This window comes from Pseudorca crassidens, chromosome Y, assembly GCF_039906515.1.
Source record: "Pseudorca crassidens isolate mPseCra1 chromosome Y, mPseCra1.hap1, whole genome shotgun sequence".
NCBI lineage: Eukaryota > Metazoa > Chordata > Mammalia > Artiodactyla > Delphinidae > Pseudorca > Pseudorca crassidens.
In genome coordinates this window covers 7,051,209-7,192,500 of record NC_090318.1, presented here as the reverse complement: position 1 = coordinate 7,192,500, position 141,292 = coordinate 7,051,209, and the positions used below count along the sequence as shown (strand labels likewise).

At 49.4% G+C, this 141,292-nt stretch overlaps 1 protein-coding gene, 1 long non-coding RNA gene and 1 other non-coding gene across 12 annotated transcripts in view; 1 reads left to right on the top strand and 2 right to left on the bottom strand.

Annotated features, from left to right (window-relative positions):
• Positions 1-54,277, bottom strand: part of LOC137217792 (F-box-like/WD repeat-containing protein TBL1X) — a 230,092-nt gene extending 175,815 nt beyond the window's left edge. For 2 of the 8 annotated variants that reach the window (XM_067724732.1, XM_067724739.1), the window contains exon 1: positions 52,396-52,547. The gene's annotated coding sequence lies outside the window, so the exon portion shown is untranslated. Of the gene's footprint in view, positions 1-17,738; positions 17,814-31,505; positions 31,580-52,395; positions 52,549-53,133; positions 53,157-53,514; positions 53,638-54,141 lie in introns of those variants that run through there. The other 6 variants (XM_067724735.1, XM_067724736.1, XM_067724733.1 and 3 more) reach the window with 6 other exon arrangements.
• LOC137217921 (U6 spliceosomal RNA) lies at positions 32,771-32,872 on the top strand. The gene has a single exon (XR_010940313.1). It is a non-coding gene; the product is annotated as a U6 spliceosomal RNA (small nuclear RNA).
• Positions 54,278-73,972: 19,695 nt separating the features above from the next.
• Positions 73,973-140,082, bottom strand: LOC137217808 (uncharacterized). Of its 3 annotated transcripts, none has more exons than XR_010940263.1 (5): positions 139,795-140,082; positions 122,578-122,955; positions 94,583-94,782; positions 91,363-91,569; positions 73,973-74,064 (listed from the first exon to the last, which is right to left on the bottom strand). It is a non-coding gene; the product is annotated as an uncharacterized lncRNA (long non-coding RNA). The 3 variants fall into 3 exon arrangements; XR_010940261.1 differs by lacking the exon at positions 73,973-74,064 and adding an exon at positions 85,826-87,070; XR_010940262.1 differs by lacking the exon at positions 73,973-74,064 and adding an exon at positions 85,826-87,070 and having other exon boundaries at positions 94,588-94,782.
• Positions 140,083-141,292: the final 1,210 nt, after the last annotated feature.

Sequence of the window (141,292 nt, the reverse complement as noted above, 5' to 3'; positions counted from 1 at the left end):
GGGGCATCAGAAGCAGAATTTGAGTCGTTCTCACCTTGATCACCACTAGGCACCACCACAGCAGGGCTGCGCGATTTCTTGCCTGACCTGTGAATCAGAGGACCGGTTCCGTTCCTCCATCTACTGGGAGTTCCTCTAAGGAGAGGGCACACCTGATAGGCCATCGCCAAAGTCATCTCTTTTTATACGATCATTGCTATGGACTGAACGTTTGTGTCCCCCCAAAATTCAGACATGGACGCCTACTCCCCAGTGTGACAGTATTTGGAGGTGGGGCCTTTGGGAGGTGATTGGGTCGTGAGAACGGAGTCCTCAAGAACAGCGGCAGTGCCCTTATACGTGAGACCCCAGAGAGCTCCCTCAGCCCTTCCACCGGTGGGGACACAGCGAGGAGATGACCATCTACGTAGGAACCAGGAAGCAGGTTCTCACCAGCCAACAGATTTGCCTGCACCGTGACGCTGGACTTCCAGCCTCCAGAACGGTGAGAAATAAATGTCTGCGGTTTACAAGCCAGCCAGCTTACGGTACTTTGTTACAGCAGCACGAAGGGACGAAGACAAATCACCCCTGGGCAGATTCAAAGCTCTCAGGTGTCTGGGTAGTCATCAATGTGAAGAGCAGCATCAATGAACGAGGATCAGGGGTCAATGGTCCTCAGCACAGCCGAAGCCTTTCACGACACAGGGCAGACTGCAGGCAGGTCAAGGTCATTCTTCCACTCACTCCATAGGTACTTACTAAGCACCTACTATATGCCAACACAGTGCTGGAGAGTGAGGTAGCTACAATAGGAAGCAAAACTACCTCTAACAGCAAACTCTTCAACACAGCCAAACAAGAATGCGGGGACATTTCTGTCACCAACGTACACAGATCACGCAAGACAGGACACGTCTCGACGGTAAGGACCAAGATCCCTGAGACGCCCCACCTGGCCGCCACGCTGTGCCTCGCTCAAGCGAGCGCTCAAGAAATACCGGCCACACAGAACCGCGCTCCAAACGATTACCTCAAAAGCCTTTGGTAACTCTGGAAGGAATGAGGACTGACCTTTGAGTAATTACTTCAAGACTGAAACACAAACAGCAGCAACGCAGAGCCTCGAAACCACTCCGGGAATAATCAAAATCGGAAAAAGACGTCTGTGAACAGATTCTGCACTTCAGCTTCTGGTGCAGAAAGATGGCTCGCATCCTTCAAGCAGAAGAGAAATTCAAGTCGTTGCCTCAATCCAGTAGCTGGCAAGTGTCTTTGTCGTGAAAATTCAATTAGCAGTCTGTGACCTTCACGCCGTTTCTCGGTCTGCAGCTGCACTCCCCTCCCGCTGAGGTTAAACGCACCACAGTGGTCGGGAAGCGCCCCAGTTAGAAGACGCGCCCTCGCCTTCTTAGAGTGAGCTGTGCTTTGATTCTACAGCTGCGCTAAAGAGGGCTGCTGGGTCAACGTTTATAGGCGGGTTCCACGGAAATTATCTCGCAATTACTACCTGTGTGTACCAGACGGAACTTATTTAAGTTGCCAGGGTAGTGGCAGTACGACACCACCACATGACAAAAGCGCTCAATTCCAAAGCTTGGCCAAACAAGAACTGTCCAATACACTTAAAATCTGATAGCTCTGATGTAACAGCCACTTAATAGCTATCATAATACCTGCTTGTGAGGTACTTTAAAACATAGAGGGCATGGACTGACCTCATCACGGGATAATGCCTGTTACTGTGCACTTCAAGCTGTCGGAGTTCATTAAAAATCATGGCACCACTGGGTATCTGACTGGTACAACATGGGTGCCAAGGCGCTCGCTGGCTAACTCAGGTTGATCAATGTCAAGCCATTCTAGCGTAAAGAGTGAATTATTCACACACGTTTAGGGAATAAATCGTATGACCGTAAACATGCATGCCCCCCACCTCAATTTCACCAATCTTTGTCACCGATACTCTACTGCTGGTCTGTTAAATGTACCTCACTGTACTCCTCCCACGCCCATAATTCCATTAAAATAGCTTGCTCTAAACAGGCTTTTCACAGTAGGAATGTACAGAGGTACGCCTGGATACAGAACTTTATAGACAGACTAGTCTATCCACTTATACCCAAACAAAGAGAATATGAAGCACGCTGTCCATTAGTACTAAGCGTTCAGTATTAACGATACCCCTTAACGATGGGTCTACTGACTTCTAAAGCAGTAACACACAAAGCGCGGATCCGGGCTGAGCTCAGCCACGGCCAGAGGACGTCTGCTGGATGTTCCCAGCCGCTCCCAGGAGCATCGAGTACGACACCCAGAAGCACAGCCAGTGACCAGGTCGGAATCTCCGGCAACCTGACCCTTCTGGCCTGGTAATTTAGCATCCCTGACTCTCACGTTTTCAAGGTACCACAAAGCATCACTCTGTCCTTCCTTTGGGTCCACCGTGTTCGAGGCAGTCCCTTTTTGCCTTGGAAACTGCACTGGCCTTACTGCCACCAACCACGCGTCAGGAATGTCCACAGAGGAGTGCAGAGCAATCTGACGATTTTCCTTGTGCTTAGAACTTGAAAACTGCGTCTTCTCAACACCGGGAAAAAGGGAAGTATGTCTTTTCATTGAAGATTTTCACTGAGAAGGAAACCGAAGCTTGGCAAAAACTGTCTTCCCAGTGTATCTCCCTAACATCAGAACATTTCTCTCAAGTGTAGCACTGACATTTACAAAATGTCGTTTAGACACCGTTGAGGACCATAAGGTTTTTCTGAAAAACCAGAGGGGAGGGGGAAGGGAATGCACGGTTACGAAATAAGAAGGTAGAGAAAGCCATCCCGAAGGACGCAGAAAGGAAACACGCTCTCCCATATCCGACACACCTGTGTCAAGTGTTCACGCTGTTACAGCTGAACTGTGTCTCCCCAAAGCTCAGATGCTGAAGCCCCAACCTCCCAGGACCTCAGAATCTGGCTGTATTTGAAGACAGGTCTTTAAAGGGATGATTAAGTTAAATGAGGTTACTAGGGTGGGTCCTACTCCAACAGGACTGGTGTCCTTATAAGAGGAGATGAGGACACAGACACACACAGAGGGACGACCACATGAGGACACAGGGAGGAGACGGCCGTCTACACGCCCAGGAGAGAGGCCTCAGGAGGAACCAGCCCTGCCCACGCCTGGATCTCACATTGCAGCCTCCAGGACGGCGGGTCTTGAAGCCTGCCCCACCCCGTCTGCGACACTTCATTATGGCAGCCCTCAGAGACTAATTAATACATGCTACGCCATGCTCTGTGCCAGGCCCAGCTCTCGGTCCGAGGTACGGACAGAAAAAGCAGAAGAGAAGAGGTTTCACGATTTGTCTTGCCCCGGGCCCTCATGTGTTTGGGTGGAATTCCTCTTTTTTCTCTACGCCTCTCTTTTCTCACCTGTATAATGGGATAATACGACATGAAGGCCATTAGTAGGGTTTCCTGAGAGATTGAATACAAAGTACCCAACAGAACTCCTCGTACATCCCAAGCACACAACACACACTATCATTTTTAAAACGGGGCCGCACCCAGGCCAATTCAACCTGTCTCTGTGAGGTAGGAATTGGGCACCAGAAAAACCTGGAAAGCTCCCAGGAGATTCCAACGGCAGCCCAGTTAAGCGGTGCAGCTGACGTAGAAGCAGCGTCCTCTGCCGTGGGGAAGGGGAGATGCTCAGCGGCCAGGACCCCTGGGGGCTGGGGGCAGAGCTGGGCACACAGGTGGAGCAGAAAGATGAAAATCAGGAAGCCCGCCGGGCCCAAAGGCTTTTACCTTGAATCTCACGATGCCCTTGTTAAGTCCACACTATTATTATTCCCAAGTTAAGAACAGTGGCCAGAGCTGGGGCAGTTCGGGCAGGGGGTGGGAGAGGAGGAAACAGAGGTAAATAATCTTTTAGGTGCACGTATGCTACGGGACAGCCCAGGGGAGATGTCTAGGGACAGCAGGTGACACTGCTCTGAGCCCAGCAGAGCCAGGGCGGGGAGGAGGGCAGCAGATCAGTGAGGCCCCACCCCTCAGGGGATCTGGAGCCCCTGGGCCTCTCCTGCTCTTCATCCAGTTTACCAGCCCGGCCGGCACAGTTCCCACATCAACACACCCGTCCCTGCTCCAGGGTGACCTGCTGGCTGCCTATGGGATCGCTTTACAAACAGCCCAGAGAAAATGCTCTTACAGTGACTGTGTTTAACCTTTAATGTGAAACATTCCATTGTTTGAGAAGGGGAGCTGTTTCTAATTGAATACATCTAAAAATATGATGTGAAGGTATGAATTAAGGTGAAAGGGTAAAACGTGCCATTGAAAAAAACAGATGTATTCTGGATCGAATCCAGAACTGTCTTCCTCCTGCTACATGTTAACATTTCATGGGTTGAAGTCAAGCCAGAAAACACGCATATTTGTGATGGAAAGACAAGTACTAGTCCTTAAAACTGAGAGGCCGGCAGGATTTTCTCACGTTGCTCTGAAAGAAAAATGTAAATACTTTTGAAGGGGTAGCGGGGGGAAAAAAGGAAACATGCAGTACTTTAAAAAAAAAAAAAAAAGAGAGAGCACTGATTTACCACTTTAAAGCCATGGATAATTTAAGAACAAAAAAATATGTGATGTGTGGGGCTTCCCTGGTGGCGCAGTGGTTGAGAGTCCGCCTGCTGATGCAGGGAACACAGGTTCGTGCCCCGGTCCGGGAGGATCCCACATGCCGCGGGGCAGCTGGGCCCGTGAGCCATGGCCACTGAGCCTGCGCGTCCGGAGCCTGTGCTCCGCAACGGGAGAGGCCACAACAGTGAGAGGCCCGTGTACCGCAAAAAAGAAAAAAAAAAAAAAGAATTCCCATTTCATCTTCAATAAAATGGGGGAAAAAAACACTTTATGTTCGAAGAAAAACGCTGTAGAAAAGTCATTACTTTTTAAAAAACAAGATATATTGGGCTTCCCTGGTGGCGCAGTGGTTGAGAGTCCGCCTGCCGATGCAGGGGACACGGGTTCGTGCCCCGGTCCGGGAAGATCCCACATGCCGCGGAGCGGCTGGGCCCGTGAGCCATGGCCGCTGAGCCTACGCATCCGGAGCCTGTGCTCCACAATGGGAGAGGCAAGAACAGTGAGAGGCCCGTGTACTGGGAAACAAAATATATATATATATATATATATATATATATATATATATACACACACACACACACACACACACATATATATATATGTATGTGATGTGTGGTCTGTTCATTGAAGTGTAAGATTTAGTATAAATTGAATTTTAAACTATAATTTACCCAGACAACAATTTCAAATGTAATGACCGAATATGCTTTCACTGCTTCTAAATCCTGCTGGCAAAATTTAAGGAAACTCTTAAGTTCTGCCAATTTATTAAGAAGCAGGCAAACTTGAAGAGAGAAAAAAATCATTAATAAAAAAGTTTTCTGGACCTGGTGACCCCACAAGGTCAAGCAGACCCAGAAGCTACTTGTTTAACAAAAGAGCAGCCAGATGAGAGAAAAGACCACCTCGTTCCATTAAAATAACACCTGGCTTCTTATCAACATATGTTCATTTGAAAGCCAAGGATAAACAGGATCCTTCTCGTGCTCCTTCTTCAAAATCACCCTTTTAAGTCGAGGATTCATAAATGCTTTCCCTCACATTTACGAGGTCTTCTATTGTGTCCCGGGTTGTGTTCACACCTCCGTATGGTGTGTTTCTAAGACATTAACCTGCTCGTCCATGTCTGGGAGAGGAAAAGCATCTGCAATGGAGGTTTCCTACCAGTTTTCACCCAGAGCCTCCGAAGCCCTTCCTGAGGAAATGCAGCGCCCACGACCGAGGCTGGCCTGTCTCAGCCCCGGAAACCAGAGAGACTCTGGCTACCTCGTGGGGCAGCCGTGCAGAACCGCAGACTGCACTCCAGCCCCCCCCCCGCACCTACACGGATTCTGAGCTCATCGCACCCCTGGGGGGACCATCCTTCAACCAGCCTGAAATTCTGTATCGCGGGCCAACGCTGAGTGTGCTGTCACCCCTCCCAAGACGTGTGAGGGGTGCGTGAAACAGGAAAGGGAAATGAAGAGGGACAAACTTCCATTACGAAATAAGTGGGTCACGGGGATGGAACGTGCAGCTTGGGGAACACAGTCAATTATAATGTCACGTCTTTGTATGCTGACAGATGGTAGCTAGCCTACCATGCTGATCATTCTGAAATGTACAGACCTAGTGAATCACTGTGCTGTGCACCTGGAAATGACACAGCCCTGTAGGTCAATTAAACTTCAAAAACGATCAAACAGACAATCAGAGTCACAGAAAAAGAGATCAGATCTGTGCTTACCAGAGGAGGGGGAAGTGGACGAAGGCAGTGAGTGGAATGTACATTCATTACATGGAATGGAATGTACAGCATGGCGAATGTAATCAACACTGCTGTATGTTACACATGAATGTTGTCGAGAGAGCAAATCGTAAGAGCTCTCACAAGAAAAAAATATTTTTCCCTTCTTCTTTTATGTTGTATCTATCAGAGATGATGGATGGTCACTAAACTTTGCTCATCATCTCACGTTGCATGTAAGTCACATCACTGTGCTGTACACCTTACACTTACACAGCTCTGTATGTCAATTACATCTCACAAAAACTGGGAGAGAGGGGAAAAAAAAACAAAAACAAGACTGCCTTTGATTTCTGGATCCCAGAAAGCTGTGGCCACTGCACAGAGCAGGGGTGGCAAATGTCTCCTACAAAGGGTCACATAATAAATATTTTCAACTCTGGGATCGGGACAGTATCTGTAGCTACTACCCACTCTGCCCCCAGGGAAGAAAGTCTCGGGGAAAACAATGCGTGTGGCCATGTCCCAATAAAACTCGATTTTCAAAAACGGGCCACGAAGTAAATACTTTCCCCTGACACAGAACCTAATCAAAATCTCACTTCAGGCACTTCCTCTGTGATTAAGTTTTAACAAGTCATACCCTGATTTTTAAACAGCTTTCCAAGAGAAACAAAAAACAAATGAAACAATCAGAGAACTTCCCGCCTCAGTAATTTTTCGATGCCGGTTTCCCGGGAATGGTCAACAACACACTTCATCGGGGCAATGGGAGCTAGACTGTGCCGCTAAGATCCCCCCAAAGGGCAGCAGTGGCCTTCAGCCAAGGTCAGGCCCCAGCAATCGGCCAGTGGGGGCAGTTACAAGGGCATCTAGACTGCAGTGGGGTCACCCGAGGCCCCGTGAGTCCCTCCCACCTGGCTTCCCCTCCCCCGAACCTGGCCTCTCCCTGCCTCTCCCACCCACACGTGCTGGTCCTGGGAGCCCGCGCCGGCAGCCCGAGCTTCCCCACCTCGGAAACCCAACCTGCGCAAGTGGGCTCACCTTCTCAGGGGGCCCCCAACTCCGAGCTAAGCAAATGAAGAAAGCCTGGTGAATTCTGGATAGCATTCTCGGCGTTCCCTCCTAAGCTTCTATTTCACAGGCGTTTTTTCCCTAATTCAAGAGGCCAACACCGTACAATTTGTACTTCACAATCAAGTGAGCTCCAGAGCCTCTCAAGGACTCCTCACTGTTCAAATGGGAAAGTCTGTGTGTTCCTAAGACTTCCTTCCATGAGGACAATGCCTAGGAAACTGTGCCGAGCTAAGGTGGAACTTCCCTGGTGGCGCAGCGGTTAAGAATCTGCCTGCCAATGCAGGGGACATGGGTTCGAGCCCTGGTCCGCAAAGATCCCACATGCCGCGGAGCAACTAAGCCCGCAAGCCACAACTACTGAAGCCTGTGCGCTCTGGAGCCCGCGTGCCGCAACTCCTGAGCCCACCCGCCGCAACTACTGAAGCCTGTGCGCTCTAGGGCCTGTGCTCCGCAACAAGAAAAGCCACCGCCATGAGAAGCCCACGCACCACAACGAAGAGTAGCCCCTGCTCGCCGCAACCAGAGAAAAGCCCGCGCGCAGCAACGAAGACCCAATGCAGCCAAAATAAAATAAGGCAATAAAAATGACTTTAAGTAACCAAAGAAAATCTACTTTCAATAACTTATTTGCTAGTATATAACAACAGTGGAATATTATACAGCCATAAAAAGGAAGGAAATTGTAATACACCCTACAAAATGGATGAACCTTGAGGACAGCACGCTCAGTGGAAAAAAGCCGGTCACAAAAGGACAAACACCACGTGACTCCACTTCTATGAGGTACAGGGGTCATCAAATTCACACATACAGAAAGCAGAACAGTGGTTGCCGGGGGCTGAGGAGGGGCGCAGGCAGCCGTTGCTTAATGGATACAGAGCTCACTTCCACGGCGGGAAAGATGTTCCAGTGACTGGATGCGCAACAGTGGAAATGTCTGTCCATATAACCAACGGCCACTTTTTGCCACATGGTGTCCAGATACCATATGGTCCGAAAAACCCAAACTTCTGACCATCTGGCGTTTTACACAAAAGTTTGCTGACCCCTGAAAAAAATGAACCAAAATATCCAAAAAAAACATTTTTAATGCACATGTAGGGTCAGTGACTAAATCCAGGCTAAAGGGATTATGGTAAACCTTTTCATTTTTGAAGTCACACTACAATTAATAAAGCAGTGATGAGATCTGAATTGTCCTTTTCCTCAAAGGGCCCCGTACAACTAATGTGTCTCTGGTCCTTTTTCCTCTCTTTCATTAAGAATAAACCACGGCGGCTTCCCTAGTGGCACAGTGGTTGAGAGTCTGCCTGCCGATGCAGGGGACGCGGGGTCGTGCCCCGGTCCGGGAAGATCCCACAGGCCGCGGAGCGGCTGGGCCCGTGAGCCATGGCCGCTTAGCCTGCGCGTCCGGAGCCTGTGCTCCGCAGCGGGAGAGGCCACAGCAGTGTGAGGCCCGCGTACCGCAAAAAAAAAAAAAAAGAAGAAGAAGAAACCACAGTAGGTACCTTCCCTGGTGGTCCAGTGGTTAAGAATCCGCCTTCCAATGCAGGGGACACGGGTTTGAGCCCTGGTCGGGGAACTAAGATCCCACGTGCCGTGGGGCAACAAAGCCCAAGTGCTCTAGAGGCCACGCGCCACAACTAGAGAGCCCACGTGCTGCACCCACGGCCCGACGCAGCCCCGGTATCTGAGGAAGCACGGAGGGCATCTTCAGAGGTGCTGGGTGGTGTGTTTCTCAGCTACAGTCATGCTTCAAAAGCCCAACCTTTAGAAGTCACATATGACCCAGCAGTCCCACTCCTGGTTAGATGCCCAAAAAAACCAAAAACCCTAATTTGAAAAGATACATGCGCCCCAATGTTCACAGCGGCATTATTTACAGTAGCCAAAATATGAAAGCAACCCAAGTGTCATCAACAGATGAATGGAAAAAGATGTGGTATACATACAGTGGAATATTAGCCGTAAAAAGAATGAAATCTTGCCACGTGCAGCCACATGGGTGGACCTGGAAGCTATTATACCAAGCGAAGTAAGTCAGAGAAAGACAAACACTGTACACTATCACTTATATGTGGAATCTAAAAAACCAAATGAATGTATATAACAAAAAAGAAACAGACTCATGGAGAACCAACTCGGGGTTCCCAGTGGCAAGCGGGAAGGGGGGAGGGGCAATGCAGGGGTAGGGGAGACAGGGGAACAAACCACTAGGCATAAAATAAGTAAGCTACAGGGACACTGTCCAACACAGGGGACAGAGCCAATATTTTACAACTATAAGTGGAGGATAACCTTAAAAATTGTGAATCACTGTGTTGTACACCTGAAACTATATTCAACTATACCTCAATTAAAACCAACCAACCAACCAACAATGACCTCTTGCAGACCTCCCACCCAGCTTACCAACAGGGAAAGCCGCAGGGGAGAGGGAAGAGGACCAGTGGGCGAGCGTGCAAGGGTCACTGACAAGCAAGACTTGCCCCCTCCTGGCCCATCTGAACTCCCACCCAACCTCCAGCTCTCAGCTTTCTCCTGGCTCAGCCCAGGGGGAGAGCCCGTCTACACCTCTAGAGCAGGGCAGCTCCAAGATCACCGGGTGCTGCCCTCTGGTGCCCTGGTATGGCCTGTAAGCACTTTTCCCTACCTGTCTCCCCAACCAGCCTGTCGCCTCCAGGAGGGCAAGAACCGACCCCCTCGTCTCCCTTGGCATCACCAACAGCAGGCCCCCGGCCTGCACAGGTTCAGCTACCAAAAGGATTTCCTGAGGAAACTCACCACCTGCCCTATGGATGAAGAGAGCAAACACAGAGTCACGCTGAAAGGAAGCCGCTTCGTCCCAGAACACATGTATGAACAAATCCATCATACGCGGACAAGGACACTTAGTCGAACGCATGTCAAGAAAATGAGAAGGCTTCCCTGGTGGTGCAGTGGTTGAGGGTCCGCCTGCCGATGCAGGGGACACGGGTTCGTGCACCGGTCCGGGAGGATCCCACATGCCGCGGAGCGGCTGGGCCCGTGAGCCATGGCCGCTGAGCCTGCGCGTCCGGAGCCTGTGCTCCGCAACGGGAGAGGCCACAGCAGTGACAGGCCCACGTACCGCAAAAAAAAAAAAAAAAATGAAAATGAGGAGAGACTGCTCTGAGAGAGAAACAGCTCTAAACACGTGCACTGAGACGCACACAGATCTACACAGTCAACGCGTGTGTGGGCCAGAGGACCGCAGGCTATACAGCCCGGGGGCCCGACGCAGCCCACTGCCTGTTTTAGACAGCCCACGAGCTAAGGATAGTTTTTACATTTTTTAAGTGGCTGGTGGGAGGAAAAAAATCAAAAGAGGAATAATCTTTCATGAGACATGAAAACCACATGAGATTCCAATTCCAGTGGCCATGAATGGAATGTGACTGGGGCAAGGCCACGCTCAGTTATCAGATGGGTCAGGGCTGAGGTCCCACTCCAGGCAGCGAGGAACGGAGCTGCCTGAGACGTGCGGACTTCCAAGGCCAAACCAGGTACGACTCGGCCCTACACAGACAAACGTCAACCACCCATGAAGACAGAGATCCCGGGGCCAAGTCCAGGCCCCAGCACTGCCTGTGAGGGAGCCGGGCAGGCCCAGGGGGCAGGCTCTCCCTCCCCAGGCTCCACAGCCTCGCCAAGAAGGGACCAGGCCGGACAGCCGTCCACAGAATGGGGAAAACAGGGGCATCATCTATAAAAGCACATGGTCTCTTCTGCTACTTTTGTGTGCTTAGTTTGAGCTCATCTGCACCTCTCACCCCAAAATGAGCGGGGAGAAGTTCAGTAAAGCTCCCAGAGCCAGACCTCTGGTGAGAGCTGGCTGGACTCTACAAAGAGACTGTGTTCTCTCTCTCTCTCTCTCTCTCTCTCTCTCTCTCTCTCTCTCTCTCTCTGTGTGTGTTCTCTCACTCTCTCTCTCTCTCTCTCTCACACACACACACACACACACACACACACACACACGCCCTTCATTCTGAACCATGTTGCACTCGTTACTCTTATTTCTTCCACAGGAAACAGGACTAGAAGGAAAAACAAGGCAGGAATGTCCCCGCGCGCACTCACATCACTAAAGCCTTCAGCATTCAATCCTCTCAGGCAGAAAGAGGAAAAATAAAGTCAGAACAGCCTGCACTTCAAACAGGATTGGGCCTTGTTTTAACCCAAAATCTCTCTGGGAAAAATTATCTACCCCACGCGAACAAGGAAAAACACAAAGGGCGCGTGCACGCCAAAACATTTGATTTACATAATGACTGTAACTGCAGCCTGGTTGGTATTGTTTTATGGGTCACACACACTTTAAAGACCGATACACGTTTATACTACAGACGAAATGGGTTATTTCCTCCTGCCCATAAGCAGCTCTCAGAACACAACCGAAGGCCAAACAACACTTGGGAGACTATATAGTTTTTCCGCTAAAATCCAGATAATTTCTTTTTGAGAAGCAAAATCTGTAACGTAAATCTCAGTGAAAACTGTCTCCTTATGAAGCAATTATACCCCACTTGGATACTCTCGGGAAGGCCTAGGAACAGGAGCTCAGGCTCACAGCACTCACCACAGCATCTGCTGTTACAAGTTATAGTTATGTTTTCACTTTTCTCACTGGGAAATTTGTCCAAACACCTAGGAATGCAGGCTCCAAAAAAAAAAAAAAACATACATTCAAGTCAATAGTTATGGATAATATCTTAAATACTCAAACCAAGTAAAGCTAAGTCTCTGCCCTCAAGTCTAATAGGAATTTAAAAGGAATACACTTTGGGCTTCCCTGGTGGCGCAGTGGTTGAGAGTCCGCCTGCCGATGCAGGGGACACAGGTTCGTGCCCCGGTCCAGGAAGATCCCACATGCCGCGGAGCAGCTGGGCCCGTGAGCCATGGCCGCTGAGCCTGCGCTCCGCAACGGAAGAGGCCACAACAGTGAGAGGCCCGCATACAGCAAAAAAAAAAAAAGGAATACACTTTAAGACAGGAATATAAGCACATAAGCGGAATCGAGTGTTATGGGTTTCACTGGAAGGGGAGTGAGGGGAGAGGAAAACGGACAGAAATCAAGAAACCTAGTAAATGCCAGGGTCTGGTCTCTAACCGACACCCTCCTCCCCGTGTCCTGGACCACCCGCTGGGCCAAGTAAGCACTCCTCTAGAATATTCTAGTAGACGCCATCGGTCAACCCAGCTCGCTGCTGACTTCCTCCAAATCGTTCTCCACTGAGACGCCAACCTCCCCCCCCCACCCGGCATTCCCCTCCGCCGACGCTGCCCAACACTCCAGGGTGAGAGCTAACTGCCTGACTCAGCTCACAGAGGCACGGCCAAGGGGCCCTGGCCAGGCTCTCTCTCCCTCTGCTCGTCCACTCCTGGCCAACCTCAGGACCTTTGCATAAGCTGTTCCTTGGCCAGGCAACCCTTCCCACTCCACTCATCCCTCAGGTCCCATCTCAAACGCCCCCGCCCCTGTGACTAATGAAGACACAGACTTTCACCACTGCCTGGATTTCCTCGTGATACTCATCACTGCTGAGATCCTGTAATCTCTGTGTGCACATACTGGCTTCTCTTCCCCCTCTCCGGTGGGGCTGTACACACCACGGCAACAAGAACCTCATCTGTTTTCCTCACCACTGTGACCCCGAGTACCTAGGGGAGCACTCGTCACACAGAGCTGACCAAGTACCTGTTGAATGAATGAATAAATGAGTGGGTGAGAGGAAGAAGCCCCAGCTAAGCAAGCATTTTCAGTAGATGGGATATTAGTTGGGGTAACAGAGCAAAGGGGTGCGGTCTCCGCAGCGTCAGAGGTGGAAAGTTTCACGTGGGTTCCGGGAAAGTCGGTCTCCCGACTTGGCTGGAATTTATGTGCAGGCCAAAGTTCAACAGGGTCAGTGAATCTGGATGGGTTCTGTGTGGGGAGGGGAAGCAACAACTTTATTTTCACTAAACTTTCACCTAACTCCATTAGAAACGCAGGCAACAAGCCTTTGTGGAAACAGCAGACCCCCAAGATTCTCACCAATAGGAACTGCAGACATTTTCATAACAGGTTACAGATGCCTCAGACACTTTAAAATACTGCTGACACTCACCACTACTTGGAAATGATGGTAGCGGTTAAAGCCACGGCTAGATAGTGCTATTTAAAACGTTCAAAAAGCACCTATCAAAGAACTGAGGACTTCTCTGGTGACGCAGTGGTTAAGATCTGCCTGGCAATGCAGGGGATCCGGGTTCGAGCCCTGGTCCGGGAAGATCCCACATGCCGCGGAGCAACTAAGCCCGTGTGCCACAACTACTGAGCCTGCGCTCTAGAGCCCGCAAGCCACAACTACCGGGCCCGCGTGCCACAACTACTGAAGCCTGCGTGCCTAGAGCCCGTGCTCCGCAACATGAGAAGCCACCGCAATGAGAAGCCCGCGCACTGAAACAAAGAGTAGCCCCCGCTCGCTGCAACTAGAGGAAGCCCGTGCGCAGCAACAAAGACGCAACGCAGCCAAAAAAAAAAAAAAAAAGAATCGAAAGCAGGTCTCAAAGAGATGTTTGTATGCTCAGATTCATAGCAGCATTATTCCCAATAGCCAAAAGGTATAAGGGACCCAAATGTCCATCAACAGATGACCGGATGAACGAAATGGGGTCTATCCATACAGTGGAATACGATTCAGCCTTAAAAATGAAGGGAATTCTGACACAGGCTACAACAGAGCTGAAACTGGAGAACATCAGGCCAAGTGAAATGAGCAGACCTAAAAGGACAAATGCCGTATGACTCCACTGATGGGCAGCACCTAGAACAGTCACATTCACAGAGACCGAAAGCAGAGTAGCGGGGGCCAGGGGCTGAGGGTGCGGGCACGTGGAGTTAGTCTTGAATGGGGACAGACTTTCAGTCTGAGAAGACGAACAGGTTCCGGAGACGGATGGTGGTGACGGCTGCACAATAATGGGAATGTACTAACGCCACTGAACTGTGCACCAGAAAATGGGTAAGATGACACATTTCACATCAGGTATGTTTCACCACCATAAAGTAAGGAAGACGGCAGGAGGGTAACAGCACACGGGAATTTTGTTTATGCCAGTACTGGTAATTGCTTCCTTCGCTAACCTATCTAGCTTTGAATGCATTTGAAAATCCTACTCCGAGATGCCTCCGAGGCTTCGATGGACAGCTGAAGGGGGTCCATACGCAGAAAAGAAAGTTTAGGATCCTGGTGTCTGAGAAGGGGACAAACAAGGAAGCTGTTCAGAGCCTTGGGCGCAGGAGCGTGAAGTCAGTATCGCCCAGTGGGGACCCACCGCAGTGCCTCCCTGACACTAATGCTTGAACACCGGGGTTCTGGGGAGCCCCTCGGGCAGCTGGGGGACGCAGGGAGGGGGAACAGAGAGGGCAGGATGGGGCCGCGGCCCAGGGCCAGGGGCCCCGGGGACGGCGCTGGCAGAGCCTGGGGGGTGGATGCCAGACTGCACGTGGTCCAGGAGAGTGTGGGCTGAGAGGGGCAAGGCAGGGGAGCGTGGAACTGTGCTCCTACGAAGTGTGATGAGGGAGAGACAGAAATAGAGCGAGAAGCTAGCGGATGAAGCAAAGGGTTTTGCTGCTGTTTCATAACGCTCTGCTTGTGTTTGCAGCGCTAGACTAAAGGCATTAGGGAGTCTGCAGAAGACAGAGGTGCGAGAGGTTTTGTTTCCTTACAAAGCCTACAGTTTTTAACAGATCCCAAACCACATGAATTCTTACTGAGCTCACAAAATTAAGCCCACGTTTTCAACATGTTCAGAACCCCCTGCTCACAGATGGAAACTCTGAGATGGCCTTTTCCTTTCTGAAGGCTAAATGTCAACAGACAGGAGGAGGGCTTGACGAGAGTTGATATTTAAAGATGCGAGGCCAGCAAGTGAGTTAAATGGAGGAGGTGTTTCTGGCGTGGAGAAGTTCTCCTGCCCTCCCTGAACCCAAGGAGGTCAAGCCATCTCCCCAGTGCTTGTCATTAGAGACGGCCTTCAGTGCTCCATTAGCGAAGAATTAGCAAAACGCTGCCGGGGCCGATCACTTTCCCAGGCTCAGCAGAAAAAACGCATAGTCCCAAACTTCCTGTAGTTTACAGCATAATTAATGAGTAAGAAGAAATACCAATAGAAGAAAGTAAAATATAGTTAGCCCAGCTTTGGTTCACGGGGGCCGTGAGTACCTAGACGTTTCCTCCTACGAGTCCTCTGCCCTCACCCTGCCCCGGCCACTTCCCCGCCAGCCACTTCCAGCCTTACCCAAGCCACGGCCCCTGGAGGCTCTGCTGACAGACCATCCCACTCACACATTTACATAAGCCCTCGTGGGCTTCCCTGGTGGCGCAGGGGTTGAGAATCCGCCTGCCACTGCAGGGGACACGGGTTTGAGGCCTGGTCTGGAAAGATCCCACATGCCGTGGAGCAACTAAGCCCATGCGCCACAACTACTGAGCCCGCGTGCCTAGAGCCCGTGCTCCGCAGCAAGAGAAGCCACCGCAGTCAGAAGCCCGTGCGCCGCGATGAAGAGTAGCCCCTGCTCGCCGCAACTAGAGAAAGCCCGCGTGCAGCAACAAAGACCCAACGCAGCCAAAAATAAATAAATAAGATAAATAAATTTATTAAATAAAAAAATAGATAAATAAGCCCTCCTCGTCTTGCCCTCTCATTGGAAGCCCAGACGATCCGAGCCACACACGGCCAGTGGCTCTCACACTGGACCGTGTGGACACTGAACACCTCACCACGGCAGAGGGCCGCAGTGGAGAGTGCTCGGTGAGACCGTCTCCAAGCCATCCTTTGCAGTCTGCCCTGGTTTATGCTTCAACCCATCGATTTTCTTTTTAATTTATTTATTTTTGGCTGCACTGGGTCTTCCCTTAGCTGCTCTGCGGCACGTGGGGTCTTCCGGGACCAGGGCTCAAACCCGTGTCCCCTGCACTGGCGGGCAGTCCCAACCACTGCGCCACCAGGGAAGCCCAATCCATGGCATTTTAGAAACCAAACCAATGAGTTCAAATAGCCTCTTACACAGAAAGCCTTGCTTAGGGTAGACTAAAGAGGGCGCCTACGATTCCAGGTAGGGTTGCTGATAGAGAGGGGGTGAGGCAGGAAGAAGACGCCAAGCTCCCAGCCCAAGCTCACACCCTCTGCACCCAAGGACAGTCTGAACGCCGAATCCGTCTCCTGCGTCAGCTGATCCTACGAGCGCTGGCTGCCCTCGAGTCAGGACCCCCTATTCTCTTAGAAAACCAAGACCTTCGTCTTGGTGAAACTCTTAAGAGGAATCATCTTCCTTTCTAGGCACTTACTACCTTCTCATCTGTCCCGAAAGCCACGTCCCCACTACTCCTCTTCCAAGGCAAAGAACTACAGCCCCCGTCCTTTATCGCACCTCCGGAACCTCTCACTTCCTGTTAGCTTTCAAACACCACATCTTCCCCCACTAAAAACCCCTTCCCCCATACTGGCTTCCTTCCCAAAGGCTCTTCTCCCCTGACCTTTGAGGTTGGACCTCTCCCCCCGAGACATGTGTACCCGCTGCCTCCAGCCTTTCACCCGTCGTCGCACATATGCCGTCTTCAGCTGCAGACTCACTGCTCCTACCCTGAAAACCACACCTGGATTCTCACACGTCACCCCCAGCCTCTGGGCGCCAAATCCCACCTCAGCAGCCCCGACCACCCTGCTTCTCTGCTTCCTCCTCCCACCTCCTCTGAGCGTGTGGGCTCCTACGGACACACGCCTTCACGGCTCTTCTCCACGGAGGGTTCCACCCCATGTCTGCCCCTGGTTCCAGGCCATTTCACCAGTTCTCAGCTGATGCCATCCCAACCTCCACGCTCCAGGGCACTCCCGACACCTCTACTACACGTGAAATCCAGTCCTGCCATTGTGTTCCCCAGCTAAACCACAGGGCCTCTGGCAGTCAAATATTTGTTCTACTTATTCTGGAACAGGAGGCCTTCGATAAAACAGCTAACAAACCCAGTCCAGCCGTTCTCTAGAAAGGTGGGATCTGTCCTGTTCCCGGCTTCCGTACACATATTCCAGCTGGTGGAATGTAAAGGGAAGGTGTGCAGAGAGAATATTTAGAGAAGCAAGAAATGGAAAGCAGGGACAGACCCAGGAAGATTACAGTAACCGGCCCCACCCACCGTCTCCCACACTCGCTGAAGAACACCGAGTCCCGGGAGCCTCTGCTGCTAACCAGAGACATCCCAGGCCAAGGAGATCAAAGGGCCATGTGCCCAGCTCCTCCTTAAGTTATTTTTAGATCTTACCAGAGGAGGACAAGAGAAACCGGAGAATTTCCACTCTACCACTGTTCTGGCAGCTTTCAAAGTAGGTTAACAGGAAAAATGATCTGGGCTGTCACTGCTGCTTTTAAATTCTGGCTAATTTTAACCCTTCTCCCAACCCGCTCTCTCTGCCACTCCCAACCAGAAGACGTAGATGCCTCCACCACACTGTCCTAAGGGTCTGACAAATCGAGAAAGAAAACACAAGAACCGCGAAGGAAAGAAGCCGCCCTGGACACCACCGCTAATAGAACGCTCTGGCTTGCCACCATGCACATCAGAACGAGACAAGTGTCAAGAAGAAATCTTGATAGCAGAGCGGCCTCCAAATTACAGATGGGATACTGTCCAAGGCTTCATGGGTTTCGCACTCAGAAATGTTTTCCTCCTAGAAACAATGCTATAAAACTATGACCAAGCTCCCAGCCAGTCTCGAATGGCCTTGTAAAGCCTGCAAACGTAACTGAAATGTAAACTGGCCACAAAAAACGTCCAAGGAGCACACCATGGCGTGGCGATCGGACGCTTCAATGCCGAGCATCTGAATCACCGGGCTGCTTCTGGGGGAAGTGGGGTTGCCCCCATGTATGGGGTACCAGCTACTACGGGCAAGACGGGAATGAGTGACATTTCATCTTCCCCACGTGTGTTCACCGTTGTCTAGGCTTCAAGAGAAGCAACCATCAAAAACACAGGTGAGGGCTTCCCTGGTGGCGCAGTGGTTGAGGGTCCGCCTGCCGATGCAGGGGACGCGGGTCCGTGCCCCGGTCCGGGAGGATCCCACGTGCCACGGAGCAGCTGGGCCCGTGAGCCATGGCCGCTGAGCCTGCGCGTCCGGAGCCTGTGCTCCGCAATGGGAGAGGCCGCAGCAGTGAGAGGCCCGCGTACCGCAAAAAAGGAAAAAAAAAAAAAAAAACAAGCAGGTAAAAAGGCAAGAAATGAGTCACCCCCCTTAGTATGTTACACCAAGCCTTCCGCAGAAGGCACGAGAACGTAGTTAGCACCAGGGCACAGGAAGAAGACTGTGCGAGCCAAATGCCAGTGGTACCACTTCCCAACTGTGGGCCCTGCCGCGCCGTACAATTCCGCTCTGAGAAGCCAAGGCGTTTGGCTGTCAGCCAGGCCTATGGTGGGCAGGGCATCTTCCTTTGTCCACCAACACCGCCAGCCTCTGGGTGACTGAGGTGGGGAAGCAGAAAAAGCAGGACATGAACACAGGTCTCTTCTGGATGACCCAACTTCCCCTCTTCTCCCACCAAGCACAGGAGCACCCTGTACCCCCCCTTTTATGCTGCAGCCCTGCTCTGCTGGGACAGAGCCAGCACGGATCCCTTCCAATCCTGCGGCAGAAGTGACTGGTAGAGCTTACTGTACTACCTCTCCTGGGACTCCCGGGATTTTAATTGGAACAAAGTTTCATGTCGAACAAATGACTCTCTAATTGTGGAATACCAGGCTCCAGCAAGCAAGGTTAGATGGGAATAGGGTGCAAATGAAGATCAGATCAGGAGAGAGGAGGAAGTGCAGGTCACACCAGGGAGGTGGTATGGGCCTCAGAACAGGCAGGGATCACACGCTGGTTCCGGAAAGGGCCAGAGAGTCAATACTTCAGGCTTCCAGGGGCCAGAGGGTCTCTGCTGCAACAGCCTGTGTAGGGAATAAGCAACCACAGACAGTACCTAAATGAGTGGGTGTGGCTGGGTTCCAAGAAAACTTTGAATTTCATATCATTTTCATGTGTCACAGAACAGTATTCTTTTTTTGGCCGTTTAAAACTACAAACCCATTCTTAGCTCGCAGGCTGTACAAAAACAGGTGGCAGGCCAAGTCTGGCCCCTGCCCTCAAGGAAGCCTATCTCAAGCTTTGCCTCAGAAGATGCTTTTGGAATCGGACACCGTCATTCTTCCAGGGCTCCCACGTACACAACCCTGGCGTCTAGCCACCGGCCCGTACCCCACGACTCCCGAGTGTCCCTGAGGAGTCCTAAGACTGAAGAGTGTAATGCATTCAAGGTAAAAAACCTTCCACTGTTGAGAAGCACGGTGCTGCCCTGGGAGAGAGGGTGGGCTCTGAAGTCCCAGTTCCAAGTGGTAGACCCGGTACGTCACTGCCCTGACCTCAGTTTTCCCACTTGCAAAACAGGAAGAGCCTTTCTGGATTTGGATTTGTTGTGCAGGCTCAAAACCAGCTACAGAAAGTACCCAGGACACTGCCCTGCGGTCAGCGGGCACCCAAAAAGTCACAGGTCCAACACTAACGATTTTTATCCTTATCTCCCGCCCTCTCCCCCACCCCACCCCCGCCTCGAGGCTCAATTACATCCCTATTCAAGCCCCAAAGTTCAGGTTCAGGTGTCAACCTAAGGATGTGACCCTGGCCCTGAGAATGAACCAGGTACACGTGAATGAAGCCACAGTCCAAACAGCAGAGGTCAAAGGCAGGACAGGCCACTCAGGTTTCAACATGCAGGAAGTCACAGAGAAATCCCCTCCCCGCAGATTAAACTCTCAAACACACAAAGGAGCGCTGGTTCCACCAGGGGGGCCCTTCGTCCGGCTCTCCTGGGCCACTTCCTCGTACACGCTCTGCATCCAGGAATCTCAGTCCCTAGCCTCTATCTTCAGCTCTCCCTCACCACTGAATACAGCATGCACAGCTTGCAACAAAGACATGTTACCACGTGCAGCAACAAAATAGCAAAAGATAGCTGTTGAGACAACGTTTCTTTAGGAGACTAAGTGCTCATGGTTTTTTAACCTGACCGGCAATTTCAGTCATTCCGCGACTAGCTTAAGCACCCGGCCAATTCTACAAAGCTCATAGCAAAATCGCTGAGTGTCAGAAAATATTAAATGACCACCTGGATGTGCTTTTTATCGAGCTCTGTTTATGAATGGAGAAATAGTTCACATTACTTAGAGCGATGCGCTTCTCATCATCTCCAAGCAAGATTCCCTGGAGAGCAACACAGAGAGAGGTCATTCATCTGCAGCACCTGCACTGTATACATTTCCCTTGCTCAAGGAAGGAAAACCACCTATGTCAGTTTCAACCAAGGTGAAAAGGGTGATTTGAGATACGACTGTTTTCAAAGTTTTCCTTACCTCTCAATAGTCAGAAGGACGCATTGCAAGTCTGCCCTTTTGCTCTCTCCATTTTTTTCTCTATGTTGGCCCTTGAGAAAGGGTGGGCCGCTGTGCGTTGGCTGTATTTCCCTCCCGTATACATGCATTCTTCTAACAAAACGCGGCCATTCGGCCGCGCCACAACCCCGTCTCACGCTCTCTCTTGGTTGGTTGGTTGGTTGTTGTTTGGGGTAGGGGAAGAGGCTAAGGAGAGTGAGAAAAGGGAAAATATATAACAGAGAGGACAGCGCCCCACTTCCTCTGCTATCAGCCACACTGCCCGCTCACTCGGACGCCTGGTTCTCAGCTCTGCCGGAGCAGAGACAACAGGCAGGGACACGTTTTCCGGAACTGATCACTCTGAAACTGCTCTCCCCGCATGCAGTGACACCATGTCCACGCACGAGGAGCTTCTACCACCACGTGAGACCACGTGACACATTTTCAGAGCAAGCTTCGAGTAAAAAAGCGGATCCGAACCCTTTGTAAAAGAGCTTTATTGAGATACAGATCACATACCACACAATTCACCCATCGGAAGTATACAGTTCAGTTGCTTTCAGTATATTCACAAAGCTGTGTAACCCTGATCAGTACAATCAACCTTGGAACATGTGCATTATATCTCCCCAGAAGCAGCCCTGGACACCCTCCTTCAGCAGTCACTACCCAAAGCCCCGGTCCTAGGCAACCACTCATCTACTTTCTGGCGATGCAAACCCCTTTTTGTTCAGCCCGCAAGCCTCTGCTGTAAGTGTCTGACAGGCTCCCTGGTACCAATGGCCCTCGCAGCTCACTTCCCAGTCTTATCACATCTCAGGGGCGCGAGCCAGTACGGCAGCCTGGCTCCGGTTTCCATAAGCCGCCGCGGCTTCTGCAATTTCATTCCACGCCTCACTCACAGGAGCTTCTCAAGGCCCAGACTGCAAGCTACTGTCCTGAGTTCCCGAGCAGCAGCTCGCGCAGAACCCCCAGGAGGGCAACACCCGTAACGTGGCTCTCGAGATGAAGTGCTGCCACCCCCCCGCCAAGAGAGAGTCACACCACTCTGCGGTGTCTCACGACTACCTTAACCATTTCCAACTCGTCACCTGCACGGCAAGAGAGGTGGGAAAGAAAAACCATTCGGGCTTCCCTGGTGGCGCAGTGGTTAAGAGTCCGCCTGCAGATGCAGGGGACATGGGTTCGTGCTCGGTCCGGGAAGATCCCACATGCTGCGGAGCGGCTGGGCCCGTGAGCCATGGCCGCCGAGCCTGCGCGTCCGGAGCCTGTGTTCCGCAATGGGAGAGGCCACAACAGTGAGAGGCCCGATTACGGCAAAAAAAAAAAAAAAAGAAAAACCATTCGGCCACATTCCATGCAGTGGGAGATTCACGTCCATTATACGCTTAGTTTACGTCTCCACTTTCCTAGCCAGACATGTGGCAAACCATCCAAACGGAAGAGAAGAAAGAAATTCCAAGGTGAGGTCTAAGTGGGGTGGATAACACCAAACACAGTAACTACCGTCACTGAAGGGGAGAAAAGAGGTTGTCCCATCCATCTACAAAACAAGGGGTATGGGAACTGATTAAGTAACTGAATCCGGGGCCGGTGATTTCGGGTTGTGATGGACGAGCTGGGGGGCTTTCCTCCCCGTTATATTCTCCATCAATCTGCCTGGAGCTTGAAGGGGAAATGGTTTCTCTCATCTGAGCACTTGCAAACAAAAGGAGCATGCCCCACATGGGGCTCAGGCACCGCCTGCACCTGGATTTTAACCACCCAAAGCACCCTCTTGCCTTCCGGGGGGGGCTGTTGCCACCTGCCCCGTCCACTTCGGCCGCCAAGAAAGTCAAGGGGATCTTTCACGGGTGCTTGTGTAACAGCCTCAACTCATTCCGTCCCCTTCTGCTCCATTCATGCTCCACTGGAGTTTTGCGAGAGAAGATATTACTCACGCTTAACTTTAAGTCATAAATGAGTACAAGCAGACACTGGTGAACTCCCAGTAATGACTGTGGATGACGTAACCATACTGCGCCGTACTGATGTCCTGCTTTTGCTGCTGCTCTAAGCTTATGTAAGACGTCACCATTGGAGGAACCTGGTTGACAGCACACAGGACCTCTCGGCGCTATCCCTGCAACTTCTTGTGGTCTATAATCAACCAAAATAAATCGTTTTCAATGAAAATTACCTAAATAAATTTTTAAAAAAATCAAACACAGTCTCTGTTACTGGTCCTCTGGAGAACTAAAAAGCGGCAAACCCAAAGGAAGCCAACGAATCCTCAGAAGGTCTTCCTGGTCGTTAAAAACTCAGTGCCACAGACACAGGCAGTGAACCAGGAGAAAAATCTCTTTCTGTAACTAGCAAGAAAAAAGGTCTCCTACTGCCTTAAAATGTAATATCCTGCAAGTACTTGACGTGAACAATCTGAAAATGAAATTAAGAAAATATCATTCACAAAAGCATCGAAAAGAATACACCCGAAACTCTAAAACATAAAGCACGAACCAGTGCCAACATTACAACTCAACCTCCACTAAGCCTGACGTTCCATAATGCTGAGTCATGCTCAGCTCCCTTCCCGGCAAGGCTCTGCAGGAGTTAAGTTGGTCTTCCATCATCATCAAAAGCTAACAGGTGGGCTTCCCTGGTGGCGCAGTGGTTGAGAGTCCGCCTGCCGATGCAGGGGACACGGGTTCGTGCCCCGGTCCGGGAAGATCCCACGTGCCGCGGAGCGGCTGGGCCTGTGAGCCATGGCCACTGAGCCTGCGCGTCCAGAGCCTGTGCTCCGCAACGGGAGAGGCCACAGCGGTGAGAGGCCTGCGTACCGCAGAAAAGAAAAAAAAAAAAAGCTAACAGGTGACACCAGGACCACATCCAGTTGCTACAATGCATGGTATTAAAAATGAGTGATCATTAAGAAGCACACACCCACCCAATCAATCACCCATCTAGTCTCTCAATCATGTATGTATAAGCGACAGGGAAAAGCAGCCACTGGCAGCTGGGAGCCGGCCTGGCACTCACCGCTAGGCTGCCGCCTTCTCCTGCTGGAACAGAAACAATTCAGAGACCACTCATCTCAGACAGGGACACGATTCCATAAACCCTGCCCAACTCTTTTAAGGTCTTCTCAGCACCCTGTGACTGAGATGTCCCACAGTCCCCTCAATGCGATGCAAGGTCAACAAACCCAACCTCATCCAACTACAGCTTTGTGTGTTCCTGGAGACTATTTGGCTGAAGGACATTGTACCTAGGAATGCAGGTGAGGACAAATGCCTTTTAAAGAATGAGTCTCAGCATACAGATGGCCAACAGGCACATGAAAAGATGCTCAACATCACTAATTATCAGGGAAATGCAAATCAAAACTACAGTGAGGTATCACCTCACACCAGTCAGAATGGCCATCATCAAAAAATCTACAAACAATAAATGCTGGAGAGGGTGTGGAGAAAAGGGAACCCTCGTACACTGTTGGCGGGAATGTAAGTTGGTGCAGCCACTACGGAAAAGAGAATGGAGGTTCCTCAAAAGACTAAAAATAGAGTTGCCGTATGACCCTGCAATCCCACTCCTGGGTATATATCTGGAGAAAACTATAATTTGAAAAGATACACGCACCCCAATCCTCACAGCAGCACACTTCACAATAGCCAAGACAGGGAAACAACTGAAATAACCATCAACAGATGAAGGGATAAAGAAAATGTGGTGCATATATATATATATATACATACATACATACATATATATATACATATACACAATGGAATACTACTCAGCCACAAAGAAGAATAAAATAATACCATTTGCAGCAATAGGGATGGACTCAGAGATTTTCAAACAGTTAAGTCAGAAAGTGAAAGACAAATACCATAGGAAGTCTAACATATGACACAAATGAACATATCTACTAAACAGAAACAGACTCATAGGCATAGAGAACAGACTTGTGGTTGCCAAGGGGGGGTGGGGGAGGGATGGGGGGAGGGATGGATTGGGAGTTTGGGATTAGCAGATGCAAACTAGTACATACAGAGAATGGATAAACAAGGTCCTACTGTAGAGCACAGGGAACTCTATTCAATATCCTGTGATAAACCATAATGGAAAAGAAAATGAAAAAGAATATGTGTGTGTGTGTATACATATAAATATATATAAAAAACTGAATCACTTTGCTGTACACCTGAAACTAACACAACATTGTAAATGACCTATACTTCAATTAGAAAGTCTCACACTTTATCTCACCTGAAACAGACAAGATGAAACCGCTTACAGGACTTATCTATATGAATTGCAAATCACAACAAAGCACTTTCCTTTCAATTTTTAAAAACTGACTCTACCACCATTGGAAGCCACCCATCCTTTACCACTTAGGTATTTTTAATGAAACGAACTGCGTGTATTTGGTTTTAAGACCAAGTTGAGAAATTATTAACTTGACACAGTGGTGGTTACATGTTCCACCAAGCGGCACGGAATATTCCCATCACTGCAGAAGCTGTCATTGTAAATCTGCCGTTTGTTCTTAAAACACCTACTCAATGACGGAGCTCCAGCGTCCAGCACCCACAACACCTGAAGGCAAAGGAAGGAGCTGCTCAGAAAAGCTTGTGTTCACAGATTAAAACAACCTGAAACATACACACAAACGCAGCACCTCCTCATACTACCTCGATTCTCTTCCTAGCATCATTTGGGGGAGGGGCTGTCCTGATAAAACCAAGCATCATCCGGGAGTCCGGACACCACGGACAGGCTTCCATGGTGGGTCCAAACATGTTTCGGATGAGGTACAGTGGATTTTTCTCAACAAGCGATTTAAGGCACAGATGTTATCCTCATCTTAAACGATATCATTATACCTTGAAAAGATTCTGTTGGGTTAGACCATTAGACTCTGCCGGTACTTGACAACTTTTGATCTGAAATGGGAATGCCGCTCCTTTCAACCTAATATGGGTGCAAAATAATTCTTTAATATATAAAACCGAAGTCCAAAATTTGGTTTACACCTGTGCCAGCGTGGAGATGCAAAGTTCTTCCTTTCAAGAAAGAAAGAACCTGCCCATCCTCCATGGCTCTGTTCTGAGCAGCCCCACGACTGAACAAGCCCATTTCTCTCTACCCATCAGGCAATCTCCACTCCAGAGCTCACGGTGGGGGGGCGGGGGGGCCTGGCTCAAACTTTATCAGATACGCGTCGAGGTCCTGAGGCTTTCCTTACTCAGTCCCGTCCCCCATTTATCTCTCACAGGTCTTTGTCCCTCATTAAAACACTTGAACCTCTCACTGCATGTCCAGAGGGACCAGAGGACACAACTATCGAGGCTGGCCAAAAGGTTCGTTCGGATTTTTCCGAAACCCGAACTTTGGGGCCAACCCAATGTTACAACGCTGACTGCTTTCAGGCCGTTAAAGTCCCTGAAAATAGACACCTGTGTATGTGTGTGTATCTAATACCCGGGGACACACACTGTGTATACACACAGAGTCAACTTTCATGATTTGAGGATACGGTATTCGTGAATTTGCCTACCTGCTAAATCTATCTGTAGCCCCAGATCCAGACCTGAGGTGGTGTGGTCACTTAAGGACCAAGCACGGGGTGAAAAGGTCGAGCCGCTGGTGCACACGTTCCCAGTTCAGGTGGAATGAGGCCTCGTGCTACCTTCTTGTTTCAGCTCCCAGGCCGTAAGCCAGTGTGCTCTCCGTGGGCTATTTACTGCCACGTGTTTTGCATTTCTGTGCTTTTGTTGGTGACATCTCTGCTTAGAACAGCCCCCAAGCACGGTGCTGCAGCGCTGTCTGGTGTTCCGAAGGGCAAGGCGGCTGTGCTGTGCGGTAGGGAGGGAACACGTGTGTTGGAGAAGCGTGGGTCAGGCATGAGCTACAGGGCTGCTGACGGCGACTTCAACATGGATGAATCAACAGTATACAGTTAATAAGGTGTCTTTAAGCAGAAACACACGTAAAACAAGGTTATGCAGTGATTGGTTGATGAAAATAACGTGGCCAGAGGCCTGCAGGAACCGAACCCTCTGTTTCCCCTAGAAGCAAAGCTTCGATGAGGTCTCAGCAACTGTACACGTTCAACTACCGTGAATAAGGAAAATCGACCATACATGTAAGCCACATAAAGATGTAGCCATCACTAATCTCCACTCGACCTAAAAAAAACCCTAAAACCATTCTTCTGTGTCTTCCTATTGCACAGACATCCCTGTATGGAATGACACGGTGGCCCCTCCCACGCTCAGCTTTTCCCCTGTGCTCATCCCTTTATGATCCCTTCACTACATCAGGGCAAAAGCTAAGCGACTTCACGTGTAGGCCCTCTGCCCACAGCCCTTCTGTACAGGCGAAGTTTGGTTCCAACACACGACAAGGGCAGCTGCGAATGGAAAAAGCCGGAGCCAAAGAGAATGAAATGACAGACGATGGGAAGCGGAGATAAACCCCTGCCCTCTCTCTGGAGCGCATCCGCCCTAGCAGGCATCCCTGCAGCCCCCTTCCATTGGCACGGCTCCACCTTGCTTGGGAGGAGCTCTCAGAGAAGCTCTGGACCCCGTCTGCACTTCTGAAGTGAGAAACGGACGGCAAAGACACAGTACTCAGGGCAAGAAGCCAACGCCGGTTACAAAACACGGTGTGTTAACTCTTTTTTCCTCTTTTATAACTCCCCTAAGAACAGATGTAATAATGTTTCCAAGAAAGCAAACCAGCAGAAAAAGAGGGCTAAAGGTAGAAACTTCTTCCGTAATGTAAGCCATCCTAGCAGTGAACCAGTTTAACATGGCTGCTTTCCTGGAGAATTGTTCTGACCCAAATTCTGAAGGGACCAAACACAGCAACCAGGAAGGGAATCTTCTTAAAAGGCACCAAAGCCTATTTAAACAAATCTGCAAAAGATTACTGATTTTTCAATGAAGATTCTCAAGCTATACATTTTAATATAAAATTAACTACGGCTTTTTTGTTTGTTTGTTTTGCTTTGTTTTTTGTTTGTCTGGTCGGTTTGGGTTTTACACCAAATAGTCTATGACCTGATTACCCAAGGACTTTTCAGAGAAAAAAGCAGAAAAAAAAATCCCTCCATGTGTGATGCTTGTCACATGCGGTACAAGCTTGTATATCCTCCAAAGAAAGCTTCGATAATGAGATAAAGGTAACCGTATTCCTCACTTCTGTTTAGACTAAGTGTCTGAACTTGATTTTCTCCAACAGGGTCCAAACTGGCCTTTAGTTAAGTCACATCCACCTGACTAGATAATCAAGAAATGCTCTCAGACCTCAATTCTAAGACAACCCCACAGAATGGAATCTGCTGGAAGGTGGGCCTTTCCTGACTCCTGTTCAAGGCAGTTTAGTCATTGAAAGTTCCAGGGAACATTATTACAGCGCATTCCCTAACAAGTGACAAGAGAACATTCCAAAGACAGCTTTCTGGCCACCGGGTTTCACCATACACAGTTCTTACCGCTGCAAGTGATAGAGCAACCCCCCATAACACCAGTAACTCAGACTAGGGGCTGAGGACAGTCTTGAAAACGGATCTACCACGTTGTGTGCTGGAACCTTTTGGAGAGCATGTGGCCCAAGTGATCAGCTGACAGAAGAAAAACGATGATTCCTTTATTCTCTTGGGGCCAGTGTCAAGTGGGTGGTTAATGATAGCATTAGGCCTAAAATTCAATCCTTCTGCTCTTATTCAAGCGCTCTTTCCAGGGAAACTTCAGTCTTGGTATCGGACCAAAAAAAAAAAAAAGAATTATAACCTACAGTTATATGGGTCTTCTTTGATTTAATGCAGTTAATCTTGGATAAGGTCAGGAACTGACTTGCGTTGGCTCAAATAACCCCAATTTCCAATCAGGAGGACCCACCTACTTGTAAAAGTCTTCACTCTCCATTATACGTGTTCCACAGGCAGACCGTGAGCGCAGGTACCCTGTGAGAAGTCAGATGCCAGGAAGGTCATGGGCAACTCTCCACTGATAAATTACACAATCATCAAAGGAACGTGGAGACGGCTTGTAACGCCAGTTCCCAGTTCTTTAAACCACAGTGAAGTGAGAGGAGAAATACCATCTCCATCAAGCATAAAAAGTTCCTAGAGAGTGTTCTGGAAAGCTGAATAAGACACTGCCCCGTGGCACCGATAAGAAGAAGGCTGGAAGTAAATGACCACTGGAACCTCCCTCAATCACACTGTCTGAGTCACAGGTCACAAACTCAGCCTATTGCCAAAAGTTTACTGTTTGTCCTCGAAAGCACATCTTCCAACATATTCCCTGCGTTCCCCACGGCTTCATCCGGCCGCTCCTCTCCCCTTCGCGCACGCACACACCCACCCACCCCCAATCTCAACAACACTCTACTCCGTAAGCGACAGTAACATGAATCACGTTCTGCTGTGAGACAAGAATCGGTGCTCAGAACGTCTTGCTACAGGCACGCCCAACAGAAAGGGAAGTTCCATTTCCTCCTCAGTGCCGTTCAGCTCAACTTGTTCGCCATGAGTAACAGTCCAGGTGCCTCTTGAGGGGAGGGGGGTGTCGGGTCTAACAAGGTGAGGGTCCCTTTCCCCAAACCTGACTCCAGTTTCCTAACCACTAAGTTCCAAGGGATGGGCTCATTTTCATGTAAGTTGTATTTTAGACAGAAGGACAGCTGGAAAAATTGCCAAGGTCGGTAGCATAACGTGACACTGCTAGACCTGCATGTGGAAATGCGGCAGCTCAGGGCCTTTCTCATTTTGTAGTTCACATAATTTTCATTTAGTTCACATACTTCTATTTAATCTCCTCCTTTACTCCATGCGACCTCCTAGGTCACCTGCTTTGTCAGACACACCAACTTGGTGCCCTCACAGCCCAGGAGGTGACAGGGCAGCCAACAAGGTGGTAGAGAAGAACTGACACCTCAAAGGCACAGAGGACAGATGGTGGTGGCCAGAGGCGGCGGGAGAGGGGATGTGGGTGAAGAGCATCAAAGGTGCAGACTTCCAGCCGTAAAATACGTTAAGTCCCGGGACCTCCCTGGCGGTCCAGTGGCTAGGACTCCGCGCTCCCAATGCAGGGGGCCCGGGTTCCATCCCTGGTCTGGGAACCAGATCCCACACGCCACATCGGAAGATCCCGCAAGTGCGACTGAGATCCAGCGCAGCCAATAAATACATACATACATACATGCATGCATGCATACATGCATACATACATGCATACATACATACATACATACGTAAGTGAGTAAGTCCGGGGGATTCAACGTAACACATGACTGTAGTTAACAATACTGGAGAGTATATCTGAACGTTGCTAAGAGAATAAATCTTAAAAGTTCTCATCACGGGACTTCCCTGGTGGCGCAGTGGTTAAGAATCCGCCTGCCAATGCAGGGGACACGGGTTTGAGCCCTGGTCCGGGAAGATCCCACATGTATCCCATGGACGGAGCAACTAAGCCCGTATGCCACAACTACTGAGGCCGTGTGCCACAACTACTGAAGCCCACGCACCTAGAGCCCATGCTCCGCAACAAGAGAAGCCACCGCAATGAGAAGCCCACGCACCGCAACAAAGAGTAGCCCCCGCTCGTCGCAACTAGAGAAAGCCCGCGTGCAGCAACGAAGACCCAACGTGGCCAAAAATAAATAAATAAAGATTAAAAAAAAAGTTCTCATCACAAGAAAAAGAAATGAGTAACTATGTGTGATGATGGATGTTAACTAAACCTATTGTGGTGATCACATCACAATGTTTACATATATCAAATAATTATGTTACACACCTTCGGCTAATACGTTATATGTCAATTATATCTCAATTTTTAAAAAATGAAATGAAAATAAAAAAGGACAGTTGAAGGATGGAACTGTCTCTGTGGGTCCTGACCCCCCGCCCCTGCATCCCACAAGCCAGGAGATGTCTTTTCTCAACAGGGAATCAGGAAGAACAAAAGCTTTGCTCTCACAACTACTGTACTAAAGACACAATCAAGGAGAACCATTTCATTTAAACAGCACTCAACCGAGGGGGAAAGGGAGAGAACGAAAGAGAGAAATAGAAAGTTCTGCACAACAGAGTTACTTCCGTAACTTGCTGGTCGCCCCGAGAGGTGATACTTGGCTGATCTGATGACAGCCAATTCTAGGTGACACAGCATCCTCTAGAGCAAGTGCTTCCGCAGCCAGCTTTTTAGCAGAAAATCTCTATCTGCTTGCTGTGCACGACGATGCGGGTGGGAATAGACAGGCTTTCACTCCCTCACTCACAGCACTGTCCTCTGCTTGTCCCGCCAGCAAGTCAGATCCTCTGATTTTTTTTTCATACCCTCAACATTTCAATCACCAAAATAAAACAACACTTGTGTGAGAGGAGGAAGGAGGCTGTCAGCCTCTCAGTGACACGGCTCCCTCCTCTAATGAGGTCAAAACTTTCTTTTGGCCACAAAGCAACCGAGTGTCAACACGCTAAGGCATCAGCCCCCAAAGACTGGAAACAGAATTTACAGCAAGAGACAAAAGGCTGGTGCATGGAAACACGATAAACGACCCTTAGCCATGCAGCACAACGTGCACTGCAAAGGACACCATGAGCAACTGACCCATAATTACCGTGTGCTTGCTACGGTGCAGGGCCGAAAGGAAACCTAAGGCGTGATCTCTGCTGTCAAGTACTTGCAGTCTTGCTGGTGAGGAAAGAGAAAATACATGCGTAAGAGAAACAGTGGGCAAAAGGCCACCTGGAAAAAAAGAGTATTAAGCTCATAATGGAAATCTCCTAATAAAAAACAGATTTTCCAACACCAAATAAATGGTCCATTTATTAGGCTGTGCAAAAAAAAAAATTAATAAAATTTAAAGAATTAATACAGTACCAAGCCGATGAGAATAAGTCACAGAAATCACAGAGACCTAGCCAAGACCCTTGGGCTGTAACCTGCTTCCACACAGCCATCTGGGAGAGATTAAACAACTCCTTTTTCCTCGGGAGGGCTTTATGTCTTTATATGGAAAGGACTGCCAATTGCCCTTCCCAGTGGAGACAGTCCTGCAAGATGTGGTGCTCAAACTTCAAAGTGCACGACAGTCACCTGGAAACTGCATCTGTGCAGGGCTCTTCAGCCTGGGCACATGTGGACCCAGGCCAGGTAATTCCTTGTGGGGGACCGTCCTGTGCACTGTTCCATGCTGAGCAGCGTCCCTGGCCTCTACCCACTAGATGCCAGGTGCACCCTCTCCCCTAGTTACAACAGAATGTCTCCAGATGTTGCCAGATGTCCCTGGGGGGACACGATTGTGCCCCCACCACCTGCCCAGCTGAGAACCCCTGTTCTAAGATGGAACCAAGGAAGCTACCTATTTCACAGGCACCTGCTGCTTCCAACATCCACCTACGGGGCTATTTTCCTGGATATAACTGGGTGCATCAGTCTCGTCCACTGGGGTCATCTTCCTTCCCACACACCAACAGGGCAGAAGGTATCACAATCCTGCTTCTTCCCTCTTGCCTCTTAACACACGTGCCTTTTGCCCCCTTTGCTGTGTGACTCTGCATGACCTCCCGACTGGAACAGCCCTCCCCAGCCCATGGATGTGGGATCTGGCCACGACACTTGCTCCGGTCAACGAGCATTAGTGGGAAGGACAGGCAGAGGTTTTAAACGTGACTGCGTGATGTAGCTTGGCTTCTTCTTATACCAGATAGGAGGGGCAGAAGTACATGCCCCAAGAGGCTACTAGCCTCAGAAGGAGGAGATTAGGAGCTCAGTCCTAAACCCAGCCCAGAGCCTGACCAGGCCTCCCTGATCCCACCCAGCTGAGCCCAGAAGAGCCACACCTCACCACCCACTGACCAGTAAGCAAGAAATAAGTGCTTGGTGCTCTTTTCAGCAGCACATATATTAAAACTGGAAAGATACAGGGATTAACATGGCCCCTGTACAAGGGTAACAAAAATTCATGAAGCATTCCGTATTTTTGATGGAAACTAAACTTTCGGTGGTGAGCACGCTCCAGCATACAGAGATGTCAAAATACGGTACTGTACACAGAAAACTTACATGTTATAAACCGTTACCTCAATTTTAAAAAATTCTGTAAAGAAATAAGTGCTTGTTTCTGTAAGCCTTTGTATGCGGGGGTGCTGTTTGTTACACATCATCAGCAAAGCAGAAAGCTGACTGATACACTCCCCAAATATTTCTGAACCAAAATGCTGATTAACAAGTGGATATTATTATGACTTTTCTGTCCCTACCCCCACCTGTCTTCCTCCACTCTTGTATGGAGCCACAAACCCACCAATTCAGTCCCCATAAAGGCACACATGGTATCTTTGAAGTCCTGGGGGCCAGGTCCCACTCTTCTCACATCGTGGTGGTCTTTCCCACAGCTGACTCAGACTGTGAGACACTAACTCCAGGGAATAGTTCTGTCAGAGTCCCCGAGAGACCCTCAAACTGACAGTGGCAGGGCCACCCACCAACTATGGAGTTCTTGGGAAGGAGAGGCTCTAGACATACAAATGTGTTCGATCAGCACCAAAAATCCCAGGTCCTTCCAAGACAGAAAACAACCGGGTGTGCTCAGAGGTAAATCAAGACTCAGCCAGTGGCTCCATCTCAGTGAAAGGCAGGCACACCGACCAAACAGCTCCACGACTTCTGAATCATTCAAGAGACAAACAGCAAATATTAAATAAATATACAAACCTTGCAGGGCTCAGAGGAACAAATTAAGAGACAGAAACAAAGGAAATAAGTCTCCTTGGAGACTGTCAATGGAGCCAGAGAATAATGGCCCCCAGACAGTCCCATGCCCTAATCCCTGGGCCCTGTGACAGTGTTACCGTGCATGGCCAAAAGGACTCTGCAGATGCGATGAAGTTAAGGATGCTGAGCAGGGGAGATTATCTTGGATGGGGGGGGAGGGCAATGTAATCACGTGAGCCCTAAAAAGTGGGCAATCTCTCCAGGCTGTGGTCAGAGAGACACGTGACCAAAGAGGAATGATCAGAGATGCTGCACTGCTGGGTTTGAAGATGGAAGAAGGGGCCATGAGCCAGGGAATGCAGGCGGCCTCTAGAAGCAGGAAGAGGCAAGGACTGGCTTCTCCCGAAAGCCTCTGGAAAAGAAGGCGGCCCCACTGACACAGGGAGACCCATCTCAGACTTGCAACCTCTGCAACTATAAGATAACAGAGCGGAGTCGTTCAAGGCAGGAAGTTTGGGGTCATCTGTCCCAAGAGTGACAGGAAACTAACACAGTCAATTATAAGATCAACGGAGAAAACACACATGACCTTCAGCCTTACCAATAAGCTCTCTGTTCAAGGCACAGACACCCCAGAAAGTCGTGCCTATGGAGAGCTGGGGAAAAATCAGCCTCCATATTCTCCCACCTGACCCCGGAACGGTAATTTATGGCTCTACAGAGGCAGAAGGCTTATACATTCAGAAAAGTAAACAACTCTACGACTCTGTCTCAGTCTAAGCCGGCGTTGTGGCTTCAGGGAGGCCCCAGAACGCAGCCAAAGTCTAGCTGGTTGGAACCCCGCGACCCCAGAGCAACTTCACACTACCCCCTTGGGGACTACAGGCTTCCTACGTCTCACACCAAGAAAGGACCCTCTAAAATCCCATCCAGGGACTTCTCTGGTGGCTCAGTGGTTAAGAATCCGCCTGCCAATGCAGGTTCGAGCCCCGGCCCGGGAAGATCCCACATGCCGCGGGGCAGCTAAACCTGTGCGCCACAACTACTGAGCCTGCGCTCTAGGGCCCACGAGCCACAACTACTGAGCCCACGCGCCACCACTACTGAAGCCCACATGCCCTGGAGGCCGCGTGCCGCCAACTACTGAGCCTGTGTGCTGCAACTACTGAAGCCCGTGGGCCTAGAGCCCGTGCTCCATAACAAGAGAAGCCACCGCAATGAGAAGCCTGCGCACCCGCAATGAGAAGCCCGCGCACCGCAACGACGAGTAGCCCCCGCTCGCCGCAACTAGAGAAAGCCTGCACACAGCAAAGAAGACCCAGTGCAGCCAAAAATAAATTTAGAAAATAAAATGCCGTCCAAAAGGCAGCACAAAAGAGGGGTCAGCAGACACAGCTTTAACTGACCACAACTGTTTTCTAGGTTGAAATTTAGGGGAAGAGATGGAACTAAAGAGAAGGAGAAGGCAGATACAGTGTACGCCCAATTGGAAGCTGAACTGGAAATGGTCTTATAAAACATGGCTCCTTCTGTGAACCGTTTTCCATTTCAACGTCATCTGAAAGGAGCAGCCCGTGCCCCGGGTTTACCCAGCCCGTAACATTCTTCCACCTGATTCCCCACCCCAGGCCCCAAGCCCTCCTTGATTACCCAGAGATTCCACAAAACGTTCACCAAGAAACTGGAATAACACACACTACAACATGGACACGCCTCAAAGACCTAACGCTAAGGGAAGAAAGCTAGACAGCAAAGGGTACATATTGTGTGATTCCATTTATAGAAGATGTCCGGAATAGGCAAATCCACAGGAACAAAAAGCAGATCATTGGTTGCCAGGGGCTGGGTGGAGAGGGGATTTGGGAAGTGATGGCTTAATGGGTAAGGGGTTTCTTTCAGGGTGATAAAAATGCTACAGAATTAGACAGTGGCGATGACTGCACAACTCTGTAAAAATACCAGGAAAGTACTGAGTTATACACACTTTGAATGAGTGAGTTGCATGGTATGTAAGTTATATCTCAATAAAGCTGTCATATTAAAAAATAGGAGAAGAAGAGAGAGGAAGAGGAAACAACCACTAAGATATCAGCCAATGATTACAAGTCACTGCAAACTTTAAAAAATTTAACCACCCCAAGGAGGTTAGTTTACTTAACAAGCCTGCAATCCTGCGCACCAGCCCACTCCACAGTAAAGATTCTGGAACGCCTGAGCAGAGGTCGGTAGCAAACTGTGACCAGAGGTGGTTTATGGAACGGGCTGAGGAGCAAAGTGGGACGCCTGGGGCTCACGATGAAATGCAGGAAGACGATTCTGCAAAAGTAACCGTTCTCAGTAATTTAAAGCAACCCTCTATAACGAAAGTATTCTCTCTCTCCAAAATAAAAAAACAATGGTAACAAATACACTGGCTACGGCAGCAAACGTCTACTGATAACTTCCGGCTGCTCCAGGTCAGCAGATTCAGATTAGACTCCCGAAAAGCAAACTGAAAGTAAAATACGTTGACTGGCTTGGGCTGGCTGTTTCAGACGGGAGGGGATGGGATGGAGAAAGGATAGGTATTGCTCCCCTGTGAGAGGAAAGGCGGGTGAGCAGCCTTAAGATTGCAGTGGACCCAGCAGCATGGGGAGCCCCTGGCGCAGGGCCTGGGTCCAATCCCGCCCCACCTGGGCCTGGACCATTTCCTCAGAAGGTGACCCCGGCAACCGCAGACAGGGCGCAAGTCAGATCCCACAAGAGTCGGCAGGGTATCACGGCCGGCGTTTGGCGTTCATCAGCACGCCGACCCACGCATCCCGAGTTATTCCTGGTATTAGCCCCTTGACATAATAAGGAAGCCAAGAGGAAAGACGGACACATCCAAGCGTACAGAAATGGGAAGCTTGGTGGTTAAGACCATGAGCAACGTTATAAGGAACAGTCTAGGAGAGAAACTTTTGGAACAACTAACAGTCACAGTCTACAAAGACTTCCTCTAAGGCACGTGTGGGCCTCAGACCAGGAGCATCAGTGTCAGCTGGGAACTTGCTGGAAATGCAGAGTCTCGGGCCCCGCCCAGATTTACTGACTCAGAAATTCTGGGGATGGGGCCTGGCAACCTGTGTTTTCACAAGCCCTCCACAGGGCACTGGTACACAATGAAGTTTGAGAACCAGTGGTAAGGTCACAAAAATATTTACAGCAGCACTATTCATAATAACCCCCAAAATGGAAACAACCCAGGTGTCCAACAACGCGTGAATGGATCCACGGTGGTGCGTCCATACCTGATGGAATCCTACCCAGTCATAAGAGGGGATGAATTAGTGACACAGGCCACAACATGGATAAAGCCGAAAATCACCAGGCCGAGTGAAAGAAGCCAGGCAAAATAATGAGCACACAGTGTGCAATTTCACTGATACAGAATTCTAGGATATGCAAACCAACCCATCTAGTAATAGAAAGCCATCAATTGTTGCCCGGAGGTGGGGGGAAGCAGAGAGAGATTACAGAAAGGCACAGGGAAATGTGGAAGCCACGAAAATACGTGTTATCTTGATATGCACGTGTCCGAGGAGCCAGCACCACACTCAAGACAGCAAACATAGGAGAAAACTGATGACCGTGCACACCTTATATACGCCTGGTTTACTGTACTTTAATTATACCTTAACAAAGGGGTAAAAAAAAGCAAGCAAGCAGATGGTGCAAAACCAGTGTAATATGATCCCATATAGATAAAAACGGAAGACTACACAGTTGTACATGGACAGCTGAACATGCCAGAAACAGAATCTACCACATCACACTGTGGACTGCTAATATCGGTTATTCTGCCGGAGGAGCTGGGAGTTACAACCCCACAGTGCGGGGATTCAGGGAAATCAGCATATTCTTAGGTATCACCTTAGAAACAGGACCCAGCTTAGAACAGGAAAAAGAAACAAAACCCAGAATCTGTTCAGAGGAAAAGCCTTGCATTTTGGAAGCCCCCAAAGCAAGGCCGGCTGCAGGGGTGCAGGCAGGGAGAGGGCCCCCCCCTCGGGTAGCAACAAGTGCCGCAGGGGTGCGGGGCAGCTCCTGCTGGGAGATGCAGGGCAGAGAAGGGGATGCACGCAGGTAAGCGGGCTGGGGCCCAGGCAGAGGGCCCTGAACTTCTCAGGGGGCTCAAAGGTTGACCAGATGAAGAGAACAAGGGGTGGAGGCCTGGCTATTGTGACACCCTGCACACTGCACGCTCCGAACTCCGCACAGCAAATGAAAACCCTATAGAAACCAAAACCCTGGAGGGAGGGCCGTAAGCAGATGCACTGAAAGGCTGGGCTCACGGCAGCCACTCCCTTCCAGCACAGTCATCAACGTGGAGTCTCTTCACTCAGGATCTTCCGCCCTCCTTTCTCAGTTCTTGGGGAAGAGATAAGGATGAAGTGCGATTTCCAGATCAAACCCCAGACGTCTCGCGTAATTTCGCTGTTTATTTGTAAATGAATACTTCTAAAGGAATTTCTTTTCCCTCTGAAGTTAGCTCCCAAAACCTTGCTTGTCCTTTGCTGTAGAAAAAGATCCGTATTTCCCTGGAATGTATGAGGACGGATAGATTTCCCAACTTCTCTAAGTCTGATGCGGGTTTTAGTCCTTCAACTTTACCAAGTCTTCAACCACGAGATTCAAGCTTCTAAGGCGGGATGCTTGACCTCGGCACTAATGACCTCTTGGGTTGAGTAATTCTTTGTGGGCCTTGGGGCCTCATCCCCTGCATTACAGGATGCTGGGCAGCGCCCCTGACCTCTATCCACTAGATGCCACTGACACCCCTTCCCCATTGGTAACAACCAGAAAGGCCCCCAGACATTGTCCAGCGTCCCTTGGGAGCAAAACTGTCCTTGGTGGAGGACCACTGAGCTAAGGTATATCCCGACCAAGACGGAACTTCCGTCAAAGTCAAACATCCAACGCCATGAAAGAAACAGGACGGGATTTCAAGGAGGAGGCAGCAGGGGCATGGAGGGTTGACTGCCCTATGGCTGTGTCCTGGGTTCTCCAGGGACTGAGTCCATCACTGTAAACGCAGTTCCTTGTCCAGACTCCGCACCTGTCCAATGCAGCCCTTTATGCACGATTCTTCACGATTAGTATGACCCTAAATATAAGACGAACTCCTCTAGCTTCAGTTTGCTGACTACAAGTAAACGTTTCTCTCTCTCTTTTTGGGGGGACGTGCCGCAAGGGCATACGGGATCTTAGTTCACCAACCAGGGACCAAACCTGTGCCCCCTGCAATGGAAGCGCAAAGTCTTAACTACTGAACTGCCAGGGAAGTCCCTAAATGTAAAAGTTTTTTTCTTTCTTTTTTTTTAACATCTTTATTGGGGTATAACTGCTTTACAACGGTGTGTTAGTTTCTGCTGTATAACAAAGTGAATCAGTTATACATATATATGTTCCCATATCTCTTCTCCCTTGCGTCTCCCTCCCTCCCACCCTCCCTGTCCCACCCCTCTAGGTGGTCACAAAGCACCGAGCTGATCTCCCTGTGCTATGCGGCTGCTTCCCACTAGCTATCTACCTTACGTTTGGTAGTGTATATATGTCCATGCCTCTCTCTCGCTTTGTCACAGCTCACCCTTCCCCCTCCCCATATCCTCAAGTCCGTTCTCTAGTAGGTCTGTGTCTTTATTCCTGCCATATGACCCAGCAATCCCACTACTGGGCATATACCCTGAGAAAACCATAATTCAAAAAGAGTCATGTACCAAATGTTTATTGCAGCTCTATTTACAATAGCCCGGAGATGGAAACAACCTAAGTGTCCATCAACAGATGAATGGATAAAGAAAATGTGGCACACATATACAATGGAATATTACTCAGCCATAAAAAGAAATGAAATTGAGCTATTTGTAATGAGGTGGATGGATCTAGAGTCTGTCATACAGAGTGAAGTAAGTCAGAAAGAGAAAGACAACTACCGTAGGCTAACACATATATATAGAATTTAAGAAAAAAAAAAGTCACGAAGAAGCCAGGGGTGAGACGGGAATAATGACCTTTTTGTCTTTCCACAGAGCTACTTACTTCCCGCATGGCTCCGCCTTGAGAGCCTGCAACCAACCCATCTCTATCCTGATCTTACAGGGAGGACACCAAGGCTCCCCGTGCGGCCCTGCACTCTCCCTAGGTACCCCTCTTCTGGAGAGGGGGCGGGGAAGGTTCACTAAATCACCTCCCACCATCGGGTTCCGAGCAAAGGGAAATCTACAGAGACAGAAAGGAGATTAGTGGCTGCCTGGGGCTGGCAGGGGGCGCAGGAACGGATGACATGACATTCCTGAAGACGTGAGCGATCTTACTGTGGAATGAAAATGCTTGAAACCTGGATGATGACCGATGGCTGCACCACTCGGTAAAATGACTAAAAATCACTGAAACTGTACACTTGAAGTGGGTGCTTTTTTTTGGTATGTAATTTACACCTCAGTAACAGGGTTCCTGAAAACCAACTAGACCTTAAATGGGATTTGGAGATCTGCGTGAAATTTATCACCACAGGTGGCCATCTACAGCCATCCCAAGGCAAAGCAAACATCTATGGCAAACCCAAATAAAACAAAAGTATCACATAGCTTGCAAAAGGAATGACAGCCAACCTGAATCTACAGTGTGTCCAACTCAACACTAGGAACTACAGAACAGCCAAACTGCCCAATGGCAGCAGTGCGGACACAGAGAAATTCCGCTCTGATGAACATCCGGGCCACCAGAAACCCATACAGAAAAATATATTCCTTGTCCAAAGATAGAACATTCAATGGAAAAGCAAACACAACAGGTAATTCAAGAAGGTTGAACATACTCTTCGATAGCAAACTATGAACCAAACCCAAACTTCCCTTAAAGCAAAAGCCACGCAGAAAAATGGGACCCCAGGGCTTCCCTGGTGGCGCAGCGGTTGAGAATCTGCCTGCCAATGCAGGGGACACGGGTTTGAGCCCTGGTGTGGGAAGATCCCACATGCCGCGGAGCAACTAGGCCCGTGTGCCACAACTACTGAGCCTGTGCGTCTGGAGCTTGTGCTCCGCAACAAGAGGGGTCGGGACAGTGAGAGGCCCGCGCACCGTGATGAAAAGTGGCCCCCGCTCTCCGCAACCAGAGAAAGCCCTCACACGGAAACGCAGACCCAACACAGCCAAAAATAAATATAAATAAATAAAAACTAAAAAAAAAATGGGACCCCAGCTTACCCCTCTATTGTGCCAGGAGCTGAGAAAATTAAAATTCACAAAGGACAGCTTATTCTGTGCACCATTTCATGTTTAAATATGAATTGGGAAATAGTGAAAACATACAGTCTCTAGTTTTATTCAGTTAACTTTTCTGGAAACACAGGATGATCAAAAATTACATAATGGAATTAAAAACTATTAACTATTGGGTGGACAGAAGCTGTACTGACTGAAAGAAAAAGGAAACATTTCCATGAGCTAATCGTATCCTATATTTAGTTTGAGTATACTAATGTAATTAACCAGGGGTGTACAATTCCGCTAACTTCAAATTTCCAGTGGTAAAGCCTCACATACAATTATCTGAACCACAACTGATTTATATTTTTGTGGGAAAATGAAGATAGCTGATTCTAATAACCCGAGCTTCCCAAGAAGAGTAACTGCCTCCCTGACGGAAATGATGTGAGTGGTAATTCACACCACCACAAACTCATCTGTTTTCAGATCTTCCCTCAAAGGTTAGCATACCTGGAGATTTCACGTCCCGTTGACGCAAACACTTGGTGCTACTGTTCCCCTACATTCCTGCTCTGTACACCTGGGCCTCTAACTCCCAGAGGGTATACACAGGTCTCTGCACTTCGTGAGTACCTGAGGTACACATTTAGGAAATAAAATCAAATTTTGTGCCCACTTCTGCGAACAGTCTCAGGATGCGGCTAGTCTCTGATACATCTCTGAATATTATTTAGGGTAATTTGGCTGGCAAATAATCAAATGAATAATTATTAGAAAATTATCAACAACAAAGACAGAAAAAGATTCCTGTCCAGACCTGAAGCGACTGACCAGTGTCTAGCTGACCTGCTGGCAAGAAGTCAGGACATGGACAAGGCTCAAGGAAACCGGCTAAAAGCAAAATACTTAGTGTAATTTCTCCCTCCTCTTAGATGGGCAGGCACGGGGCAGATAAAGGACATTCCCAAAGACTTTCATTAAAACTAAATTTGTTACGGGAGCTTAAATGTCCTGATCTCTGGAGAGCAGAGACAAAGGTGCATAATGTAGATGTCAAAAATTCTACTTCCTGGGAATTCCCTGGCTGTCCAGTGGTTGGAACTCCGTGCGTTCACTGCCGAGGGCCTGGAGGGCCTGGGTTCGATCCCTGGTGGGGGAACTAAGATCCCGCAGGCCACGTGGTGCAGACAAAAAAAAAAAAAAAAAAACTACTTCCTGCTTCTCCTCTCTTCACAGTAGGTGCGTTCTGAATATTACTGTAAAGAGAAGCAATTTTTTTTTTTAAGTAGGAGATAAATATATCCGTTTACCAAAGGACAAATGAATGTCCACGTGGATCCTGCCGACTGTGAAATGGCGTGTGGCCCTGGTGCCCCGACGGTACAGAGAACAAGACCAACGTCAGCTTCCCTTTACATACAGAGCTATGCTGCAAACTCATCATCCACAAAGGGAAAACAGGCACAGACACCGAAAATCCCACACAAAACCGAAGCTAACGCACCAATCATTTCAAATTAAACAAACAAAAAGGCTGGTGCGGAAACCTGGAACTACTTGCGGTCGACACTTGGTGTCATGAAAACCAAAGCTTCAGCCGTTCTCAGCAAACGACCTCAGCCAAAGACCTGCAGTTTGGAGGTGAGTCCTATGTCTCACCTCCACAGGCCACAATGTGGTCCGGGGTGTGAATGTAACTCTTGTATTTATTTACTCTCTGTAACACCAGTAATACAGCATCAACTAAAATGACAGTTTTCTCTTTTAAAAAGCCTCTAATGTGAAATGCAAAAAATAAAAGATTTAATAACCACCACGATGGATGAAATATGTTTCTGGAAGAAAACAACAACAAATAAACAGCCAGACTGAAGGCACTGAGAGACTTTTATCACAACCCAGTTCCAGCGCTATCTCCCATCTTTTAAAGTTTGAATCACCTATTTGACAAAAAGCCTGGTTCCTGGGAGCCCTGAGGGCATCCGTCAATGAAAGCAGCTGATTTATAAACAGAATTAAGTGATTATGAAAACACTGCAGCGTCATGAAATGCTTAAAAAGCACAGCATTGTTCCAAAGTTTCCTCGTGCACCTGCAACTGAGATATTGTCATCTGGTTCTGAAACACAAATATTTTTTCAGCTTTAAAAACACGCACAATCCTGTAGATCCAAAACGTGCACAGTACCCTGTCAGCGTATGTTCTTTCTTCCCCAAGTCACATCATTAACAGCTGTGCCTCTGGAGGTATGTCCAATCTCTAAGCTGTCAGATCTCAGTCACAACACGTGTGTGTGTGTGTGTGTACACACACACACACACACACACACACCGTGGCAGGTGAAGCCAGACGGAAAAAGGGGAACACATCTGTGTCCCACTTTATTCAGGGACTTCAATATCAGCCCCTCTCACCTCTGGGGACCCCATCAGTGATCTCTAGATGCTTTCTCACTGCATATCCCTCTCAGTGAAAACCTTTTAAGCATTAACTCCAACTCACGTAACGTATTAACTAGAGATAACACTCAACGATCATTATATGCATTTCTCATAGACCACAAATAGACACTTTGTAACTATTACATAAAAATAAATAAACAGAGAACTTAAGTTTCTTCCTGCACTCCAGTAAATCTCATTGTCACTGCCAGAGATATGATATCCAGTCCACTTGGGAGCCCACTTTGTGAATTAAAACCTGAGACAAGGCATTTCTGTCACCCTCTGCCCCAACTAAACATGGAGACTACTGGTTTCAAGGAAATGTCCTAGGAGGCCCATGAAATTTACCAGAGTCCCATGAAATCTATCAGGCGAGTCTAATTTCCACAGGCCTCTCCCCTTGTTCTCATCTGGTCTACAACGATTTCTGTGATGCCCTGGACACATGAGATCATTACTTCTTATTTTCATCAACTTCTGAGCTGAGTGCCCCTCCAATGCTGTTTCTCCTGGCAAGGCTTTTTGAAGAATTACGCTACAGATCTCTAGAAATTGTTGAAACTGGCACAGAATCATCGTGCATCTTAGAAATACAAACCTAATGTGGTATTTTTTCATAATCAAATTAGGAGCTAAACCAAAGCGTGTCTCCCAAGACTGACCTGGGACTGTCAGAGACTGGCAACCGTTGTTTTTACATTGATAACTGTGAATACTTGAGTCTTTACCAACACAGAGTTGGCATTCAAGTTTCAAGGGATTAAAATGCCTGATAAGATTCTGCTGTAAAAAGAACCTAAGGCAAGGACCCAAGTTTATTCTGTCTCCTAAATAAATCAAATGGTAGAGACATCAATTCTCTACTCAGTTGCTTTTCTAAATACAACCCAAAACTCGGCAACCACCTGGAACTTTATAGGTGCTGAGAATTATGTTTGCATACCGGTGCTACAGATGTCTGCATCATATGAACGGGGTAACATCCCTCCAGCTCCACTTTCTCATTTCTCATCTTCAAACGGATGTCAAGATAACAAGAGTACCTCGAAGGGTAGAGCTGATCTGGCTAAGGCTAAAAATCACCCCAACGCACTAGAAACAAAAAGCACTGCTCTGTTACACGGAATTTTCTCCAGTTCCCAATCGTGACTTACGTAGTCTTACCATATTAAAGTATCTGTTATTACTGATTTAAGAAATAAAATGGCATCACATACAGTAAGCTTCTTTTGCCCGAATTTCCATCTATCGGAAAGTTTAAACAAGCAGAAGTGTTTGCAAACTGGATACCGGATGTTCACACAGACTCTAAAGCCCAATGACAACCGGCAAGTCTGTAATAGTTATGAGTTAAGCTCTCCAAGAAGCGGACAGTGTCCCTCTAGCCTTGCTTCAACATGGATGAGGTTGGGTGTCCAGGTTGCAGTAGACATGAGGAAAGCCTTCAGTATCTTGGAGAGAGAGAAGGTGATCACGCCGGCGGGGGGGGCGGGGGGGGGCGCCGGGAGAGTGCTCACCTCCTCCTGCCTCTGTATTCTCCCTGGGGGTTGGCGGAAAGTATTCCAGAAAGGAAAGTGCTCAGGGCTGGCTATCTGGGGTCATTTTCTGGGTTCCAGGCTCAAGAGAAGTAAGCAAAGAAAACTCTCATGTTTTCTTTTCAGGATTCCAGCTCCATCCACCACGATAGGAAAAAATGACAGGAATTCAAGGCAGAGACACTCTCTTCTAAACACTATGAATTTTGCCGTGAGCATTGTTTGTGCTTATTTTACGGGGTCTCCTGAGACTGGGAAACTACAACGCTCGTAAGAGTTATTCAGAGGCACCCCACAGCCCAAAGTGTCTTCTGAACCGCTCGGGCTTTTTTTTACAGTAACTTAGCGATGTTAAGCTGAATATTGTTTACTTCAATCATGGGTAAAACGATAGTTAAAGCATGGAACATAGTTTACCCAAACTGCTAGTTAATATAAAACCACCATAATCCTTAACCTACAAAAGTGTTTTAAAAAAAAAAGAGCCCACGCAACATTTAACGTATGCCTTTTCCACATTACAATCCGCACACACGGGGTAGGAGAGGCCTCAAGATCAGCTCATCAAGCCTTTCACTTGCAAGTGAGGACACACACAGGTTCAACAACTTCACACAAGCAGGCGGGCAACCCAAGGCAGGACACAACTGACCCAGACGCCAGGTGAAGGATCCTCTAGAAAACACGATATTCCTTATTCGATCACAAATAGTGAAATTACGACCCAAGGTAAAATTCCGGTTCACCACCACACAGAAACATAGATGTAGGAATTCATTTCTACAACAAACTAATGCAAACACAACTGGATATTTTTAGCGCACTTTACGGTCACGTTATCAACCCACTGGGAAAACCACGCCTCTTAATGTGTGTCCTGTTTTTGAAACTAAAGACATGAGTCTAACCTACTGATACATTTTACATAGTACTGCTCCAAAAAGTCTCTGAAAGTGCATCCAAAAATGTCCCATCTCAACTGATCTGGCAGCAAGGATCAACTGGCGTAGGAAATGCGCAAATCCTACAGGCGGCTCCAACACGACACCTGATACTTTTTCACTATGATTTCTTACAAGTATTAAGAAACTCTAAGTTTTGGCTTTTCCTTGCTTTTGATAAAATCCACAGTGCAAAATCATTCTGAGGAAAACACACGGGCCCAAGTGTGCTACAGTGTAAAGTTCACGAGTCAAGGAAGGCGCCGGAAGAGTGGAGAGATTCACTATTAGGCATTTCATCCTGAGTTAAAATGCGATTACCAAGACCAGGAGAGCGGAGCTGATGGGCAGGCGCCCCAGGTTAGGGGCTGAGGGAGTGGGGAGTGTGGAGGCAAAGCACCGCGGACACCTCTGGGGTAACGGAATTTAGTTGTTTGGTATCCTGATGATGGTGGTGGTTACAGAAATTTAAGCATGCTGAAATTCATAATTTATCATATAGTAAATTTAGGAAATATATAGAGGATATACATGTGTCTGTATATAGCATGTGTGTGTGTTTGTGTGCGTATGCCAGCCCTGAAATTTAACTTAAGGGTGGGGGTGGGGAGGGGAGATAAGAAAAGCAAGCAAGCCATTGATGGAGACCACCGTAACTAAAAAAGATGTATTATTATTTTTGTCATCATTGGATATTTCCACACCAATTCCCAGCTTCAGAGTAGAGGAAAACCTAAGGACACTGAGCTCCAAGCACGATAAGAATCCTCCTTCTGTTAATACAAGCCTGAGAAACAGATTTTATTTTCTTTCTCTCTCAAGAAGAAACCTAAGGCTACAGAAGGTAACGGATGTGCCCAGAGGCAGTGAGTGCATGGTGAACTGGCTGCAAACCAGGTTTCCCTGCGACCACGTCCCCGACCCCATGACCACAGGAGCCCACAGGGCCCCCAACCAGGCTGGGCCTGGCGCTCCTCTGGGGGGGTAACAGGACACGGGGCCACGGGCTGGCTCCGGAGGACCAGACTCCAGGTGCCAGCCGTGCCCAGCCCTGGAAGAGGGCCCCACTGCAGGTCCGCACCCAGCTGTCCCCCCGGCCCTTCCCGAATCAACTATTCACAGGAGAGGACGGGGCCTGAAACAGAAGCCACGGTCCTGCAAGCAGCAAACACCTCCCACCCTGACCTGTCCCCGCCCACCTCCCATCCTGACCTGTCCCCGCCCTCCCAAACGGAGCTTACCCCGAGGCCAGGTTAACCGACATTTCGCTGGGCACAGAGAGGGTCCGAAAACAGGAGCCAGGAACCGGTGCTCCCCTGATAAATACCCAAGTCCCAAGAAGCCGATCAAAAGTGAGACCTGGTCAATCTGCAATGACATCAGCAAAACCAACAGGAAGGCGCCATGCAGGAGCGCTGGCATCGGGGGCTCTAATCCAGTTGAGACAGAGCTCAGGGGACTCGCACCGCCCCCCCCTCCCGTCCCCAACACCTCCTGGCCTTGCGCCGCTCCCGTTTCTTTCTTCTCAAAGGCCATCCGCTTCCCGCCGCCTCCTTTCCCTTCTCATTTACTTCCTAATGTATCCCAAAATGGCCTACGGGAGCCGTGAGAACCACAGCGCCGGATACCTATCTTGACGTCCACCTGCCCGTGGACCTTGCTCGAAACAGGACTGCACAGCTGACAGCACAACTCAGGGCTGGTGTCTCCACCCTAGCATCACGGGCATCCAGCGCCGGGTCGTTCTCTGGGGTGAGTCTGTCCCGTGCCCTGTGGGATGTTACGCAGCATCCACGGACCCCCCGCCCCCCCCCGGGATGCCAGGAACATCACCGTCCCCCTCCCCCAACGTGTAACAACCACACGTCTCCAGACATTGCCAAAAGCTGCTTGACGGTAGGGGACCAAACTGCCCTGAGAACCATGGGCTGACTACAAGCTTCCAGAGTTCAAGGCTGAACAGACGGCCTCCGTGAACAACCATCTCCTCTACCTTCGTCTCTAAGTCACCCTTTCTCGCGAGCCTGCGAGTCGCCCTCCAGCTCGACCTCTTCCCTCCAAGGACCAAGAACAAACCAAAGCCATGGAAACGGAACCCAGCTTCCTCTATCAGAAGAAAATACTCTGTCCTCTGTTTTCAAGTTTAAATTTGCTCCGATTTAACTTTTCAATGGCTTCCAGTTCACATCTGCAATCTTCAATCAGGCAGCGGATTCCCAATAAATATCTGATGCCGGCGATAACTGCACGGGAGGGCTTTGCAGGAGGCGGCCGCCTCCATGGCCAAGTTCCCGGGGAGCACACTCCTTAATGACGGCATTTTCCCCTTGAGGTCTGAAACTCATTTTCTCAGAGCAGGCTCTCTTTTCCGTCTATAAACATGTTGCCCGTCTGTCCCTTCCCACACCCAGCATTCATTTTGGTTGCTGGGCCTCTTTCTGCTAATGTGGCCAGGGCCATCCGGTTGGTCGAGCCCCATGGAAAGGATGGACAGGGCGCAAGGGCCAAGGAGGGCCAGACCCGAGGGAAAAACTCACATCCAGTCTCCACTCAAGAGGCCAGTTACTTCCTTCACGCTAAACCTAGTTATGGAAAAAAAAAAAGTTTATCTTTCCAACTTAAAAAAAAAAATGTTTACAAAATGACTTTAGTCTTGCTTCCCGATTGAAACTATTTTTTGAATGTCTTGGGCGGTGACAGATTAACAACTTACTGGGAGTCACGTACTCTTCTTTTTTACGGGAGAAAAAGGAGGCAAATGCAAGGTATCGGGGACACCACACCTGGGACGGTCTCGCCTCACAGGGCAGAGCGATCGTGCTTGTCCTCGGGCCCGGGTCAGGCCTGGCAATAACCACGTGTGCAGGGCCCAAGACGCAGACACCTGGCGGAAAGCTCAGAGGGGGCAGCCTCAGGGTTGGGGTGTGGGGTCCTCCCTCCCAACAGGTAACTGAGGAAGGGTCTGAACTCCTGACACTCGGGACCTACGTGAGATGGCTCTTGGGGGCCTGGCTTCCCTCTGCAGGAACCCATTGCCCGCCTCTGGAAGAGAATCATGGATATCCCAGGTGTCTCAAAGGCTTGACAGGTCACAGCAGTCCTGAGACAAGGCAAGAGTGAGGACAAATGGCAGAGGGCGATCTGGGAAGTCACCTCTCACAGATGCAAAACTGGGTTTTCCCCCCCAACCACAAATAAAATTTCTAATAGGCTGCTATAAAAAAATACAAAAGACTATGCAAAGAACACACCAGCTAAGTAATAAAAATAACATCCTGACTCAGGGACCCGTCTACAGGAAGCGGCCAGCGCTCAGCCACTTTTTAAAAATACTTTGACTACTGTTAAGCCTCACTTTGTTGGAAGGATTCCTGATCAGCCTTTTAATAACAGAAGATTTTGCCCTCAAGAAATTAAAACTTAAGGCCTAAACTTGGGGGGAGGAGTCGGTAGCCCATGGTGAGCAAGGCTTTAAACGTATCAGGTAAGGCCTCTAATCACCTACGTGGGGCTTCACTGACGGTGACACCTTGGGCTCCCCACCATCCCGAGAGATGTGCGCCGCGACACACACAAAGGCGGGCCACGTGGGGCCTGGCTATGCCATTTTACAGATGGGGAAACTAAGGCAGAGAGCCACTAAATGCCATGTCCAAGGTTAAATACTCAGTGAGAGACTCTAGCTTGGAGTTCTGGTTTTCTAAATCAAAAGTGATCCAAACCACCTCAATCTCAAAAACCACAGCTGTCAAATCTCACTGAAATCACTTTCCTAGGTCACCTGCTAGCTGAAATGCACCTGCCTTTCTTTTTAAAGTCTACCAGTAAATTACTTCAAACTCTTACAGCCTCTCCCCTCCTCCCACAAAAAGTAGACTAACTCTCTCTACTGCCTTCTTTATTAATCCTTACTTGCAGTAACTATAGAGAATCTCCCTCCCATAGAACGTTCTGCAAGTTCTGCGCTGTCCCAATATGGCGGCCACTAGCCACACACATCTATTGAGTATGTGAATTATGGGTAAAGCACTGCAACAACAGAGTTGTTTATTTTAGTAACAACAGAATGGTTACTGAATTTTAGTTAATTTGAATCTAAACATGCACATGTTGGCTAGTGGCTGCCACACTGGATAATTAAGCTATAGACAAAAACAATCTTTCCACTGTGGTGGACATTTCATGATTTCTGTTGAGATTCATCTAGGTGTATAAACAGATTTCAATGTAGGTTCTTCTGTGTGGGGGAGAGAGAGAGGGAGGGAGGGAGGGAGGGAGGGAGAAATTGTGTGTGTGTGTAATTTAATGAGCTTGTCTCCAAGTGGGAAGATTCACACAATGTATACACAGGAAGGCAAGATAACACCAAGCTTAAGAGGTGGGCTTTCGGAATCAAACAATCCTCCCTCCACCACGTATTAGCAAGTCAGTGGACTGTGAAGCAGGAAGGAAATAACTGCTGCACACAGGGTATTAAGTGCGTGTAAAATCCTCACTGCATGGCATTAGAGTAACATTAGGAAAATGATTCCACCTGCACAATACCAACAGCTAAAACTTACAGGCAGCTCTGTAGTTTTCAGAAAACTTACACTTACATTCCCTCTTTCTGTCCTTGCACTACCCAACGAGTACCACGATTTCAGTTCCCGTTTTTATTTTTACACACATAGAAAACGACACTCAGAAAAGTTACAGGACTTGAAGGTCAACGGTAGAGCACAACAACAGGGTGGGCCCTTTCACTAGTTCAGGCCAAACGGGGACAAAGACTGCTTTTCTAGCAAAGCATGGTGTCCTGATGCAGGTGGACTCAGGGGCTCTATTCCCCTTTCTGCTGGCTAGCGCTGAAACCCTCCGAACAGCCCACCCAGGTAGACTCATGACGCCATCACACAGATGAGAAAACTGAGGCTCCCATGGTTGAAGGTGAAGACTCGGGACCAACTAGACGCCACACACTTCATTTAAACACCCAAACCTTCGGGAGGGGTGAGCTTGGGAAGACTTAAGGGTCAAGGTGCGAAATTTAAATGGGGGGTGTTGACAGTTCCTGGAGTGACTTAAGCCCCGGGCAGAAACGCAAGAAGAGCCAGCCTGAGAAGATCCAGTGACACACACCCTGCTGTGCACAACACCAAATCAACACCTGAAGTCTCCATTTTCATCCCACAGGTGTGCGTTCCCTTCAGCTCTGGAATATCCTTAAGGGGCGATCTTCATAAGTGGGTCAAGTGATGCACTTCAACTTTTCATCCCTGGACTCATTATCCAGCTGGGGGGTTTTCCACGAAAATCTGCCGGACGTTTGAGATATTAACATCCCTTAATATAAAAGCGTCATCTTCACGTCTAAACTGTTCCATACTCAACATTCGCCCCCCACCCCCATCGCGTCTTTCCTAGGAATGACTAGTTGTAAACTTTTCATAAAATCGTCCTGGGCCATTTCCTACCCCGAGACCACCGTTCAGGACTGAAGAGGGGCGCTCCCCTCCCCCTCCCAGGCTGGAGTCCCGCCCCTCCCCTTTCAGGTTAACCCAGGGACCCAGGCGGCGCTCCTGGAGAGAAAAACATCCAGCAGTCAGGTCAAACCACATGTGACAAAACAAAGCAGAAACCGTGGCACAAGGGACAGAACCTGGAGCTTGTTTCTTTGGGGGTTCTGCTCTACAACATCAGCGACAGAAAAGAAAAAAAAAACCCACCTCCGACTCTAACTTTGTGGAATTTCCAAAGCGAGGGGCGCGGAAAATGCGAGGCCGTGCTAAGAACGAGCCCTGGCGCGGGCCTCACAGCGCACGGACAGCGCACGTGAAGGGCAGGCCCTAACCCAGCGCCCGCAACTGTCACAGACCCGGCGACCCCCGAAGGCGCGCACCACCCCGTTCCGAAAACCGGCCCCCGTGGGCAAGGTCCCCCTGGTGAGCAGCGCCCGGGACGCGAATCTGGAGGCACCCCTCCCCCAGCCCGGGAGCAACAGGTCTGCAGCCTCCCCAGGCCGCGCTCCGCAGACCTGGCCAGACCAGGGACGCCCCCCGTCCGCCGAAGTCGCCCCCAGCCCGCGCTCCTCGCTCGGGCTGGGGATCTCCCGACTTCGTTGACAGTTTCTGCGCCTCGGAAACTGAGCCGCCCAGGGCCCGCGCCGCCGCGCTTCCAGCCAGCCCGGGACTGGCCGGCCCGCGCCCGGGGATGAATGGGGCTCCCCTCCCCCCACGGGGGATCCCGCGGCGGCGCAGGTCCGTCCAGCCAGCCCCGGGTTGGGCAGACAAAGGGGCACCGGGGGACAAATCGAGCGCTTCCTCAAACTTGCCGGCCGCCTCCCCCTCCCCGAAACAAAGGAGCCCCCCCAGCCTCCGCCCGCCCCCAACGCGCCGGCACTTTGGGGAGCAGCCAAAACGGGGTATTGTGCAGCCTGCAGGGAGCGCGCCGCACCCCAGCCCAAGCCCGGGAGACACTGGGGGACCTGCCCCTCCAGAGCCCCGGAGGCGGGCGGAGCGTGCGGGAGCCCCGGGCCGCCGGTCTGACCCCGGAGGGAGGGAACCGCCGGCCCCCACGCGGGACAAGTTCGCGCCACCCCGCCCCGCCCCACCCCGCGCCCGGCCGGCCACCCGGCCGGCCGAGCCCCGCACACTCACCTCGCCGCGAGCAGCGCAACTTGCGGCGGCGCCGCCGCCCCGAACCTCCCTCCGGCCGGCCGTCTCCGAGCCCGGGCCGTGCCGCGGCCGAGGAGGGCCCGGCGCCCGGAGCAGCCGCGCGCCGCCCCCGGGCCGCCCCCGCCCCGCCGCAGCCGAGTCCCCGAGAGGCGCGGGCGCTGGAAAGTTTCGGATGCCGAATGGCGGCCGAGGGCGCTGCGGCGGCGGCGGCGGCGGCGGCGGCGGCGGCGGCGGCAGCGGCGGGGCGGGGGCGCTGGCGGCACCTCGCTCCCGAGCGCAGAGAGTGCGGGGGGGGGCTGGGGCGGGAGCGGTGGCGGCGGCAGAGGGCGGGACGGCGGGAGGGACCGGCACGGGCAGTGACCTCCGGGGGGAGCGGCCGCCAGCGCGCCGACCCCGGCCGGGAGGACTGCCAGGGAGGCCGCCTCCGCCGCCGGGCCGGCCCCTCCCCCCACGGCCCCCAGCCCGCACCCTCCCCCACCGCCCGGGGACTGGAGCCCGGGTTCCCCTCCCGAGCCCCCCCCACGCCCGGGGGGGAGGGGCGCGTCCCAAGCTGGTCCCTCCCCCACTGAGGGTGAGGACACCAGGCCTGCCCTCCCCCACAGCCACGAGGGGGAGAGTCCGCCCCCAACAGCCCCTCCCCCAGGGCTCCAGGGAAGACTCGCGTCCCGGCCCGCCCCGCCCCCACGGCGGGGTAACCTGCGACCCTCCCCCGTCCCTCACCCCTGACTCTGCTCTCCCCGCCGCGCCCGGAGTGGCTGAAGGGAATCCGGGTCTCCCTAGTGTATCCGAACCCCGTCCCTCCCTCGTGGCCTCCATGCGGGCGGAAGGAGACGCAGGCCTGTGCCCACCCCGTCCCAGGCCCGGACCCAGCCAGCACGGGACAGGAGCCTGGTCACCAGCACCGCGGTTTCCAGGGGAGGGGGGAACCGGACCACCGCTCTGTTACCCTCCCCCACCTCCAAGAAGCAGCCGCCCAGCTGCCCTAGCAGAACCCTTGCAACCTGCCTGAGGACGCCGCTCCCTCAAAATCGGCGGCCGGGAGGGCACCCCAATGGTCTCCTCCCCTCCCCGGAAAAGTGGAGGCCCAGGGGGAGCCTCGACCTTTGCAAAATGCCTCCAGCGAAGAGCCGGCAGTGCGTGGGGAGAAAGAAACTCGGGCCCAACGGGGTGGAGGCTCCCGGCGGGGGCAGGGGGAAGAAGCCGGGCCCTCGGGCCTTCTCACCCCCGCCCCCGCCCGGAGGCGTCGGGCGTCGGGCCCCAGCCAAGTGCTAAGGTTGCCGCAGCTCGCTCGGCCCAGCCCTGGTGAACCCGAGGCCCCAGCGCTCCTGCCTCCCCTGCTGCTTGGTGACAACTGCCCCCCTCTCGAGGCCTGAGTTCACTTAAACAGACATCTGCACCCACCCGCCGGCACCTTGGGTGTCTGCTTTGCCGAACATTTTAGAATAAGTTTGCCCCTCCCTTTGGCGTATAAGGAGCTTCACCCCAAGAGCCCAGTACACACTCAGCGTTTTACACTGGAACCTCACTTGCTCCTTGCTGGGATACGGGGCCATTTGCTGTACTGGTTCTGCGGAGAGGGGGCCCGAGGTGAGTGTTTAAGGGGCTGGTCCTCCATCAAAAAGGCAGACTAAAAATTATGCTGCCAAATATTGCTGTGAAACGTCAGTGATGTAAAACGACGGTTGCTGCACATTATTATTAGAGCACATCAATAAAAGATACACTTACACAGTCTCCATAATTGTGAATCAGCAGAATAGATTTTGCCTTATTTTGTATCAGTTGCCATGCAAGGCCCCCCAAAAGGACGTGGTGGGACCTTCCCTTGAGCCTGCCCGTCGTTGCTCCCGGGCTCCTTGGGCTTGTGAGGACTGACGCTGAGGTATTAACAGGCAATCGAAAAACCAGGGGGGCAACAGAAAACCCGAGCGAGCTCCTGATGCAACCCTGCCCCGGTTACACGTGCTTCCCTTCCCCCAGCGCCTGCTGGTGGGAGCGCTGCGTTTTTTCCGCCTGTAGGGTCACATTGTGGTTGATTGATTCTCCTTTCGCCTTGCTCAGTCATTCAGATTTGGAAAGTAAATAACAAGTTGACATCATTACAGCTCTCGGCTTTACTGGGACACGGCCCCCGGCTACCGCACACTCTCGAGTAGCCGCGCAGCCAAACTGGCCCACTGGCTTGCCAGCCGTGCTTGTCGTTAGCCGCTTGGAAATTGCGAACTGAACACGATGAAAAGGTTCCTTGGTATGTTTTGATTACTTGGCAGACGCCAATCATTTAAAGTATGAGAAAGTGGTGGAAATCCTCGCTTCCAAACTAGGACCCGGCGTGACCACTTTTTTTTTTTACAGCTGGTCTTCCGTAGCTAACAATGCAAGGGAGCTTGGAATCCATCTTGCCTGTTTGATCGTGTCCCAATAATCCCAACGGTCTTCTTGCAAGTATGGAGTCGAGCACTTTTATCACAGACTCCTAGGAGCCCCCAGGGACTCTGTAAGACCTCAGACAGGAAAGGCGACCCCCTACATTTATCCTAATAACACCGAGAAATTCCACCTTCTGAATGCTAGATGGGTGGTAGGAACGTGTTAAATTAGACTATCTTATTTAATATGTTTTGCAGATTTTTCGAATGGTGTAAGAAAAAAGGGGGAAAAGCACATTAAAGTAGAGCAGGAAAGGAGCTAGTGCGTTCTGACAAAAGTATAAAGGTTAATTTGGAGGCCATGAGCAGCAAGGATCTACACAGGTATGCACTGCACAATATCTATATTCCAAACAAGTATTTTTGCTTGCTGATGCAGACAGCTGGAATACAAGAATCCGCTCGCAACAAATGCAATCAGTATTCCCCCTAAACAGTAGCCAAATGTTTAGTAAAAAGGCAGCAGGAACCCACACAAATATAGTCCACTAATTTTTGACAAAACAGCAAAGGTATTTCAATGGAGAAAGAATATCCTTTTTAACAAATGGTGCTGGAACAACAGACATCCATAGACAAAACAAACAAAAAAATTAATCTAGCCCAGACCTCAAGGCTTTTCACAGAAGCCAACTTAAAATTGATCATGGGCCTAAATGTAAAAAGCAAAAACATAAAACTCCTAGAAGATAACGTAAGAGAAAGTCTAGACGACCTTGGTTTTAGCAGTGAGTTTTTAGATACAACACCAAAAACATGATCCATGGAAAAAAAAACTGATGAATTGGACTTATTGAAATTAAAAACTTCTGCTCTGCAAAAGACACTGTTAATGGAAAGACAACCCACAGACTGGGAGGTAATATTTGCAAAATCCATATCTGATAAAGGATTATATCCAAAATATGCAAAGAACGCTCAAAACTCAACAATAAGAAAACAATACAGAATAAAAATGGGCCAAAGATCTGGAAAAAAGAACAACTCACCAAAGAGATATACAGATGGCAAACAAGCCTATGAAAAGATGCAGAATATCACATATCACAATGAAATTGCACATTAAGACAAACTACGGGAAATTCCCTGGCAATTCAGGGGTTAGGACTTGGTGCTTTCATTGCTGGGGCTGTGTTCTGTCCCTGGTCTTGGGAGTAAGATCCCACAAGCCACGCAGCTCGGCAAAAAATCGAACGCCAACCGGATGCCGAGCAACAGGAACTCTTACGCGTTGCTGGTGGGAATGCAAAACGTAAGACCACTTTGGAAGAGTCTGGCAGTCTCTTACAAAGCAAAACATACGACCCAGCGCCCATGCTCCTAGGTATTTACCCAACTAAGTTGAAAACTTATGTCTACACAAAAACCCGCACAGGAATGTTCAGCAGTTTTACTCCCCAAACACTGAAAGCAACCAAGATGGTCCTCAGTAGGTGAATGGATAAACAAACTGTGGCACCTCCATACAATAGAATATCATTCTGCAATAAAAAGAAATGAGCTATCAGGGCATGTAAAGACAAGGAGGAACTTTAAATGCCTATCACCAAGTGAAAGAAGCCAATCTGAAAAGTCTACATACTGTATGAGTCCAACTCTACGACATTCTAGAAAAGGCAAAACTGAGAAGATCAGTGGTTGCCAGGGGTTCTGGGGATGGGAAAGAAGGGACGAATACGGGGAACACAAGGGATTTTCAGGGCAGTCAGTGGATTCTGCATGATACTGTAGTGGCAGATACATGACATTTTGCATTTGTCCAAACAGGTAGACCTGTACAGAACCAGAAGTGAGCTCTAATGTCAGCTGTGGATTTTATCAGTATTGATTCATTCACTGTAACAAAGGTACTACTCTTACACAAAAGGTGTTAACACTGGAAATGGTGTGTGGGAGGAGGAAAATTGGGAACTCTCTGTACTATATGCTAAACCGTTCTGTACATCTAAAACGGCTCTTTAAAAAAAAGTCTATTATTTTTTTTAAATAAAAGACAGTAGGAAGAGGTGTTAAACTTCTCTTGAGAATTACTGCCCAGTTTTCATTGAATCCGATATGTAATTTCATCGAGGCCCATCTGATGTTCTATGGCTCCTAACGCATAGGCTGATATTTGTTTCCATGACTGGCCGATTCACAAAGGCCTGAGAGTCCAGGATTCATTCGTGTGCTCCACGGCACAGTGACCTCTCGGGGATGTTTGCAGAGCATGTCTCAGCTTTGAGGAAGCATCCGCCACAAGCAGAAACGAAGAAGGGGGGTGTGCTCCCCAACTTCACGTACAAACCTCTTGCCGAGGTCTGCTTCGGGGCTTGCTTCTAATTTTCCTCAGGGAGACTGGAACCGAAACTACAAAGGGAGCCGGTTGTACCAGGTGGTAGCACATGGTTAACGTACTTGGAGAAGTAAACAGGAGTGAGGACAGGGCTTTCCATCACCTGCCTTGGATGTGAGATGAGGTGGGTGGTAGCCCCTTCTGCTACCCTTGACCTGGCTAGGCATCCAGTCTTTTTTTCAAGATAGGATGTATCGCGTCTCCCGCCTCAAATTCGTATGTTGAAGTCCTAACCCCCAGCACCTTAGAATGCGACTGTTTCTGAAAAGACAGCCTTTAAAGTAGTAAATAAATCAAATGCAGTCATTAGGGTGATCCTTCCTTATCCAATCTGACTGGTGTCCTTATAAGCACGGGAGACTGGGACACAGACATGCACAGAGGGAAGACTGTGTGAAGACACAGCAAGGAGGGAGGACGCGGGAGAAACCCACCCTGCCGACACCTTGACTTGAACTTGCAGCCACCAAGACTGTGAGAAAATAAATTTCTGTTTGTTTGTTTGTTATTCTTTTGGGCTACGCCGAGTGCAGGATCTTAGCTCCCTGACCAGGGATCGAACCCATGCCACCTGCATTGGGAGTGCAGAGTCTTAACCGCTGGACCGCCAGGGAAGCCCTAATAAATTTCTGTTATTTAAACCACCCAATCTTCGGTGCTTTATTATGGCAGCACGAGCAGACAAATGCATGTGAGTTGTTGCTGTTTTTTTTCTATTTGGAATGTCACATTCAGTTCACATCCTTTGAATACTGAAAACACCTCGCATTGGGCATGGGGGTGTCCGTGCACAGTGTCGAATTTGATCCTCCCTGTAATACTGGAGGGCAGGGATTTTTATCTCCAATGCTCAGAGTAAAAGATTTGGCCCAAGAGGTTAAAGGATTGAGAGGAGGGGGTTTGTAACCACTTCTATGCCCCAGACCTTCTTTGGCAAGTTACTGACTCTATTGATTACCACTGCGTAAATACATAAAATAATATACATAAGATTACAAGGAAACTCGATTCTGTAAAAATATAGTTAAATTAAAAAAAGAAATTCCAATGTCATAATACATGTGCTTCTTTCTCAGTACTTCCAATCATAAGCTCTAGAGGTGGTACTAATAACTTCCGTCATTTCAAAGTAGTGGTGGGTACAAATAAAATCTGCTTCAACTCTAACCTGCTCTGAAAATACATCAGACTTCTATTGGCGACAAACTGGTAACAAATCAAAGATGCAGTTAATGCTACTGTCATCTCCTCTATAGTCATAGTTGTCAGAAATGCTCAGTTTGGGTTAACTGCAGAGGTTTTCCCCATCCAAGTTCATGGACCCCCTGCCATCTCTCCTTGGGACCTACCTGCCAAGGGAGGGAGTGCAAGCTGCATCCCATGATTCTCTATGGCCCTCCTGCCTACCTAGACTCATCCACGCCACCACCATGGACCCCCTCCCATGGCTCATGGGCCAGGACCCTAGAGTGAGGTGACTTTAAGGGGATGCCAAAAACTTACTCATCAAGATAAGTAATATTATAATGCCATATTTTAAAACTCTAAATTAATGCCAAAAAATGCCTCCCTGATGAGCAAAATATCAAAAGGTGTTATAAAGACAGGTTCTGGGAAGGAGTCGTTAACAAGACAGGCAAAATTCCCTGCCCTGATGGAGATTCTGTGCTAGGACAGGAGTTGGCTGAGGACAGCTCTGATACCAGTTTTTGCACAGCCTGCAAGGTAAGGATACGTTTTTTTAAAGACTGGGGAAAAAGATCAAAAGAATAATGATACTTTGTGAGGTGGAAATTATGCAAAATTTGAATTTCCGTGTCCACATAAAGTTTTATTGCAACACAAACATGCCTACTCCTTTCCAGCTTGCAGCGCTGTAATAGCAGAGTCAAGTGGCCCGCGAAGCGGGAATAACGTTGACTATTTGGCCTAGAAACCCTTGTTTCCAGGAGACTGAAGGACTCAAGGTTGCTAACCTCTTCCTAGGAAAATTGTTTTCTTTATTATAGTGTGTTTTCAAAAACTTTTCAGAAAAAGTTAAATTAAGGAACACCCTTTTTTACATATTTAAGAAAAAGGAGGAGGAAAATGATGGTGGAAAAGAAGCAGAGGGTGTTTTTAGGAACAAAGCCCATCCTGTTTGTGGGTGGGGTTGGATCTTAGAAGAGCAGAAATGCCTGGGGCCAGCCACCCACTCAGAGAGGGTAGGGGCCATCCAAAGGACTCAGCAAAATTAAATGTACCTTGATAGGAGCAGATGCCGGTGAGCAAAGGAAGAACCGAGCTGACAGGAGCTATATGTCTTTCCCATGTAACAGTTTTCTTATAGTTTTCTAAACGTTTTCAAAGACAATCTCACCCATTGTCACAGCAACCTATGATGTGACTGGGGAGATACAATGGCCGTCATACTCATTGTACAGGGAAGGCAAGTTGAATCTCACAGAGGTTAGTGGCTGCATCAGTTTCCTCTTGCTGCTGTAACAAATTACCACACACTTAGTGGCTTAACAAAAAGCCACTTATTATCTGACCATTATTATCTGACCGCTTATTATCTGACCATTCTGCAGGCCAGAAGTCCCACATGGGTCTCACTGGGCGAATTAATATTGAGCTGTTGGCAGGACTGATTCTCTCCAGAGGCTCCAGGGGAGAATCTGTTTCCTTGCCTTTCGCAGTGTCTAGAGCCCAAGTTCCTCGGCATGTGACCTCCTTCTGGTCCTGTCCTCACAACACACCATCCCCAGCTGCTCTTCCCCTGCCCCGCCCCCTTCCAATTTCAAAGATCCTGGTGATTAGATTAGGCTGAACTGTCTAATCCAGTGTAAACTCCATTGCAAGATTCTAAATGTAGCCACATCTGCGAAGCCCCTTCTGCCACAGAAGGTGGCATCTTCACAGGTTTCAGGGCATTCAAGTGTAGACATCCTTAGAGGACCATATTCTGCTTGCCAGAGTGGCCCAACTCCTCTGACTCCAAAACCGATGGCCTTCCTAACACAAACCACGTTGCCTCTCGATCCGTGAATAATCTCATAGCCCACCCACCCGGCAACTACCATAACAGCAGCAGAAAAGGCTGCTGCACATGATGGGTTAAGGTTCCGATTCCCCCCAAATAACACGTGGCTATTATCACAGTTACAAAATAGCGGGAGATTATAATTTTCAAAAGGTCGTTCCCCCTCCCTCTCTCTTTTGGTAACCATATTTCACTATAAGACATTATGTGTTTTTTTCCCCTCCCTTTGTTTCCACTTCTGCATTTAGTGTTTAAAACTCGCTGTGGAGAACAAGCCTGGGAGAGAGGATGATTTTATAAATAGTTGCTGCACAAAAATCATCTCCCACGTAGTCAAGCTCAACACCACTTTGACAAAGAAAACCAGCAGGTTCAAGAAACGCACAGGTGAAACTACATGGAGGCGGGACGTCTGCATTTTTCTATCGTGCCTTTGTCAGAAGGCCTTTTTGAGGTTGTTTTTACGAAACGAACAGCCACCCGATAAGATCATACATATATATGTCATGCGCACAGACAACCCAGCCATCACCTCCTACTTAGCCACCTAAGAGAAGTGAGAATGTAGGTTCACACAAAAACCTCTACACGCGTGGGTTGGTTTATAGTTGCCAAATCTGGAAACAACCCAGATGTCCTTCGGCAGGGGAAGGGACAAGCTCACTGCGGTGTATGCCTATGTTGGAGCACTAACGAACCCTAGAAAGGAGCAGCTTTGGCCTGTGCCACAACATGGACGAATCTCAGCTGTAAACTGAGAGGTGAGAGAAGCCACACCCAAAGGGCGACATTCTCTATGATTCCATTTATCCAGTGTTCTGGAAAGTGCAAAACCACGGGGACCAAAAACAGATCATTGGTCACCAGCGTTGGGCACACGCAAGAGGTGGACGACAGAGGCCCATGGGGATGCTTTGCGGGGGGTGACCCAGCGGTTTTGTATCTTGATTTGGGCGCCGTCACATGACTGTAAATGTTGGCCAGAACTCGTAGAACTGTATTCTAAAAGGGTGGACTTTATGTAAATGACACCTCAGTAAACTTGACTTCAAAAAAAAAAAGAAAGAAAAGAAAACCCAGCAGATTCGAGGAATGTACCATAAAACTCAAAGGAAAAAAAAAAAAAAACTCAAAGGAATTTGAACACAGGGCTTTTCTCCAGTACCTGTGTAAGAAACTCTTTTTGTTTGCTGTTATTTTCACTAGATCGAGGACATTTACTAAGATCAGATATATGTCATCTGTGATTCTTAAAATGTCGGTAAGGGAGAGAGGGAGGGCAAGAACATCTTAATATATTTTTGAGATAGTAATGGGAATCGATCACATTTCTAGAAATAACTGTTTTGGATCAAACCCTCCCCAGTCACAGAAGCCGACAGTGGTACACTGCCGTCTAGTCGCTCGGGTGTGGGGCTGACCTGAGCAGTCAGTCCGTTTCCAAGGCACTGTCTGAGCCGCGGCTGAGAGCACAGAAGTGGTCTCCTAGCTTTCCGTGTTTTTATGGAAAGAGGACAAAGACATGATGGCCACTAAATAAATGATTCTAAACGAATGATCACAACTACTAAATACATGATTTCTAGCTTAAATATGATTCTTGTTTTAAGATATATTAATGTCTGTTGAAACATTATAGGCAAAGAAACGTAAATAAAAACTTGAGCGTGTCCAAAACCCCATAAGCCCGGTCTAATCATGAGAAAAACAGGAGACAAACCCAAACTGAAGGACATTCTATAAGATACGTGACCAGCATTCCTCAAAACTGTCAAGGTCGTCAAAAACAAGGAAGGATGGAGACCCTGTCACATCCCAGAGGCACCTAAGGAGACAACTAAACTCTGTCCTGGGACAGAAAAGAACGTTAGTGGAAAGATTGAGGAAAATCCAAATATAGTCTGGACTCTAGTTCATAGTATTGGACCAAGGTTGACTTGTTAGTTGTGAAAAAAGCCTGACTATGGGGAACCTGGGTGAGCGGGTAGACGGAGCTCTCAGCCTTAACTCTGTGTCACTCTACAACTACTCTAAAATTGTTAAAGTTTGCTTCAACAAATCAGAATGCTCTATTTCAGTTGACTTGACAGATGGCTATTTTTAAATATAAAACACTTCTGGGCTTCCCTGGTGGCGCAGTGGTTGAGAGTCCGCCGCCTGCCGATGCAGGGAACGCGGGTTCGTGCCCCGGTCCGGGAAGATCCCACATGCCGCGGAGCGGCTGGGCCCGTGAGCCATGGCCGCTGAGCCTGCGCGTCCGGAGCCTGTGCTCCGCAACGGGAGAGGCCACAACAGTGAGAGGCCCGTGTACCACACACACACACACACACACAAAATATATATATATAAAAAAAACACTTCTAATTGCACACACAGACACAATCCCATTTTGCAGAAACGGAAAATGAAAGGACTTGAGGATAGTACTGGCCTCTGGGGAAGAGACAAGAAAAATATTTTATATAAAAATTTCAAGCCACGCAGACAGAGCATATATACATGCGTGTACTTCATGTATGTTTAAAGACAAGTGAAAATTAATACGAGGCAGGAGACTCTACTTCTCCCACTTTCCCTGCACCTACTTGGTTCCTGCCCTGCCTCCACCCCAGCCTGTGCTGTTCCCTAAATTTTCCCAGCTTGCTTCTGCCCCTGTACCCACTGTTTCTTTGGCCAACCGTTCCTCTTCCCACTACCCCAGGCCCCCTCAGTGCACTAAGGGCTCTGTCAGGATGTGGGACCCCCGCCCCCAATCAATCTGTCTTTCATGAGCCAACATGTTGACGTTTATTTGTTTTCGTTGGCTTTTCTAGCAACTAGGATAAGAGCTCCATGGAGGAGCGGAAGGTTAGGACAGAGGGATGAGAAGGGAAGGCAGGTGTCATGGTCTCTTGTTGTCTCGACTTCACACATCACACTGTTGGCAGTTATTCAGACACTGTGTCTATTTCCTAGGGCTGCTGTGACAAAGTACCATATACTGGGTGGCTTCAAACGATACAAATTTACTTTTTCAGAGTCCTGGAGGCCAGAAGTCCAAAATCAAGGTATTGCGAGGAACATGTTCCCGTGGAAGGCTCTAGGGGAGAACGCTTCCTCGTCTGTTCCGGTTATTGGTGGAATCTGACAATCCTTAGTGTTCGTTAGCTTGGAGCTGCGTCATTCCAGTCTCTGCCTCCCATCTTCACATGGCTGCGTGTGTGTGTGCGTGCGTGTGTGTGCGTGTGTGTTGTGTGTGCGTGTGTGTGTGCGCGTGTGTGTGTGCGTGTGCGTGTGTGCGTGCGTGTGTGTGCGTGTGCGTGTGCGTGCGTGTGTGCGTGTGTGTGTGCGTGCGTGTGCGTGTGTGTGCGTGCGTGTGTGCGTGTGTGTGCGTGCGTGTGTGCGTGTGTGTGTGTGCGTGTGCGTGTGTGCGTGTGTGCGTGTGTGTGTGTGTGTGCGTGTGTCTAAACTCCCCTGGATTTAGGACCTACCCCAAGAACCTGTATTTAGGACCTACCTTAATCCATCATGACCTCATCTTAACTTGATTCTCACTGCAAAGACCCTATGTCCAGAGAAGATCACTTTCACAGGTACCAGGGGTTGGGATTTCAACATAATCTTTTTTGGATGGGACACAATTTAACCCACTGCTAACACTATCCTAGGTATTGCCGTGGAGGTATTTTGTAAATGGGATTCAGGCCCACCCTCAGTTGACTCTGAACGGGGGAGATTACGCCGGATCATCTGGGTGGGTCTCTCGCGGTCAGGTAAAAGGCCAGCTGCGCTGGGCTGAGGTTTCTATGAAAAAGAAGAAGTTTCTTTTGGGGACGGCAGTTTCCGTCAGTTCCCAAAAAACATTCCAGCCCGCCCTTCCTAACTGCAGTCCCTACAGATGTCAGCCCTGCCTACCCCTCCCACACAATGGCTTAGCCAATCTTGGCAGCAAATCTCCTAGCATGTGTCTTCTACCGGTTCTGTTTCTCTGGCTGAACCGCAACTGCTACATCCAGATTGAAGAACTGCGTTGAATTTATCAGACATATACACATAGAATCACAAAGCAGAATATCTTTTTTATTTGCTACAGTAAATTGCATGAAAATGTTTACGCTATGCCTTGAAAATAATCCAAAATATTGTGGATGAAAACACTAAGTCATTTATAAAGAGAACTAGAAATAATCCTCAAAGCTGAAAAGCGGAAGCGCTGGGGAAATGACTTTTCAAATGCTGTAACGTATTTCTGAGCCACTAGGTTCAGATCTCATACAACCTTACATCTTAAAAGATCAAATTATCATCTTGGTTCTGCCTCAGCAATATTTCAGGGTTTTCCTGCAGCCGCCCCAGGATATGAATGATCACTGGGCCTAGTTGGCAACAGTGGCCGGGAACTAGAGGTTTTCCAAAGAAGAAAGTTGATGAGACCCCGAGGGAGGGGCAAACAGGAGGAGGGTGAGTTAGGGGTTTCAACCAGTGTGAAATCAAGGGAAGGCCAGACCAGGAAATCCCACGCTGTGTGATTCCATTTATATGGTGTATCAATCTGCGGGGGCTGCCATAATACAGCACCACAGACCGGGCTCCTCCAACTGCAGACATCTACTGTCCCCCGGTCCTGGAGGCTGCAGTCTGAGATCCAGGTGTGGGCAGGGCTGGTTCCTCCTGAGGTGAGGCCTCTCTCCTGGGCGTGTAGACGGCCGTCTCCTCCCTGTGTCCTCACGTGGTCTTCCCTCTGTGTGTGTCTGTGTCCTGATGGCCTCTTCTTATGGAGGACACCAGTCCTATGGGGTCAGGGCCCACCCTAGTGACCTCATTGTACCCTCATCCCCTCTTTAGAGACCTAATATCCAAATCTGGTTACGTTCTGAGATACTAGGGATTAAGATTTCAACGCGTGAATTTTTGAGGGACGCAATCCAGCTTGCAACATATGGAATGTCCCAAATTAGGCAAATCCGTAGAGACAGAAAGCAGATTAGCAGATGAGTGGTTGCCGGGGGCTGGGGGACTGGGGGGCATGGGGTGACTGCTAAGGGGCACAGAGGTTCTTTTCTCTTTTTCTTTTTAATTGGAGTACAGTTGATTTACAATGTTGTGCTAGCTTCAGGTATACAAGCATAGTGATTCTTTCCCTGGAGGAAAATGTTCTGGGACTAGAGAGCGATGGCACGACCCTATGAGTATATGAAAAACCACTGAATTGCACACTTTGAAAGGATGAATTGAATGGTACGTGAATGATAGCTCAATAAAGTTGTTACAAACAAACAGAAAACCCAAGGGTACAAAGAGGAAGGGAGTTAAAAGTGGCATCACGTATAAAGGATTGGAGGAGAATATAGAGGTTTTCTTTTCACGACTTGCCCTTACTGTGTTTTTGGACAAAGACTTATTACCCCCAGCCCCCCTAGGATCCATGACAATAAGTCATGGATGACTGGACTTCTCTGGTGGCGCAGTGCTTAAGAATCTACCTGCCAATGCAGGGGACATGGGTTCGAACTCTGGCCCGGGAAGGTCCCACATGCCGCAGAGCAACTAAGCCCGTGCGCCACAACTACTGAGCCTGCACTATAGAGCCAGCGAGCCACAACTACTGAGCCCGCATGCCTAGAGCCCGTGCGCCACAACTACTGAGCCTGCGTGCCTAGAGCCCGTGCGCCACAACTACTGAGCCTGCGTGCCTAGAGCCCGTGCTCCGCAACAAAAGAAGCCACCACAATGAGAAGCACGCGCACCGGAGCAAAGAGTAGCCCCCACTCGCCGCAACTAGAGAAAGCCTGCGCACAGGAACGAAGACCCAATGCAGCCAAAAATTAAAATAAATAAATAATTATTTTTTTAAAAAAAGAAAGAAAGAAAAAAAAATCCGCCTGCCAATGAAGGGGACATGGGTTTGAGCCCTGGTGTGGGAAGATCCCACATGCTGCGGAGCAACTACGCCCGTGCGTCCGAACTACTGAAGCCCACGCGCCTAGAGCCAGGGCTCTGCAACCAAGAGAAGTCCCCGCGCTGAGAAGCCCGCGCACCGCAACGAAGAGTAGCTCCCGCGCGCCGCAACTAGAGAAAGCCCACGCGCAGCAACGAAGACCCAACGCAGCCAAAAATTAAAAATTAATTAATTAATTAAGAAAAGAACGCCAAATGCTTTAAGTGGAAAAAAAATTTTTTAAAAGAAAGAAATTAGAGGACACCTGGTCCCTTTCAGTAGCGCCTACAACCTCTGCATACGGGCCCCTAGATCAGAGCCGCCTGAACGCCCCTGAGCACTCAGGTCACCTGGGACACCTTGTCAAACTGCGGATTTGGGCTCCACTGGGCCGGGCTGGGGCCCGAGCCTCTGCATTTCTCACCAGCTTCCAGATGGCGCTGGTGCTGCAGGTGCACGGCCCTCACTCTGAGCAGCAGGGACCTGGGTTCCTCCATCTCGGCACTCTGTTATCACTTGGGGCCTGCTCACGCCTCATCAGGGAAGTGCCCTGTGCATTGCAGGGTCTTGGGCAGCATCCCTGGTCTCCACCTACCTGATGTCAGTAGCACCCCTCCCTGCACACTGTCTTTGTTCATTGACAAGTGTCCCTAGGCAGTGGGGGACGAAATTGCTCTAGTTGGAAACCCCTAGTCTAGAAACAGCGTTTAAAAATGAGTAAGACACAGCTTTGACTTGGGCTGTCAAAGAAGCGGGGCTTCTTATCCCGGCACGGCTGACATCTGGGGCCCGATCACCCTTTGGTGTAGAGAGCCACCCCAAGCATTGCAGGGTGTCTAATCGCACCCCTGGTCTCTACTCCCTAGATGACAGTAGGCCATCCCCCTCCATCCAGTTGTAATGATCCAAACTGTCTTCCAGGCCTTGCCCGACACCCCCTGGGGCACCATCGCCCCACTCAGCCATTGCCCTGGACACGTGCTGGTCATGGGACCTTCTTTGCTGTGTTACCCAGGCTCCCTATCTCCTTGTCCACCGGGGAAACTCTCTCTTTGCTTTGTGGATTCCAATGGCCATTCTGTCACATATATAGATACATAAAATACGTATTAAAAAATATATGTGTGTGTATATATATGTATTTGACCTTCTCACGAGACAGAGCTGCCCAGAGCAGATGCGTGATGGCCACTCCTCCAGCTGAGTTGAGCAACCCTCCAGGGGCCTCTGTGGTTCTCCTCCGCCTTGGAGCTGGACCTGTCAGTTCTCCCAGTTGCACTGGCTGCTAGTGGGTTTATCTGGTGTTTTTCACTTTTCTTCTATGGGCAGCCCCGGCTGGGTGGGTGGGGTGTGTGTGTGTGTGTGTGTGTGTGTGCGTGTGTGTGTGTGCGTGCGCGTGTGTGTGTGCGTGCGTGTGCGTGAGGCTGTGGGTGGGCCTCGGAGGTCTAACTTCCTGGTACATCTTAGTCCAACTGCATCTCAGCAAGAGTGACCCACGGAGGGGGGCGGCTGTCTTTCCGACAAAAACCCCCAGAAGCTGGCAACGACGTCAAGACCACGTCGGGGCTCTGGGGCTCGCTGCACACAGACTGCAGCACGCTTGGAGGTGTAGGCGTCTCTTAGACTCCATCTGGCCTCTCACGTGTGGTGTGTCATTGTTTGGAAGTCAAATGAACACCCCCCCAAATTACGTGCAAATTGACTGCCGGAATGGCCAAACTGCCCACGGGCCACCCGCTTAGTAAAAGCCGTGATAAGATCTGGCTTCTCCGAGTCGCTTTTCTGGAACGAGGCTGAGTCTGCCATGCTGACATGTGACATCTGTCGTGGAGGGGACCTATGAGAATAGACGGCCTCTGCAGAATCAGGGTGGGGGGGGGCTCCGATCCTTCTTCAGACTAGGATCCTGTTCCCATAGGATGACTGGCCAGTAGCACTGTGTCCTGGGAATCTTCCTCGCTCCCACAAGGCCACCCCACGCGCAGTGTGGGGGACCTCAAAATCAACTCCGGTTTTCCTCACGACCCCCTCCATTCCCTCAGAGCAAACCCAGCGTGCTTTGATGACCTCATTCCAAAGTGGGTTCTTGGCAGTGCTGAGAGCTGGAGGGTGTCGTGGTCAAGAGCAGAGCTGGAGACAGATAAACATGCACAGGCCTTGGCACCGCCCCTCAGAGCCACGTGGCCTTGAGCGAGTTACCAAACCTCTAGTCACTTCCTCTGGGTCTGGCCAGGTCGCTGCTGTCACAGGGATACTCCAGCCAACGTCCAGGTGGCCAAGGTGTTGGTGGAGCCCTGTGCGTCCCGAGGGTCGGGCTGGGTAGACAGCGCGCCCCTGAGTGGCTGCCCATGCCGGGTGGGGCACTGCAGCCTGCCTGAACCAGGGCAGCTCTCCGAACCAGGGCAGCTCTCCGAGGCTGCCACTCCCCGGCACTCCCAGGGGTGCACAACACAGGCACAGGGGTCCGTCCACCCCTTCTGTGTTATTTGACGTGACCGGAGCCGAATCGCACTGTCACAGAACAAAACAGAGCCTGGCAGCTGGGTCGACCCCCAGGCCCTCCCTCCTGGCAGACACATAGTCTCCGATGGGATAAGGGCCCCTGACAAAGGAAAGTTTCTTCAACCACGACCGGCGTTCCATAACCGCCCCCGCACCAGCTCAATGTTAGCCGAGGAGCGCGTCCACCGAAGCGAAGCCACGCGGTTCATGGCTCCAGGCAGAAGGGCTGCAGGATGGAAGGGCGGGCGGGCACCGAGGCTCCAAGGACGCTCGTCTCTCCGCTCCCGAGCAGCCCGACTCCGGAGCTGAGGTGTAAAGCGACGGGCTCAGGGAGCGCGTACGGGTCTGCTCGGCACCTCCTGAGAGCCAGCCGACTTACTTTTGCGGAGGGAACTGGCTACACGGCGGCACCTCCAGGGATGACTGCGGCTCTCCCCTCGCAGGAGGGAGGGAAATGCAGTGGGGGAGTGTGAGCCCCGCGAGGGACGGGGGCCTCCAGGATAGGGCCCGGCGGACCTGGGCTGCGCTCAGAGGACGGAGGGACCCTCCCTTCGGGGCTGGGATGACAGCTCAGATGGTTTCTGAGCCTCCCTCCTCTCCTCTCTCTCTTTCCTCCTTTGTCTCTCTTTCTCCTTTCCCTTCTCCTTCTTCTTCTTCTCTCTCTCTCTGACTCCACTAAGGCCTTTCCGTTTGGGGTGTAACAACTGTTTTACACCAAAGGAGCCAGGTGCAGCACTGAGAGGCTCCGACGTGTCCCCCTTCCCCGGGGCGCCCCCCAAAGGTGCAGAGGAACCCCGGCAGCAGCCCCGTCCGCCCCCGGGCTGGCCGCACGCCGGCACCTGGGCCTGGCAGCAGGCTGACCTGACCCCCGGATCCAGCCTGACTGCCGTGGTCCAGGGCTCCAGCTTCAGCCCCCCACGTGCTTGGCGCTGCTCAGACATCGCCATGTCATCGGAAGGAGGTTATTCAGTTACTTTGTCCAAGAAGCCGGAGGAGGAAATGTATTTCACAAGGAAGGGCAGCAAAGACTCCAGAAAGAGTTCCAGGCTGAGAGCAGTGAGGCAGCCATGGGGTGGGGCTCCGGTAGCATGAGGGCGGCCAGCAGGGAATTCAGGGCCCGGGCCGGGGCTGAGGGGGGCACACTCGGAAGGAGGGGACGCGCTGTCTGGGCCCCAGTGCCACCCACCTGTCCTTCAGCCCCTCCCCTCCGTGGATGCCCTAGGTGTGCAGACAGCCAGGTGTGTGGGGAGAGCCGGAGGACAGCCCGGGGACCACCTGCATCGCACACCTCCCCATTGTCTGCCATCTTGCTGGGGGCCCAGCGGAGGAGGGCTGGGGAGGGGTGCCAGCCAAGCACACACTGGGCCCCCAGCCCCAGAAAAACACTGAGCTCAGGGGAGCAGAGATCCCTGGTTCAAAAGCAGACGCTGAGGATTAGAAACAAGAGGTGGCAAGGGGATGTTAAAGTGAAAAGACCCAGGTGACATCTGTCTGTCTCATGCCACCTCTCACCCTTTCACGGAAGACAGGATTTGGACAGAAAGAGGAAGAAGGGTGTGAAGGACTTCCAGGGCAGGGCCCCGGTCGACCGCCTCGGCCAGGTCAGGCGGGAGTGTGTGCCTCACTGGGGTTACACAGCTGGTGTGTATATACATCCACGTATGCATACGTCTACGTATACATAGTATACATCGTACATATATTATACAATTAGCGGGATGCAGTACGCTCTGTGATCCGGGAGCCCTCCGCCAGGCAGGTCCTGGCCTCCAACACCACCCACTTCCCACCCCACAAACCACAGCAAGATTCCTCTGCCCGCAAAGGTGATGTTTAGTTTAGGCCACGTCGATTCCAAGCGCTTCATTCTGAAGTGAGTTCTCATGAACTAGTTTCTACTTAAGCACACTCCATAAAGCTTCGTTTGGCTTATGAAGGGTCCAGGTTCCATATTTTATACCAGACCGCGGGGACTGGAGGCTGGATACCTGCTGGTGGATAGGCAGCCAGGTGATGGCGCAAGGCTTGCAGTGCCCCCCCCCCAGTGCCAAGGTTTTCCCTTGTAAGTAGGGAGGGGACAGTAACAGTAACAGCAGTAATAACACGTGGCTACTTTCATCACCGGGCGGCTGCAAAAGTTGCATCAGCTATTACGGTTAAAATTAATTTAGCTCAAAAATATGCATGTGCTCATTTCCACTTATCTCCTCTAAATTATGTATTTGTGTCAGAGTCTATACAGGTGGACAAGATAAGGGTTTTTTCTCCTTCAGGAGATCTTTCTGTTACAACCTCAAAAAAAAAATCATTTGGGTTTAAACACTTTAGATTCTTTTAACTGTCAGTTCGGTTGGCTTGAAAAAAAAACCTTTGCCAGAACCTATGTGCAAATTTCACAGGTTGCATAAAAATGACAGGCACGCATTTGGATATAAAGTATATAAAATACTTCAGAAAGGAAACAACAATTGGATAAATTAATTTAAAAAGCAGGTAAGAAATCTGTCAGGATACATTTGTACTCAAAACATTGAAAACTGTAACTTGTATGAAAAGCACAACCTAACTTTCCTTTCAAGTTGCATTAGTTATTACTTCTTACTGAATCTGCATGTTTTTAGGAATTACTTAATTCCTAGGAATTAAGTAATTGAGGAATTTACTTAATTACTTAATACGATTGTGAATTCTTAAGCAACGAACTGTTCCTAAAATAGCAATTCAATGGGTCCTCTAGAAAAAATACACAAACTGAAACAAACACCATTTTAGTAACATAAATATAATTCTCTTCAAACAAACCTTGAGTGCATTTTATGGATCCATGGGGGAAAAATGAAGCACTAAGACACAGTCCTACCTTCCAGAAGCTTCTACTCTAGTAGGAGACAAACTTAAAGTCGTGGGTGATACATGGTAGAAATGAGTGATTGTGTGCGTGCGTGTGAAGGTTCATTATCTCATAAGAATTCACCTCATTTCTTTTTTTTTTTGCGGTATGCGGGCCTCTCACTGCTGTGGCCTCTCCCGTTGCGGAGCGGACGCGCAGGCTCAGCGGCCATGGCTCACGGGCCCAGGCGCTCCGCGGCATGTGGGATCTTCCTGGACCGGGGCACGAACCCGCGTCCCCTGCATCGGCAGGCGGACTCTCAGCCACTGCGCCACCAGGGAAGCCCCATCTCATCTCTTAATTCAGACTTTGCCTACTGGGCATTCTAAAAACTTGGAATTCTCTGTTCCTTTCTTTTTGAAATTGTGCTACTTATAATTTCATTCAATGAAATGCAGAAATATTAAAATGAAATGAAAAAGCATGTCTCTTGTGACTTCATAACATTCCACCATTTCAGGTAATTGAGGAAACTATGTTCACCAAAATCTTGAGGCTGGCAAATTAGACAATGTAGATTTCAGTGCTGGCCTGAAAAAACTCAAAGCAGCCTAAACCTGTTACCTGACATGGAACCTTTCTGTCTGCGTCTCCCACACCTTTAACCAGGTTTAATTTGGAGGCTGGTTTTCTGGGAAGGTCTGGTTTATGCTCACTGTCTACCAGTAATTAGCCACGCCCCACCCATCCCCAAGAATAAGAACAGTGCAGAGATCCTTTCTGGTCCTTGCGCTGGAGAGGGCGGGCAGGGCCGTGGATTTCAGGGCACGGGTCTCTGACCACAGCGCCATGGCCAGAGGAGGACATCCTGTTTGGGGGGTGGGGGCCAGCAGGTCTCTGGACACGTTTTTCACTTGGCCGGACTAGTGAAACAAGAGCTAGAAGTAGGACACCGTTTCCACCGTGAGAAATGGTCTGGTTGAGGCTCATGCATTATTTAGCTGTTCATAGAAACAGGAACATCTGCGGTGTGCTGTGATGCACACTGTTCAATCTCTGGGAGCTCCCAAGGCCTAAGCATTCCAAAAACAAATGTGACAGGTGTCACGCTTCGTGCCAAGCAGCGGCCATAATGCCTGTGTGTGACAAATCACTGTCACCTTTCCCAGCCCCGAAGGAGGGTGACTCGGCCTGAGGGTCTTCGGGCTGTACCCATCCACTCCCAGTAACGGTCTGGCACAAGCATGCCTTTCGCCCATCAAGGAAACGCTGTCCCCATTTCTGAATTTCCAATTTCCTCCCAGTTATACAAACTCCACCCTTGAAACCATCTGCAACTACTCGCTCCCCACAGACCCCCAGGCAATGGAATCCGGCTGTCCATTCCAGCTCCTCCTGCCCTTGCTGCCTGTCTACCACCTGCCCCTTCATTTCACGCCCCGCCCAGGACCTCATCACCCACGCTGGACTCTTCCGAGCGTGTGCGCGTTGCCCGTGCCCACAGTCTACCCCAGCTTGCATTGCAGCGCGTCTTTGTTCTCGATTGTTCTGTCGTGACCATCCTGCGCTTCTCTACCGACATCACCCCCTGACTGCTTTGCAAATTGCACTCAGCTCTTTCTATCTCCTCTGAATATCTGGAGCACTTAAGGGCTCTACCAGTCGGGGGTACCTTGCAGTATGGGCCTTGGATCCCGACGGAGGGTTTCCCTTTATGGTTTTTTTTTTCCAGCTAAGTTGGAACGTCCGTGAGGCCCCAGCATCATCGGCAATGCCCAAGGTGTACCCGGACAGAGAAAGTCTGTCTTTTTTGATTGAACAGTTATTCTAAGAGTATGATACACTTGGTGACGATATAAAGGAGGAAGCCGCTCTGGCTGGGGGGTGGAGAGATGGGTCTGGAAGAGTGCAGAGGAGGTTGCCACGGGGAGGAGGGGAGAGAGGAGCGCAGTCAGATATGCAGAGCAAAGTCTCCACACACAAGACTTGTCGAGAGAGCCATAAGGATGGAAAGAGAGGCATGATGGGAAATTCATCTGGCATCATAGAGGCACCTGCAGAACTTGCGGCCCTTGGGTGCAGGAAGACCTCATGGTCATAGTCATTCGCACCTGAGCTGGAGCAGCCGGGGAATCAGACGGTGGCCGTGGGGAGGTTGGAGGAAGCGAAGGGAGAGGGGGTTACTGCCCCTTTGCTTCTCTTTCTTGCGGGCCAGTTTTGACATCTACCACGTGCTCACTTCCAAATAAGTCTTGACTCTGAACAAGATGGCTTATTTGTGCCTTGTCTCCTATTCCTGCAGCGAAGTCTTGACTCAAGTCTCCCCTTTGGCCACAAGGCCCTCACCCTGCCCTCTCCATGTCCCCCCCCCACCTCCAACAGAGTCTGATTGTTCCTTCAAAGCCCATTTCACATCAGAGGGCCTCGAGGGGCCTTTACCTCGCAGGCCACCCCCTCCCCGCTTCCCTCCCCCTCCCCGACCTGGACAAACCAGGTTGCGGGCCAGCGCTCACGCTGCTGTCTCCATCTTGCCTTGGTGTCCTTTCTCCCCTGCCAGCGTGCAGCGCTCCTGAGGGCTGGCTCTTCTTTGTGATAGTCACAGGCCTCTGCATCCTGTTTATGGACACACTATGAATTAAAAGGACAATTCTTTTTTCCCCCTTTTTTTACTGTTTGCATGCTATATCTTTTTTTTTTTTTTTTTTTTTTTAATGACAATTCTAAAATGAGTCTGTGCTTTCAGGGGAAATGGACGTTGCTCTAAAGAAAGGTGGGAGGGGAAGGAGAATAAATCTCTCCAAAGATGAAAGGCTTTCAGTCACAGGATCTGGCTAATTTGGGAACCCACCTGGCATAGTTTTATGTCAGAGACTGTGGCATGGGGGTGGGGTGCTCCAGTGACCAGGGCAGGCTTATTTCGGGGAGAAGGTCAACGTTTACATCATGCTAACTACAGTCTACTGCCTCGCACGCAGCAGGTGCTCAATAAACGAACACCTAAAGTGCATTCAAAATTATTTTTTTCATCTAAAATTATTTTCATTTAAAAATGAATTTAGGGGCTTCCCTGGTGGCACAGTGGTTGAGAATCTGCCTGCTAATGCAGGGGACACGGGTTCGAGCCCTGGTCTGGGAAGATCCCACATGCCGCGGAGCAACTAGGTCCGTGAGCCACAAATATTGAGCCTCCACGTCTGGAGCTTGTGCTCCGCAACAAGAGAGGCCGCGATAGTGAGAGGCCTGCGCACCGCGATGAAGAGTGGCCCCCACTTGCCACAACTAGAGAAAGCCGTCACACAGAAGCGAAGACCCAACACAGCCAAAAATAAATAAATAAACAAATGTGGGGTTTAAAAAAAAATGAATTTAATGAATTACTGACACATGCTACAATGCAGAGGAATCTCAGAAGTATGCTGAGTGAAAGAAGCCAGAGAGGAAAGGCCACACATGACAGAATTTCATTTCCATGAAACACCCCGGACAGGTGTATCATTAGAGGCACAAAGCAGATTCAGGGCGGGACCAGAGCAAAGGCAGACTGGAACGAGGAGTGAGTTTGAAGGCTGTGAATATACTATCCATGCCACTGAATTGTCTGCTTTAAAGGGCTAATTTCATGTTATATGAATTTCATGTTGGCCAAAAAAAAGAAAAAATGTACCAGGGAAGTTCCTAAAATATTAACCTTTTTTTTCAAAATAAAATTAATTTAAAATTGGAAAAAGGAGCCGAAAGTTATTTTCCCACTAGACTGCAAAAACACAAAAGCCTCTTCCTTGGATTTGTGGCTGCACTTTAATTTCAGAGAAACGCACGTGCAGGAAGACCCGCCACAAGGACGCATATTCATGTGCATGGTTGAGAATCCAGGAGAACTGGCCCCTCGGCCGCCCAGGATGAAGTCCAGATACTGGCTGCTGCTGGAGCTTCTTGAGGCAAAGAAGCATACTTTCCTTAATAGAAGCCGTAAATGACAACAGCATAGCTCAACAGGTAAAGGATAAGCAATGCCAGGTTTTGTTTGCTGCGTACTACAAGTTACATTGACCTACTGGTTTGACTGTTCCCAGAAACACCGGTCAGAGACGGTGACAGCAACAGCCTGCAGGTAGAGAGATACATTTTGTATTTCTTCCTCTCCTTGGAAGGATGGAATTAGAAAACATTCAAGAGGGAAATGTGAGTAATCTGACATTAAACTCTTAAAATGCTCCATCTTTGTGCCAGAAGCTGGTTGAAAAAGAATACAGTATCACGCAACAAAGACAGATTTGGAGGGGAGAGGAAGGAAGAGGAAGGTGGAGTGCGGTGAGGGCGAGGGGGAGGCGGAGGGGAGTAAAACAATATTCCCGATGGTGGGTCTGAATGATGTTTGTTGATTTTTAGTCACTGGTTTCACATTCTGTTGCAGTGTCTACTGCACCAGCCTTAGGTTAGGTTGGATTTTTGTCTTTAACCTCTGAGTATAACTTGCAAAACATCATGTGTCTTACCTATGGGTACACCTGAGCAACCAGCAGCCACATGGAGACGCGGCTCCTGTCTACAAGGGGCCCTCATTCCACTCAGAGTTGATAACTCCCACGGAAGTTTGCTAACGCTTCTGATTTCTCTCACTGGAGGTGATTTTTATCGTTGGGATTTTAATGAGTTTCGAGTGACTCCATAGCAAAATGTTTATTCTAACTACAGCTGGAACAACAACAAAGGTATTGTCTTACGGAGTCTTGGAGAGTCATTTTTCTGTCTTCCAGACACATCTTTTACATTAGATCCATTTGAGAGTGTATGATTAGTGATTGTGAAATCAACGGATACAAAAGGAACCTGCAGCCCAAAGACAGAAGGCAGAAGAGGTGGGCCGAATCTGTAGGTGTATTTTTCCCTCTGCCTTGTTTATCTTTTTCCCCCTCCCTCCTTCTCTGATTAAACAGCTCCAGATCAACAGGGGGAAGAAAAAATCAAATGGATGTATGCCCTACGAGGGTGGTTTTTCCCTCTCTCTTGCAGAACATGTTCTATTTATGTAAAAACATCAACTCTGAAAAGCATAATGCATTCATTCCACCAAATATAGCACATTAGGGTTTATTAGCATTTGGGAACTTCAAGTAATGGAAAAACTGAGCCACATAAAAAGAGACACGTGATAAGTAGCTCTGAATTTAGCACCGTTTTATTAAGAAGGCAGCATAGCCAGTTGACAAATGGGCCAGACATGCTGACCTGCTTCACCTCCCCTAAGAGCTCAGATGAAAACAAAAAGTTCTCTAAGCAGATGAAAATAGCTACAAAAATAAATAGGATATCTTGCTACAGGTTCAGTGGCTTCCAATAGGGGTTTGGAAGATATTAAATGTTTAAAACAGAAAGGCGGTTAAAAATAGAGAGCAAATGTAAATAACCAGGGATTTTTTTCCTCCAAGTTATTCTGAGGCTGCAACTTGCAGGTGGAGGAAGATGACTAAGTAATACTTAAAAGTAATCTTTCCCTTGATTGTGTTTTTAATTCCAGTCTTAATTGTAAGCTCTTAGAAAAGACCGGCTGCCCCATGTTTTCGGGGTGAAAGGTCTGACTACCTATCTTTGAGGTCTGCTGGCCAAATTCGGGGCAACCTCATGTAAACTCAAGAAGGAGCAAAACGTCCCCCTGGCTGGCTTTCTATGAACATTTCTCCCCTCAGTTCTCCCACCCTGAAGGCGTGTTGCACAGACCCTAGGCAGCCCCCTTGAGTCCTGCCCCCTGGTGTTCATGCCTTTGTGGGGGTCCCATCCCCTGGAGTGTGGGCAGGAATTGTTATTCGGTTCTAACCGAGAGAATATGGCATGTAGGGTGGCGGTCACTCCTCTGATTAAGTTGTAGCTAGAAGCTCTAGAGACCACCTTGCAGGATTGAGGAAGTCAGCTGCTGTGTGGCAAGGAATCAAGGGCCGCCAGCAAGAAGCGAGGGCCCTACATCCTGCAGTTGCAAGGAAATGGATTCTTCTAACAACCTGAGGGAGCTTGGGAGCTGACTCTGCCTCAGTTGAACCTCCAGATGAGAAAGCAGCCCAGCTGACATCTGGACTGCAGACCCTGTGAGCCCCCAAGCAGAGGAGCCGGCTAAGCTGTGCCTGGACTCCTGATGCATAGAAATGTGTGTGGGTTTTTTTGGTTTTTTTCTGCACCACTCAGCTTGCAGGATCTTAGTTCCGTGACCAGGGATTGAACCTGCGCCCTCAGCAGTGAAAGCGTGGAGTCCTAACCACTGGACTGCCAGGGAATCCCCAAAATGTGTGCGCTTAAAGCCACTGAACTTGTGGTAATTTTTTACGGAGCAGCAGACAACGAACACACAAGGACTTATGCTTTATTCTGTTTCGACAGGAATTTCTGTCACTGGCCGTTGACCAATTCCATTCATCACTATGCACTCCCTGCCTCTACACCTATCACTCTCTTCCTTTTCCAAAAATAATATGACACAGACACAAAAGAGCAAATATCTCATGATTCTACTTATATGGGGTACCCAGCATAGGCAAGTTCATAGAAACAGAAAGAATCGTTGTCACCAGGGGCTGGGGGACAAAGGGATGGAGATGTTGTTTAATGGGAACAGAGTGTCTCTTGGGGGTGATGGAAAAGTTCAGGCTGTGGATGGTAGTGATAGACGCACAATATTGTACACGCGCTTAATGCCACTGAACTGTACGCTTAAAAACGATTCAGATTTATGTTATGTATATTTTAGTGCCATAGAAAAACCCAAACAAAATATGACCAAGTTTTATAACGTTACTTCTCCACTTTACTAGGAGAGTCCTGAAAAGGGAAAGGTTTTAAGGCCCCAAAGGACTGTGTCATGACATGAGAACCTCAGAGGAGGAAGCAACATGGCGGCAGGAGATTGAATCCCTTTTCCCTCGGTTTTCATGGTGCTCAGGCACCACGGGACACCTCCTTCCAGTGCAGGGCCAAGAGGGCCAGGAGGCAGGAGGGGGAACTGCCAGCCTTTGTCTGGGGGGTTGCTTAAGGACCCCCCGATATAATTGTGGTGTCACATCCAATGTCACAGAGATGGTTGGTGTGGCCCGAAATGCTGCAGAGGCCAGATGCAGAGGGGACGGGGCAGCTGGAAGCCCTGGGGAGGGGTCCCAGGTGAGAGGGGGACACAGCGGTATGAAGGCAGAGGTGGTGGAAGCTGATTCCAGGACCAGCTGGAGGGAGCAGGGAGTTTGGAGCAGAGTGGAAGGGCCAAGTGGTTTTCACAGGGTGCCAGAGCGACACCGACAAGGAAGACCTTGACGTGCTTTGGGCATAGTCTGCTCTATTCCTTTTGTAAGGTCGGATCTTAACAAACGGCACCGCGAAACAGAGGAAAGCTTCAAGTGAGCTTCATTAGGGAGCGCTCCCGGGCGAGGTTCACTGGTCCGAGAGAAAGGGGCCAGAGAAGTCGCACCCGCGCGAGGGTCTGGCAAGATTTTATAGGGGAAGAAGGGAAAGGGGTGTGGCGAATCTGGGAGGGCGCAGGGTATTCCTTATTTGGTGGTCTTTTCGGGTATCCTGGGGGACTGTTGGTCCCGCCCCTCGAAAGGCGGGAAGGCTGGGCTGGGTTCAAAGTCCCCAGGTCAGTTCCTGGAACTGGGTGGTCAGGAGAATTTCGGTCTGATGCAACCTGTGAATCTGATTGTGTTCCCCTGCCTCGGGCCAGTTGGCCTTACACCTTTAAAAGGCGTTGGTCATCCCCAGAACAAAAGAATAGCTCGGCAAATAAGCTTCAGAATGAACACAGCTCATGATGAGGCAACACCAGGAGAAGGGAGGGACCTTCCGTCTGATGCCCTCCAACCTCCCCTGGTGGCACTCCACTTTACCTATGTCAAGCTGCTTCTGGTGGCAAAATATCTGGATGCAATAAACAGTTGGTGCCCTTTAAAAGTCAGAGTCTAAGGTTCTGAAACTGTTTAGTCTGGGGTTACAAGCACCGATTTTGGAGCGAGACACGGTGGCTTTGAATTTCGAGTCGGTGCTGGCTGTGGGATGCGGCGCATGCATTATTCACAGGGCGCTGCTCCGGATTCTGCCTCTGAAGGTTGGGGCCAAGGCTACCTCTTCTTCTGAGGCTGATTTGAGAGGAAGCTTTCTGCATTCAGGTCTACGGTTAGTACACAGTCACTGCTCAACAAACCGAAGCTATGATGATTCCACTGAAATATGCGTCTCAAACAATTAGGAACAATGTGATCAGACACAATATGAATTACATGATTTGGAGAACTTCAGCTCAAAATCCAAAATAAAATAACTACCAAAAAATCGGGGGAAAGAGAACCGGGAATTATTAAGGGACCGATGACCTGAAAAATACAAAACATCAGGCCAGAGCAGTGATACTCAAACTAAAAGTGCAGCAGAACCTCTGGGAGGACTTACCAAACCCAGGTGGCTGGGCCCCAGTCCTGGGGGTTTTGACTCAGCAGGTCTGGGGGAAACCCAAGAATCTGCCTTTCGAACAAGTTCCCAGCAGAGGCTGACGCTGGTCTGAGAAGCGCACTTTGAGAACCGCTACGTTGCAGAAACTTGCCATTGGGATATTATTACTAGCTCACCTTTGATCAGCATTTGGCAGGCTGCAAGTGTGCCTTTGGTTAAGTGCTCAGGAAAAGCTGAAGTCGTGATTCTTGCCCGGAAAAGCGGGAAGCTTAAGGAAGCACATACGCCAACCCCACACTAGTTGAGAGGGAATGCTTTCACAAGGCCCTGCAGAGTGGGTCGGGGGTCCCTGGACAGGGACCCTGCCTCTCCTGGGGAGTAGAGGGGACCTGCCAGAAGCCTGCGGTTGAGATTCAGGTAAGTGAAGAGCTTAGAAAGGGTTAGACTATAACAGCCCCCCAGGGACTTCCCTGGTGGTCCAGTGGTTAAGAATCCACCTTCCAGCGCAGGGGACTCGAGTTCGATCCCCAGTCGGGGAACTAAGATCCCACAAGCCGCGGCGCAACTAAGCCCTCCCGCTGCAACTACTGAGCCCACGTGCCACAACAAAAGATCCCACGTGCTGTAACTAAGACCCAACGCAGCCAAAAAAACAAAAACTTGAAGAAAACAGCCCCGCCAGTTACCCTGGAAAGTGATAGTAGCAAGCCTTCTGCAGGGAATCCGGCTGATTTCTCCATGACCGACCCTCTCTTCATTGAAGTCAAGTGAATAAATGGCAAAGGGAATGCAACTCATTTTGTTTTCATCGTAGCCAGTAAAAAAAAAAAGTATTAAATGGTGCCTGACTGAGGGTGTATATATGTTCCCTAGTGGATTGTTCTTTTACTGCTGCATTACCAGTGACCCCAAATTTAGAGACTTCAAACAGCGCACACTTGTCCTCTCCGTTCCCTGGATCAGGAATCTGGACATGGCATAACGAGGTCCTCTGCTCAGGGTCTCACTAGGCTGCAATCAGGGTGTTGGCTCGGGCTGCCTTTTCATCTGAAGCTCAGGGTTCTCTCCCAGACCCACTGGTTGTTGGCTAATTCAGTCCCTCATGGTTGTAGGACTGAGGCCCTCAGCTCCTAGAGACCACCCTTTTCCACAGGCAGCTCACAAGTTGCTGTTTGTTTCGTGTTTGAGACCCCCAGGAGAGTCTCTCTGCTTTTATAAAGCTCGTGTGATTAAGCCAGGCGCACAGTTCATAAATCTCCCCTGATTAGGTCAGGCCCACCCTGGGTAGTCTTCCCTTTTGAATGACTCACAGTCAACTGATTAGTCGCCTAATCACAGGAGTTACATCTCGTCATGTTCACAGGTCCCACGCACACTCAAGGGGAGGGGATTATACAAGGCATGCACATGGGGGATGGGAATCATGGGGCCCCCTGAGAATCTGCCTACCGTGCTTTCTTCAGAGCGTTCCTCCTTCCCATCACCCCATGCCACCTTCACCTCCATGTGGCCCCCTCTGCCCCCCTCCTCCAGAAGTGTTATTATACAAACATAAATGGGGCCAGCTAGACTAGAAGGGGAGGGAGAGGTGGGTTACGCATGCTGACTGCTGAGCCCTCAGTCAGTCTCAGTGGGTGGGGCTTGGGCTTCTCCACTTGGGGACCCTGAATTTCCAGGCTCCTTCAATATCTGCTTGCCAGCTGGGATCCAACATCTCTGCCTCTCCCTCTTCCTGAGGTCCCACATCCCCTTCTCCAGCCCCTGTTCATACACCCCAAGAGGGATCCATGTTGGGTTCTCTGTGTCCTTGGCTCTCATGGGCAAGCTTGGCTCTTGCCTCCAGGGACTGGAACACAGTGCAGGAATGGGTCCTGCCTCCTGCAGATGGATCTCTCTCTACCGTACCTGGACTTCTGGCAAAACTGACTTTCAATTGTCAGGCTCTGTATAGTCTAGGGATGCCCACGCACTGGGCCATGTTGAATTCTTCCCAACATGGTCCAATGCTGAAAATTTCCTGAAATTAGCATCTTTTATTCACTCATAGTTCTACCCTGGTCCCCCACTCCCAGCACCTAAGTTCAGTTTTTTTCTCCCTTTAGTGGTTCTCAAAGTGTGGTGCTGGGACCAGCAGCATCAGCAACACCTGGCAAATTACGAGAGATACAAACGATCCAACCCCTCTCCAAACCTCCTGAATTGAGAATTCTAGGGGTAGGGCGAAGGACTCTTGTGTTTTAGCAAACCTCCGGGTTGCCCAGGTGAATGCTGAAGTCGGGGAACCATTGCTTTAGATCAGCAATTCTCAATACTGGCTGCACAGTGAAAACACTAGAAGAGCCTTTAAAAATTCCACAGCCCAGGGCTTCCCTGGTGGCGCAGTGGTTGAGAGTCCGCCTGCCGATGCAGGGGACACGGGTTCGTGCCCTGGTCCGGGAAGATCCCACATGCCACGGAGCGGCTGGGCCCGTGAGCCATGGCCGCTGAGTCTGCGCGTCCGGAGCCTGTGCTCTGCAACGGGAGAGGCCACAACAGTGAGAGGCCCGCGTACCGCAAAAAAAAAAAAAAAATTCCACAGCCCAGGCCACGCCCCACAGCAACGAATTAAGTAGACTTCATTGGGGGCAGGATCCGGGCTGCGCTCATTTTCAAAGCTACAATGTGCCGCCAGTTTCAGGACAATTCTTGGATTCTAAGCACAGCGCTTACTTTCCCCATCATTTCTTGGTGGGTACAGTGTAGGCGTGGCATGACAGAGTGGCATCACCAGTCATTTTTCCTCTGGGAAAGGGGACCTTTCTCCATCCCCTCTCAGGAATTGTACGTACCCATTTCTCCCTCCCCAGAATGCCCTCTGTCCCCTCTGCCTGGGTCAGCCCACTAGATCTCACCTTCGGTCTTGCTTCCCCCGCAAAGCCTTCTGTTACCCTGACTGCTAACCTAGGTCATCCTGTTTAAGACCCTCTACCTCTCCTGTGTAGGATTCTAATTTGAAATATTAGAAGGTCAAATTCCTCAGCAAGAGTTCATCTTAAACGATGAGTAAAGATGAGGTCAGATTGCCACGAAGAAAAATAAGAAAATCTGTTTCTTGTTTCGATCCAGCATAAACCATGTAGAGAATTCAACAAGGTGACAGGTATGTGACCTTGACCGGCAAAGGCCAGGATTATCCCTCCTCCTCCCATGTACTTCCTGTCTCCCTCACATCTCTTGGTGAGCTGGGTGGGGCACCACACAGCTGGAAACACTTACCGGTGCATACTCACGACACTGCCCACCACTGAAATCTACAGAGAGGTGGGTCCCTGACATTCAGGAATGTACAGGGGGTTGAGAAACATCAGCCTTGTCAAGGACAAGCTTCCTGGGTCACCACAGTGCCATGCAGGGCACCACCGTCTTCTCCTCTGCCTTGGTCATTGCCCTCAGTGTACTACAAGCCCTCACAAGTCAAAGCAGGGGTGGCTTTGTATGTGTGACCCTGTGCTGGGAAGGGACCACATCACCACTACTTGAACCCCAGAGTGTCTCATGCAGTCCTTGGTGGTTGCCCCTTTCCTCATAGGACTGGAACATGAATCCAGTGCAAAGCCAGGCTGGGAGACGAATCCCAGGGTTAGTGTGATGCCGTCCTGGGCAGAGTCCTCCCTGCACTTCATCCCCTTCTCATTCAGCCTGCTCTGTTGGCCTCCTCCACATGGCTTGAAGTCTCCTGCCCAGAGTCCCTCATGAAAGTAACTCTCTAGGTTTCTTCCACCATGCTCTGCCGTGGTGGTTCTCCCCCATTGGTCCCCAGATCCATTCGCAGCCCTGCTCTGCCACGTGGTGTGCACTGGAGGCTGGTCCCTGCAGACTGCATCCTCTGGTGTACTGCATGTACGAGCTTTGTCTGCTGCAACTGCAGCAATCCTTTATTTCTCGCTCACAATGCATGCAGGCTGTGCTTCAACTCTGCCCTTGCTGAGCTCTGCTGAGCTAGGACTGGCTCAGCTCCATGTGTCTTCCTAAACCCGGAGCCAAGTTCTATCCGGAGGTCAAAGGCTTTTGTCTGCAAATTCAGCAACACTGCAACTCTCTCACCATTCTTCCACAGTCAAATCTTCTCTGATTTGAATTTTTCTGCCTTCCCCTTCCACGTTTAAGGACTCCTGTCATTACATTGGCCCCACCCAGATAATCCAGGATTTACATAGCCTTGCATGAGAACTGTCCTATTTCACACACACCTAAAGGTGGGGGAATGATTCCACACCTCTCAATGAGGATTTCAGAAGTTGTGCTAAGTACAGACATGAAAATTAAGAGCCACCTGGACTAATAAAGAATCGCTAGTGGCAGAACTGACGTTCATTTCACTTGGCATTGAATCACTCAGTCTTCATGTTTCCTGTTGGCTTGAGGTTGTTCCCTCCGGACCGGAAGTAGAACTCTCAGATCCTATCTGTCCTTCACCTTCCTGTCTCTCACTGCCAAATCCCAAATAAACTTGAGAGTGGACATGACTGACTGACAAGTGCTCTTCTAGAATCTCCATCCCAAAGAGGAGGGGATGGACCCAGAAGTTCTATCACATCAAACCCCAACAGAACGTTGCTTTCTCTAAGTTGTAATAAAATTGGATAACCTGGTTATGGCCCTCATGACAGTGCTGAGCTGGTCGACGGCTGGGCATTTAGGAGAATTGCCACTGTAAGAGGTTGAAAGCTGAGGCTTAGCTGTTAACTGAATTGCCTAAAGTCACACAGCTCAAGGGAAGGGCCCTTCACACTCAGCTTCCTTCCTTCCTTCCTTCTTTCCTTCCCTCCTTCCTCCCTTCCTTCCTTCCTTCTCTCCCTTCCTTTCTCTCCTCCCCTCCCCTCCCCTCCCCTCCCCTCCCTTCCCTTCCCTTCCCTTCCCTTCTCTTCTCTTCCCTTCCATTCTCTTCTCTTCTCCTCTCCTCTCCTCTCTTCTCTTTATTCCCCTATGATGTTCTGAGTATCAACAATGCTTATTTAGGTTGAGCGATCAGAACAGAGTTGACTCTTGGGGAGGTCATGAGGGGAACGGAGCTTCTCGGGTATGGTAATGTCCTCTTTCTTGACATGAATGTGGGTTACACAAGTGTGTTCAGTTTAAGAAAATTCATTAAACTGCACACTTAAGGTTTTTGTATGTTTCTATATATATTCTTCCATAACAAGTGGAATAAAAAAGCTCTCATAATAAACTGTAAATAAGGCATAAAGGGAGCAAGAAAGTTTCCCTCTTATGAGCTCGCCCCTGGTGTACAAATATAGTTTGTCAACTGGTCTTTGCACTGTTAATTTTGTTGTTTTGTAGTCCAAAAAGATGCTAACTCTGTGATGATCCAGGAATCCCACATCCAGAGATATAGATAGATCGATCTTCAAAAGAACTGAAAGCACGGTCTTGAAGAGAGATTCATACACCCACATTCATAGCAAAATTATTCACAATAGCCAAGAGGTGGAAGTAACCCAAATGCCTATCAAAGGGTAAACAAAATGTGGTCTATACACACAATATATGTATACACAATGGAATATGATTCAGCCTTAAAAGAGAAGGAAATCCTATCACATGATTTAGCCTTAAGAGAGAAGGAAATCCTGTCACATGCTCCAACATGGATAAACCTTGAGGCCAGGGACTTCCCTGGTGGTCCAGTGGTTAAGAATCCTCCTTCCAATGCAGGCGACGCGGGTTCGAACCTTGGTCAGGGAACTAAGATCCCACATGCCGCGGGGCAACTAAACTCGTGTGCGGGCTCAGCAGTTGCGGTGCTTGGGCTCTAGAGCGCCACAACTAGAGAGAAGCCCGTGTGCCACAACGAAGATCCTGTGTGCCGCAACTAAGACCCAACGCAGCCAAATAAATAAATATTAACCACCCCCCCAAACCTTGACGCCATTATGCTAACTGACATAAGCCATTCACAAAAAGGCAAATACTATAAGATCCCACTTCTCTGAGGTGTGGAAAGTACTCAAATTCACAGAAGCAGAAAGTAGAAATGGGGAGTTGTTTAAGTTTTGCAAGATGAAGAAGTTCTGAAGATCTGTTTCCCAAAAATGTGAATATACTTAACATCATTGAACTTTACACTTAAAAATGGGTAATATGGTAAATTTTATGTCATGTTTTTTACCACACACACACACGCACACAATTAACTGTGAAAACACCCAAGTCACATAGATTTTTTGCTATTTGTATGTCTTAAAGACATAAAATTGCTTCTGTCTATTATGGTAACAAAGGAAAAAAGGCCGCTAGGCAGATGTCCTCACTGGTCCACATAACTGGCAGACATGTCTGATTCGCACACGCCACGCGGTATCATACACCCATCTTTTTCTCTTGGACGTCGTTTCAGAAAACGTGCTGCCAGAAGAGCAGTTAGTTGTCTTAAGCGGTGTGTGATGGCCTAGCGATCCCACACCTCCACCCTCTCCAACTCTCCAGCCACAAATTGATCAGGTTCGTAGGGCTAGTATTGCGGGTCAAATTACGGCCTACCGTGATGCTCGGAGATGAGGGCTCATCGAATAGTCATGTCGGTAGAGCAGACAATGGCTCCTTTCCCTCTGAGGTCTCTTGCTCTGCTGGATCATCATAAAGCAGAAGAGGTCCACAGCTGCGAGTCCTTGTGTGGGTGTTCGAGATGCTGACTAAGGCGGACTTCACTGGTGGCACAGTGGTTGAGACTCCAAGCTCCCAATGCAGGGGGCCCGGCGGGTGCGATCCCTGGTTGGGGAACTAGATCCCACATGCATGTCGCAACTAAGAGTTTGCATGCCACAGCTAAGGAGCTGGTGAGCTGCAACTAAGGAGCCCGCCTGCTGCAACTAAGACCCGGTGCAACCAAATAAATAAATAAATATTAAAAGAAAAAAAAAGATGCTGATGAAGGGATTAGGGCCAGGCCCCCACGTCTGGCCAGGCGGAAGGTAATGCACGCCTGGTGCCTGTCTTACGATTCCTGCCTGTGTGTCTCTTACCCATGAGGGGCCACCCTCGTGGGACTCTCAAGGAACTTCCTTCCTCTTTCCTTTCTTTTCTGAGTGCTGAAGATTTCGCTCCTGAAGGCTTCTCGTGGTTCCTCCTCACCCAGTTTCCCTGCTCCCCGAGGGACAGTTTAGGTACTTAACTGAGTTTTTCTATCAAGCATGAGTGTTCTGCGTGACTACTAGGATGGCTGTAATGAAAACAAACAAAGTAGCAAGTGTTGGCCAGGATGCGGAGAAATGGGAACCTCCTAGCACACTGTTGATGGGAACGTAAAATCGTGCAGCTGCTGTGGGAAACAGCTGGTGGTGCCTAAAAAAGTTAAATGTGGAGCTACCATAGGACCCAATAATTCAACCTCTAGGTATAAACCCTGAAGAAATGAAAGCAGGAACCCAAACAGATACTGTACACCAACGTTAACTGCAGTATTATTCACAACAGCCGAAGGGTACGAGCAGCCCAGCTGTCCATCAGTAGATGAGCGGATGAACAAAAGGGGGCCTATCCATGTGATGGAATATTATTCAGCCTAAAAAGAGGAAAGAACTTCTGATTCGCTCTTCAACACAAATGGACTTTAAAAGTATTACACTGGCTGAAATACGGTGGACAACACAAGACAAATACTGTATGACTCCTCTTATATGAAATATCCACGATGGGCAGATTCCTAGAGACAGAAAATAGATGTGAGGTTACCAGGGCGGGGCTGGAAGAGGAGGTAGTGGAGAGGTATTGTTCTACTGTTACAGAGGGTCAGTGTGAGAAGATGAAAAAGTTCTGGAGATCTTGTACATCAACTATACCTTGGGACCTTCCTGGTGGTCCAGCGGTTAAGACTCTGCGCTTCCCATGCAGGGGCTGCGGGTTTGATCCCTGGTCAGGGAACTAAGATCCTACCTGCAGTGTGGTGCAGCCAAAGAATTTTTAAAAATTAAAAAAAAAAAAGGAAATAAATAAAAAAGATCTAAAACTATACCTCGAGGGGAAAAAGATGACTTATACGATTACCAAAAAAGAGAAAGTTCTCAAGATGGGTATCGGTAATGTTTGTACGACAATGTGAATGCCCTTAATGCCACTGAATTGATGTTAAAAATAGTTAAAATGGCAAATTGTATGTTACGTATGTCTTATCACATTTAAAAGACAAATAATGAGGGATGAGAACAGTGTTGGGTCATGAGGGCCTTGGTGATGAAAGCTACCGGGAGACAGGGTTTCCCAGGGCAGGCCCGAGGGAGGAGTGAGCCCAGTCCGTCCTCGGAGGCCACGCCCGCCTGAGTTCTCTGCCTCAGCACAGTGGCCAGGGGACAGAGGTGGTGGCGTGAAGGGAGGAATAGCCTCCAGTCCTTCTCCGTCTGCATGCTTTACTTCCCTCATTGCTGGTCATTAACCCCCGCCCCACCCCCTACCCCCGCCGTGTTCCTTCCCCACATGGCTGCTGTAACTAATTATCACAAGCTGAAAGTGCGTTAAAGCAACACACATTTCCGTTCTCACAGTGCATGGGCTGTTGGCAGGGCCGGGTCCTTCTTCAGGCTCTCAGGGGACTCTGTTTTTCTGCCTCTTCCAGGCTCTGGAGGCTGCCTGCTTTCCTAGGCTCCTGGCCCCCCTTTCTGTCTTCCAAGCCAGTTGTGTAACATCTTCACATCCTGGCTGACCTCTGCTTGCATCCGTACATCTCCTTTTCTGCCCCTGACTTTCTCACCTTCCTCTCACAAGGACCCTTGGGATCTACTGGGCCTGCGCGGATAATCCAGGATAAGCGGCCCATCTCCAGATCTGTGATTTATTCACCTCCCTTTTGCCACGTGAGGTCAGATTCACAGGCATTGAGGATTAGCATAGGAACATCTTTGGGGGCCTTTATTCTGCCTACCACACTCCTCCTCGTGCTCTACGCAAGCTCGTCCTCCTCCTACGGGTTCCGTCTCCCAAGCTGACTCATCATGCGAACCCCCTGCCCCAGTTTTGGACCATTCAAACCCCCCATTCCTGCAGCTCCTGGCTGATGTGCAAGCCCTATGCTAGGAGACAGAGCTATGCCTGCTTCCTGAAGGAGCCTTCCTCCCTGGCCGTCCATCTCACCTGATACGGAATCGTGGTACAGGTCGATCTGCAATTCCAGGTTGGATCACCCACCAAAGGTATTTCTCCAGGAAAACACCAGGTCCCATACGACTATTGCTAGGTCCTCAGGGAGAGTGTATCTATGGGAGGCTTTTGTTGTGTGGCCTGGGACAGCCCACCATTTTAGGACATTAATTTCATAGAAAAATGTTTCTTGTTCCAAGCAAATCACTTAACAAAACGCAGTGTTGGAAGCCAGCCTGGGTGTGTAAGAACGCTCTGCTGACATTTAGTATCATACAACCAAACATCTGAAGCAAATAAATAAGATAGCTAAGCAAATATAAAATGTAAGAAGAAGGGGGGTTGGAAAGTTAAAGACAGCAGGAGAATACTGCAGGAGCTTCACATCCACCGAGAGAAGCAGGGTATGCATCAAACAGACAGACAGCTCAGAACTGCAAACGGTTCAATGGAGCAAGCGTCGCCTCTGACTTGCCCGGTCCTGACTTCTTTATGAGACGTAACCCAAGACGCCAAGCTCTCCAGAGTCGACTGTAGGTTACCCGTTCTCCTAGCGGCTGGCTGACGCAGGACTGTGGTCCACTCTCCCTTGCCAAGCTGTGAGGCATACACTTAGTCCCTAGCTGTCCTCCACTCCCTTCTGGGAGCCTGGCCTCTCCCTGGGGCTGACAGCACCATGTCCTGCTTCCCCCCAGCTTAAAACCATGTGTTCTCTGCTGCCTCTGCTCTGTCCAAGCAGGCAGCCTCTCACATTCCAGAACCTTCCGACACCTTTTCCCTCCATCTTCAAAACTCGCCTGCTCTTGTATTAGTCCTTTGCTAATGGACTGAAAAAAAAATCAGCATGACAGGGTCCACCTGGGTAGGAAACGGGGTTTCCTGAACCGGACAATTTGAAGAGCGTTTCACACAGCGCGGGGCATGGCCTGGGGCAGGGCTCCTCAAGCTGGACCCCATGTATCTCCCACAGAGAGATGCCTGAACGCCTCACTTGATCCCTTCCGGGATGGAGGCAGGGTTTGCCAGACTCAGCCCTACTGACGTCATGGGTGGGGCCATGCTCTGCGGTGGAGGCCGTCCTGAGCATGGGGAGACGTTTAGCAGCATGAGACCCCAGAGCCCGCGGGTGACCTTTACATTGTGAGGATCTACCCAAAACTGCTGCTGCCTTCAGGTGCAGGGCCAGCCTTGAGCAGCAACACATTCTCCACCAGCTGTGGCTTCCCCTCGCTGCACGCCTCCAGCGAGGTGAGCAGAAAACAAGCGGCGTCGCAGCTCGCGTGTTAGGGGTTGAATTGTGCCTCCCCCCCCGCCAACAGACACGTGGCAGTTCCAAGCTCTGGTTCTCACGAATGTCCTCTTAGCTGGAAATCGGGTCTTTGCAGACATCATTAGTTAGCAGGAGGCCCTACTGGATCAAGGAGGGCACTGACGCAGTATGACGGATGTCCTTGTGAGGAGAGACGATGACACACAGAGACAGACGTGCACGGAGGGACAAGGACATGAGGACACCCAGGCAGAAGCCCATGTGATGACAGAGGTTGGACGGATGCGTCCCCAAGCCGAGCGACACCAAGGATTGCCAGCAGCACCCGAAGCCAAGAGAAAGGCAGGAAATGGATTTCCCCCAAGGCCCTCAGAGGGCACAGCTCTGCCACGACACCTTGATTTCAGACTTCCGGCCTCAAGAGCTGGGGAAGAATCGATTTCTGTTGTTTCAAGTCACCCGGTCTGTGGTACCAGTTATGGCAGCCCTAGGAAACGAATATAGCATCCCGCCCCTATTTCTGTGGATGGTACAGAATGTGGTTGCACAGGTGTCTCTGGCACACTCTTCCTGGGTCTCCCTCTCCTGTGAACTAAACACTCAAGCTTGTTGGCCTGGCCTCACGGCGGAAGCAGAGGGATGCTGGAGACCGGGGCTCAGAGGCCCACGTGGCACTTGAGAGGTCAGGGTTCTCAGCGAGTCCCTCAAACTTCAGGATGCCTTATTTCCTGCACCTGAAGCATGGGTACACTAATACTTCACAATCAAGTTGTGAGGAACGTCTAGTGCCGTGGCCACCAGAATTCGAGCCCCAGGGGACCACTCCCAGCCCCCTCCCACTGCCGGCGGGAGCTCTAATTCAGCCCAGGTGGAGGGCAACTCTGGCACTGCTGAGAAAGCACCTTCATGCTAACATTGCCGGGGAACAGGAGGAAGGGTGGGAGAAGCAGTCTCGTGGGCAAAGGTACTGGGGTACAGAATGTAGGTGCCAATCCTGCAAACAGGTATTTACACATCCACGCAGCTGACCCTGAGGGCAGCTCCTGTCCCAGGTGCTGGGATGCTCCAGCGAAAGGAGTGGAGGGAGATGGATCCCACCCCAAGGGACTTACCCTCTGGGTTGGGGGGAGGGGCTTCCAGCCAAGGCTTTGCTGCCCACCTTTGCCAGGCCTCGCTGTGTGCCGGGTGCCGAGGCGGGTTATGTCTCAGCCATCTGGGTGCAGGGCAGGGAGCAAACAGACATGAGAGCTTCCATCTCTTGCTGGGAGACGTTCATCCCACGCACTTTGCGGTTCCCGATGGCAGCGCCTGTGCTCATTCTGAAAGGATGGGTCAGGAACCAAATGACAGTGAGTCTGATTATTTGGGAGGTTGCCATAAATTCACAGGTAAGTTCCGAACGTAAAATATTTGAAGGGCTTTATTATTTTAAGAACATAGAATAGCCTGGTTTATGTTAATAAATTGTCATCTTAAGGATGTCCTTGGAGGGCTTGCCTTGATGAACAAATGAGGATGATTCATAATTAGCGTGCACTTTTTCGGGAGCATGGGGAAAACTATCGCAGTGAAATTAAGTACTAATTACCATGGTAGAACCCAGGAATATTTCTGGAATATCCAAGGTCACATGCTAAAAATATCACACCACAATAAGGGAAAACCCAATTTCAAGTTATCTAATATTTATTACATGCATGAAAAACAATTTATTAGTTGTGTTAAAGAGAGAAGCACGAGCAGATGGTACCATTTAATTTACCGGAGCTATATTTTAATAGACTTTTGAAGACACTTGTCCTGAATTAGTTAATTATTCCTACGTAGTTATTACTGAAAAATCATATTAAACCTCAAAAGCCACATTCCTGTATTCATTCATTTTCCTGACGATTAATTCAAAGGTAATTGCGTTGCCACCAGCATACGAGCTCCTCACAGCTCATGTACAGATTTGCAATTTCCACTTCTTTTTCTCAGACTAGAATATATATCCCTGACCCTTCACTGTCTCCCAAAACTGGAGGCTTTATCTCACAAGTCTCTGCTTCCGAGTTTGGAATATTTATGTATCCTGTCGATGCTATCTTTAGGAAATTTCCAGCAAGGTTTTGCTTGTTGATTCAGAAAACCTTTTTTCTCTTTTAGCAGTCTCTCCACCTAGGGTTGCTTCTGAAGTAAGAGCTCCAATAGCTCTGAACTGTTGGAGTGCAAGACGCGTAGGATTTTAAGAGGTGAGATCATAATTATACATTCCCAGGTCCGTGTGACTGCAAGAGCCTCAGGGGAAACCACGACTGGGCAAACACAGATGTAACAACACAGCCAAAAAAAAAAAAATAAAATAAAAGGCAGGATGCTTGCATTACCCAAGGACGTGATAGCTAGACAATGGTCCTGAAAACAAAAGACCAGCTATTATTACTACATGTATGAAATAGCATGTGGCTGTTATACAGGCGTAAACAAGCATCATAGCTCCATGATCTGAAAAACAGATGAATCCAGTCTCTGCAATGTTTACTCGATTACAGTGATTAGCCAGCCTTTTCTTCACAGAGTGGAGGTTCACTCTGGCCCAGCTTCTGTCAAAACCATCACATAAGGCAAATTATTGGAGCCCAAATTTATTAGATCTTATTAATTATGAGCTTGCTGGTTCCTAGCAGGACACATACAGGGGATTTGAGGCTCACCAACATGTTGAAAACTCTGGAAGTCGGAAAGTTGACTAAGGCAGAAAGGAAAGGTAGAGTAAACGGTCATCGTTGGAAACAGTAGGGAGCCTAACCCGGCTGGAACGTGCTTAAGTGGGAGTTTCATATTCAAAGGTACGACTAGCCGGTGAGCCATGCCCTCTGTCTCTAGCTGGCTCTCTCCGGCAGTGAGGGTGGATGAGGGGACCAGACTCGGTGAAACCGGAAAGGGTCAGCATGGAAGCCCCAGGGAGCACGTGGAACTCAGCACTCGCTCGGAGCGCCGCCTCGGCTCTGGATTTAAACCCATTCTGCAAAATTCAGTTCAAAGCCCACAGGCTTTGTTTCCAGAGCAGACCATTTCATGGCGAAACACCCAAACACTTCCTGCGCTCCGCCTAACTGTGCAGAAACCCCATGGAGACGGGGAGCCACCAGCAGTGGCTGAGAGCTTGGAGTGTGGAGCCACTGCCTGGGGACACACCTCAACCATACACTGACCCTCTCTGGGCCTCGGCATTCCCATCCTTAGAATGGGGACAGGGCTGTTATGAGGATTAAATGAGGGCATATTTGCAGAAGGGTTTAGAACAGTGGCAGGCTGAGAATAAGCGCTATGTAAATGATGTAAACGTTTGACAAGCAAAGCAGGAGGCTTGCTCTCTTCTGTAGTTTGAAGATGACAGATACAAGTGCGGAATCTTTTGCCACCCTGGTGGGCACCTCTGGGTCTTGACTGTCATGGGGACTGGGGGAGGAAGAGGAGAGAGAGAGAGGGAGACAGAGAGAGAAGGGGAAGGAGAGTAGCCCTGTCCTGTATTCCTTCCTCCTGCCCTCCGCCCTTCTGCCCGCCATCCAACCTGAGACCCACTGGGCAGGGGCTGGCCCTCTGCTGGCCGTGTACCCAGTTTCCCTTATGCCTGTTACCCAGTAAGGCCCGAAGAGTCACTTCTTCCAGGAATTGTTGGCTCTTTCACAGAAAACGTTGCAAACCTGAACAATCCTCCAGGACTCCAAGAACACATCTCGGATGTCGGGCCCTGGGGCAGAGGCTAGAGAAGCCCTGGGGCAGTGACATGACCTGTTGTGAGATGGCCACCTACCAGGAAGGCTGGCCAGCTTTGTATCCACAAAGACCCTCTTATTCACCCAAATACTTGAGCACTGGGCTGACTGGACGTATCAGGTCCGAATCAAGTGGGCTGTGAGTGTGCTATACACACCTGATTTCAAAGACTTCCCCAAGGTGAAACCTCTCATTGATCATTTTTATATTGATTACAGGTTGAAACCATTACATTTTTGATATACTGGATAAATAAAATATATTCTTAAAATTAACGTCACATCTTTCTTTTTCACCTTTTAAATTGCAGCTATTAGACCACTGACTTTGGGACACCTGTTCTATTTCTAGGGGTGAAAAGGTTCTGCGGAGGAAAACAAGTCATCTCTGATGAGGCTGAACAAGAGTCCAAGGGCAGTAGGATCCTTAGGGCAGTAGGAGCAGAAGGAAAGCAGAGAACATTCTGAGGACGTTTCCAATGCAGGTAGAACCAGGGGGCTCTCCCTCAGGTAGAACCAGGGGGTCGAGGGAGCAGGTTCCGCCTACTGCAAAGACAGCAACGGTACGCACCTCACCTGCACACTCTCTTTGGAAGCTCCTGGAGAATGTGTTTCTGAAACACGAAGTAGTAAACCGAGAACGGGGAACACAAGGAGACCAGGAGGCGAGAGCCAGTGCAGGCGAGAGGGTGGGGTGTTTGAGCACAAGCCGTGTGCTGGTTTCCAGATCAAATCAGTGCGTTGCAGAGCAGGCAGGAGAAGGGGCGGTCTCTGCATGGGGAAAACGAGGACAGTTAGGTTACTTAATGTGTCTGAGCATTTGGGGGAGTCATCAGTGGACAGTGCAAAGCACGTAGGAAAAACTGGCATACATCCCTAGAAAACTAAGCAATGGCATGCGACAGGTTTTAATTCCAGAAAATATTCAGAGCTCAACAAGAAAGGAAATGTAATCATAGCTTGTCACTTGGATTAGCAGAGAACATAGGAAGCCATAATAATACAAAGACTAGGGACTTCCCTCACGGTGCAGTGGTCCCCAACGCAGGGGACATGGGTTCGAGCCCTGGTACGGGAAGATCCCACATGCCGCGGAGCAGCTAAGCCCGGGCGCCACAACTACTGAGCCCGTGTGCCACAGCTACTGAAGCCCACATGCCTAGAGCCCATGCTCCACAACAAGAGAAGCCACCACAATGAGAAGCCCGCGCACCGCAACAAAGAGTAGCCCCCGCGCACCGCAACTAGCGAAAGCCCACATGCAGCAACGAAGACTGAATGCAGCCAAAAATAAATAAATAAATACATTTACAAAAAAGTAATACAAAGACTTTTTTTTTTTTTTTTTTTGCGGTAGGCGGGCCTCTCACTGTTGTGGCCTCTCCCGTTGCGGAGCACAGGCTCCGGACGCGCAGGCTCAGCGGCCATGGTTCACAAGCCCAGCCGCTCCGCGGCATGTGGGATCTTCCTGGACCGGGGCACGAACCCGCGTCCCCTGCATCGGCAGGCAGACTCTCAACCACTGCACCACCAGGGAAGCCCCCAAAGACTTTTTTTAAAGAAAAATTATTTATTTATTTATTTTTGTCTGTGTTGGGTCTTCGTTTCTGTGCGAGGGCTTTCTCTAGTTGCGGTAAGCGGGGGCCACTCTTCATCGCGGTGCGCGGGCCTCTCACTGTCGCGGCCTCTCTTGTTGCGGAGCAAAGGCTCCAGACGCGCAGGCTCAGTATTTGTGGCTCACGGGCCCAGTTGCTCCGCGGCATGTGGGATCTTCCCGGACCAGGGCTCGAACCCGTGTCCCCTGCATTGGCAGGCGGATTCTCAACCACTGCGCCACCAGGGAAGCCCAATACAAAGACTATTTAAACAAAAATCATAACATCTAAGTTGAGGGGCTGGAGGGAGTTAAACTGGGGTGGTTGAACCAGCCAAATCCCCAGGTACCATCATAGAAGTTGACTGAAATGAAGAAATCAAGAAATAACAGCAGGTGCATATTATCAGTACTTAGAAATATGGAGAGAAATTCTAGAAGAAACAGGTAGGAATGGAAAGTTGTTGCTTGGGGTGGGTGAATGGGATGGGGGTGAGGAGAGATGGAGCGGGGCATTGAGAGTTAGTCGTTCTGACTGAATTACATGCAAGCTTTAGTTTGATTTAATACTTTTTTTTTTTTCAAGTACAAGGAGATTCCTTGCCAGCTGAGCTTCCTTGTATGAAATGAAGTGTCACCAGAATTTGAGTCTTTATGGTGTGATTTTCCTCATACAACATAAAGGAGCAAGTTTCAAAAGTATGCTACCCTTGGGCTTCCCTGGTGGCGCAGTGGTTAAGAATCCACCTACCAATGCAGGGGACAAGGGTTCAAGCCCTGGTCCGGGAAGATCCCACATGTCACGGAGCAGCTAAGCCCGTGCGCCACAACTACTGAGCCTGCGCTCTAGAGCCCACGAGCCACAACTACTGAAGCCCGCACGCCTAGAGCCCGTGCTCCGCGACAAGAGAAGCCACCACAATGAGAAGGCCGTGCACTGCAACGAAGAGTAGCCCCGGCTCGTCACAGCTAGAGAAAGCCCGTGTGCAGCAACGAAGACCCAACGCAGCCAAAAAAAAAAAAAAAGCTACCCTTGCAAACAAATTTCCCAAGCCAGTGGGTTAAGAGCATCCTAAGTGAGTCCGCCCAGCCCTCCGCTCACTCCTGTCCTCTCCACTTGGAGGCTGACCCAGGAGTCTGCCCCTCGCCACCAAGACAGCGAGATTCTCCTTTCCATCCACTCAGCTCCTCCTGTCTGCATTCTTCTCAGAATCTTTCCTCCTCCTGCTACTCCCCAGCTATTTAGGCCATCGTACCCAATTTTAGAGACTGAGGAGAAGACACTGATGCGTACTTTGGCTAGCATTTGTTAAAAATAAAATGTTGGCATGCATATTTTAACAGGAAACAGTTTGGATCTGAAAATAGACACAGAAATGGGGAAGACACACCAAGGGACCTCTTTTCTCTCCTACTTAGTTCATCAACTCAAGAAAACGTGTTGTTCACGGCAGCTACTGCTCTACCTAACTGCATCATCTTTTCCCCCAGCTACACGTTCAGAGAAAGTGTTCGCGCTACTTGGATTTCACAGCGGACCGTCGGCGAGGCGGCAGCGGTACACAGAGTCCTTGCTCTCTGCTTTCTGGGGAAGGAATGAGATTGGGCCTGAATGGCGATGAAAACAGGGCCCTCAGTAAGTCTCTGCCCACCTGGGTTGGGAAGTGGAGACTGGGGTGTGCTGCTCTGGCCGCGCCCTGCCTAAGCAGGGCCCCCTTGCCAGACTTTGGTGGGGGAGGCTGGTCCTCTTCCCCCTTCTCCAGGAGCGTGGGACACTCTCTCCTTCCGGCCAGAAGCAAGTCACTGAAACTAGCCTTCTTACTCAACATTGTTTTTCCCCCGGAGCATAAAAATCACTGCTTCATTTCTACTGTGGGCAATGGAAACCAACAATGCAAACAAGACGTAGTGAAAAATTAACCTTGTGGGTAGTACCTGCTTTTTTTTTCTACCTACTCATCATCAAAGAGGAGCTGGTTTCAAAATGACCCAAAGCAAATGTGACTTGGGGAGGGGGGGGTTGGGGGGCCGTTGGGCCAGTCTTAACAGATGTCCTGTTCCCAAGCCTCAAGTCTCAGATCCGAGTCCAAGGTGGAGAAACTGGCAAGGAAACACTGCTCCCCATACAAATGTGGGTTTTCTTGAGCGATGCTTACTTCCAGCAGGTGCTGCAAAGGAATCCCACGGGACCCTGCGGTACATTATCCACGTCTGGGAGGAGATCTTGTTCACATGAGCCTGCCGCGTGAAAGCCTGCACTGTTTTCTAGACTTCTTCGGCCCTTGACAGATATCTCTTAGAGACTCTTTTTCTTTTGCTTTCTTTTTCTTTTTTGGCCGCGTTGCACGGCCTGTGGAATCTTAGTTCCCCAGCAAGGGACTGAACCTGTGCCCCCTGCATTGGGAGTGTGGAGTCTTAACCACTGGACTGCCAGGGAAGTCCCTCTTTTGCTTTCTTAAAGCCAGATCTTGAACCAGCTCTTACGGAACCAAGCGTGGGTCCCATCGCCTGCGCACAGTAAAGCCAGTCTATTGACCAGCGGCTGTGGTGAAGGAATGTGCAGCCTTCATTGCAGGCACCGTACAAGGAGTCCAGGGCAGCTACTGCTCAAAAAGCCCGAATTCCCAAATGGGTTTCAGAAAAGCGTTTTTAAAGCCCAGGTGAGGGAGGCAGGTGGCAGGGTGTGCGATCAGCTTGTACCCAGTTCCCGGATTGGCTGATGGTGAGGTAACAGGGCGTGCCACGTGGGTTAACACGATCAATCCTTAGGCTCTAGTAGGCCTAGTAGCCAAGCAGCTAGCTCTTCCATTTGGTGGGGGCTTAGCATCTGTAATACAACTCAGGAATGTGCATCAAGCCCTGTTATCCAGGTACTTCAGAGAGGAGCTACAGAGTGAATGAATTTGGGGGAGGGGTCTGTCCCAGGAAGGACCCAGAGGGTCCTGCTCGGTTTGCAGAGAAAGTTTGTCTTCAGCCCCTCCTCGCCCCATAGGAAAAACTTATTTCTAATCTAGATTGCTTGCATAAACAGAAGAGACTGAATAACAGTCACTGAAGCCAGGGTGTTCCATGCCTTTGGGGGCTAACGGTACATCTCGTCAGGAACCATGGTGCACACACATGGTTTGCTCTGGAACTGGAATAGGGGGACAAACGTAAAATCATTCAATGTTTGCTGGATCCCGCTCTGCAAATCTGGACAGCAGCAGTCACCCCTGGGCATTGATCACAGAGAAATGAAAACTGAGGTTCACACAGACACTGGCCCACAGCCGCCAAATACGTAAGCGCCCAAAACTGGTATCAGTCTGGACGCCCTTCAGTGCAGACATACTATTTATTGATACGCACAACAACTTGGAAGAATCTCCAGGGAATTATGCAGACTGTACAAAGCCAATCTCAAAAGGTCACATATTTTATGACTGCATTGCAGGACTTCCTCAATATAACAACAGTATAGAGATGGAAACCAGATCGTTGGCTGCCAGGGGCTGGGGAAGAAGGGGGATGTGAGAGTAAAGAGATGACATGGGGATTTCCCTCGTGGCGATGGAAGAGTTCTGTGTCTTGAGAGTGGCGGTGTCATACAAATCTAAAAGCGGTACAACTTCATACAGTTACACACAATGACACACCCATTTCATGAGTGGCACAAAAAAATGTGAAATCCGAGTAAGGACTGTAGGCTAGTTCATCGTATTGTGGCTTTGTCGATTTCCTAGCTTTGATAACCTGCCATGGTTTTATGCAAGATGCTGCCATTGGGGAAAAAAGGGTGATGGGAACAAGAGACTCCTTTGCATTATTCTTGCACCCTCCTGTGAATCTATAATTAGCTCAAAATACAAGTTATTTGGTGGAAAAAATATTGGCTCCTAGGAAATCCTCCGTGAGATCTGCTGGATTAGTTCATTCACACACCTGGTGACGAGTTTGCCTGGAATGGATCACGTGTTCTGCGCCTTCCAGCTTCTTATCAGGCAAGTAACAATACTTAGCCGGCAATATTAAAAGAAGCGAGTGCCTCAAGTAGCTTTGTCTAAAAATCACATTTTCTCTATGAATCCACAATTACAGAGAAAGACACAAGCCGAACACACAATTATTCAGTCTCGGTCTGCTAATGGGTAGGGGCATTCGCGTTAAGATCGTTTTTTCTTTTTTAAAAAAATTAATTAATTAATTAATCTTTGGCTGCTTCGGGTCTTTGCTGCTGAGCGTGGTCTTTCTCTAGATTCAGCGAGCGGGGGCTACTGTTCGTTGTGGTGCGAGGGCTTCTCATTGCGGTGGCTTCTTTCGTTGCGGAGCACGGGCTCTAGGTGCGTGGGCTTCAGTAGTTGTGGAGCACAGGCTCAGTAGTTGTGGCGCACGGGCTTAGTTGCTCCACGGCATGTGGCATCTTCCCGGACGAGGGCTCGAACCCGTTTCCCCTGCATTGGCAGGCGGATTCTTAACCACCGCGCCACCAGGGAAGCCCACGTTCAGATCGTTTCTGCGTTTTCTGTCTGCACCCTCCCTCTTCTGAAGCACGCGGTCCACTGTGGGGCTGACTGTGCCCGACCTCACACCTGTCGCAGCCTCCGTGGCTCCTTCCTCCCCGACCCAGCAGCAGCAAGTTCAGACGCTCGCTCTATTGCATCTGAATTCTAAAGTGGTAGCATGCCCCGCTTTCTTCTCTCTGACGGTGTGGCCAGAGATGCGTCTTGGGAACTCTCACTGAATAATTAATTTTCAGTTTTAAATAATTCACTAGTCCTGGCCTGCATAATTGCTGGGGACCAAAGAATTAATTAGTTGGTTGGTTTTCCTCTTCCCCGCTTTGCTTGGTGGGAGGGCCAGGCATTGCTGACTGGAACATAACCAAGCAGCCTCTAACTAGGCCATTATCTCAACAATATCTGAGCACCTAATGGTGAAAGGATAGTAATGGTCAGTGATCCTGCTGGGGCATAAAGCAGAGATTTTGCTTTCAACTGAAGCCCACAGTCCCTTCCCTGGCAGCCCACTCATCACTCCTGGATTATTTCTCGCAGGGAGGCCCAGGCCAACTATAGGTGAGTAAAACGAAAACGTGATCGCAAACCCTCAGTTTACAACAAGGGCTGGCAAACTGTAGCCCACGGGTCAAGTAAGGTGTACGATTTTTGCAAGTAAGGTTTTATTGGCACGCACCCACTCCCGTTCATGAACAGAGTGTCTCTGACTGCTTTCAGCCTCAATGGCAGTGTTGAGTGGTTGTGACAGAGACCGAATGGAAGGCAAAGTCTAAAATACCTATTCTCTGGCCCCTTGCAGACAAGTCTGCCGACTCCTGGTTCAGAAGGCCGTTGAAGCCCTCTGTCTCTCCTGAGTTTACAACAGCTGTGTTAGGACTTGACACTGGATCTTCGGGTTTGAACAGGGTCTCCTCTCACCTTATCAAGGGGACGGAGGGAGGAGAAGTAGAGACAGGAAGCAAGAACCGCGGATAATCCCTGACTGGGGATTATTTGAGATGAGGACCTCGGTTCTTGGGCAGGGAGGTGGGGGGGGTGGGGGGCAGAGGATGAGAGGCCATGCACACTCGGAGATGTAAAGCAGTGGCCATGGTCCCTAGCATGTAGTAAATAGCTGGGCTCTTTGGTTGATGTTATCGTTATAATGACTGTTTCCCCAAGATAAATTTTATCTTTCAGTGATGAGTTTATCAGATAAACTACAGTTTTCTCTGTATGTATCGTTTGAACTAGAAATGACAATCCTAACCACTTGTGGAACCGGAAAAGCTCGATCCGGGTCAGCATGGCCTTAGAAACGGGTAAGATGCCTGAAGGGCAGTCTAGCTTTTTGAACTGGTTGATGCCTGTCTCTCCAGAGGGACTTAGGCCCTGTCTCCATCAGCAGAAAGCTGGCATGCTTTGGGATAAACACAGCTATGGAAAAAAGGGAAATATTTACAATGCAAACTCTATATTGTCTCCAATAGCAAGCCATGCAGGTGTATTATTAAAAGCGAGAGAAGTGTGAAAAGAGCAGAATAATTTCTGAGATGCTTTTGCCCCGATGACCTGGGGCTTCATCTTCGCCTCCCCTGCCTTTCCTCATCCCCAGACGCTCGTCACCATGCCTCGACTTCTTTCCGGTATGACCACCGCCTGTTGCTTTCCTCCCATCACTCACTACTCCCGCACTCTCATTTTCCTCCTGAATTAAAAGATCTTACCTGGTCTCCCCAACTCCAGTCTTGTCACCCCCTATTCACAGTCACACTGATCTTCCCAAAACAAACTGCATGGTACCACACGCCCTCTCAAAGAAACCGTGGTGATGCACGCGTAACAAAACTGACGGCTAGTGACACCAGTACATGCATGATGTTGTGCCACCTTCAGCTCTCTAGTTCCAGAACACCTCCATCACCCCCAAAGGCAGCTCTGCACCCCCTGAGCAGCCTCTCCCCATTCCCCCCCAACCCGAAGCCCCTGGCAACCACGTACTCGCTTTCTGTCTCTTTGGAGTTGCCACATCTGGGTAGTTCAGTTAAGTGGAATCACACAATATGCTTTTGTCTGGCTTCTTTGACTTAGCACAGTATTTCCAAGGTTCATCCACACTGTAGCATGTATCAGTTCTTCACTCTTTTTTTATACTGGAATAATATTCCATTATAATACCACACTTCAGTTATCCATTCACCTGTTGGTGGACATTTGGGGTGTTTCCAATTTGGGGCTACTGTAAATAGTGTTGCTGTGAACCTTTGTGTGCACATGCTTGTTTGAGCGCCTGTGTTCAGTTCTTTGGGGTACATACCCAGGAGAAGAATTGCTGGGTCATATGAGAATTTCATATTTAACTTACCGAGGAACCATCAAAACATTTTCCACTGCGGCCACACCATTTTACATCTCCACTCACGTCCCTTCATAAATCCAAAAAAAATGGCTTCCCGTTGTCCTGCGAGTAACATGCCCATTTTTGACATGACAAGCTTTTCAAGATCTGGTCCCTGCCTCCCTGTTCTGCTCCACACGTGGTATCCTTCGCTTACCATGCTCATTCTCACCACTCTCTCTCATCTGTCCTACAGGCTCATGACTCAGCCTGGAACCCTCCCGCCTTGCCACCTGCTTCGGCAGTTCACCCTCCTAGATGTTCTCTACGAAGCCCTCAAGTCCTAGATAGGTGCTTTCTGACCACGGTCCTCACTGCACTGTCCTGAAGTTCCTTTCTAGTTGGCGACTTTCACCCACTAAATATTGAACAGTATCCTCCATGAAGGCTGGGGTAACCTCTGTCCTGTTCATGACCTTATACTCAATCCTCAGTGCAGAATTAAGGCTTAATAAATATCTGAATGGATTAAATTCCAACCATCACCCATGACAAACTCAAGACCGTCAAAGATGGTTAAGGGGCTGGACACGTTTAATCCTGGATAGTAGTGGCCTGGTTTCTGGTCTTCAATCCCCTCTCCCACATCATTTCAATTTATTCATTATCATCACATGTCCCAGTGGCTCTTAACCTTACGATGGGGTACTTGAACAAGCTGCCTCTGTGATACAAATTAGTTAGCCAAAATCATTATTGTTTAGCGAAACAAGTGTTGTTCAACATTTGCCTGCAAAGGAAACTTTTAAAAAGAAGTTATTTGGGGGCTTCCCTGGGGGCCCAGTGGTTAAGAATCCGCCTGTCAACGCAGGGGACAAGGGTTCGAGCCCTGGTCCGGGAAGATCCCACAGGCCGCGGAGCAACTCAGCCCATGAGCCACAACTACTGAGCCCGCCTGCCGCAACTACTGAAGCCCGCGTGCCTAGAACCCGTGCTCCGTAACAAGAGAAGCCACCGCGATGAGAAGCCCGCGCACCGCAAGCAAGGGTAGCCCCCGCTCGCCGCAACTAGAGAAAGCCGGCGTGCAGCAACAAAGACCCAACACAGCCAAAAATAAATAAATAAATAAAAAAGAAGTTATTTGGGCTGCAGTGAAATGCCATGTCCTGGTATGGCTCAGTTATTGACCACACTGAAGGAGGGCAAGGATGTTGAACCACCAGAATTCGCACACAGTGATGGTGGGAATTTAAAATAACACAAGTGCTTCGGAAAAACGACTGGCATTTTGTTAAGAAGTTTAGAACGTATCAGTTCTATGCCTAGCAACTTTACTCATAGGTAGCTACCTAAGATAAATTAAAAGGTATGTCTACAACAGCCTAGTGCAAGAATGTTCATAGCACAGTATGGAGGTTCCTTCAAAAACTAAAAATAGAACTACCATATGACCCAGCAAACCCACTACAGGGCATATACCCTGAGAAAACCGCAATTCAAAAAGAGTCATGTACCACAACGTCCATTGCAGCACTATTTACAATAGCCAGGACATGGAAGCAACCTAAGTGTCCATCATCGGATGAATGGATAAAGAAGATGTGGCACATACATACAATGGAATATTACTCAGCCCTAAAAAGAAACGAAATTGAGATATTTGTAGTGAGGTGGATGGACCTAGAGTCTGTCATACAGAGTGAAGTCAGAAAGAGAAAAACAAAAACCATACGCTAACACACATATATGGAATCTAAAAAAAAAAAAAGTTCTGAAGAAACTAGGGGCAGGACAGGAATAAAGATGCAGATGTAGAGAATGGACTTGAGGACTCAGGGAGGGGGAAGGGTAAGCTGGGATGAAGTGAGAGAGTGGCATAGACGTATATACACTACCAAATGTAAAATAGATAGCTAGTGGGAAGTAGCCGCATAGCACAGGGATATCAGCTCGGGGCTTTGTGACCACCTAGAGGGGTGGGATAGGGAGGGTCGGAGGGAGATGCAAGAGGGCGGAGATATGGGGATATATGTATATGTATAGCTGATTCACTTTGTTATAAAGCAGAAGCTAACACACCATTGTAAAGCAATTATACTCAATAAAGATGTTAAAAAAACCCAAAATACACGCCCCCCCCCCAAAAAAAAAATGTTCATAGCTGTTTTATTTCCAGGCACCAAAAACTGGAAACAGCCCAGGCATCTTTCAGTAGGAAAATGGGTAGATAAGCAGCGGCCTAGCCATGGAATGGACTACTACTCAGCACTAAAAAGGAAAGAACTATGGCTACGTGCACCAACATACGAAGATGAATTTCCAAAACATTTTGCTGAGTGAAAGAAGCCGGTCATAAAAGAGTACATACTACATGATTTATGACATTCTAGGAAAGACAGATCTAATTTTTAGGGACAGAAGGCAGATCAGTGGTTGCTTCTGGGCAGAGGTTTAACTAGGAAGAGGCACGAGGGAATTGTCTGGACGATGGAAATGTTCTATATTTTGATAGGGGCTTGGGTTACATGTGTGTGTGTGTCATTAAAACTGATCAAACTGAACATTTAGACTTATGCATTTCACTATGGAAACTAGACTTCCATTTAAAACATGTACAAGTTATCTCGCTACTTGTAAATAAAAAGATGACATATGTAAATAGCTGTGGGGTTTTTTTGTGGTTAGATCTATGGAACAATTTAATCCCACAGGATCTGTGACCATGTTTCAGATGGTGATATTTGGTGGCATTCTTTGCTTTCTACTCTATGGTCATTTAATTTTTTAAAAAATTGTGTTTAAAGATTAAATTTTTTTCACCACGGAAAATGTTGCCGTTTTTGAGGAGCTGAATAATTTTCAGACCATCACTCTTGTATGCTCATTAGAGCTAAAAAAAAAAATAACCCTTCAAAGTATTTGTATTGGTTAGCTTTTGCTGTTTGATACGCAGCTCCGAAATTTAATGGCTTAAGACAAGCACCATTTATTAGGCTCGTGGTTCTTGGGCCAGCAGTTTGGGCTGGGCTCAGGCAGGTGCTTCTTCTGGTCTTGGTGGGGCAGAAAGTTACCTTCCTCCTTGTACAGGAGGAGTTACGCGTGCACGCCAGCATCAGCTGTAACACCCGAGAGAAGGCCAAGGTGGTGGGAATCCGAAACAGGCATGACCGAAAGGCAGAAGCGAGAAGTTAATGGCACTGTCTTCCCCAGCCCTGTACTTTCGGCCTTGAGAAGAGATCCCTTCTCAGTTTTGCTTCTCCTGTGAAGTAGGGGTGGAAACACTCCTCACAGTAAAAGCTAGCTGGTTTGTCCTCCTCGGCACTCGTGAGTAGCAGGAAAGCAAGCCTGATGTATTACTGCAAATATGCAAGAAAACCCCTGTGGAGATTCAAGCCAGGAGCTAACACAGTTGCAGGAAGCTTAAGATGATGCCGCAACTCAAAGAGAGCAATCTGCTCTGTATTTTTAGTACATTCGGGTTTGAGCATCACTGAACCAAAAGGAATAGAAAGACTAAAATGGCTGAAATGAACCATCATTGCTTATTTCATATTTTAAGAAGTCACAGTAAGGAACTGTTATGTTTCCTTGTTAAAAACAGAAATTATCTCCCTGAATGCTTAGAAGGATGATGAGAAGCAGATTTTGGAAGTATCTTTTAAAATCTAGTTGGTTTGTTTTTATCATTTACTTATTATACGTAATAATGACTTTTCCATCTAGTACAATAGGAGCAATCATGTTTAAAATAATAAAAATCCATCCGAGACTACGAGAGATGCTGAGAGTCTTTTCAACCTCGCACGTGTGCACTGAGTTTTAATGCAACAGCTAATAATTCCGACATTCACATTTCACTTGCACTAATGTAAAGCTATATTTTCTCTGCAAGGGGCGGGGCATCATCTTTTTTTCAGCGACAGTTAATGGCTAACAATCTCAGTAAAATGGTTCTTCCAAAAATCACTTACCCTATAAAAGGTGGGACGTTGTCATGGGCAGGTAGGGGGATCTGAATATTCCTTCCACATAGGGGTTAACGAGGCAGATGCAGGAATAGAGGAGGAGAAATAAAAGACGGTTCTCTCCCTGCCCCCACTGAGAATCAATATTTAATCTTTTCTGCTTGAGAAGTCTGATCCAGTGAGTCAGGTAATTGAGACTGTGATGTGGCGTCCCATGTGTTCCCTTCTCTGGTCACTCTTTTTTCCATAAAGATGTTGTTTTCTGAAGGGTCAGGTGTCTGAGCTGTAGAGCAATTGATTTAGCTTTGACATGTTACATTTATGAACCAAACAGAAAAGAACCATTAACCGTTAATCATATCTGCCGTGGGGCCTGTACTTCACCGTCGGCAGTCTCTGGGTGCTGGTGCACCCTCTCTTTCGACTGCGGCTGACAACTCTCTGCTCATGCCCACAGCCAAGGGCTAAAAAGCCCATGCTCTGTCTTGCTGCTGCACTGCCCTCACCTTAAAACGTGAATGGACCCAAGTCTTCTTCATGCCTACAGTGGGGCTCTAAGTTGGATAACTGTCCAGATCTGGGTTTCCCCAAAAGCGGACCCTGAGACAGGCTTTGAGTGCAAGCAGGTTGACGTGTGAGCAAATCCCAGGAGACAGCTGTAGCAGAGTGAGGAGATGAGAAAGGGAACTGAAGGTTGCCAATAAGGGGAGCGTCACCAAGCCCGCGAGCACCGTGGGCAGCTGGAGCCCAATCCCCGGGGCGGGGGGCAGGGGGGGGCGCGGGGAACCTGCAGGGAGACGGCGTAGCTCAGGCACCTCGGAGCTTTCGCTGCTCAGGAGGAGGGAGCTGGGGTATTTATACACTGGCTCCCAAGTGCCGTTTGCTGAGCACTGCTTCCAGGAGCCTCAACTCTTCAGCACGGCGGCTTGTTACACACACGGGGGAACTCGCTCCTTTGTATGTGAACATGAGTGGGGAAGAAATGTGGAGAGACCCTCACAGTGTCAGTCAGCTACGGCCTGGCGCAACCACGTCGGGCCCGCAGAAGCCCGAAGAAAGAAGTACTTCCCTGTGATTCCCGCAGCACAAAAACGACCAACTATAGGACTCGGCGCGGAAAGACCGGAGCACCCTTCTGTAAACAGAAATGAATGACTATTATTGGCGACGCTCGTTATGCAATTATAGAGTCCAGTGTACGATGCACATTCTTCAGGGTCTCTGTTCCAAATGCTGGAAGAAGGCACCTGGATGAGGGTGGGTAGGAGACTTTCTCCCTCCTCCCCTGACCACTTTACCCACTGAACGTGCCATGGAGCTGCCATCCTGGGATGGGGACGGCCACCACAGAACCTTGCCGCGGAGCACGCCCCTGCTAGGGAAGAGAGGTGCCCGTGACGGCCGGGGTGTTAGGTGGCATACAGCAAGGGGCAGGAGGCAGGGGAGCGGGCAGGCAAGAGCCCATCCCAGGCCATCAGCTGATTTTTAAAAAACCATTCTTAAAATATAAACATCACTCAGAGCTCATGAGTCGTACAAAAATAGGCAGGGGGCTGGAGTTGGCTCGCAAGCTGTATTTTGCTGACCCCTGTCATCGGAGAGCCGCAGTGTTTACGGATTCAACTGTGGAGGAGTCGATAACGTGGGAGTGGCCCCTGAGGTCCCGGCAGTCGAGCTGTCATTTTTTCCGAGGCTGTGAATTCGGTGGGGTTCCACGCTGTGGTGGGCCACTCCGTTGGAGACTGAGGCCAGCCGAGCACGGGCCTTGTGCACTGTTAGGTGCTTAGCTGCCCCCCTGGCTGCCACCCACCAGATGCCAGTGGGATGCTTTCCCCCGGTCACGACAAATGTCTCCAGACACGGCCAGATGTCCCCTGTGGGTAAAACCACCCAGGTTGAGAACTCCTGCAGCAGAAGGAAGGGAGGATGGACACTGAGACACAGCTCAATGCCATCCCTTGCCTGAAAATGGCTTCTCCTTCCTGTGTCTCGGCCAACCCTCCTTTCTTATTCAAGGTAGAGCTGCCGTTATTTCCAGCTGTGTCAGCGGTCTGGTCCTCGCGGGAGCTGTTCTGTCTTGTTTTGCACCACTTCTGACCTTGCCAGCTCCGTGTCTGAGGCAGCCTCCTGGAGACTCTGTGAACTCCTTATTATTCCCTAATAAATTCATTTTCTGTTTAAACTAGCCAGAGTTAAGTCCTACTGTTTACAACTAAGAATCCAGGCTGATACAATCGGCCTCATTAAGATTCACCCATGATCCCCCTTTAAAACCTTGGTCTTTTATCCTTGGGTTAAGAAGCCAGGCAAATATGCTATAGGAATAACTCACAAAGGCAGATTCCCATGCGTGGGACCCACGGGAACATGTTAGTTTCCACACGAACTTCTAAGTTAAATTCTGTCTCCGTCATCTTTTATTTTTCTCCCCCTTTTAGGACTGGTTGAGAAAGTCTGTAGGAATCAAAATTCCCTCTGGGTCTCTACACATTCAGTTATGCTTTACTGTCGTCTGGCTTCCAAATGCAGCCCACACCTAATCCTCTCCACTCCTCTTGTTTTCCTTTCTCTCCACTGCAGTGATACATTTCTCTCTCCCGAGTTTCTTCTGCCTCCTTCTTCGTCTGGCCCGATCTCTTCTCCACTTAGCTTTATCCTCTTTTCCTCCTGCTTCATCTTTTTCTTCCACCTCCTCGTGCAAGTCTCCCGTAAAGCATCCCACCCTTGCCGCCCACCCTGATCGTGAGGTTGGAGGCGCCTATTTCCATTCTCTTCACCCTCTGCTGCTCCTCTGAGGATGTTTGCGGGACCAGTGAACGTTTTCAGCAATGACCACCTGCATGGAGAGGTAGGGATGCTGGGCCCTGAGCCTAGGTGGAGAGCTTGGCAGTAACATGAATGGGACCTGTGTGCTCAGACAGGTCGGGTTGCCTCAAAGCTCCACCAGCTTCAAAGAAACTGTCCTAATACTGCAGCAACCCTCCTCCGCCTCCCAGCCTGTGACAGCCTGCCCATCCCTTCATCCCTCCTCTGCACTGCTCACCGTGACTGATTCCTCTTGGGGAGACAAAAGGAGCCCTTGATTCCAATAAACGTTTAAAACAAACAAACAGAAATAACAAATCACTGATTCCCAGGCTGGTGGGAGGAAGTGAGGTGGAGGTGACATCTTCCCACTATTGTACTAACATGGATTAATTAGTCAGATTAGCTGCTTGACACCTGGGAAGGTGTGGAAAGGCATGAGAGGGTGAAGCTGAGTGCAGTGGAGGACAAGGAAGTCTGGGGCAAAGTGGAGTGCATGGACTAGGGAAAGGGGGTCTGCAGAGGGTCAGGGGACAACCCTGCATTCTGAGAGGTGAGTCAAGGTTCTACGAGCAAGCGTCAGCACCGGGCAGGGTTCTAGGCACTTTACATATATTATTTCACATAATCCCCATGACCCTATGAGATAGGTTCTGTCATTGCCACCTGTATTGGTTAGCTGGTGTGTCAAAAACGCTGTGTAACAAACATCTCCACAAAAATGTCTTTGGCTTAACCCATCAATCATTTAATCTCCTTTGTGTGTCCACTGTCCACAGTTCAGCTGAGAGTCAGTGGATCTAGTCTGGGCACAGCTGGGTCAGCTTGGGCTCAGGTTTGCTCCAAGTATCTCCTTTTGTATTGGAGCCAGTAGACTAACCGTACCGTGTGTTTCCCATAGTGATGGGAGACGTGCATGAGGGCAAGCAAAACCGTGCAAACTCATTTCGGGCCTCTACTTTTGTCATATCTGCTCACGTTGGCCAAAGCAAGGGGCATTGCTGAATCTAAAATCCAGAAATGGGGAGGTACACTCTGCCCACCATGAGTTCAAAGCAACTCACAGAGCCCAGCCCAGGGCTGATGAGGTGGGGAATTATTATCCTCTCGTGAACACTGCAGGGGCTGGGGGAGAAGACAGTGCTGGGAATGAATTTTTTCCAAACTATAAACTAGCCTACCGCATTTTAAATATGTGGCCACTGAGTTACAAAGGGATCAAGCAATCTGCGTGAGGCCGCAGAGTAAGCGGCAGGCTGGGACGGGAACCCCAGCGGTGTGGTCGCAGAGCCTTCGTTGCACAGCACTGCGCTCTAAACCACTGCACTGTACACACCACATCCTGCCACTGTACCCCACTGCTTGCTAGCTTATGCTGCCTGTGGTAGCAAGTCTCCAAGACAGTCCCCGATGACCCGCACCTCCTGGGGTTCACACCGTTGCCTCGGCTCCTCTCTCGTTGAATGTGGCCGTGCTCTGTGGCCCACAGAATACTGAGAAAGTGATGGTGTGTGACTTTGGAGGCTGGGTCATAGCAACCGTTTCAGGGCCCTCGTTGGAGTCCTGGGGCACTCACTCTGGGGGAGCCAGCCGCCCTGTTAGGATGCTCAAGCCGTCCTGTGGAGAGGGCCATGTGCAGAGGAACTGATGCACCGGCCAAGTCGGAGGGAGGTGCTCCAGCGTCCCGTCTTTAGATGCTCTGGTCTCCAGTCTTTAAGTCTCCCGCAGAAGGCCAAATAATGTGAATCCAGGACGAGCTGTCCCTTCTGCGCCGTCTGGATTCCTGACCCAAAGGAACTTTGACATGTAATAAATATTTATGGTGGTTTCACTTCCCTAAATTAGGGAAGGGCTTATGATGCAGCAACTAACACACAGCCTTTCCCAAGTACTGGAGACATCACCCAGTACTCAAAAGCAGAGCTGAAGTTTGAACGCGAACACTCTGAACTCTAACCCGTAATCTGATAGCACACGGCCGCAGGAGCACAGATGAGCTGGTGAAAGGAACCGCACGCACCCTGGGTGCTGGGTGGTTGGCGCACGACAGATGTGAAATAGATAAGGAACCCTGAAAGCTTATCTATGGCTGAAGACACCGAAGGTTTAAAAGCCCCAGTTAAGTCACAGAATCGCAACACTTGTAAAGTGTCTCCACTGGAAGATGTTATGACTCCCCCCTAGAATACCTCCCTCTGCAGACTGCCTCCCAATCTACAAGACGTGTGGCCAGCAGCTCCTTTCCTACATACGCGTTTCCCATCTGCAGGACGTACTTCCCACACTCAGAAATAGTTCTCATCCATTCATTTGTGCTGCTTACAAGTAAGCTTGTCAACTTCCATCTTCCATTTTAATTTGACCTTCACTTCATTGAAGTAAATCTGTCCCTGATCGGCTCCTGGGCATAGTCACGATTTCCACTTAAAAGACAGTTCTTGTCATCGCAATCAACTAAAGACAACATGGAATGGAGAAGACACCAGCTCTCCCCCCTGCCCTGCCCCCAACACCCAAAAGGAAGATAAGAAAACCCCATTGGCTTTTTATAATACCTTAGATAGTAAACCAATGCCAGCCCACAAACGTGGAAACCTGACAGCCTCGGCAAGGATGCTGGCAGCCGGGGAGGCAGACTGTTCTAAATGTAACACTTTAAAAAAGCATTCATCGCTCGAATCACTCTCACCATTTACCTGTCTTCAGTGACCATTCTGATATGCTGTGTTGGGCATAGCTTGTGAGAAATGCTATGTACACATAGGAAGAAAGGTCCCCTTTGAAGCATCCTTTGGAATTGGGATTGCTAAGTGGTCCAGGGACAGGCTGCAAGGTGGTTTCCTTGATTCAAGTGATGGGGGTGGGGAAAGGTCAGTCTTGGCCACATCATCAGTCAGACAAGTCAGGAGCTTGAGAGCTTCTGAAGAAATGGTTTAAACCAACAGATTCTCCTGTCTGTGACTTCCTTGCCCTCAAAGACTCAGCAAGGGTGCGGGACTGCTCTGGAATATGCAGTGTGATTCTCCGTCTCGTACACCGTTAGTGAGGACATGGGACCTCCGCATGTGTTCTTTTAACGGGAGAGGAAAAAAAAAAAAAACAAAGCATAACACACATGATGTACACACACTCCCCACACATCTGTTACAATGTTCTCTGTTTTAGATACACAACACTGTGATAAATTTTCAGCACGTTTATATGTTTGGATTTAATAGAAGACACTTCAGAGAGTCCTAAGTTAAATTCAGGAGGTCCTCAGGGGTTCACAGGTGAGAAACCAAACTTAAAACATTCAGACCTGAAGTATTTGAAAATAAGCATATAACTGTATGGGTATCGTCTGGCGTGTTATTTTAACAATCACTTGAATGCTAAGCATACGCCCTTGCTAGGTAATCAGATCACGAGTTTACGTTCATGGACACTCACCATGGACTAAGCACTTCACTTCATTGACTCCCCTAATTCTCACTGCTACTAGCTGGTAGGGAAAGGAGCACCTGCACTTACAGAAAGATTACAGAACCTGCCCAATGCCACACAACCAATAAAAGGTGGAGCTGGGGCTCAACCCGAGAATGGCCCACCTCCAAAACCCAGGTTCTTGCACTGCCTGAAGCTGTCTCTCTCTCTCTTTTTTTAAAATTAATTTATTTTATTTTTGGCTGCGTTGGGGCTTCGTTGCTGTGCGTGGGTTTTCTCTAGTTGCGGCGAGCTGGGGCTACTCTTTGTTGCGGTGCGCAGGCTGCTCATTGTGGTGGCTTGTCTTGTTGTGGAGCACAGGCTCTAGGTGCACGGGCTTTAGTAGTTGTGGCACACAGGCTCAGTAGTTGTGGCTCGCGGGCTCAGTAGTTGTGGCTCGCGGGCTCAGTAGTTGTGGCACGCAGGCTCAGTAGTTGTGGCTCGTGGGTTTAGTTGCACCACGGCATGAGGGATCTTCGCGGACCAGGACTCGAACCCGTGTCCTCTGCATTGGCAGGCAGCTTCTTAACCACTGCGCCACCAGGGAAGCCCGACGCTGTCTCTTTATAGGCATAAACTTCTGCATGTTTGTACAGCACTTTAAAATGCACCACAATAAATGTGTCTGAGTTGATCATGCAATGAGTCATCTGCACACTAGAATTCCTGCCTTTCTTTTTTGACAGTTTTATTCCGAGTATATTTATCCTTCAAAAGCCAGGTCAAATATCACCGCGTGTGAGAAGCCATCCCCAAACCCCAGCCAGGACTCTGCTCTGCCCTTTATATTCAGCACCTTACCTTTCTGCTTATTGTTGGGCTCTTTTGTATCTGTTTGCTTGTATGACCTCCTTTAGGGCAGAGCTAAGATCTCTTTACCTTTGTTGGTCTGCTGGAAACTTTATTTTAAACATCTCAACGCATGGAGGTATAATTAGTATGCAGTAAGAAGCATAGCTCTCATGTGTACTGTTGGGTGGGTTTTGACACCTATGTACCCAATGTCCCAGTCGGGACGCAGAACATTTCCAGCACCCCTTCTGCCCCTTCAGGCAACCTCAGACGGGAGGTTATAAAAACTGTGTATTGTAAAAACTCTTCAGACTCCAACCTGTCTGATCGATTCTGTGTCTGTCGTCCCTACTCCAGTTAATGCTACAGGAGTCCTGCTGGTTGCCCAGGTTCTAAAGCCCAAAGCCTTTGCAGCCCACCCTTTCCCCTCACCCTCAGCCGGTGGCTCCTGATCTAGCCAACTTGGAGGAGCACCTATGTTCCCCCTGAGGCTCCTTGCCGAGGGTTGAGTCCTTGGTGAGGCCAGTGAGCGCCAGCTTCCCGAAGCTCGTCCTCGGAGCCCCCTTGTTTTCTCTGTCCACTGCCCGGTTCACAGCCCCCTCACCATCACACCGTGACTCCCCAGCCGTGAATCGGGTCTCGCCATCTCCTCTTCTTTCAGTGCACCAACCCCAGGGCTCCCGGCTGCTGCCAGAAAGTTTCCACGTCTCCCCATTCGAGGCCAACCACGACACACACAATAATGTCTCTACCCCTCAGTCCAGCTTCAGGAGATTTCACAGTCTTAGCTCCAGGCTTTTCCCTTTCCAACGTTTCCTCATCTGCTTCCATGAGACTTAAAGTCCAGCTACCCTTGGCCGACTTGCCTCTTTCAAAAGACGTTTTGTCCTCTCCTAACTCTGTGCCTTTGCCCAAGGCTGTGCCCACTGCATGCAAGGCCGTTCTTTCTGCCTCTGTGGAAATCTGGCCCACCTTCGGGGTTCTGTCCCCCCAGGTCTTTCCAGGTGCCCTTCTTCTGTTCCCCTATGGAGGGTCCCATCTACCCGTCCACACTCCACCCTTGCACCTGCTGGCTGCTGTTCACAGGCGCCTTGTCCCCCGGTGTGTCTACCGGCTACACTGTTAGCCTCAGGCCATGGCGGGAGTCCACGTTAGGAGAATAAGGGAGAGAAGGAACGCTCTTTCAGGGAGAATAGCAGTGTTTGTTCTGCTGTATTTGCTCTGCGTGTTTCCACACTGTGGGTACACGGTGATCGTGTTTCTCCCTTCACACTGGCTGCTGGGAAGCTTGGAGCCAAATATAGAGTCCTCCTCTGACCGGGAGCCACAGGACGAATCCTGAGGGTTGCTGTTACTTCTAGCTTTGTCTCCTGTTCCCAACAACCACGTGTCTTCGTCTGTCTTCACCTCCTAGATGGGTTTTACTGTGTCTCTGCTCAGGCTAGTTTACTGGAATGCAGCAGAGAAAACACCACAACGGAGCCAGCGGAGGGACGTCTGTTGGATCCAACTGTGGGCCGCACCTCCACCCCAAGAGCCTAGCACAGAGCTTGGCGCGTAGTAGAAACTCGGTAAATACTCAGTTTCATCGAATTGAAAGGGGGGGAGGGTGGCGGGTGGCGGATGGGAGCTCCAAATCATCAGTGAACCGTTTTAGTAAAATTCCTGAAAATAAAGTTGTTTCTACTCTAGGGTTATTAGGGAATCATGGGCATTGAGCTCGCGTTAAGGAAGAGACTGCTTTTGGACTTTAGGACGTGCTGTTTCGCTCTGAGCATTATTAAGCTATGCAAAAGCCTGCCACAGAAGGAGCCGTGGCTACAAGTACTGGAGCATGTAAATACGGAATGAATCAGTGTCCTGGGAGCCCTCACGTTTCTGGGGATCTGTCGACAGGCTGGGTGCTTCTGTCACAACAAAAGGAAAAGACGAAATGAAATTAATTCTTCCTGATATGCCTCTTGATACACTTACATCAATCCCGCTGTATAGAAACTTAAGGTTTACGCGTTCATAAAGGCAGCACGGAACAAAGCCCAGAAAATTTAAAGGCTGATAGAGGGAATTGTTTCTCCTGACCATGGCACCTGCTCTCACTTTCTGTCTCCCTCCAGAAAGAGCCCTCGGCCATCGTATCCCAATAAGTCTAACTCTGCGTCTCTGTGTGGGTCTCCCTGAGCCCCTCGGGGTGTCTCTCAGATGCAGACACCCACATCCCCCCGGGTTCTGACTCAGCAGGACATGACCGCACCAGCTCAGGAGAACTCGTCAGGAGCGCAACACAGCTGTCCCGCTGCTGAGAGGCGCTTGCCACGGACAGGCCAGAGGCCGGCCCTTTGGGGCGGAGCGCTGGAGGCAAGAGCAGTCCTGAGAACGAATCCCACCTGCCCTGTTCACCCCTCCCTCGACCGTCGTCCTGTTCATCTACGAAGCCACTTAGAGAAACAGGGTGTCTTGGTTGGGCCCCCAAACGATGGCCAGCAGCTCTGTGCTCTGTCTTCAGGCAGTCCTGCCCCACCGGTGACATCTGTTCTTCCCATGGAACCTCCCAGAAGCAGAACTCACGGCGTTCATTTGGGTGTCCGATCCCTACCGTGGGACGAGCCTACCTCGCAGACGCCTCGTAACCATCCTGCGAGCGTACAGGCAGGCCGGCAGCGCAGGGATCGCCAGCACGCGTGGAAAGGCAGCCTCCCGGGTATCAGGAACCGCCTCCTCCTGTGGCAGCTTGATGGGAGGTTCCAAAACTGGCCTGCGTCTTGCTGTATGTTTTTCTGCGGGCAGCTGAACAAGATAACTATCCTCATGTGGTTTGCATTTCAGTAATTTTTTTTTACCTGAGAAATAATGGTGGGTTTTTTTTCTTTTTGTTTTCTGATTTTCCACAGACAAACATCCAATACACCAAACATAGCGACCCGCCTGTGGGAGCAGATATGCTTGGCTTCCATCGCTTTCTCTGGCATCTGTGATCTTCAACCCTTGGCCATCAGTGGTTGTAAGTCAGGGTCTCTCAGCCTCGGCATAATTGACACCTGGGGCTGGATGAGCCTTGGTTGTGAGGCTGCTCTGCACACTGCAGGCCGGCTAGCAGCACCCCTGCTCTCTTCCCACTCGATGCCAGGATCACCCCTCCTTTCCCAGGCGTGGCCACCAAACGTGTCTCTGGACGTCGCCGAATGTTCCCTGGGGGAAAAAACCCACTGCAGTTGAGAACTGCTGCTGCAGGAGAAAGAGACTGGAAGAGTCTGGGCAAGGAGTGCCCTTTGAAGGTGGTCGTTTCCTGCGGAGCTTGACAAAAGGCACGGACATACGCGCCTCTCCCTTATCATCACCCACTTCCTCATCCTCTCCGCTGCTACCAGGGAAGGTGGGAGCCACAGGACAGTGAGCTTCAAGAGGGAGACGGGCATTTTTCTTGTAGAATTGCGTTGATGGCTCTTCAGGGAATCTTCCCAGACCTGAGGCCTCCAGGTAGGAGCTAGGAGAGCGGGGGGAAGCCAAGGATGGGGAAACTGGACTAGTTTTCATCTCAAAGTAACTTAAGTCTGCGTGGCATTGAGGAAATGCCCAAATGGGGCTTTCATTCATGGTCCAGCGTAGCAGAACTTGTGAAAGCCTTTCCCCTCCTCTCTCTGGCTAATTATCCCACACGAACGGCAAATGTCCTCAGTATCTTCTCCCCAACTCACTGACGTCTCCCCAGTTTGCCCTCAAGCACGGCATTGCTCGTGGACGCCTTTGTCCGCCCCGTCCCTACATTTCTCTCCCGCTTTCTCCCTCCTCTTGTTCTTTGCCTTACAGACTTCTCCTGCTCTCACGATAGCTTCAGGCAGGTCGTAGGCTGAGGGGTGAAGCCTCCTGCCACTGCGTGGAGGGGTCTGGTTCCACATGATACAAACTTTTCCCCCATTAATATGAGAATCAGCTCTGTGGTCTACTTACTGAATTACTGTTGTTTTGAACTCTGTATTCGTTTTCTATTGCTACCTCACAAATCATCGCACACTGAGCAGCTTAAGGTCACAGCCGTTTATCAGCTCGTACTTGGAACGTAGGTCAGGAGTCTGGGTACGTGCAGCTGCATCCTCCGTTCCGCTCTCTCTGGGCTGCTGTCGAGGCGTTGGCCTGGCCGTGGCTGTGGAGCTGTGCTTCCCGGCCGAAGATGTGGTCCTTGCCCGGGTGCAACTGGGTGTGGCGGAATTCGGCTCCATGCAGTTGTAAAGCTGAGGCCCGGGTTTCCCCGTGGGCTGTCAGCTGGGGCTTGCTTTCGGCTCCCAGAAGCCACCCACGGTCTTTGCCACAGGGCTTCCTTCATCTTTTAATCCAGTAGAGAGACTCCCCCTCAGGCTTCAAATCTCTCTTTCCAGGAAAAGCCCTCTCACCTTTAGGGCCTCCCCTAACTAGGTCAGACCCACTGAGGGTAATCTCCCTTTCTTAAGGTCAGCTGATCTGGGATTTAATTCCACCTGCAAAATCCCCTCAGAAGCACCTAGGTGTTAGCATGTGATTAACTCGGAGAGGCCATGTGTATGCCAGGGGTCAGGGATGTCAGGGGTCACCTTAGAATTCTGCCCACCACAACCCTAATATGAAAATGGTGGTCTCCTGTCACTAGAAAGCCACCAGTGTCCAGGAATCATGGACTGATTGATTCATTCATTCATTTTGCTGACACCGGCACAGAACATGCAAGATGTCCTTAAGTAATAGTCATTGACCTAACGTTTCTGAGAAGTAAATGAACTCATTCAACAAATATTTATTCAGCATCAGACTTTTCTAGCCATAGAAGACACAATGGTGACCTGTCAGAGTCTTGTTCTAATGGGTGACTGAACGAATGAACACACACTGGAGGCTTCCCAGACCACCAGGTCCTCACTGGCCTAGCTTCTCGTTCAATAAACACTTGGCTGGTTGCTGACTTTTCATGAGTTAAGTCTGAACCTTTAATCAGTTCTTCCTTAAGGGAAATGAGGAGAGTTTGCTCGAGGCAACTGATGAGACAGAATGTGGAACCAAGTATGGCAGACCCGGTTCACCAACTTGCAGATTCCTTCACTGTGTTGTCCTTAGGGTCAGTGCAAGAAAGGCCAGGCGGTAGGTACTGGGTCCCCTTGCCCTGACTGCGTGTGGAGGTGAAAACAGGGTGGGAGAGATATGGGCCCAGCTGGTGAGGTTCCCAGGTTCCTGGGCTGCCTGATGACAATTTCTTCCTCTTGGAGACCCGAGAGCAGGAGACTTGGGACCTAGAAGCAAGAACTGAGTGGGAGGTCCAACAATTCTTGTAAGGGGGTCAGACGCAGGTCTCACTGCCTGGATCGGAGGCAGAAATCCAAGAGTCAGGTTGTGGAGAAGAATGGCAGCTGAATCGTAATCGTGAGCAGCCGTGAAGAGTCGCTTTTCTCGGGCAGTTTGGCGGGCCTTTGGGTGGGTCGGCCAGTCGTGAACGTGAGATCAGGACAGGCAGGACTACATCTCTGTATCTAAGCCTGACGCTTCTCACTGGGAGGTGACTGTGTCCTCACATCCCCTCTGAAACATTTGGCCATGTCTGTAGACATTTTCGCTTGTCGTCACAGGGGTGGGGGTAAGTTCCAGCATCTAGTGGGTGGAGGCCAGGATGCTGCTAAACACTGTACAGTGCACAGGACGCCTCCCAGCAATAAAGGAAGATCTGGTCCCAAACGTCAAGAGTGCTGAGGCTGAGCGATCCTGGGCTAACCGGATTCACGTGTTGGGATCAGCGGCCAAATGATCGGTGACCCAAAGGACACGATACTCAGTGAATTGTGGTGGCGACTGACACCCACTCAGGGCTCCACATTCAACCAGGCTTGTGGGCACAGACGCAAACTGGACCCTGGTCTGCTGTCGTGAGCGTGCCCCGTTCACAAGAGGGTAAACACATGACAGGAGACTTTTGGTTTCCTGTTCATCAAGTAATAATTCCTGTTATGTATAATTTGGAATAGTGAATTTACATTTTTTCTTATTATTTTGTGATTCAGATCTGCCTTTTTTTGTGAAGAAAGCACAATTTTAGGTTTCAAAGCACAGTTAACCCTTAGGAAGTAGGTTGTGAATTTTCTGGTTTCCTCGAGCTTCATCAAAACGGGGCTGCCCTGGTGGCGCAGTGGTTGAGAGTCCGCCTGCCGATGCAGGGGACACGGGTTCATGCCCCGGTCCGGGAGGATCCCACATGCCGCGGAGCGGCTGGGCCCGTGAGCCATGGCCGCTGGGCCTGCGCGTCCGGAGACTGTGCTCCACAACAGGAGAGGCCACAAGAGTGAGAGGCCCGTGTACCGCAAAAAAAAAAGAAAAAAAAAAGATCCCAGATTCCACCTTGTTGCAACACGCACAAACTATTTCATTCCTCATCCCTCCTGAGGGGAGTGCAGCCTGCGGGTCTAACATCATCTTCCCTTGCGTCCCAACAAGCCTGTACTTTTTTTTTTTTTTTATTTACAAGCCTGTACTTTAAGGAAGGGCTGATTTCTATCTAATGGCCCCAGTATACACTCTGGAAGCAGCATTTTCAGCGAACTCCTAGAGACTTTCCCCTTCCTCATTATCCACTTCTTTGATGAAATCAGGTTTTGGAAAGCATAATTTTGATTGGGGTATGTTCTGACTCTTTGAGAACACACAGTGTTTTAAATGTGTTTCAAGTTCAGGGCAAACGCTATCTTTTTTGCGTGAGATTATGAAAATCAAAGACAGATGCCCCAACGGCGTGAATCCCTTGAACTCTAGAGAAAGCAGTGTCGGAAATAGAGCCCTTGACGGGTTTTCTTCTACTTTATACATTTCCTGTGATTAATCCTTCATCGTGACCTTGATGCCCTAGAGGTGTTTCAGAAGTGGTTTCCCAGGCTTAGAGAGACGGTATGGTCCTGCTTGGGTATGATGGCGGGTGGTCCAGTTTGGAAGCCGCGTTGTGCTAGCAGATAAATATTGGGGCCTCAAAGGTAATCTTTCCAACAGTAAAAAAAAAAAAAAAAAAAAAAAAAAAAGTGCTGCGGGTCATCAGTCTCTTTTTTTCTTCTTTTTTTGTGTTTTTATCCTTGGTCTGTCTGGCAGTTACCCAAATTATAAGACTTGCCAGTCATTTCCGTTTAATCATCTTGCTTAGAAACTCAAGAAGTACCCCGCACGCAGCCCTGTCAACAGGGAATCATTAAGGCTGAGCAGACAAAATGTATATGCTTAATTGTTTTCATTGAAATAAACGCCCTGGGTACCCCCCGCTATTTAATGAGCACACACAGGTTCACTAGGACAGCTGCCATCTTTGATTACTCGCTTTTGCACTTGAAGGGAGAAACGAGGCTTGTTTTTATGAGAAATAGGACGTCACCTTTTTGATTTTAACCCGCATCCCACCCCAGCCTATTTCCCAGAGTAAAACGAGCTGGATTAACGGAGGAGGAATGAAGACATTTAAAACCTTCTCGGTTGGCACCTCTCTGCTCCCCATTGGATAATTGGTGTTTCAAGTAGAACTAAGATGCTGGCAAAGCTTTTGAGAGTTCTATTAGAATTTTAGTCAGGCTGTGGTACACTCCTGTCTTGTAGGAAAGACTGGAAGCCAGACCTGTATCCAAGCGTCTGCTAGTCCTTTGTGAGAAGACAAGAATGTCAGCCTAATTGTCAATGAATACCCCAAATTTCACTACCTGAGGCCAGTCTTCCCTCCCTCCCTCCCTTTTTCCTTCCTTCCTTCTTCCCTCCCTCCCTTCCTTTTTACTTGCTTCATTTAAAAATCAAGAGAACTGTAGCCCACCTTCAAGATTCTTGACTCTGAAATGGAAGGTTTCAGATGGTGCCCTTGCAACCAAGGGGCTATTCGTTTTCCATCAAGATCACCCCCATTTATGAAGTTTCTCAAACTCTCAGATGCCAAACTCAACGGCACCTTCCCCGCCCAGCTCTGCTTCTTCTCCATCTTGTTCACTGAAATGGATCCATCTTCCAACGAGCCTTCCTGCCTGACATCTTTAACTCACTTTTCAGCTACGTCACAGCCATATTCATACAGAAAAGTGCACACGCGCTAAGTCAGGGCTCCCTGAATTCTCAGCCTAAATGCTCTCATGGAACCGGCACCAGATGAAGAAGCAAAACACCACCAGCACCCTATGCATAATGTTTGACTCTTCTGAGTTGACCTACTCCAGATCTCATGAACTCTCTCTTCTCCGTCCCCTCCTGGAACCCTCCCCACTTCTGGACCATCTTTTCACTGGTCTCTCAGTCCCCATCTGTGTCCCTTCCCATCCTTTCTCCTTCCCACCATCAGCCTCAGGATGTAGCACAACCTGAATGTTCTCTGTTCCCAGTTCAAAAACCCACTCCTGCTCCGCAGTGCTAAGGGGTGAAAAGTCTGTTTCCTCATCAAGAATACAAGGTTCTTGGGACTTCCCTGGTGGTGCAGTGGTTAAGAATCCGCCTGCCACTGCAGGGGACACGGGTTCCAGCCCTGGTCCGGGAAGATCCCACATGCCGCAGAGCAACTAAGGCCGTGAGCCACAACTACTGAGCCCACGTGCCACAACTACTGAGCCCACGAGCCACAACTACTGAAGCCCGCAAGCCTAGAGCCCATGCTCTGCAACAAGAGAAGCTGCCGCAACGAGAAGCCCGCACACCACAACCAAGAGTAGCCCCCGCTCACCCCGCACCTAGAGAAAGCCCGCGTGCAGCAACGAAGACTTAACACGGCCATAAATACAAATAAATGTATTAAAAAAAAAAAAAAAGACTGCCTTCCAATGCAGGGGGCGTGGGTTCGATCCCTGGTGGGGGAACTAAGATTCCCACATGCCGTGCGGTGCGGCCAAAAAAAAAAAAAAAAAAAAAAAAATCCAAGGTTCTCAGGGACCTGACTTCAACCTTTATTTCCAGCTCTACTTCCCAGTTTTGCCTCATGTAACTTATGACGGAGCCAAACGAAAATCCACCGACCTTATGACATAAATAATAACAGCAGTGACAGCTGACTTGTTGTAGATATTTAACACGCACGCGGCTCTCGAAGAAGGTTTAACAGATTTTCACCCTCATAGCAACCTTATGAGAGAGATGCTATTATTAACCCCCTTCACTGGAAACTGAGTAACTTACCCGAGGTCGCAGAACTGCCTTTAGACTCAGAGGGTCTGACCTTGGGACTTGTGCTTGTAAGCAGGATGCGTACCAGGGTTTTCCACATCTATGATTTTGTCTGTGCTCTTCCATCCTGCAGGGTGTGCGTAACCAACTTTTTAAATCCACAACTGACTCAGTCTGCAAGACTCAGCTGGTATGTTTCCTCCTCCAAAGAGTTCTTCTGGTTTCCTTCAACTGGAAGTTGTCTCGGAGTATCCAAGCGTTTTAGCGGTCCCTCTGTGACACACATCCTTTTACTCATTCATTTAACAAACAGCTGATCCTCATTATTCACAGTAGTGATGTTGTACAAGGTTGCCATGAACACTATGAGTGAAGACGGAACCACTGCTCCTGGGGAAAGACAGGGTTAGGTTCCTGTGAGCCTCTGCTCGCAACATTTCATTTCATCAGCACATAAGCTTCTTGTATGCGTGTTCCTGTTTATCGACACCTTATTTAATAAATGCTATTGATTCATGCACACTGAACTCACGGCCAACACTACAACTCATGTCTGGAGGAAGCTCATGTAACACACGTATTTTCTCCATAAGCCTTCTCACGCTTAGGACACTAGACAGCGCTGCAGCATTAGTGGGTCATTTTAAATGCTGAAATCATCAATAAAAAGCACAAAGGGCAAAAAACATTGGTACTAAATAGGGTGTGAAAAACCTCAGCTGGGAACATGCTTGTCAAGCAACCAAAACATTTTCCCCATTGTGTACGTGGCCTTGAATGACTGTGAAAACCCTATAAGTATTGATTTCAATAAATAATTCTATCGAGAATCCACGAATAACGAGGATGGATTATGTTTACTTCAACCTCGTGTTACTGTTACTGAGTAAGTGCTTCTCTTTCCTGATAAGTTATAATCTCCTCGAGAGAAAGAGCTATGTTTTATTAATCTCTATGCTTCCCCCACAACTAGCCCAATGCCTTTCTCATTTTAAATGCTCAGTAACTTGTTTATTAAATTAACTAAAGAAAAAGGAGGAAGGACATACTGGTTCAGAGGTTCATGATGTAATTTCTTCACTGTACCTGGCTTCTCCTTCAGATACTTTTAGTCTGCTCGATGGTCTGTGCCTTCAACACAGTCATGTGTAATTGTCCCACCACCTCAAAAAACCATTTCTTCTTATTTTAACACCAAAGATATAGGGGGTGAGGGGGAATGGGTATTTTTACCCCTTGGAAATGTGCTGCCAATATAAAAAAAATGTAAGGAAATAGTTTGGGGGTGCCCTCCCCAGCTCCTTGTGATGTTTTAGGAACATCACACATTTAGCATGTGTGGAGAGTGGACCCACGATCCTGTGAAGGGTTGGGAGGCGGTGGCAGGGTGGGACCTGGCAGGGTGGCAGGGTGGGAGGAGGGAGAACGGGGCTTTGAGCTCCAGGTTGGTTTTAGTTGTGGCGGCAGCATGGCTTTCACCAGGGACCATGCTGTCAATTTTCTTTTTTCATTATTCTTGGTTAATGCCTCCTCCTCCTGAACAAGACATTAATGATTTTCTTTTACTGCGTTTTTGTCCTTTTCCATTTATTAAAGTTGGCTTGCCTCTCCTTCCCCACCACCCTTTGCATTTTGAACGGAATACAAAAATAATGAGGCTGTTTTGTTCCACATCCGTGAGTTTTAGCTACGTAAACCTTGTATCAAATCAACATCTTTTTCTATTGCTGTAACACCCACTATCTCTACAGTGATCACATGTGATTTTCCACTGCTGCAGGAGACGGGTAATTATTTTACCGAGCAAGAAAACAGGTAGCTTTGGGAGCAACTTAAGAATCTGATGTTCAAGGTTATATTTTGAGGACAGATATGTAGCCAGACGTTTCAAAGTTTAAAAACAATGCCCATTCAGGACATTCCATTCAGGGCTTGTGTCTAATCAGAATCCAATGGAGATTTCTGGTTTTCAACTCTTGTACCCCATTCTTTACAGGCTTGGATTTTTAAAACCTCCGTATAGGACAATGTGATTAGGAAAATAGAAATAAATACTATTGCAGATTGTAAGAACGGCCATGATCCTTCACTGCCACCTGCATGCATGCCCCTTTGCAATGACCCCCATCAATAGGTCAAACCTATTTTCCCTTCCTTTGAATCTGGCCTGGCTTTATAACTTGCTAGGGCCAACAGAATGTGACAGCAGGGACAATGTGTGAGTTCCAGGCCTAGGTGTCAAGAGTCTTACACCCCACTTCTCTCTTTGAGGTCTGCCTTGCCTGTTGGAGGGTGGCAGACCATGTGGAGCAGAGACAAGCCATCTGCTCAGCAGCCAGTCTCAAGTTCACCTGGAAGCCAACTACAGATTCATAACTGAGTTCAGCCAAGACTGAGTCCAGCCACTCACCTGAATCCAGCTCAAAGAATCATGAGCTAAGTAAACGGTGGTTGTTTTCAGTCATTAAGTGTTGGGGATGTTTGTTATGCAGAAAAAGCTGACTGATACAAATATTCTACAGGATCTAAAATTTTAATCTAGTGAGCATACAAGAGTAGCCACCTGAAAATTATTTTCTAACTACTCCAAAACAGCAGTGTTTAGAGGTATTTTTAAAATTAAAAGGGCCTCCAGCAAGGACTTATCAGGAAATACCACAAAGAGCAACAAAACGTCACACCCTCAAACAATGTTACTATCTCCTAGGATGTACATTCTGTAAGCCAACAGGGAAGAAAGAGAATGTGCAGAAGTTCTAGGGGAGGATTTTCTTTCAATAAAAATCGTGAATCTCCAGTAAGAACCTTTCCACATTGCGTATCTGTTTATGAACATTAAGTAAAATACGTTTAGCAATCCTAACAGGAATGGCTATTAGAGCAAAACCTTTCAAAATGGAATAGAGGAAATTCATATGAAATTGGTTTTTTTTTTTTATTATCATGAACTAGATTAAAATCATCCTGAGCTGTTTTAATAGTATGTTTTCACAGAGACACATTTTGGTTCCAATTACTCTGAAAGTAATCAAGAACTGTTTCCTATGGAAGTGACAGGAGACTGACTGAAAGACGCAGATATAATCGACTTTGGTGAAAGCCTGTTCACATTCACTGAATCTGAAGTGTTCTGTCTTTAATCCCCTCAGAAGACAGAACTCTGGTCTTCAAGAACACAGGCAGTTTTTTGTTTTTTGTTTTTTTTTTTGTTTTTTTTGTTTTTGTTTTTGTTTTTTTTGTGTTTTTTTTTTGCTGTACGCGGGCCTCTCACTGTTGTGGCCTCTCCCGTTGCGGAGCACAGGCTCCGGACGCGCAGGCTCAGCAGCCATGGCTCACGGGCCCAGCCGCTCCGCGGCATGTGGGATCTTCCCGGACCGGGGCACGAACCCGTGTCCCCTGCATCGGCAGGCAGACTCTCAACCACTGCGCCACCAGGGAAGCCCACAGGCAGTTTTATATTCACCTGTGGAAGCGCTTATGTCCATTTCTGGGGCTTGTGTGCATTGAGCTCTCGTTATTTTCCTAATGAGGACTTGAAACGAAAATTCATTCTTCTTTAGTAGACATGCATATACAATTCAAAACGTCTAAATAGTGGAGAGCAACTCTCCTGCCCTCTCACGACTCTCAGACACCCAGCTCCCCTCCCCCACTGTTTCCATGACTGGGTCGGTGCGTATCCGTCCAGAGATTTCTTTAGAGGGACAGCGGACCCTGACAAGCATTTATGTCTGATAGAGAATACATGTGCTCTTCAGACCCCATTACCGTTTCTGTTTTCTTCGGGGCATGAAGCTAGCCGGCATTCCACCTCCCTTGCAGGTTTATGAGGCCTGCTGCCAGTGCTCTATGGCTGCTACGTTCCTGCTTCGGGAACCCCCATCTGACCGCCCCATGCTCTCTCTCTGCTTCCCTGTTAGACTGCAGAATTCAGATGCTGACGGACGGCGGAGCCCAAGATGGATGAGATCTGGGTCCCTACAAGACCGCGTGAAGCACAACCTCCCCTCCCCCACTCCAGTGACTAACTGGACTGTCTCCTGATGCCAGCCAGGCCGGTTTGCTCTACTAGTCACCTTACTCTAGTGGTTCTCTACTGGGGATGCACCTTGCTGCGTTTCTAAAATGCACCTTCCTTTCAGCTGGCTGAACTGCAGCCCAAGGCACATTTCAGTAGATAAACACTCCTTCTAAAAATCTTACTGTGGGGTGTTTTATAACCTAGCCCCCTGGCTTCGCATCGATGGGTTAGTTGGTGTGACTTGGGTCCTTTTATGCTGGTCTTGCAGTTTCTCTGCAGCCCTGGAAGTCGGCTATTTTTGGCAATTGTCCCTGGCTGGCGCTCCCCTGCACCTTCAGATCCTTATGAAAAGTGACTCTCTGTGCAGACATCCAGCTAAGGCACGCCCTGGTGTACCAGAGAGCCTGGGAGCTGCGCTGCCAAACCAAACCAAAAAAAACCCCATCCGCCTGACCTTGAACTGGTTTACTATGAGTCCCTTTCTCATCCGGAGAATCTCCAAGGAGTTCTTTGCTTTGAACAGTGCATCCTCCAATCAAACACAGATTTCTGAGTAAAAAGAACAGGAGAGATGTTGCCGTTTTTCCTTAGGTACACCATCAGGAGTGTTCCCGCGGAGTGCCCTGACACTTCCTCTTTGCTGACTCAAAATAATGATGGAGAACAAGAAGCGGGGGTGGGGGTGGGGGTGGGGGGTGGTGGGGAGGTGGGCGGGGGCGCGGTGCTGGATAAGAGAGAAAAAGAAAGACCAGTCACCCTGAGAGACTCTGGGGAAGAGCCAAGTTTGTTCCTGCCCCTCCCACCCTTGGTTCGTTTCTTTGTTTCAAAGCTTTGTCCCATTAGATCCTCCAGGAAGTCTTGTGCTGGAGGATGGGATGTAGGCGGTGAGGGTATCATCTCCATGGAGTGTGTAGGTTACAAGATGGCTCTGAAGACCCTGAAGGCTTGAGGGACTTTACACACTGAAATGCTGGCTCCGTGATGCACACAGTGGGTTTCGCTTCCTGTTCGTTTCCCCGAAACACTTGCCAGGTTGTCGACCGTTATCACCATCTTGCAGAATTTATGAAAGCTTCTCAGAAGTTATCGATATAATAATCTCTTTATTTTCTTCCTATTTTACCCTAAAGTTTTTTTTCTTTTGCATTTAGGGCTCCTGGGCTCTTGTATTTTACAGTATATTCGTAGTTTAAATGAAATCAACACATCTCTCGTGGCAAAAAGTTTCGGGGAAAGAAGACGAAGCTTTGCCAGATGGGATCCTTCCAAAAACAGATGTGCTGATAGAACAAGGACCAGCTCCTTCTCCTGGAGTGTCCTGGAGGTGACAGATGCATGGCTGGGGGGATGGCAGATGTGACCGGAAGACAGTGTTCTGAACACTCGAAAATGGGAGCAAATGTCCATCCTGTCCAGTGCAAATTAATTACCCTTCCCCCCAAAAGAAAGATGTTTAGAACTACAGATAACGAATCTTGTTTAAGAAAGAATTTACCAAATTGGCAGATTTCTGTCTCAAGAATATAACAAAAACATTTCACAGGTGGAGGATTTCTTAAAGTTAAGAAACTCACCTCCTAAGAAGACAGGAATGTGTTTCCCGAGCATAAGGTATCTGCGCTTGGAGTTTTCCCTCCTATCGCAGGTTGGGATTGTAGACAGGAAGGACACAAAGCGTGTCTGTATTTTTCAACACCTGATTCAGGAGGTGGAGAAGCTAGGATGGAGCAGTGTAAGTAGCCCCTGCATGTGCTCCTTGAACCCAGAACGGCTGGAGAGGCGAGTTTAGGGCCAGGAGCCCGGCACCCACGCCCTCAGAATTTTGCTGCATGACTCCGCACCTCTGTGCCAGCGGGGGATGCCTTTAGATGCCATGTGTCTGTGGCCTGGTATTCCCGCCAAGGACGTCTCAGAACAGCAGCTAGAATACGAGGGGGCTCGTCCCACTTCTAGGAGGAGCGTGTGCTGTTCACGACTGCCTGGGGCCAGTCAGAGCCACGTTTGACTGGGCAGTGCTTCTCCAAGTGTGGGTGCGTCAGGCCACCTGGGGCGTTTGTTACAAAGGCAGATGCCCAGGATGTCAGCCCTGGAGCTCTGGTCGCTCTGGTCCTTGGGGCTGGGCAGATTCTAGGGCAGGAGGTTCAAGGTCTCCATGCCAAGAAACCCCGGCCGAGAAGTGACAGATTCTGGTGATAATCCTTTACCATCACGCTTCCTACTTATTCCACACTGCTTAGGCCCTCTCCAACTCCGGGCAAGTGATTTCATTATATTTTGAACAAGGGATTTTTGTGAAATATATGTATTCTGGCCACAACAAATCCTCAGTTCTTTTTTGGCTGTTTTACAAATCAATCAAGAAATACATGCCAGGAACTCCAAAAATGGAGGCTGATTTAAAAAAAAAGTGCATTGTATGTTTTCACTGTATAGAGACTAACAATGTGAAAACAGAATTTGGCAACTGAGAAGAGCAAAAGTGCTTGGAATGCTAATTCTGTTTCTAATAGAACGAATTATTTGGGCAACTGGCTATTGCATCATCTTGTGATTTGGAAAATGTCTTCTTCATCCTTTACTTAGTTATGTCAAAGCCTGGCTGACGCTTTAGGGGTAGGCAGGGCCAGCTTCGTGGCTGTGTGACACTTCAGTGGCACGAGGCCCCATGCTCACGTGGGGTCCTGGTCTGGGGTTTAATACTCTGAAACTGCCATATGGACAGCTGTAATAATTTTATCTTTGAGTGTGGGACTTGAAAGTGAAGCCCGAGGATAACGGAGCACGGAGCTGGGGCCGGGAGGCTCCCCGGGGAGGGGGCTCTCTGCAGCCCACTTCCCTGTCTCCACCCAGGACTGATGCCGCCCTCTGCCCCGCGTGCGGGGCGGTGGCTGGGGTCATCAGACGTGCCCCACTTGCTGAGTCACGGTACCCCAGCACCTGTGGGGGACCCCCTGTGAGTGGCAGTGCCCGAAGCAGCGTGACATTGAAGGTAAGAACACCAAGACAGGTCAAGAGAGACCGCAGAAGCCAGGAAACTTCCTTTGTCCTGCCTCTGAACACAGGCCCCTGCATTTCCCTTCCACGCCATGCCTCACGCCCTGTGCAGCGGCTCTCTGTGTAGTCACACGTGGACACGTCTTTACACGGCAGTGTGCTGCACGCAGGTCCGAGAACGGGAAACAGCGTGGCTCATTTCCCCACAAACAATTCAGGAGGAGAGAATCCAAGGGCCAGTGTCTCCTCTGAAATTCCTAACATAGTTCTAGACATGCTGCAAAATGTTAAACACTCCCCTGATGCTCTGTTGGTTTGGAAAGACGCCTCCTCATTATCTGTTGCCCCCGGTACAGCTGTGTGCAGACACAAGCTTGGGGGGCGCTGGGCCTGATGGCGCCCCATCATGCAGAAGTGACAAACGGTTCTCGCCCCGGCCACATCTCGCTCCTGACTGCAGGCAGCTCTTCTGGTGTCTGACGGTGCGTCAAGGCGCAGCTTCCCAGAGGGAAGGGGTCCCGTGATCCCCAGAGAGAGGAAGCTGCACTGGCCTGGATGGAAGGCAGAATGGAAGTCAGGAGGTGCCCTGGGCCCGTCAGCAGTGGGAGCTCTGTGGACTCCCGCAAGGCCAGCGCCTGAGCCAGGGCGGCGGTCGGGAGACAGAAGAGGCCAGGCCGTGCCTCTGCTAATTTCACTGAACGCATTGCCTCTCACTGATTTATGTGCCCAGCTCCAGGTCGTTCTTCTTGCAGCAGGTCTGTTCCTGCTTTCCTCTTCAGGTACCCGGGAGGATGGGCGTGACGCTCTCTCTCCCACCTCAACAACACAAAGTGCTGTTGGCATTCAATAAGATTGAAAAATATTTTGAAAAGGTATATTTTTTAACGTAGTTAAAAATCAGCAAAGCAGAAACATACTTCTGTATATTCTTACATCAGTGGTTCCCAACTGGGGCGATTTTGCTCCCCGCAGGGGATGTGTACAGTGTCTGGAGACAGTGGGGTTGTCACAGGTAGGACCAGGGGTGGGACTGGCATCTGGTGGGTGGAGACCAGGGATGCTGTTCAACACCCTACCACACACAGGGCAGGATCCAGTTCCAAATGCCAACAGTGTTAGAGTTCACATAACTGAAAAAAATATTTTCAAAACATGTTCCTGAGTTCCATTCCCCCAGCAATAATCTAGCATTCTTTCTTTCCTAGGAGAAGCCTCCATGAGTCCAAATTCAGAATATTAACTCACAGGAAAACACCCCCCAAAAGAGATACCCAGAGTTCTCCAAGTGGTTCTAAGGGGAACAAAGAGAAGAAATGCAGCGGCGCACTGGGGATCAGCAAAGGGGGAGAAGAGGGGAAGGAGAGCCCCGACCCTGGCTATACATGACACTCTCCGAGTCGTTGTGTTTTTTGGCCGTGTCACGTGGCTTGCCGGATGTCAGGTCCCCAACCAGGGACTGAACCTTGGCCCCTGGCCCTGAAAGCCCGGAATCCTAACTGCTAGGTAATCTTGGAACTCCCCTTTGAAAAAAAAATTTTTTTCCCCCTTTGGGTTTCCAGGTAGCTTTAAAAAATTCCGATGGGTGGGCCACATCCCAGACCAAAGAAGCCCAAATCTCTGGGGGTAGGTTTCCAGCAGTAGGTGTTTTAAAGTTTAGGGAACATGTGATTTAGGTGTGGAGGTGAGTGGAGGCCCACGAGCTGCCTCACGGATGGTTCCTGGGTTCTCAGGTGAGAAAGAAGGAGAGTTAGGGCGGGGCTGGCGAGCTGGAAGTTTCCACAGGAGCAGATGGCAGGGCAGGATGGGGGCCGTGTGGGGGAGGCCTGAGGCAGATGTGAGCGGAGAAGCCACACGGCAGGAGGAGGGTCCAACACCAGACGCTTCCTGCAGCCAAGGCGCGTGGAGGGCGGAGCCAGGCCTGTGTCATTCTGAGGCCGTGGTATGGGCAGAGTGGGCCTTTATTTCAGAACACTGCAACGCAGAGCAACCTTAGGCCCAAATAACAAAGACCCACACTCCCCTGGGGACCAACCCCTGGCAGAGGAAGCTGGTTCAAATTAGGGGGCTTGAATGGGGCTCACAGGGATACAATACTCTCCTACACGAGTTAGGTTGATTGAGGCCTGTGCAAACCCACTGGGCGCAAACCAGCCCCCAGCTAAATACTGATCATGGGTCGAGCCTCTCTCTCTCCTGAGCTAAGTCGTCTGGGGACCTACACTGTCTGCACTGGATTAGCAGTACAGAAGGTGAAGATCAAGTAGAAAGGAGAGGCAGGAACGAGGTCACCGCTGTCAATTGCGGAGGGTTCTCCTTCAGCCTTGCTTTAGAGTTAACTACAAGACCTGCCTAGCAGATCCTCATCTGCTGTTTACTTTGCTCAAGCTGAGCGAAGGGTTTCTCAGCCTTGGCACTGTGGCTATCTGGGGCCAGGTCGTCCTCCGCTGTGGGCGCTCTGCTGGGCACTGTAGCATAAGTAGCATCCTCGGCCTCCACCCACTAGATGGCAGGAGCAACCCCCTACCCATCTGTGACAACCAAAAGGTCTGCATATATTGCCTAATACCCCCGTGGATCTATATTTTCTGAACTGGGGAGGGTCACTCATATAATTAGATAGTTGTGAATTCAATGGAGTAGGTGGTGACCAGCATTGAAAAAATGAAATGAAAGTGGATAAACAAGAAAATGACAGTTTGTCACACATGGCAAGGGTAAGGGTGATTTCATGAGCGTTGGGGTTCGATGGGAAATGTGCTTCTGACTGTGGATGGCCAGGAGCGCATTTCCTATCTGGAGAGAAGGAAAGATAAAAGAGCTCAGCTAAGTGTGGTGAGGTTATAGCTGGAGGAAACCCTGCGCTGTAGTCTCAGGAATCAGGGGTTAACTGTGTAAGTCTCCCGTGAGAGCAACTCATGGAGTCTTTTGTAGGGTATTTGGGAGAGCTGGCCAAGCACACCATCACAAGGCTCCTCGGGCAGAAAGCAGGAAGACAGAAAAGACTAGAAGGACTGAGCCCAAGTGTAGACACGGAGTGATTAGGGTTAAGACCCGGTAGGATCAGGGTCACAGAGAAACACCTCAAAGAAAAAGCCAGTGTCTGGCACAGAGTTGCTCTACCATGTGCTGGTGTCAGGGTGGCTTATTTTGAAGATACTCTGTCTTCAACAGGTCTGTGTTAGAGGCCCCCTTTCACTTAGAGACAGTGTCTGCAAAAATTGCATTCTATTACCGCCTTAAAAAATTCTTTTACTGAGATACAATTTACATACCATAAAATCCACCCACCGTAAGTGTATAGTTCAGTGCTGTTGTTATTTCTTTGTATATTCTGAGTTGTACAACCATGACTACAAATGTAGTTTTAAAACATTTTCATCACCCTCAAAAGAAACGCGGCACTCATTGTCTGTCACTCCCCATCTCTCCCCTCCTACAGCTGGCAATAACCACTCATCTCCCTCCTGTCTCTGCAGGTTAATCCTTCCTGGACATTTCACAGAAATGGCATCAAATAATAGGCAGCCTTTTGTGTCCCAGCATAACGTTTCTGAGTTGCAACCACGCTGTAGCACGCATCAGTATTTCATTTCTTTTTATGGCTGACTCACATTCCATTGTGTGGAGAGACCACATTCTGTTTATCCACTCAGCTGCTGACGGACATCTGGGGTGATTCCAGTTCTTCTCTGAATAATGCTGCTGTGAACACTGTTTTAGGAGTCTGTGTGGACGTGTGTCTTCTTTCCTCTTGGGTGGCTATTTACCACTGGTCACACTATAACACTGAAGTTGTCGATTCAAAGAACAAAAAATTCACTACGTGAATGTTCTGCAGAGATACAAGGACGCCTCTGGAATTAGTTCTCGACTGTAGAACACAAGTTGAGGGTCTCGCTTCGTGAAATGAAAGGCTGTGCATTTTTCTCACATCTCTTCTTTTCACAGTCCATGTTGCAGCATGGGAAAAAATAACTTGGGGAAACAATTTGCTTACAAAGTCCGTGTGATGGGTACCAAAAGAGGGAATCATTCAAACCCATCACCCCGATGTCTCCCAGGCCTGTGAAGTTTGTCATTACCAGGCGGGGACTGATGTCTTCTCTCTGTGATGCCTCCTTGCCCTACCACGTAATTTTGTGCATTCAAAGTCATTCAATTTATATGTAATTAGTGATATCCACCACGCCCCTAAAATGTGCCTGTGTCCATACACAAAAACTGTGTACTTAACAGAATACAACTGAGGGAAAATTTCCACCCCTCACCATGAACGTTTCGGCTTTGCTGGATATCCCAGGGAACGTGGCAGGCAGTGCTTTGGGACAGAGAGCTTCCCATCCCAGATCCTTCCAAAACCAGGGTATTGGGGTATTTCTCGTTCTCTCCAGTCATCTGAAGCATCCCTTTTCCCCCTTCAGGCCCACCTCTTCTCTGATCTGAGATCTCAAAAGGACAGGAAGCAGCTCTTGGCTTGGAAAATTTGCCAATGTTTTTTTCTACCTTTAACACTGGAAAGCTTCAAATAGGAATTCCAAATAATCCCCAAGCAAGCCGTCAAAACACTCATCCATGGCAGGAGGAAACTAACCATTTTTTTTTTTTGGCACTGTGGGTTGCGGGTAAAGAAAGTTACTTGTATAACTACACAAGGAGGTAATTTAGGATACATTTCTTTAGGGTTGAACAAGAAGAATGCTCTGCATTAAGGAAATTAAAACTGCATTCAAAAACAAAAAACAAAATGCAAACACTGGAATTTTAAGCCGTCATTAAAAGTATGCCTTTGAAAAGTATTTACTGACCTAAAAAAATATTTTTAAGGCTAAGTAACCAAATCAGAATGCTAAGCTATTTAAACAGTGCGAGCCCCATTTTATTATTCACCTCCCCGCTACCCTCAACTCCGTCTGGACGGAACATTTTTTTCTGCAGAGAAAAACGACAGGCATGTCATGCACGCAAACGTTAACACCGGTTTTCTCTGGGAATCTTTACTTTCCTGGACAGAAAGTTGGCTACGCTTCGCTTTGTATTAGGAAGAGTAAACATCCTTTAACATCTAAGCGGTAAAGTCTCAGGAAAGTGGCAAACATTTCATCAGGAGGCTTAGTAATGAACCCGACCGTCTCCGATAACTCTGCGAACCCTCTCGCCACTACACCGTACCAGAGGCTTCTGAAGTTACAGTTATGGGGCGGCTGATACTAGGCAGGCAGCACACAGCAGTTCTAGGGCCCAGCCTCCCGCGCGGTCCTACTGGGGGTTTAATTATAGGGCTGGGTAGTGGGGAGCGGTTCTCAAACTGTGCAGCGGGAACTTCACCCTTTTGACATTCAGCAGAAATTCAGAGAAACCCTCCTGCGTCCACCGACAGGACGGAAAGCCCTAAACGTGTGGATGTGGCTTTTCCCTTCCTTAAATCCTCCACCTCCGTCCCCCAGTGCTACCACAAAGCACCCCCGGCCTCCAGGACCTTCCCCCTTAGCTCCCCCGCACCCACTTATCCCCAGACCCAGCCGCCACTCCCCCGCGGCCCAGCCCCTCTGCTGTCCCTTTCCCGTTTCCCCGCAGACCCCACTCCCCGCCCCAAAAGGCCCTAGGATCCCCGGGAGCAAACTGTGAGCCCGAGCAGTATTTTCGGAGCAGAAGATTTAGAGAGAGCAGGGCCAGCAGGCCTGGGGGGAGAGTCGACGGAGTTGGGGGGGGGGGGGGCGCCTCTGCGAGTGCGCCGCTCTTCGAAGGTCGTCGGTAACTCCTTCCCGGCGGCGCTGGGCGCTGGCGTTGACCTCTTAACAAAGAACAGGTTCGGCCGCCGCCCCTCCCCCGTCCCGGAGGCCGAGGAGGCCACGTGACCTTTCCAGGCTCGCCCCTCCCCCACCGCGAGTGGCTGGCGGAGGGAGGGAGGGAGTATGGGGGAGGGGAAGGAGTATGGGGGAGGGGAGATGGAAGGAGGAGGGGGGAGCCTGCAGTTGCGGCGGGAAGGTGGTCGCGGCGAGCAGGAGGGAGTGGAGGGCGAAGGGAGCAGGGGGAGGTGAAGAATGGGAGGTGAAACAGAGGGGTGGGAGGAGAGGGAAGGGAGGGGGATGGGGGATGGCAAGTAGAGGGGGAGGGGGAAGGGAGCAGAGAAGGGAGGGGGAGGGGAGGGGAGGGGAGGGGGAGGAGGAGGGAAAGTAGAGGAGGAGGGAGGAGGGAGCAGAGGATGGAGGAGGGACGGAAGGCTAAGGACAGGGGCGTTGGAACCCCATTCCAGAGACTCATTAGGATGCAATTGCCAATTTTTTTTTTTTTAAAAGCCAGACTGTATAAATTTACAGTTTCCTTTTCAGCTGAAGCAGACAATGTTAAAACACATTAGATTTTCTGTTTCGGAATGCAAATTAAACATAGCCGAGCTTTTGGAAGGCTTAATTAAGGGCTTAAGAAAATATGAGATTTAAAACATGGATACTTGAGTAAGGCAGATTTTAGTCTGAGGGGAAATGTGGCCTTTTTTTTTTTTAAACTTAAAAAGAAAATTGCTTAATAATAAAACGGCCCAAGCCTTCCTTGAACATAACAGGAAGTCTGCTTAAAAAAAACATTTTTTTTTTTAAAAACAACCACTTGTTCACAGACTGAGAGGGGGTGGGTTTAACGTGGAGGCTGGGTGCCCCGAGACCCAGCAGCGGAGCTGCCTGCCAGGTCATCATAGAGGGACCCCCCCCCCAACCCCAGGCTTGCTCACCCGCCAGCCCCAGCAGTCCTCAGCCCTTCCCCCTCTAGTCTAGCGAGGACTTTCCTAAATAAGCTGCTTGTCACTCGGTTCCCTCCTGTTCCCTGCTCCCGCCTTCAGCCCCAAAGCAAAACAACAAAACCAACCAACCAGAAAAGCCGCCGCCGCCTCCCCCAAACAAAACCCCAAACCCACCCCAACTCTGCATCAGCTGTTCTTGCGCACGTTATGTGAACTTCGTGGGCTATAGATATTTTAGGCCTTTAAATGCCATTCTGTGCACACAAAACTTAAAAATGGTCTGACACGGGGGAAAATTGGCAAACGTATAGTTCACAATCTGTTACCGTCACGTGAAGGCAGATTCAGGAAAAGCTCCACTGGCTCTTTCTTCCAAGCCAGGTTATGCAACGTCTTAAAATCCTTAAAATCGTCTGGGGACTTGTCTGAGAGAGGAAGAAGGGGGAGCCAGGAGGGAGAAGCCAGGATTTGGTTGCCACGTGTAAGTTTTCTGGGGGGGATGGGTCGTCGTGGGCGTAGCACATGTTTGGATTTAGTCAGCTATACCATTTCAGTCTAAAGAGCAAGAAGTGTCTGGCATTTCAACTGTCTGGGCTTTGCAAATTGGGAAGGAAAAAAAAAAAAAGGCCTCCTATGAACCTGAGAGTTTCTGTACGTACGGTCTCTGCGTTCCGGCCGCAGAGCAGTGGACTGGCTTCGCCGGGACTGCCATATCGGAGTAGCACAGACAAGGCTGCTTAAACACCAGGAATTTATTTCCTCATAGTCCAGAGGCCAGAGTCCAAGATCAAGGTGTCGGCAGCATTGATTTCTCCTGAGGCCTCTCTCCTTGGCTTGTAGACGCCACCGTCTTCTCCCTGTGTCCTCACATGATCCTTCCCCTGCGAGCGTGTGTCCTAATCTCCTCTTCTTATAAGGACACCCATCCTCTTGGGTTAGGGCCTACCCTAATGACTTCATTTTAACTTAATCATCTCTTTAAAGGCCCCCTTTCCAAATATAGTCATGTTCTGGCCTACTGGGAGTGAGGATTTCAGTTTACGAATTTTGGGGAGGACACAACTATGGTCCTAATAGGACTGAGGGCTTCACACAGGAGGAGGGAGAGAGGGTGGCTAAGGCACTCCCATCCCTTCTGCACCCTGGCCTAGGGGTGCCCTGTGGTCTCTCGGCACCTGGGCTGTGCAGCCTGGAGGGAGAAGTGGGTGGAGGAGGGAGGGACCTGCCCATGGGTGGTGCAAGGGCAGCTGCTAACTACCAGACCTGGGCCCTGCGCGCCTTCACCGCAGCCCGTGTGTCATCTGAATGTGCCGCTAGGGGTGAATTATTCCCGAGTAATATCTTTTTGACAGGAGTTGTATCTTATTCATGTTCGGGTCCCCAGAGCTTGCTAGAGAGCTGGGCACCTAGGAGGGAGCCTAAGGTATATCTGTGGAATAATCATGTGGATTTTCAAGATGTTAATTTAATCTTCATTGATCGTGATTACCAGAAACCACAAAGCCTTTTGTTGTGAAATGATTACTGGTAATTATTGAAAAGAGACAGAATTTTGTCTTTCTTCTTTGCTTTAATTGGGAAGAAATATCCCGGCTGTGAATGTTCTGATGTTGCTGGTTTCCTCAAGCCGTTCTCAAGAAGGAGATGTCCTAAGGCTGAAAAGTCTGTTGGAGCTCTGTTTCAAGGGACTTCGTTAAGCCTTGATCCCAGTGCAGGGGTGACTGGAAGGGGCTGGTGATCTCAGGGTGCTTCTAAACGTGCGCAGATCAGCCCTGCAGTTCAGTGTCGGCAGTGTCGGCAGAAGCAGCGAGGATTCGGTGAACCACAGACGTAATTCTGGAGACATTTTTGCTTGTGATTGTGTTGAAATGGTCTTGGAGCACTGGCTGGCTTGGTCACTGGTAGGCAGCTTGTCCTTTGCCTCTGGGGAAATCCATTCTGTCCTGGACACTCCCAGGGCATTGCTGACCTTCCCCCATACGCAGTTCAAGGAGCGCAGTGGGTTGTGTTGTCCCCTGAGGCTCTGGGGCAGAAGTTGCTGGTCACTGGGCGAAGCTGAGCGAGCTGGGTCAATCCGGCACCCTTCACCGTCCTGCCAAGCAGAACGATTCTAATCTGCTGCACCACGCGAGCACGAATCTACCGCCAGTAAGTCACTAGCAATTATGTATCTGGGCTGATGCAAAGCTTTGACCCAAAGTTCCTTTAGGTAATTAATGACAGGCCAAAGGTTGGGGAAAATGGCACCACTCATTCTTTCAGTCCTTTTGCTCCCTTCTAAATTCTTGGGTGTTTTTCGGTGTATTTTGCTTATCTTGTTTGCCTTTGCTCTTTATTTGGGAGAGGGCTGGAAAGGAAGTGTTTGAAAGATAGGAGTAGGAAATGAAAGGAAATTACTGCTTGGTGACAGCGCCAAAGAAAGGTGGAAATATCTGTAGTGGACACTGGTGGGTTTTGTCTGCTCCCATGTCCACCCCCTGCCTTATGGTTAACACAAGTCAAGATTCCTTTAGGGAACACATGGCTATGGGTTCTTTTTTTTTTTTCTTTTTTGCGGTACGCGGGCCTCTCACTGTTGTGGCTTCTCCCGTTGCGGAGCGCAGGCTCAGCGGCCATGGCTCATGGGCCCAGCCACTCCGTGGCATGTGGGATCCTCCCAGACCGGGGCACGAACCCGCGTCCCCTGCATCGGCAGGCGGACTCCCAACCACTGCGCCACCAGGGAAGCCCCGGCTGTGTGTTCTTTAGGGAACTCTCAGGCCCTGTGATATAAAGCTCCAGGGGTAGACCTGAAGACCAGGCCTGGCCAAACAGCATTTCAAATCCCTTGGCTACAGTGACTGGTTAGGCAGAAGTTTGTGACCCATGACCTAGAGACAGCCAGATGTGGGCTTTTGCTAGAATTTCTAACAAAGAGATTTGTTTATAAATCCATCTTCATCAGTCCTTCAGACTGAAGACAGCACTGAGGCATAGAGAAACGTGAAGCCAAGGAGTGGAGAGAGAAAGACCATAGTAGGAAGCATTTTTTTTTTTTTTAAACACAATTTGAGTTGCTCATGCTTGCCATTGGGGAAAAAAAAAATCCTGGCTTATTAGAATACTAACTCACCTCTGTTTTGTAGAGAATTAAAATGATATTGAATGCTATTTATAGATTCACAGAGATTCCCTCCTTTCTTCTTTCACTATGATGTATGATCTATGGGCATAAAAATGCATTCAAGATACATGTTTTACCAAATAATAGAAAAGGAACAATCAGCAATCCCTCGTCACGAAAGAGAACACTGCCAGTGGTCGCCTCATCGCCACCCATCTTTCCCCACTACAAGTTACCACTCTTTTGACTTTGGGGATAATCATCTCCTTGCTTTTCTCTGTAGCTTTACTCCACGTCTATACCCTTAAACAGAATGAATTTTCTATTAATGGATCGTACGGCGTGTATCTTGGGCGGCTTACATCTGTCACTCACCGTTACCGGCCTCATGTTCCTCTGTCTGCGTAGCTAGAGCTCATTCATTCTCAAAGGCTATCAGAGTGTTCAGCGGAAGACAGTGCCACAATGTATCCATTAGGGAGTAGTTTTTGTACCCGACGTTTACAGTAGAGAATTTACTGAAGTCAAGTCGATCGGTCCAACAGAGCTCATATTGGACACAAACTGAAATGTTACGTCCTGCTCTTTGCGGAAGCGTGATCCTGAATCAGCCCAGCCATCTGCCGTCCTTGGTCCACATCCAAGCTGCTGATGGCTGCTAAAGAAAAATTGCACAACTGAGTGAATTCATGTTACTACAGATCATGATCTTCAACCCCAGCTGGGCCCTCCTGAGAGCAAGTGATTCTGCGAGCCTCTCTTTTCTGTTCCATCCTCCAGGCCTAACTGCGTCAAAACGACACAGCTTTCTCCCAGCCCCTTCTAGGCATACTCTCAGCAGATGACCTTGCCTAACGGTGGTCAGTAGGGAGAAAGTCATTCATTTCTTAACTTGGCAATGAGGACTCTTACTTGCATCCACGCCCACCTTCCCTGCCATCTCTGGGGTCCAGCTGCCCTTCTTTCCTGGTAACACCTCCCCTTGTGCCCTCTCTCCACTTGGTAGCTCTGTCCTTGGTTCCCACTTCCCACCCCCAACCCCGAGTGTGACAATGTCTGTGAAAGGCCTTTGCCTTAATAACCTCATCTTCAGCACTCCTGCCACACTCCTGGGTCTTTTCAGGTCTCATCTGGATTATGACAGTCTTCCTACCTGGTCTGCGTTTTAGTTCAAGCTATTTTCCTCTACCAAAGTCAGAATATGTTTCTGAAATGCAAACCTGATTATATGAATCTGTGTTCATTTCCTAGGGCTGCCGTAACAAATGACCTGTAACAGGTGGCTGTACTCTCTTACAGTTCTGGAGGCCAGAAGACTGAGATCAAGGTGTCAGCAGGATTGGCCCTTCTGGAAGCTCTGGGGGAGAATCCATCCCATGTCCCTCTCTCAGCTCTGGTGGCCATCAGCTGCCTTGGCTTGTGGGCCCACCACTCTGATCTCTGCCTCCATCTTCACATGGAGTCTTGGCCTCTGAGTTTCGAACCTTCATTTCCTTTCTCTTTCAGGGACACGAGTCATTGGATTTAGGGCCCACTGTGAACCTGGATGATCTCATCTCAAGATCCTTACCTTAATTACATCTGCAAAAACCCTATTTCAAATAAGGTTACATTCTGAGGTGCCAGGAGTTAGGACTTGGACATATATTTTGGGGGCTGCTATCTACCTCACTACATGCCTCCTTGCTTAAAATCATCCAATGGTAGGTACCCCACTTCTCTTCTGGGTGTAAACTAAACTCCTCAGCCTGGAATACTTTCCCCAGCCTGTGCAGTCTTACCTGCTCTGCTGAGCACCCACATTCCTCCCCCTTCCTTTAGTCCCTTCCACTCTCATGCCTTACTAAGTCTCTGCCCAGCAATGCCCTCCCTC